Source organism: Scomber scombrus, chromosome 21, assembly GCF_963691925.1.
Source record: "Scomber scombrus chromosome 21, fScoSco1.1, whole genome shotgun sequence".
NCBI classification, from domain to species: domain Eukaryota; kingdom Metazoa; phylum Chordata; class Actinopteri; order Scombriformes; family Scombridae; genus Scomber; species Scomber scombrus.
In genome coordinates this window covers 12,819,124-12,943,876 of record NC_084990.1, presented here as the reverse complement: position 1 = coordinate 12,943,876, position 124,753 = coordinate 12,819,124, and the positions used below count along the sequence as shown (strand labels likewise).

General features: G+C 39.1%; 4 protein-coding genes across 4 annotated transcripts; 1 reads left to right on the top strand and 3 right to left on the bottom strand.

Annotated features, from left to right (window-relative positions):
• Positions 1-5,598: 5,598 nt before the first annotated feature.
• Positions 5,599-31,927, top strand: ngfrb (nerve growth factor receptor b). Its single transcript, XM_062442821.1, has 6 exons — positions 5,599-5,735; positions 9,952-10,093; positions 16,704-17,063; positions 28,244-28,472; positions 29,588-29,748; positions 30,813-31,927. Exons 1-6 carry the CDS (start codon positions 5,682-5,684, stop codon positions 31,151-31,153), a joined length of 1,287 nt encoding a protein of 428 aa, XP_062298805.1. The 5' UTR covers positions 5,599-5,681; the 3' UTR covers positions 31,154-31,927.
• A 24,025-nt stretch (positions 31,928-55,952) lies between these two features.
• Positions 55,953-83,677, bottom strand: LOC134003882 (alpha-tectorin-like). The gene is given in 37 exon segments (XM_062443231.1): positions 55,953-56,093; positions 57,745-57,941; positions 58,077-58,477; positions 59,016-59,198; positions 59,200-59,425; positions 59,516-60,065; positions 60,274-60,857; positions 60,940-61,516; positions 61,612-62,012; positions 62,330-62,495; positions 62,622-62,717; positions 63,654-63,932; positions 64,367-64,482; positions 64,948-64,967; positions 68,820-68,882; positions 68,963-69,066; positions 69,175-69,334; positions 69,526-69,777; positions 70,044-70,198; positions 70,393-70,577; positions 70,913-71,032; positions 71,134-71,411; positions 71,556-71,839; positions 71,962-72,357; positions 73,058-73,254; positions 73,357-73,757; positions 73,891-74,048; positions 75,293-75,891; positions 75,981-76,530; positions 76,739-77,322; positions 77,405-77,981; positions 78,077-78,477; positions 78,795-78,960; positions 79,087-79,182; positions 80,119-80,397; positions 80,824-80,939; positions 83,584-83,677. Coding segments are annotated over 37 exon segments (10,152 nt in total).
• A 1,546-nt stretch (positions 83,678-85,223) lies between these two features.
• Positions 85,224-102,972, bottom strand: LOC134003881 (alpha-tectorin-like). The gene is made up of 24 exons (XM_062443230.1): positions 102,927-102,972; positions 102,768-102,791; positions 97,003-97,118; positions 96,410-96,688; positions 96,199-96,294; positions 95,912-96,077; positions 94,495-94,895; positions 93,823-94,399; positions 93,155-93,738; positions 92,411-92,963; positions 91,722-92,320; positions 90,320-90,477; positions 89,786-90,186; positions 89,487-89,683; positions 88,391-88,786; positions 87,985-88,268; positions 87,563-87,840; positions 87,342-87,461; positions 86,822-87,006; positions 86,473-86,627; positions 85,955-86,206; positions 85,604-85,763; positions 85,392-85,495; positions 85,224-85,311 (listed from the first exon to the last, which is right to left on the bottom strand). The coding sequence occupies exons 1-24, from the start codon at positions 102,970-102,972 to the stop codon at positions 85,224-85,226; spliced, it is 6,219 nt and encodes a 2,072-aa protein (XP_062299214.1).
• A 6,042-nt stretch (positions 102,973-109,014) lies between these two features.
• On the bottom strand, positions 109,015-123,989 carry LOC134003880 (alpha-tectorin-like). The gene is made up of 24 exons (XM_062443228.1): positions 123,944-123,989; positions 123,790-123,813; positions 121,746-121,861; positions 121,086-121,364; positions 120,884-120,979; positions 120,598-120,763; positions 118,512-118,912; positions 117,840-118,416; positions 117,172-117,755; positions 116,419-116,971; positions 115,730-116,328; positions 114,956-115,113; positions 114,432-114,826; positions 114,100-114,296; positions 113,010-113,405; positions 112,619-112,902; positions 111,384-111,661; positions 111,156-111,275; positions 110,607-110,791; positions 110,247-110,407; positions 109,760-110,011; positions 109,409-109,568; positions 109,198-109,300; positions 109,015-109,106 (listed from the first exon to the last, which is right to left on the bottom strand). The coding sequence occupies exons 1-24, from the start codon at positions 123,987-123,989 to the stop codon at positions 109,015-109,017; spliced, it is 6,222 nt and encodes a 2,073-aa protein (XP_062299212.1).
• Between the last annotated feature and the right edge of the window lie 764 nt (positions 123,990-124,753).

The window sequence follows — 124,753 nt, the reverse complement described above, 5'->3', positions numbered from 1 at the left end:
GTATACAAAACAAATAAGACATCATAACTACTACATATAACACATAAACAAGCCTTAAGAAGGCTACCCCCCCCAAACAACGTCAAACTGTTGCAAACCTGCATTTGCATGCTACCCGCAATAATGAGTATACATTTCTCAACCATTAATGAACCTCTCAAACAATATTATTAAATGAGTAGTATTAAATGACCTGCGATATCCTTTCACCCTGTTGAAACCATGATATCTATAGGCCTTTGAAAAACAGTGTAACGAGATCGGTGGTAATCATTAAAAAAAAAAAAAAATAATAATAATAATAATAATAATAATTAGGAGGGCGTACATCGGTAGCATTACATGTGATGTGTAACGTTACACACATTCATAAAAAATGACCAGCTGCTACATCAACAGTACTAATAAAATAATATTATAAAAATAAAAAATACTGTCAGTTAACACTGACAGAATAACCATATATAGTGATATCACCGTCTCTTTTAATTAGTTATTTGTATTTTGACCCGATCATCAATATTACCTCAATCACCATCTTCTGTAACCTGTGAAACAGAGCTTCCGTCATCAGCAGCCACGTTTTTATTGACATAAGTCAGCGCCGTCGCGGGGTCAGTGAACTTCATGCGTCTCCCGTTGTGTGTGAACTGCAGAGTGGCTGGGTAGTAGAGGGCGAACTGGATCTTTGCGGCGTGGAGCTTCTTTTTGGACTCGGAGAAGGCTGCGCGTCGTTTGTTGATATCCGGGCTGTAATCAGGAAAGATGTGAAATCTTGATCCGTTGTAGGAGAGCGGGCCCTTCTGTCTGGCGAGGCGTAGGATCAGCTCTTTAGTTTGAAAGTGATGGAGCTTGACAATAAACGGCCGTGGTCCATTGTCGCCATCTACTGGTTTGGGGGCCAAACTTCTGTGTGCTCTGTCCACCGACGGCGGCTTCTCAAAGTTGTCTTCCCCAAACACGTCAATGAGTAGTTTGGTAATGAATTCCGATGGCCGTGGGCCCTCCGCATTTTCTGGTATCCCCACAATGCGAATGTTCTGCCGTCTGGTGTAGTTTTCCAAGTACGCCACCTTCTCCTTCAAAGCATCGTTTTCTTTAGCCAGTGAAGTTTGAGAAGTTTCCACGCTGCTCAGTCTCTTGTCGAACTCGTTCATACCTTCCTCTACATCAGTAATTCTTTGGCCATAAACACTCAGAATCGAATGTAGAGAGGCAATTGACGCCCGGTTTTCCTCCCGAAATGAATTGATAGAGGCTTGCACAGCAGTAACTGCATTAGCTAGCGCTGTCATATTGTTAGCATTAGCATCTGTTTCTTTGCTAGCGCTAACCGGGGAGACCGGGATGTTTCTCCCACTCTGTTGTTGTTGTTGTTTGGCCGGTTTGGGAGGCATTTGTCCACTCGCGAGGCAATAAAGTCACTTAATCTGTGTTTCCAACGAAGTTTGAACGGTTACGAGGTCCAAAATGTATAAATTTAGCAAATTTTTGCGGGAGCTGTGGAAGACACGTCTACTCACTTCGCATGCTCAAGCGCGCCCCCATTCCACTCAGTCCTAACATATGTTTAACACAGGAAGGAAAAGGAACAGACAAGTTTGACAGTATTACTGAAGAACTGTTGTAATAATGCAAAAATGCATTGTTTCATGTATAAAACACATATCTTAGACTAAGACCAAGTGCAAGTTTGCTTTTTGTTTTATTTAGACTTCAGTGGTTGCATGCATGTTGCTGAAAATATAAGTATATTGTGGTGTAGATCGCACACTGTAACACTGTAAAATTATTTTTTACAAGGTTATTATCATAATTTAATCAAACAGTTAAATACTGTAAATTCTATTACAGTACTCTACAGTAAAGTGTAAGGTTTAAAATAATGGCCGTAGCAGGCTACTGTAAAATTTTTGACGATACAATGCATTATTTTTATTTTTGCAGTAGTAATTGTGTGAGCCACATGCAATAATCCATGTTCAATCATTGTTTGTTCTACTGTCATGAATCCAACAAAAAGGTCAGCAACATCATACTGAGAGATTAAAATTACATGCACGTGAAATTGGTTACCCAATTTTTGGGCTTGGTTTATATTAGGCAAACTTTCTGTCATCGTAGCAAGCTGGTACACCTGCTTGCAGGTCTAGTTTAACCAGGTTTTTTTTTTTACTGCATTTTGAGTAGGCTACATGTACTCTTAAGTCAGTTAACACTGCCTAATATTAACATTAACTACCACTTTTTTCTTCTTTCGATAGTTGGCTAATTAAGGTAACTGCTGGTGTGGTATTTTGTTTCAGCCTTGCATGTGAGTAAGGACCCATTTCAATCAGTGAATCTAGACTTCATGAAAGGTACAGTGTTATTTGTATTTGATAGGCCTACAATATGCAGTTTAGCATATAAGCCAGTTATCTGCCTCTCTTTTAGATTGTAGATATGTAAAAGTTCTTGGGCTTGTTTGATTTATATGCTTCATTTTCATTTTCAACCCTGAGATGAGCCATGGAAAGATGGACAGGCAAGATGATCCAAAAACCTGGTGGACTTTGAGTGGCACTTCATAAAAGTTACTTAGGAGTCCTTTCACGTTTGAAATGTTTCTCTGTCCTCCAAATGTTTCATTTCTTTTTCAGTCAGCCTGGACACCTGTTTCCAACCCAAAAAAAAAAATGCCGGATAAAATTTTCACTTGGAACTTGGAAGTTGAAATGTGTTGACACAATAAAGGCCCTTGAAATGATTAACAATCAAACAATGCTACTACTTGATATATTATTACAAGAAGGCTGTTTCCAATCACTAGTTACACTTCTGACACATGCAGGACCTCAGGGAATTGTTTACAGTCAGTCATTTAACTCCAGATAAATTTGGAAGCATCTCACATAAGAGCACAAACAATTTTAAGACTATTGACTTAAGTATTAAATAATATAAAATATGTTGTCACAACCAGAAATAATAGGACCCCAGAGCGGACCACAGAGATGAGCGAACACACACAGGGGTAAACTCAAAGGCAGGGTTTAATGACAAAGTAAGTTGGGCAGTGAGGGAGCAGTGGCTGGGTCTGGGGTAAGGGTTCCAGGGAAGGTGGGTGCGGCAAAGGTCCAAAACGGGAAGCAGTGCACAGGGAGCTGGATCCAGGGAACAGAGGCAGGGCAGCAGCGGGTGGAGTACACCAGAGGTAATCTTCACAATGCAAAAAACACAAGAAAAAACTAGAGGTTCAGCCAAGCGTTACCACATGAGTAGTGGAACTATCTGGCAGAGGTCGGAAGGGTGACCAGGTCACAGCTGGGGCTGTGACACATGTATAAACACAATCACAATTTATGTGATATCATTTATTTACTCAGGCTATTACAAAATGAACTGTCCACAAAAAATGACATTTGACCTATGTGTGTTCCCTAATAGCATATTAATCTTGGATAGCTCAGCATAACAAAATGTGGCCTGTGATATTCCACCTGCAGTGGCAACTGTCATACTGGGATATTAAAATGACCCAAATGTCATATAGTGTCTGAAACTTAAAGGTACACTATGCAAGATTTGTCAGTTAGCATCTGTAAACATACAGCATTCAAAGTCGACCCCTCCTCCCCAGCTCAAGCTAGAGAAAGAGAGACAGAGAGTGGTGGTTGAGTGAGCTAGACAGTGAATGATGAGAGGGAGCGGTGCTGGTGGGAATGAAGCTGTGAATCAGAAGAATTAAAATTTTATTTTCTGATTGTTTCACAGCAATTACATTCTAAGACACAAATAAACACACCCACTCTCCGCTCTGTATGTGAGTGTGTCGGACACACCAACAGCATAGGAGCAGCACACAGCACACAGAGGAGACGCAGAGGAGGGAGACGGAGAAGCAGGGGGAAAAAACACAGCAGAGGGCCATTGCACAAAAGCAGAATTCAGAAATCCAGGATAACTGAAAAAGTGAAGCTTGACTTAGTCTCATCAGTGCATCCTGGCTCAATCCGTTGCACGTTTGCCAAGCCAGGATGAGGATATGCAACTATGTCAAGCCAGGTCTATGTAATTTGGATAAGTGCACGTTCACGGCTTTCTTAAATAGACCACTCAATCGATCACAGATTTACTGATACAGACATGGAGAAGACACATGCTGTGTACTTCTCACTAAGTGAGCTACAGCTTCTAATGGAAACTTATAAGGAGGTGAAACATATATGTAAATGGGACTTTATGTATTGCGCTTGTCACTGACTTCATTGAAACCACCTTTGATACTTCATCAGCTGTTTCTAATCATCTCAAAAAACTACATTAATATATGTATTCATCACACCTTCACAAAGACAATATAACAGTAGGCCTAAAAGTAATAATGACTATCACATTAATGATTATAAAAATGATAACTTTTCTATGAGTCTATGTTTTTTAAGTAAAATCCTGCATAGTAAACCTTTAATTACTATGCTGATAGCATTGGAACATTATGTGGGAGGTTAATCTTTGATTTATTTGAGTAACTATTGTGTTTTCAGTCCACAGTCTACATTCTGAATTTGTCTTGATTCTCTTGGCATGGCATCAAGACCTGTTTAAAAGTATGTTCAGCATTATCACTATGCCATTTATTTGATTGTTGCCCGTGTTTGAAAGTTATTTACTCTGTATTTAAAAAACTTACACTGTCAGTGTTGTTGTTGTTTCTTCAATCGTTCTAGATGTAATGATAACTACGATGAAACACTTGAAATGTAAAACATAAAACAGCAACTAAAACAGTAAGTGTGTCTGTGTGCTGATGACTTACAGTGAGCTTAAATCACACAGTTAAGTGGAATTAGTGATTGGAAACAGAAGATTTCCTTTTCATAATATGCTGAATAGGATACCTTGTTACTCTGTAGGCCTATAAGAGACGTCGATGCTCTGTGTATGAGTCATAACCTATTTGTTGAGCCAGTGAAATCGATTTGGTGTTTAGAGTGATACATCGTGTAGTTTTTTATTATAAAGTCATCAGACAAAATTAGACCAAAGTCTGATCGACTTCTGTTAAAATTTCGAAGATGGTTAAGGGAGTAAAAGTTGAAGACATTTTTCATTGAATCTGTTGCAGTGAGATTATTTCAGCTGAGACACAGCAGTGTGTAAACCACGTGCCAAATGGACGATTTACTTAATTTGTCTGCTGATAAAACATTTAAGTAGGCTGTTTTGTCCGACTCAGCAAGAACATGCTAGACCATAATTTAAGCTATTTAAGAGAGAGCAGGTTTGTGTGTGTGTGTGTGTGTGCGTGCGTGTTTGTGTGTGTGCGTGCTTGCGTGCAGTGGGCGTGGAGAGGGTGATGGCTCCTTCCCTGAAGCCGTTGAGCTGAGCGCTCCTGTCATATGAGCCCAGTAGGGAGAAAGCGCACAGAGCCAGAACAGCCAATGCGCCAATCTGATCGAGTTTATACTCTGTGATTGGATTCTGTCTGCAGCCAGTGTTCATGACATGGACTGAGTGCTTACCATACAGACTGGTAGCGAAGACTTTTACTTTGAGAGTTTCATTTTCTTTCGTTTAATTACTAAGTCAAACAGGAGCGCATGAAGCAGCGATGACAGCCGAGTTTATTTCACTTCGAAGTATCTGAGACCCGCATCCTCCCGCGTCGCATCCGATTGTTGAGCCATTCTAGGGAGATGCAAAGGAGTCACATAATGAATTCTGCTTTCGTAACAGTGTTACTCGGAGTGGTGAGTAGCTTCTTTCATAACCAAAGTGTGTGTTAAATATTTGACAAGAACTTTACTTGGATAAACCTGCCACACTGCGCAGCGACACCTGCGCACCATGATGAAGGAATGGTTCTATTAAGTGGTGATAAACTTGAGAAAGTTTGCCCTATGCCGCAGATTTCTTACCTTCCAGACTTTAGTGCAGTTCACTTTTGGACTAGAAACTTGCTCTTTAATTTAATGTAGAGTTGTCATGTTATTTCCTGTATGCCCAAGGGTCCATATCTGTTAGATTTATTTGTTTCACGAGAAAGCTGTTTGTGTTTAATTCCACGTTGCAACCCTGTAATGTAGTGATGTCTGCTTCTTGTAAAAAAGCATTAATAGGGATTTGTCATGGATCTTCAAGAGTCTGTGTCCTTGTTCATGCCTTGTCTTCAGTCCTGGCTTGACAATGTAAAGCAGAGAGGATGCATGCAGCAGTCATTCAGATTTATACTCTATAGCTCCAGTTGCTGGATCTGTAGTTCCACCCTTCTCAGTTACATGTGGCCCTAGCAGACAGCAGGACAATAACAATGTCGCAGTGGCTTCTGAGGAGGAGCTCACCAATAAACCATCTGTTAACAGATGTGGGACAATCATCAGTATGTTAAGTCACTTTACAGGTTTGAAGTTCTTGAAACTTTAGAGCACCAAACTCGCATAGATGTTAAGAGGATACATGGAAACCCTGGGAGGTCACAGGTCAAAGTCTATCTGATTCATCTTCCTTTGAGGCCATGCAGGCCCTATAAGGACACATATTTTCCCACCGTCTTATATTTGACAGAACATGGTCAGTCAGGGCTGCACATTGCAGCAGGCTTGTCAAGGTCCTGCTTTTTGGAACAGGCTGCATCACTGATACACGACAGCTGCTCCCACTGATGGGTATGCATCATCTGCTGGCTCAGCGCATGCAATATTGATACAGCCTGAACCCTCCCCCTCACTCTTCCTCTCCTCCTTTCACCTCACACTGAGGTCTGTCTGTTTGTCACTTCCTCTGGCCTCATAAGAGATGATGATTGAGTGTTGTTTGGGAAGGCATTAGCTATAATGTCATTGCCAGCAGTGTTCCCACAGCAGATCAAGATCCATGCATGGATTTAAATTAGCTCCAGCTTACTGGAAGGCTGGTATTGTGGACACCCTAATGTCTTAACAAGCACTGACAGCTAAGGTCCAGAGGTTAAGTGCTTTCAACTAAAAATTGACTGAAGCATTAGTAAGATTGGTTAGAGCTTCGAAGTTATGTGTCCAGATGCTTCTGCATTTGCATTTTTATGTCATTTGATATGAGTGTGTGATCAGCTTGCTTCTGGCTTTTGTTTCAGACAAGTTGAAGAGTGAAATTCCCATCTAAAAACCAATTACGGCAAATGTTCAAGTAGATACAACTTTCTAAGTGCTGCATATCTTTTTCTTATATTCTATGAGCTATTTTCCTCAAATCTAATTACCCACTAATTGTCTGTATGTACAACTCTGCAGTCATTAGTAATGGACTTTGTCTGAGTCGAGATGTTTTGGTGTTACACCCATACCCGCAGCAAGAAATAGGGTCAAGGAAGAAAAAAAGAGCAGGAGCCAAATGCTAAAACTTGAGTCATTTCAAACGTGTTAGTCATTTTGAAACAGGTTTGTTCACATGTGAGGTTGATTATGCACGTGTGAAAACACATGAGTGTCAATTGGGGGGCAGTTCAAGAGAAGCAGGAGAAAGATGAGCGTGTGCATTGACTGATTTCATTTATCTTTAAATAGGTCCTTGTGTAAGGTGTGTGTAGGCAGCAGGAAAGGTCTGAGGAGGGCAGATATGGTCACACAAAATCAAATGTTTGTAATTGTGCACAGTGAAAGTATCACATGTCAAATGGCAACATTTCAAGGAAAACCAGCCATTTTTGTGAGTAATCCGTGTTGTTTTTATAAGTCTAAGAAGACCAAATCAACATAAAAGGATTCACAAAGTTAAAACTGAAAAATCAAAAGACTTAGCTTAATTTTCTGTCTTTTAAAAGCATTTCGGTGTTAAAATAGGGAGACTTAAGGAAACTACAATGACATTTTCAAATGTTCAGATATCATCAGGCATGCTGCAAGTAACATTTCAAGTCAAGAGTTTCTCCACAAAGCCAAAGGTGCATTCTTGAACATGTTGACAACATGGATAATTGAATACCAGAGCCTTGAAGGTGAATGGGCCATGACACCATCAAGGGCAAGAGGCAGTTGATGTGTTCAGCCGACTCAGAGCTGCCTGAGGGGGATGCCCAATGTTTTGTAGAGCTCCTCTCTCCTGTCAGCAGCATTCCACACACACCTGAACCCTGACAGTTTATGATGGGTTTACCTCCTTCATGCTACTGCACTTCAATACACACTCACATATGTTCGTGCACACACACCCTTGACTTGTGTTGATGGGTATATAAATGACTTATTACTAACATTCAAATCTTAAAATCAGGAAAGAACAAACTGTGATATAGTGATATACTTTAAAATCCCACTCCTTTTTCTTAGATATGGGATTGGGATCAAAACAAAAAAAAATCATCTGTGAATTGTCTGTCAGCTGGTCTCCACAGCGATAGATGACCTGCCCAACAGAAGAACATCCTAACATCAAAAATAATGGTCTAAAAACAATCACTCCTCATATTTCTGGAGCAAATGAAAGGCAGACCCAGTGTCAGAGAGTAATTTCTTGTTTTATCAAGGTTTGCTTTGGAGATCAAGAAGTGCCGAAGATAAAGACCCGCTTGTGAGAAACAGGAAAGATTTAGTGTGGTGTAATGTAAAAGTGCCACCCAAACTCAAAAGTCTCACATAAACACAGACACATCCAGGCTCAGGTGCGTGTGTACACTTGCACGCAGAAACATCTCATCTGTGAACGGCGAAGCTACAGCACTCAACAGGTTGCTGTTTGAGGAATGTAGAGAAGACACAATCCATCTCCACTTGCTCTGTGTGGGATATTTTGTATACCGTAGTTACTGTGGCTGTGTGTTACTGTCATTTAAGTCGCGGCCTGTACTTTTTCTGCATGGTTATAATTTAGGTAACACCTTACAATATGGTACACAAAGCTGAAAGCAGTTACTAAGGAACAAATCAGGAACGACTGATAACGATGACTGTAACTGTAAGATAATCATGAAGTAATGAGGTAATGCATAATAACTAAGTAGGCATGATTAGTAATTCATTCATAATTCATTACTACTTTTGTGCTGCTTGGTGTCCAGTAGAGTTAGTCAGAAGTGAGTGGATTCCCAGATAATAATTACATATTAATTAGTCATTACTATAGTATTTCCCAGTCTCATCTCTCTGTAGTCCTTGATTCAGAGTTATTCATGAACTATTATTAAATTATTAGTTCATTCCTCACTTGTCTTTTGGTAATTATTCACTATTTTGTGTACTGTTCTGTAAAATGTTACTGTGTCAATGTTAGGTTAAGGTTGACCTGAAGGCTATGGTGAGGTTTATATGGCTGCAGAATCAGGTTCAAGTTTCTGTCAATTTTTCCCATAGTTTTCTGAACCTTAATGAAGCAATATCATCCAAATGTCTCTATTTGTAAGAAGTTCAAACAAAGACTAAAATATTTTAAGAGGCCTAAAGGGGGAAAAATGTCACATATTTCACAAGAACACTGAAAACAGAAAGTAGTCTGGAAAAAACCAAACATTTTTGTGTAGTTAAAACTCGGATTTTCTTCTTTCTAATCCCATCAATCATTTCACAACTCCTTAGATTTTTCTTGCAGACCCTTGCAAGATCCTGACCTCGGTATCTGTATGGCTGGTTTAGTGGTTCCAAAATAAATCTAAGGGGAGGTAAAGTGATTAAAGTAATAGGAAAGAGAATAAAACAGTTCTACTTCATATACTATTGTTGATTTTGTCATTATTTCTGTTGCTTTTCATGTGAAATACTGGATGTTTGTTTCTTCTTCTTCAGGCCTGTCCTAAAACAATTACAATGGAGGAAAAACATTGAACTGCTCACATTACACATTGCTGAATATTGTTTTGAATAAGTCAATAAACTAGATATATTTTTATTTAGATAATAAATAAAGTCATATTGTGTATAAATGTCAAGTTAATCTTATGTTTGCTGCTGAATGACAATGAATGTCCTCACCTTGAATGATCTCTCTGGTGATTGACAGGTTGGGGCTCTGGCCAATAAGGAAGACTGTTTGTCAGGCCAGTACACAAACAACGGGGAATGCTGCAAGCAGTGCATGCCCGGTGAAGGTGTCGTCAAACCATGTGGAGTCAAACAGACTGTCTGCGCCCCCTGTCTTGACAGTGAGTAACACAAAAAACAGATGTATGTGTGTTATGAGTTCACACACACACACACACACACGCACGCACGCACGCACGCACGCACGCACGCACGCACGCACACACACACACACACACACACACATACACACACACACACACACACACACACAACATAGACTTACATTAATTTCCTGGAGATTTACCCGAACCCTAACTTTAACCATGACCAAAAAAATCTGTCTTTTTGCCAATCGGGCACGGCTTTTGTCCCAAATTGAACAAGCCATCCTCAATTAACTGGTCCTAAGTCTGAAATTTTGCTGCCCTGCCAAAGTTGATGCAACTTTCCAAATAGGCGTTATTTGGACAATCTGACCACAAACTGAGAGTCGACATGGTCACTTTCTCAACTGAAAAATTATTAAAACGTAATAAGTGACACATTAACAGCCCTACAGCGAACATTTCTACAACATGTTGTCTGGCTCTGCCATTAATGGGCAGCACTACTTCTTCTTCCTCTCATGTTGGACTGAGGGCAGACTGGATACTACAGTGACTTACTAGTGCCCCTGTGGTACAAAGTGGTATTAGAAGACAGCACGAGTCGGACGAGGCTGGAGTTAGATGGTTAGCATGCTAATATCAGTGGATATCTCTGCAATATAATACATTACCGTCTTTGATGCAACATCACAAATATTATTTTTTCACATTCTTTTGAACATTTTAGTTCTGTTTAACTCTGGCCAAATCTTAAACATTATACATTTAATCAATCCCGCACCTGGATTTATTTTCTGAAACAGAATTGAAATGAATTCCAACTGTTAATATTTAAGTTTTTTTTTTCAGGCACAGACACCTTTATTAACAGTAGTGAGACAGGAAATCATGGGAAAGAGAGGGGGGTGTGACATGCAGCAAAGGTCCTCTGGCTGGGATTTGAACCGGGGTCTGCTGCGTACGTGGCATACGCTCTTAACTACTTGACCACCTGTGCGCCCGAATTCCAACTTTTAAAGTCAGAAACAAGACTAAGGGAATCTACAGCCATGTCAATAAATTTTGTATTTCACAGCTCCCTTCTATTTTTGAGCTAACATCAGCTAACATGCTCACAACAGCAATGTTAATATCCTGATGTATAGTTGCCTTAATGTTTACTGTCATTTTCAAGTTGTGATTTCTTTGACCTGATGATGGCGTTAGATGAAATAATCAGGGGGTCAGGGACATCTGAACCAGATTTCCTGATAATCCAATGGTTGACGACGGACAGTTTGATCCAAACCAAAAAATGTTGTAAACTGCAAGTGGTGCTAAAGGGAAGCTCAGAGGATCAATATAGTCATTTTGATGCATGATCCAGGGACGATGAATGTTGGCACCACATTTTGCGCCACTCCATCTTGTTGATGTTGAGATTTTTCATTGGATTGTTCAAAATGTTTACCTGCTGGTGGCACTAAACGAAATTTAGGATGGGGACCATAAATGTCTGATCAAAATTTCAATCCATTTATTATTTGTTGACGTATTTCAGTCTGGAACAAAGTCATGGCTGATATTGCCTTTCTCGAGACACGCCTGTTATACAGTTTAAGACAGACCGCTGTTTGTTAGATTACACAACATAATAGGCTTTAATATCTGTGTGGACCAGAGGGAACTCCTTTGATTATTCTGTCATAGAATAACTAAAGATCATAGAGATACCTAGAGCTGCATTTGATGGAATGTACATTGCTGTGTTACATGTGTAACTGATAAACGTGTCAGAAAATATCACATATCAAATATTCATCTTGGGTGATTTAAGCTGCATGTTAAGAAGTAAACTTGATGCCAGACCTGACTGTGTTAAGCATTACTGCCCTCCTCGTGGCCCTTACCATGTAGGGAGAGAAGCTGTGTTGGAAAGTAAGACTTTATGAGGACAGTGATGTTGAGAGGATACAAGAGTGGGAACCGTTCCAAATGTTGTTGCAGGGGAAAAAATGCAAAGAAGATATTTAGAGCATCAGACAAGTTGTTATGTCACACTGATTAAGATGGTAAGCAGTGTGGATTTAGTAAACGTGGCTGGTGACCGAGAAGCTCAAAAGGATATTTAAGGTCTGTGTATGTCTGATTGGGTGTACTGTAGGAAAAACACATTTGCATTTAAGGCTGTAACCTCATCTGCCTTATTGAGGTCAAAGGTCAGTTTTGGCCTGTAGAGACGGCAGTTGGTCCAGAGCCAGTTCCAACGCTGTTCCCAGAGTTTTCCCTGCTCCTTTGCTTTCCTGTGTCCACGCCTTAAAGCAGTTGTAACCCTCCCTGGGTCAGTGAAGGATGGCGGATCATGAGTCAAGGAGGCCCACAGTCAGAAACGAGTCAGACTTGAGGTCATGAGAGAAGTCACAGAGAATGTGGACATGGAGAAAATTAATTATTTGTATTTTCGTGGGGCTTTTTTGGAAGGATGTGTGAGTATGTCTCAGATCAGAGCTACATCTTGCAGATTTATTGTTGCCTTGTTTAAAAAAACATTAAGCCTGGGCTGCTTATCTTAAATTATCTTCTGTTCCATTTGTTTAAAATGTTAAAAAACTCAACATTCAAGACTCAAAATTATTTTCATAAAGACATCAGCTCTGTCATCTGGATTTTCTTGTTTTTGGCTTCTTATTGCATCCTGAACGTTTTCAGGTCAAACTGTCATGAGGCCTGACAGGCTCTGCACTGACTCGTGGAAAAACAGAAATGCAAAGCTGATAGGACTCTATGAAATAACATCACAATGCAATGATATTATAAGAACACATCCAATGTATTGATTATATCTATAGTGCAGGTTTATAGAGCTGAACTGTGTGTGGGCAGAAAGCCTTTTAAAACGCTCAGTCATCACTAAGTTATGTAGTGTTCTAGCTGTCTGTTGTCAGTTGACTGTTTGGTAAACCGTGTCCAATCATAGCTTAGCAACCATATGGCAAGATTGACATGTTGACATGTCAAAACGGTGTGCACTGAGCTGCAGTGAAGCCAAGTCTATTTTTGGCCATTACAAAACTAAAAACAAGGGCAAACATGTGTTTATCTGCTCTAGTATAAGCTGCAACTGTTAGCATCCCTGTTGCAGGCAAGTTGCTGCTATACCAGTGTTTGTAACAATAGTGGTGTTAGCCAAGTACCATGTAAGACTAATTTGTATTACAATTTTATTTATTATTCTGTCATTTATACTTGGGATAAGAAGCTCTGCCATGAAATACATAAACAATGCTACTCCTTTTCTCCATGTGAAGATGCTGACTTTTTGCTTGGGACATGTAGCTTTAGCCTCAATTTTTCATGTTCATATTTAATACCCTTCTATAAATTTCTCCTTGTCATTATGAATGATCTTGAACATTAAAAAGTCAGCTAGAGACGAGCATTTTCAACCAACTGACAGCATTAGCTTGCGATAGTTGGCTATAGCTGATAACGGTTGCCAGAGACAGTCGTCATTCCAGCCCACAAATTCGTCTTTGAGTATCTTAAAGCATTTTGTCTTTAACAGTGCTCTATAAATGAATAACATTTAAAATATATATATTAAAATTAATTAATGTACTGCTTTTATTTCTGACAGTCTTTCTTCCTAATTTTCTTTTAACATCAACTCCCACCCATACTATCCCTGCATTTGTTGTTTCAGGCATATTGCCCACACTTGATAAAATCTAATGTCCACAAGCATCCATTTATAAGAGACAGACTGTGGTTTCTAGACACAGTTCAGACGTCATTTAGTATAGATATTTAACAGACTGGCCTGGCTGGTGTGCTAAAAAGGAGGGCCAGCTGAAATGCATGGAGGAGTTTGGATGAATGAACAGATGAGTGGAGATGAAACAGAGCAAAAACAGCTGTACAGCTGGTGCGGAGGCGAACTTCTCAGCCAGCAGCTAATGGTTCATCATCTTCACACACTCTCACAAAAACATGTCTTGGAAAACACACATTTAACCACACAGAGGGAGAAAGAAAACTCAAGATCATCCTGATAGACAAACACATAAGCTAAGATACACACACACTACAGCTCCCACGCACGCACGCACGCATGCACGCACGTACGCACACACACACACACACACCTCATGCTGCGCAGTTGCCAGAGCAGATAGTCAGGAGTCCTTTTATGGATGTTGAAAACAAAGCGAAGGATTGAATGTAAGACCAGGGGTGAAAGCTCTGTTATGATATGCTGAGCCAGGAAAAGACTGTCTGTACCCTGCTCCCTCTGCCTCCATCACCCCCTCCACCCCCCACCCCCATGCTGCAGGCTAGCGTTATTAATGTATTGACTTGCATTATTGATGCATGGCATTATGATAATGGCTCTGAGAGCACTCATTGGAAAGGGGGGCGAGTGTGTGTGTGTGTGTGTGTGTCTGTTTGAAGAGAGGGAGTGTGTTTCAGGAGATAATGGGTTGGGGGCGGGTGTAACGGTCTATTGGTTTGTCCACTTCCTAAGACATAATTAAACAAAAATGTGAGGAACCCACATTTGACACTAACAATTTAAGACGCAGGATTGCACACAATAGGGATTCATCTTGTTCTCAAATGTCTCTCCATCTGTCTCTGTCTCAGTGTATCTCTCTACTCATCTCTCTTAATCTCTGCGTCATCAGAGCGTTTGCCATGGTTGGTGGGCCAGTGACGCAGACTGAACATTTGATATTCTTTGAGACACTGAGCTGTAAAGGGTCTCAATATGCCAAAAGCCTCCTGTCTGCTACCACACACAGTTTAGTTTAGTTTAGTTTAGTTTAGTTTAGTTTAGTTTAGTTTAGTTTAGTTTGCACTTGCCTTGGGCTTTGGACAATTGTGATAAGCATTTTTAATACATTTTTTGATAAAAGTGTGTAAATAGTGAAAGATGGTAAAAAACTATCTTTCACTATTTACACACTTTTATCAAATAATAAGTAAGTTGAGAAAATAATCAGCTGCTTAATAGTATATTTTAGTTTAATTTTGAGCTATCTTTCATGTTAGTACATTCAATACATTTTTCATTATTTTCTGACACTTTGTAGACAAACAACTAATCTGTTATTTTAGAAAAATAATAAGCAGATTGACAGTTGCAGTCATAGTTTAGTCTCCTCAACTCAAAATAAATAATGCTTGTCAACAGTTTAGACATATGATAGAGATTTTAAGGTTGTACTTTTACAGTTGAAACCCCCTGCCCCACACACACATGCACACGCACATGCACACGCACACACACACACACACACACACACACACACGCACACACACACACACACACACACACACACACACACACACACACACACACACACACACACACACACACACACACACACACACACAGCCTGCTCTTACAAATGGGTCTGTTGCATAATTTAGTGTGTTTCCCAGTTCTCTATCCAGCTGAAATACAATTCCATAAAACATGGGATATTGATTGTGTCCTCTGCAATTAGATCTGTCTGAGGGAATCTTTCAGATACATGTAAGTTCATTATCTAACAAAACAAAAACTGCCTGAAAACGTATAGTCATCAAAATGTTCTTTGTAAAGATGTTGCTTATATATGTGTACTTATATATTTTAGGACCTCTTCTTGTTCAAAGTGACCTACATGTAGTTACATATCAACCAGAGATAACAATTCCACTCTTTGACACATTAATTGAAATAGCACATTTTACCTTTACCTTTAATGAAGATGACAATTTAAAAAATGACTAAGTGCATATTAAATCTTCTCATAATATATTCTGTTTTATAATACAGAATATACGCTGTGTTTGGAGTCAGGCTTGTGCAGACTGTAAGGTCAAAGGAAAGAGATATGTCTTTAAAATGTCAGTATAAAGGAAAGCCTAAATGGGTAAAGGTAAATTTCAGTATTCCTAGGTTTCGGAGCAATAATGTAAAATGCACAACCAGTCTTTGATTCCAACTGGAACTTCTGCTTAAAAACTGGAATATTCAGGCAAAAAAGAAAAAAGAATCCTCGAGGATGAATAAAAGCAGTGGTGGTCCAAAATGTAGTGTGGTATGAAACCATCAAGGACTTTGAAAACAAATAAAATAGGCATTAACTCTGCTCCATGACTGGTCTCCAGTAAATGGAGACCAATAGAGAGGGAATATGATTCTTCTTCGTGGCAGAAGAGCTTTAGTTGCAGGCAGATAAGCATGACTGACTGAGCACCCTGTAAACCAATGTGCAAAAAATCAGAGGGGAGATATTAGTTTGAATGGAATGGATTTGACCTGTGGACACACAGATTGAAAGCAACACATACAACACATGAGCCCCCAGTTTCTTCCAGCTGTATACATTTGTTCAGTGTCACTCTGCATCCCTCTCTCCCCTCATTCCCTGTCACCTCTCTACTGTCTGCTCTCAAATGGAAGGCTAAATTGACAAAATAATGGATATTGTTTGAAAAATATGTAATATAATTGGAATTGCTTCATTTTTGGATGTGTGTATTTGACACTGGAGTGGAACAACACATTGTGACATTCAGCACTGTGAACGTGGTTTGGTTAGAGATGAAGAACATAAATCAACCTTTAATCGTTTCTTCTGTCTTCTTTCAGGTGAAACCTTCTCAGAAAACTTCAGTCACACAGAAAAATGTCAGCTCTGCACACAATGCACGGGTCTACTACGTATGGAGACGCCCTGCACAGACTCCAATGATGCCACCTGTATATGCAAATATGGCTACTATCAGAACAGACTCTCTGAGCAGTGTCAGCCCTGCACCAAATGTCTTGAAGGCCAGGGCATGCTTTACAGCTGTGAGCTTGACCATGACACGGTGTGTGAGGAGTGCAACGGGGACACATACTCGGACCAGGAAAGTTACTCGGATCCCTGCATCCCCTGCACCACCTGTGATGATGACGTTGAAGTGGAAGAAGCCTGCACCTCTGTCACTGACACAGTTTGCCAAGGTAAGGCAATTAGCAGAGGCTTCTAGTGAAGTGTCCTACAGGTCACAGTATACCTGTCAACTTATTGAGGTTCTGATATATGCCAAAACTGACCAACAGATATGTACACCATTAGCTTGACTTAGAATAAAGACTGGAAATGGGGGAAACAGTCAGCCTTGCTCAGTCTGAAGGTAACAAAATCAGGCTAGCACCACCTCTAAAGCTCACTAATTAACACGTTGTATGTCTCTCAACTTAAGCTCTTTAGCATTAAGCCCCCATAAGACCATAACTTTAGTTGTACACTGTGGTTTTTGTACAGATTGAATAAAATATAATGTGTCACACTTAAAATGCAAAATTTCAAGCAGAGAGATACATTCATGAGAATCATGAGATTGCCTTAGTATGGTTTAATAAGAAATAGGAAAATCTTCAAAAAGTGATATATTCATTCAACATGACAATTCATTTATTTGGGAGGTGATTTATATGTCTGCCTTTCAGCAAATGGCTGTGGGATGACCCTATCCAAACACTGGGCAAGTTTATCATGAACTTCTGTGAATGATGGGGTGCATCGCCTAAGGTCATGATGGACTGAATAGAATCAATTTGAGAGCATATTCGCAGTTCATCACTGTACGGACAGTACGAAGTGCTCGACATCTACATTGTCAGCCACATAATCAGATCATCTCAGTGCGACACTATAGACAGTGTTGAATCAGTGACCTAAATGCCACGCCAAAGCTCGTCTCGTTGTGTTCACCAACTCATCCCAACCAAAGAAACAAAGACCACACTCTTTCTACTGTATGTTGAGGGTTTAAAGGAAGGTCATATCTCTGAACAAGGGTCTGAATTTCTTTTATATCATTGCACCCTGTGGGTATCACACTCAAAATCACGGATTCCTTATGACTGCAGTCACTGCTCATACCAATGACCTGATGCCTCACAGATTAAATCAACGCTTTTGTGCAATGACAATAAAGGGGGTCTGTTGATCAGCCATGCAGTATGCTCTTGCGGAAGTTTGAAGGTTGTTATCACAGTGGTGAAGACAGAGGGAGTCTCAGGCTAAACGGAGGCTTTTGTGCCTCTCCCATGATCCCATCTGGCCTATGAAGGATTTCAGTTTAGCCCATGGGGATACTTGAAGGAGCTGGTAATGAGTAAAACAGAGAGTGAAACAAATGTAGATTTGTCCTTTATATTTTTTTTGATTACTTCTTTTGAAAACGACCTAATTATTATCATCTTAAATTCAATAATTTGTGCTTCAGGTTTGAATTATGAACTGGGGGATTTGAGCTATTTAAAGGATTTAATGTCAACATGTGGTAGATATAAATTAAAGTTGACTGCGTCAGATTGGGAGACACTGTTTGAATTAATCCTGATTTTTAACCCAAGACAAATTTTAGAACCAGGTTGAATTTCAGCTGTTGTTTGTTTTTATGTTTGAAGAGAGTTGTGATTGCTAATTTATTGCTTTGACGACTTCAGACATTTTGGTTGGTTGGCTTGCAGTTTGAGCACTTCTGTGATCGAACAGATTCCCACATGTTTATTATCAAAAATATGTGTTCACTGTAATTAGCTTGTTTTAAACAGACAGATCATACTGTCTACATCTTATCAGCCATATGCAAATTCATTTTATTTCTTTTTTCTTTTTTCTTGTCACCCATTCAAAGTAACATTGTGCCGGGAATGCTGCCATGCATCTTGTGTGATGAGGGGAAAACCAACAGGGGAGTTACATGTTAACCTTGAGTGGGAATACCAGTTTTGGGCAGTATCGCATTACCTAACACTAACACATTACAGTAATTGTATATACAGTAATGTATTTACCTTTTCGGTGATTAATATGTGATTCATTATATTTTATGAGTAACTTGTCCAACACTGGTAAGCACACACAGTGTGACCTGCCAATCTAATTGTACAATACGAACATGAAAAGTTGTTTTAGCTGTGCAGATGTAGTAAAAAAAAACGTGTGAACCTAGGGCGATTCTAGGACCAGAACTTTAGAGGGGCTCAGCTCCTAATGAGAATGTGACATACAATGATCTGCAAGTGTTCAAACCCCCTGCTAAGTAACTCATTTCACTGGATAACGTAAATTACAACAAGAAATATTAATACATAGTAGAGTGTTCCACTATAGTGTATAATAATAATGGTTCAGAATAAACAATCACAGATTTCTACAGAGAGGACCCTGAGATAGTTAATGAACCCTGAGGGGAAAACAATAATAATGACAGAACTATCCAAAGTACATTAAAGCTGTTAATAAAACCATTTGAATTTTTAGGAGAAAAAAATACAATGATTATTTATTTATTTTTAGGGGTGCTGAGATCAAATTTAGGTGTACTTGAGCACCCCTAAAAAGGGTCTAAAATCGCCCCTGGTGTGAACTAATACACTGTTCAAGTATAATAAATGGCAAAGCGTCTGCGCAGCCTTATAAGAACCAGGGAAAATACCACAGACCGAAAAGGTTATTTGATAAGTAGAAGTGGACATGACATGTATTGATGTTTTTTTACCAAGTGCCTGTCTGCTGCAAAAAACATCTTCCATTGAGAATGATCCGTTAATGCAGCTTGATTCAACTTGTGGCCTGAGAGAGGAGGGTGCAGGGATAGAGAGATGATTCATCCAAGATCAAGATATAAGAGGCCAGAACTCAACTCTAAAACATCCTAACTAGTGCAGTCTACCTCATGATTAATATGAATTTGCTGTGTTTCCAGGCATGGTGGCTCAAAGCCTGCAGTGTATGGGCTTCATCATCATATATTATTCCCCACTCTAATCATTAGCTTTTTATTTCTAATGTAATCTTTTTACCAAAGCACAAAGCGTTATCAGTGCTCACAAATCTGTAGTGCTGCCAGACGTCCATATGCATTAGTGTTGTGGAGTCAGGCGACACAAGCCTGAAGGCTAAACACAGACGGGGGGGTGGAGGAAGAGAGAAGAAAACACAGAAGGCCACTGCCTGTGAAAGGACAAGTCGTAACTTGAGACATTTGGAGGCATAGCTTAACTGTTTAAGGAGCAGAACATCACTTTCACTTAACTATAGGGTATCTTCAGAGAGAAAGCTAGATTTACTGTTGCCACTGATTACATTTGAGTTTAGGCCAGTGGTTAATTTTCCCTTGTGGTGATTTAGCACCCTATTATATTTGGGGTGAAAATCCAATTTCCTCCCACACTTCCAAAGGGATTAGTGGTTCGTTTGAATCTTGTGAGGAAAAGAAAACTCACTTTCTCCATCTTTCTCTGATGGTAAAGCATGTTAATTCTCACCAGACTTTAACAGGCTAGACCTACAGAGTTGAGGGTCTGATGGTAAGATGCTTATCTAAAGAAGTGTGATATGACTTCCACTCTACTGCAGGCCGCCAAGCACGGTCAAAGGGGGAAGGTCATGGGAGGCTTGTATGTGGAGGGGGTCTTCGGAGGAGATCAGGCACTATGAGATTCCCATGGGGTTGTGCGCCTAACAACATGGCATAATCCCCAAAATCCTTTCAGGGGTCACAATAACACAGGAGCAAGTGAAGATGATTAAAACTAGAGATCTTATTAACCAGCTCATCAAAGTGATGTCTACTGTGTTATCATAAATAAGCTAAGTCAACCCAATGATACTATAGTGTTGGCATTACAAATATTAGATTACTCTATCAGAAATGGAAGGATTTGTTTTGCAAAGCAGGATCTGGTATGAAACTTTCATGTAATACAGCTAATGATTGGATTGGTTACAGGGTAATGCCTGTCAAGCACAGAGAGATTATTTGGAAATTTGTCAGAGGGAGTGGCCAGCCATACAAACTTATTGTGTCAAGGCCCTTCATACAATGGTTAAAGTTGAAATCTTGATTTTGACAGAGAAGGTGCTGCCTTTTCTTATCAGTCCGAGGTTTTATGCTAAAAAGGCAAAGACAGAAACACCCTACAAATCTGTTCTTCCTTAAGAGTGTACCCAGGATCGACTACACATATGTGGGCTGACCTATCACCCAGAGCATGGCTTTCTGGTCCTGTGGCAGCATGGGGCAACAGGTTGAGCTTTGTAGCACACATGCAATTATGTTTTTCATGCACATGAATGCACTGAACGTAGTTTACAGGATTAACCTGAATAGAAGTCAAAAACACACTCAAAGCCATGTGTATGTAGATAAGCACTGCAACTCCCACTCCTGCACACGGATTGAAATCAATAACATGACTTATTGAGCATTACAGATCTGAGACAGCATATGGGAGGATGAAGGTCATGTGGGTGGGGTGAAGAGGAAGGAGGAGGAGGAGGAGTAGTGATTGGGCCAAGTGCATTTGGTTATTGAATTGATAGTTGAGTAGGAGGAGGGAGCTGTTTCCTTCCTGAGTTTGGTTGACCTTAATGATCGACAGGCTGCCCTCCAGAAATCAGAAAATGGAATCTGCTAACCAGCCCCATGCACAGCACTCAGGATCTGATGAGTTCAACTAAATCAAGACAGAAATGAGCGGTTTGGTGGGGGTTGACAACAGAGAAAGGGAAGGAGAGAGAGAACATGAGAATGAATGAAGGGGAGGGTTTTTCCTTTTCTTGGTTTGTGTTGACATGCTGATGCACGTGCACTGCCAGCAAGCTTTTGACAGATAGACAGAGAGAGGGAAACAAATGGGGGAAACGAAAAAGAGCAAAATGCCATTGACATTCTTGATTTCCTGCGTAGCACATCAATAACTGTGAAGAAACAATTTACTATCTTTGTATTGCACAATCACTCATTGTGTGGCTATAGCTGCTCTCTACACATCTACTGACTTATATCTTCACTGACTCAGGCTCTATGGTCAGAAATGACCTTCTCTCTTTAACCCTTTTGCTCTCTGCTCCACACAGTATGAGCATTGTAGGAACTTAAAATTGTATGTCTCACTCTCTTTCTGCTGCCTAACAAGAATTGTCCCGTTGTGGCAATGACTCAGTCTCCTGAAGTCGCCTGCCATTCTTCAGAAATGCTGCCCTCGACGTTCCTGGGGAAATTTTTGGAGGTGATTTGGCATGAGTGAGCCAGTTGGGTCCAAGGGTGAGCACAACACTTGTGCTTTCACTCGTGCCGTTCTTTCCTTGTCAAAAGTTCTGCTTGGGGAGTCAAGGTTTTATTCTTGTGAGGATTTATGCATTTGAGAGTTGTGTCTGTGCCAAGTCAAGCCTTTTTCTCAGTGATATTCGTCTTTTTATCTGCCATAGCTGCCTAGAGCTCAATAAAGGCACTGTGGCATAGAGCAGGAATTGTTTTCACTATTTGTATGGTGCACAACATCTTAGATAGATGACAGATAATAATACTGCAGAAATTGGTAGCCTATTGTGTTTTTGTGGTGGCATGCATGCAAGAATCGTATTAAGCGATCCTTTTCTGTCACAATATATTGGTTAAATCTAAATGGCTGACCACAAAATTTAGATTTTTATTCTTTTACTTTGTCCATTTATTTCCTCTTAAAAATCCTAAAGTCCAACTTATAAAACATTTAATCATCCCTCTTTGCAGTCAAAAATAATGTCAAGTTGCATTTTAAATATATTAATAGTTTTTTATTATTAGAATGAAGAAAAAAGGAAAAATATCAGAAATTCTGCACTTTTCCCTGATGAATATTTGTCTGGCAGCTCATTCAACAAGCTTCGGTACAGGACAAGACGTGTTCGTATTTGTAACATAGCAGTTTTTGTTCAGGGTATGTGGCCTATGTATTGTGTGTCCGCTATCAGGCTCAGTGTGACCATCTGCTCTGCCTATGATTGAAAGACATATTATTGCTTTATTCAAGATTTGATTTGCTGCATTGATATATAAAGTCCCCAGCTATGTAAGTAGATAATAATAATATAAAACTATGGAGCACAATCATGGACCATAATGACAGGCAAATCTAAGCAAATTAATTGTCCAATAGAAAATAAATGAGAATGAGAGTTGTACACTGGAAGAGGAAAGAAATATAGAGAACTGTGAATTGAGAGCTGCAGAGAAGAAAGAGATGGAGAAAGCTTGAAAGAGCAACGAGAGGGAACAGATGCTGAGAATGAGGCCTGGTCGATAAAAGCGATGGAGTTACTCCTCTGCACTCTCGGATTTCTTTGGTTGACCTCTACGAGTGCTGATCACATTCTGCCGCAGAGCAGGCACACACACACACACACACACACACACACACACACACACACACACACACACACACACACACACACACACACACACAGGAACGTGTACATACACAGGGGAAAGCATACACACGTGCATCCCGTACAAATGCGCAAACGTGAATACATGTACAGGGGTGTGTTCAGTCTGGAACACGTTGGCAGAAAAATGAGATGGGTCATGTAAGGTAGGACCTGAGCCACAGGCTTCAAGGAGAAAAGGGAAATTGTGAGAAAGAAGGAAGAAGTGTTGAAATGAAAGAAATAACAAATGTCAAAAGCAGATCAACAAAACTGGATGATCTTGGCACCTGTCGTGGTTTTGTTCAGGTGTGATGACATCATTTTTAAAAAGCAACTTGTTTATTTTGAATGTTCCTCCTTTCCTTTTCGTTTAAACACAAAGACAGCTTTAAAATATATGGTGTTGAAGCGGCAGCAACACCTGTTTGCAAGAGTCTGCAAGAGGATGGAATGAGGAGTTTAACTCAGGTGTGGCTGCTGCAGCGTACCACACACACACTCACTTTGAACACAAATTACAGACCCGGTGTATGCACGCACACTCCACCACACAGAAGTGGTGAGGAAGCAGAGTAGCAAGTTTTTCTATATAATTACTCATCTAATGCTTGTAAGGACAGCTGTGCCGGGATTCCAAGTAACTAAGCTAATTATTAACATAAAAAGCCAGGAGGAAAATTCCAATGATTTGTCTAACAACCAAACAATGCTTAACAATAAATACATAAATGACTGGTTGACAGAACCTGTTATTTTGACAGCTGTGTGTGTTTTAGTTTTTATGATCATAATGACAAACTACAGTAATGCTGCATTCTGACCAGAGGAACACCTGTATGCTTCTATGTCTGCACTCTTACAATTTTATAATACAATAATACACATGAAAACACTGTTAATGTGGTGATTAACTTCATGATTCATTGATACAGTTGTGAAAAATGCCACATTTACTTTTTATGCATCGGTTTTAAGCAAAAAGTCTGCTAAATGAATAAATGTACTGTAAATGTGATGGTAAAAAACTGAGAAGCTGAGAAGCACTTTATTTTATTTTGTTAAAGCATGTATTGTGTCAGCATACCAGATTGGAGAAATATACTGTGCTGTATACTGTGCATTAAACCTGGAATGCACGACTTTAGTCTCCCCCTTTTGGTAGTGAAAGTAATTTTAAAAAACACTGTCATAATGTACTTTGCCCCTAAAATAACAGATGAATTGGTTTTAGGGTCACTCAATTCCTGCAAAATGCTTAATTCCACTATCAGAATTTGATCCATTTGGAGTATTTGAAAAGTTTAGAAGATCTGCACAATTAAATTATTTTATCTCCATTCAAGTTAGCATTGGGCTAACTGGAAGTTAGTTGGCTCCGGCGGAAGTCTTTAGTGTACATGCTCTGCCCATAGAGCATTGCATTCATCAGGCTAGCACATGGATGTCAAACCAGACACCAGATTAAAAAATTCTGGTATACTGGGAAATACAGAGATTTGTCTGGCAGTGATGGGCTTAATCAGTGTGTCAACTCATTTGGCAGGGGCTTAAATGTAATGGATGTTCATTTATATGTAAAAGCACCACACTGCAGGTTTAATAAATATGATAATTGAAAAAAAACAGTATAGATGTCCAAGGGACAGAAAAGGATATAGGGAGACAAAAATGTGAAGTCAATGTACAATTCGTTGTTATTGTGAGTACCATTTCCATATGATTTAGATTTTAGATCTAATATGACATAATGAAAGCATCTCCCATCTTTTCAGTATATGTATTTTTACTCAGCTATGATTAGACATCAGAAAATCTTTTTCTTCTGCCCCATCCAGCATTTTATTTTTCACTTGATCAGTTTAATGGAACAATGCATGTGTAAATTTCATCCTTATTCTCGACTGAAAACAGTAGTTTCATGTGTTAAGCTGCAAGTCTACCCTTCCCTTTTTGTCTATCTTCGTGTTTATCATTTTCTAAAATTGTATATGTGCCATTTGTCTTTTAACAGCTTGGGACCACATTGGAAAAAAGTGTTCACTTTAATATGTTAGCCTTTGGACTTTGTTTTAATGTCTGTTACTCATAAACAATAAATATTATATATCTTACACATTTACTCTGGTGCTTAATATTGATAAATTAACAGTTCCAGAAATGTCTGATAGACTTGTTAATATACTAAAACCGGATTACACATGTGACTCCTCCCCAGGGGATACAGTAGGGGAATCATTGCGAGCAGTGGTCCAGTAACAACTAAGGTCTCTGCAGAGTGGAAACAAGCTGAGCTCAGCAGGGAAGGTCACTCCCCAGGCCATCCAATGTGAGAGGTTGAGCTAGTGGTTCAGTAAAGGCACTTAGTGCTGCTTCTTTAACTGTTAATCATAGAGGGAGGGAGGGTGGGAGAGAGAGCACAGTAATGTGGCGGAGACATAGAGAGTAAAGGGATGGATGGATTGGATGTGATTAAAGAACAAAAGGAATGGAAGACATAAACGGGAAGGTTAGATAAATATGGCATTGTGTCTACCATCAATGAGAGGCCCTGATGGGAAAAAAACTGGGTTGAAGAAGTTGTAATGAGAGAAAAAAAGTGGCGTCCAAATGACCGTCTGGCTGATTAACAGAAAAGGAAATGCCTGATAGGAGTGAGAAAAAGCGTAGTCAGTTGTAAAATGGGGGGAGAGAGGATTGAAGGATAAAAAGATGGGAGGGGGCATTTGTGCTGGACAAAGAAAATCTCTGTCAATGAATAGTGTCTGGTTTCGAGGGGGAGACAGACCAACCATGGCGGTGACGGTCATGATGGTGTGTGTGTGTGTGTGTGTGTGTGTGTGTGTGTGTGTGTGTGTGTGTGTGTGTGTGTGTGTGTGTGTGTGTGTGTGTGTGTATCTGTGTTTGTCTATAGGGGGATATTGAAGAGGTAGGGAGGAACTTGATATATTGCAGTGCATCACTAGAAGCCTGTTTTTTATTTACTTGTGTTCAGTCATATATACTTTGTCTTGACATTAAAGTCTGAAACAGCCTGTTTCAGACAGAGGCTGAACTAAGGGGCTGCATAAAGAGCCAGTATAAGATATATATACGTTTTTACATATGCATCTTTTACATCATGCAAAGATATTGCAGTAGTGCCCCAGAATATAAATATGGACCTGGAAATGTGCATGATATGTGCCATTTAAGACACTGCACAAAAAACGTCCAGTGTGTCACATGCCAAATAAAGCTGGCACTGTGAAGTAGATAAACCTGCAGGGCAGTGTCTTTCGTGTTAGACTTCAAGATAATACAGGATAATAAACACCAACTTCATCATATGATAAAGTATTTTTAGTGATGTTGGAAAAATCAATGGCTTTAAAGATGAGGGATTAAGAATGATGAACTTAAAGAGGATGTTCAGTTTATTGGTTTTGCCTGAAGTACTTTTCCTCAGAATTCTCTGTGCTAAAAGCCCCACAACACCGTCATTCATTTATCTAAATAAGCTCTCATTTTAAATGTTTTCACCTCATTGGAAGTGAAAAATGGCTGGCAGGCACTTAATGACTCTCTTGAGGTTCATAGAGCCCTTCGAAGCCAACAGGATGATTTCCTGTTGATGATGTGAGTAACTATAAGTAGGTGACAGGCGAGGATAGGTTTCCACCAACATATCTATTTAGCGTTTAATGCTTGGGTAAAGTGGGCAGGACTGGATGGACAAGCTTGCTCTTACCCCCGTTAATGGCTCCCTGGAGGAGGAGGGGAAATGACCAAGTGATGTGGGATGTAATGTGTTTGTGTTTGCAGCATGAGAGACATTCATGGTTACATTGGCTATGGTGGACAGAAGAAAGAGAGTGACAAACAGGGAGTGCCATATTTGTAGTGATATTTAAATCTTGGATAGCATTTTTCAATCATATCTTTGAGCTGAAAATATGTAGATCAACAGCTTATCTGTCCATCTGCTGATGTAGGGAGCAACCTTTAGCCTGGAGGAGTTTATCTCTGATGATTAAAAAAAAAAAAAAAAAACTTTGATTCAATTAGAAATAAGGTTATTGCTTTAATTCAGTTTTTAGACCATTGCTGTGTATAATTCCTTACTACATACTAATTCTAAGATGGCTTTAAGTAATTCAAACCAGTAAGTATACTCAAAATTAAAGCTGCACCAATCAATATTTTTATACTAAGAATGGATCAAATGGCAATGTGTAATGTGAGAACTACTTGTAGTAACAAATTAACAGAAAATTACCACTTGACTTCACAGTTCCCCTCAGCTCCACAGAGCTTTTTAGTGTCTTAAACACTGATAATCCCACTGCTTTAAATTTTAATCTTTCATTTGCACTCTATGTCCTTTTAATGATTTTAAAGCAAATCATTATTTTATGCTTCAGTCTTATTTTTAATGCTCTATTATAGTATTTTATTTCTCTCTCTTTCTATGTTTCTGTACTTTGTTTTTATTATTAGTGTGTGTGTGTGTGTGTGTGGGGGGGGGGGGGGGGGGGGGGTGTATGTATGTGTTTACTATGATTGGGTTGTATTTTTATTTCTCAAATTCCATGTTTTTTTCAATTTTTTCTGTTAAATGTTTGTTTTATGTAAAGCACATTGAGTTGCCACTGTGTATGAAATGCGCTATATAAATAAAACTGCCTTGCCTTGCCTTGCCTTGCTGGAGACCGAAACAGAGCTAAAAGAAAAGGGAATATCGGACTTTCATTTGCCAGGTCTACATAAGCACGACTCCAATTAAATGTTAATATTGCTCTGTGTCAGCTGCCCCCAAGTGGTTAAAAACAATAAGTTAAGCCAGGTTTGACTGATCCTTTAATATGTAAAATGTATAGTAAATGCCTGTAATTGTAATTTTGCTTAGTTTTCACATATTTAGGAAGCTCATATGGAATTTTTTCATCTTTCGCAGTTCCCGACACTACCATGGCCCCAGAGGATCCCTACATACCCAGCGATTACAGCTTTCCACCAGATGCCCCTCCATCAGATGGCCCCACAGACACCACCACCACCACCACCACCGATGTTGATTCCCGTAAACCAATAGACCAGGGTCTGAACGACAAACTCATCCCCATCTACTGCTCCATCCTGGCAGCTGTTGTGGTCGGACTTGTGGCCTTCATCATCTTCAAGAGGTGAGAACAGAAAAGAGGTTAAGTACTAAATGAAATTTAAAGCACACAGTGAACTTGATGATGCATTAAGGTACCTGATGGTTGCTAGTGTTGGATTACAAAAACAAGCATGACTGTGTTCAGTCAGAACTGTTTTGTTAATTATGGCTTTAGTGCAGACAGTTCAACTGAATAGTGTTTTTTTACATCTCTGAATTTTTCATTAGGACTGAAGAGATACGAGTCTCTTAATTTTTCAAAAGAAAAAAGCGTAAATCGGAGAAAAGTCATGAAAAAATAAACAAGTCTCTGCGATAGAAATTTCCTTCTTTTAATACTCTTTATCATTATCCCACAGTAGTTACTTTAAAAACAATAACAACAACTCCAAAGTAAAGGGAGAAAAAAACACAGACACAAAAGGAAAAAAACAGTAATAATACATTTAATTAACGGAAAAATTTAATAGATAATGAATGATAAAATGTAAGTTTGGCTGAGGGAATTTATTATGATACACAGTTTTGTAGTATTTGTATAATATTTGTTTTTGTACCCTCTCGATTCTCACATCAAACCACTCAACTAAATGTCTAATCCAATGATTTATATGGTTGATATGTGTAAGGCACAATCCATACTGCTGTGGTGCTTTAGTGTCATAACACTAACAATTTTTATGTGAAATTCAACAGCTGAGGGGAAGATAAAACGGATCTGATACTCATTACAAATACACATGGACAACAAAATCCAATCAGATTTCCGCTGTTTCATATTTAATGAAATCATCTGCTTCTTTTCGGGATGTGAGCATACGGTTTCCTGTGGGTCACAATATGGTCTGTTCTAATGCCTACACAAATAGCCAACAGTTGACTGTTACATTTTGAATGTACAATGTTTATTTATTAAGGCAAGGCATGTGCTGCAAGTCTGTAGGTTTAAACACAGGGACTTCAAGACAGATCAGAACATAACCACCTTTACCATAACTGGTAAATAATGATGAGGTGGATACAGTTAGATGTAATTATTCACATTTGATCAGATTTCCACAGACATATGTACAGTTTTGCTGATTTCCAGCTTTTCTTGCTGAGTTAATCTTCTCTACTTTTCCCATTTTCATTAAGGTGGAACAGCTGTAAGCAGAATAAGCAAGGAGCCAACAACTGCACACCCAACCAGAACCAGACACCGTCACCTGAAGGGGAGAAGCTGCACAGTGACAGCGGCATTTCTGTGGACAGCCAAAGTCTGCAGGAGCAGCAGAGCCAGACTCAAGCACAGACAGGTAACACACACACCTGTAACACCTGTATCTGCACAGATGCCACTCCCTTAATAGCAATATATACAATAGCCCTCATTTATCAAACTGTTGTACTTATATTGGGCGTAACCACATTACAGCACAAAAGTCAGGGTTTATCTGGCACTAAATTCCTCTAGTAATGAGTTTTCACCAATCCTTGAATAAGTCTGGTGGATAGCAAGCCTGACTTTTTGAGTTAGTGTGAATGTACACACTGGCTGCACCCTGAACTGTCCCATGACGCCAGTCAAAAGGAAAGAATTCCCCTTCAGGAATAAGCTGTCTGATGCCTACATCAACTCTCCTTTGAAAACGACCTTTCAAACTTACTGTAGCACATCAGCAAACAATGATAAACAACACTGACAAAGCTACAGTGTGTGTTTTTTTTGTGGCAGCACGTGCTCCTGGCAGTTTCCAGTCTCACCCTGATAAACCAGTTTGAGAAAATGTAGGGCTTTAAACCACACATGATTGCCCAGATAGTGGTAAAGAAGGAAAACAAGGTAGACAATAGTGTTCAGACAGCCGTTCTCTATCTAGGTTTGTGGAAGTTGTTGAGAGATTTTTGACATGAAAAACTTGTGTTCATGCAGTTCACAACAGTCTAACAATATGACCACAGATAAAACATATTTTCCATGATGTTTTAATGGAACTGGTCAGCCAGAGAGGCTATTGCTGTGCATGCAGCGCAACTACCCAGTGTTTAATATATTTACTTCAAATAAGCCACTGTTGCTGCTACAGGCTGTGTATAATCCATTGCTTCCTTTTACAACAAATTTAAAAGCTCATGAACAGGATGCTGGTTAAATCCTTATTGTGTTACATTAGACAGTTATGAGAAGTAAAAATGTGATTTCTCAGTTGATTCCATTATTTGAACCATGCCAGTCATTTATGAAATTATTCTGAATTTTGTTTAAATTTAAATGGAATTTATCTTAGATTATTTCAGTATCATGTCAAGCTAAATAAACTGTAAATAAATGAAATTATCCAAATAATAAAATGACGCGAGCATTTCCTTCCCTCCGCAGTTGTAACCATGGAGGAGCCTTGTTTGCTGCTTCCTCTCCACGCCAGAGAGAAAGTGGAGAAGCTGCTGTTCAGGGGCAGTGAAGGAGACGACTGCAACCACATGGAGGACAGCGACTGGTGCAACCTGGCAGGCCTCCTGGGATACGAGGAGGAGCGGATTGCGACCTTCAGGCAGGATGAGCATCCTGTCCGTGCGCTCTTGTCTGACTGGGCAAGCAAGGACTGCGCCAGCATCGACACACTGTGCACAGCGCTGCGCAAGATCAACCGTGATGACATTGCCCAGAGTCTTATGCTCAGCCCAAGTGCCACAAAGCCCACTGCCACTTCTGTAGTGTGATTTAGATTACAAGTGAGCAAACCACCTGAACCTTAATCTTAGTATTCTTCCATGGCCTCCCTCACTCCAGATAATTCACACTAGAGCTGCTTTAAGCTATTCCCTCATGAAGCAAGCAGTTGCTGTGATGATGAACATGCATGTTTCCTGTCTAATGATTTAGTTTTCATTAAATGATAACACAGGAACAGGCCAGAAATGAAAAAAAACAATGAATATTAGATTACCTACTCAATGCAATCCACCCAAATCATGCCCTTCACCTTACTATCAGAATGTAGTTGTTCATTCTCATATTTTAAAATCCACACAATGTAAAGCCCATGCGGAAGGACTTTATCTCTACCAATGCCACTCTTGATGTCTGTAATCATTCCATTGTGAGCCTGGATATCCACATGCTTTTCCTGCACTATTCAACATACAACTTACCATCTTCTGACTTTACTTAATATGGAGCATCAGTGGGCTTGGAACTGAAGTTATTGTGGATAGCCAGCTCTTTCATTCCTACAACTTGATCTCCTGCACCTTGATTCTTAAACATGTATAGTCAGTGTGGCCCTTAATCGTAGCTTTTATAAGCCAGTGTTGTACCTCTAAATGTTACTTTTCAAAACTATGTTACCAAAGAAGAGTTAAAGCCACCAGAACATACCTGACTAGTGACATTATTTACATGCCATGTTAGACTTTGAGTTTATGTTGACAAATGGCTTGTGTCTGCATACCACAAGGTATCTGGATCTGCAAGTATGACAACCTGAGGAAGGATGCTTGGACATGTTTCAAATGAACCAGTTTATCTTTAGCAAAAACAAAAGTAAACTATTGTTTTAAATACTTGTATTACATGTAACATATTGAGCTGCAGCACAAGTAGAATTAACCATAACATTGGCTCTTTGGCTTTGTCTCAAGTGATTTCTGCAGACTCCTCCTTATTCCTGACAAGCACTATAAGAACTGCTGACTGGAGTTTGCCAACTAGGTAGTCTGTGGGGCAGGTCACTGACTGAGGCAACATGACTCCATTATATGTGTTCAGGCCTATCTGCATAACACAGGAGCTCCCACACAGACTCCTCCATACTGGACCAGAAAGGGAAAAGACATGGAATTTGAAATTCATGTAACAATCATGTATACTGTTTGTACATAGGCAGATAAGTGCATACAAGACACATAAACATACTGTACATAGACACACAGGCCTACAGGATGTAACCATGCATGTATGTTCAATACAAACACACACACAAAGGTTATTATGCATTTACATTCTCAAACATTGTAAGACACACTGAAAACTTAAGATCCTGCCATATATTTTATGGCACACTCTCATGAGGGGACCATATACTGTTATATCTTGTTATTAGCCAATATAAGGTAACTCTGTGTCTTAAAAAAAATACTGTATGTCTGAAAAACAGGATTTGCAAGGTTTGCTATAGATGGAGAAATGCTACATTAACAGGAAACAGCATGCAGAAACTAGCAACCAACTAATTGGTGCCCAAATTCCAAAACAAAACAAGTACACATACTGTACAGTTCAATATGATCAGGATGCAAATCAGAAATCCAGGGTTTTCTAACTTTTTTGCTTAATTTCTCAGGGTATCTTAAATTATTTGTGTTACTACATCAATACAACACTTGTACCCTCTAATTAACGGAGCAAACTATAGTTGTTCAAACGGGGACGCTGTGTTTATCCAAAACAGTGAATCTTTGCGACTGACAATCCTTCAAACGGATGAACACGAGAGGGAAACGGGGCAGAGAGAAAAGGAAAGGGTGTCTTGTTTCCTCATTGTTTGCAACAATGACCTCTGGATAAAAAGCAAAGTCAATAGAGACATAAGTCAAAGGATGTGGGATGAATTCAGTCTGAGGGAGAGCAGAAAAGAGCACCTGAAATGTAAAGTTTTAGATTACTTAAATGTAAAGTTGAAACCCAGGGAACTGAATTTGCATTCATGAGCTTGTTTAAGTGTAAGCATGCAGTGTGTGTGTGTGTGTGTGTGTGTGTGTGTGTGTGTGTGTGTGTGTGTGTGTGTGTGTGTGTGTGTGTGTGTGTGTGTGTGTGTGTGTGTGTGTGTGTGTGTGTGTTTTTTACATTGTGTTATGCAGCATGAATTTGGTTTGAATTTGTCAAAACATACATCAACTTTGAACTTATGTTTATATTATTATGCTGCCTAGAGTGGATCCCGAGCACCTACTTTTTTTAGATTGACTGTTTGGAGAAAATATTTGAAGGAGCAAATACTTTATTATGTTAAACTCACCTATATCTCCAATTGTATGTGATACTTTTGAGTACAGATCATACATTGTTACTAACCAATAGCATACTGAGCTTCATGCTGTAGTGTTATTTTAAATGAAGGTATTCTCACTCTACTCTCTAAAGGGTTATTGTATTTTAATTCCCAAATAACAATTGTTAATGTTCCTCTTCTTGACGTAGATTTTAGCACTTAATGTACGTACGTCTGTTTTGCATCACAAGTGCCTGGGAACTATTTCAGGTCTGTTGATGTTGTACATTTATTGTTTCTAGCTGTTAGTTTATCTTCATTATAGTTGTTTTTTTAACCTGTAAATAATTATTTCTACTTTTTATTTGTGTTAAAGCTTGGAAAGCATACTGTACAACATCTATGTGAATGGGACTTTGTTACGGTATCAATGCTGTCCTGGTTTAAAAGGGTGTAAAGGGAAGGGAGGTGCCTTCTTGAGGTACTTGGTGCAATTAACAAAAATGATTCACCACAGTGTCAGGTGTACTGATGTAGTGAGATGTTTAGGAGACTGGACATGAATTGGGAACATACATTTCGAAAGGCCTTTAACACTGCTCAGGACTGGGAAGTTTCTTATCTTGTAGTTAGGAAAACACCACCTAAGTAGCCAATTAAATCAGACATCCAATATTATAATACGCTGTGATTCGCAGTATTAAAGAATTAATTTGATATTTTGGAAAATTATGTTATTTGCTTTGTTGTTGTAAGATAGGTTAAACGATTAATACCTCTGTCATACTAGCCAGCTACCCTAACCTTTATGCTAACCTTAGCTAACAGGCTTATGTTAGCATTTAATTCTTTAGTGTAAAAAAAGGAAGTTGTTGTTATGTATGGACTATTTCATCTGTTACCCTTGGACAGAGCCAAATGTAAGACACAACAAGGAAGCAAGTAAGAGCACTTTACAAAATGTTAAACTTTGTTGCTTTACAGTAAATGAAAAGCACCTCATATAATCAGAAGTTTATACGTTTGAAAGTCATTTACAATGGTTGATATGTATATGCCACTTAAGTATTCATAGGTACTTTATCACATACAGTAGATATAGACGTACTGTACAGTAGATGTGTCTCATAGCATACAATATAGATCATAATGTTTTTCCCCCAGAGATTTAAAGTCAAGGAACATGTTACAAGTTCTCAATTGCCCTGAATGAATTTGCACCAGCAAGATGTTTGGGTTAGACCTGATTTATTTGTCTGACCGCTAACTGACAGATTAAGTGATACTTTATACAAACTTTCAAATTAAGTATGACGTTGCTTTGTTTTTTTAGTAAGTCTGTTACTTCTTGGCTGCTGCAGGAAGCAGGATAGGCATGACTTGAAACACTGTAGGACCTCTTACACTTCATAAGAAAGATTTTTGGTTTGATTGATGCACTTAGCACTCACCTTTATAACAGAATGACCTAGAATGGACGCTTTTTCTTGGACAGTATTTGTTTAGTTTGACTAACATGAAAATGTAATTGAATTGACTTTGAATTGCATGTACAGTAAGCCCTACTGAAGGTGAACATGTCATGATTTTGCACTTGAGAGTAACAAATGCAAATGAGGGTGATTAAAGACTGTCTTTTGAGGTTTAGGTTTTACAGAAAGCCCCTAATAATGTAGCTCATAGTGACAAGACTGACAGTGTACTAGGACTGAATTGTACATATGTGAGAAATATTGAATGTTCCTTGTATACTAATACATATACTGTACTATACGTAATGTGAATTTGCAAAATTCCAAAATCAGACAAGCAGTAAAACAATAATAAAGCTTTTACATCCACTCATGCTCTGTATTGATCTGACAATGTATAACGCAAACCTAAGAGTGCATGTACTTACAGACAAGAATATAAACTTAACAAACATGCATATACAGTATGCAGGCCCTGGCACGATCTCAGTATGGTTTGGTCTTGAAACAGCCCTGAGTTCTTTTTGTGTCTTGCCCTCAGGATGGAGAAGGCCTGTACATTTTCCTCAAGATCCACTAAAGTCCTTCTGACATGTAATCCAAGCCAAATGAGACAGACTCATTACTGGAGGCTTTAACAGTTGGGGAACAGTGGACTGAAAAAGGGGCCAAAGTAGCATGGACTAGTTCCGTTTTGGCTTCTTTAGTCTTCGATTGCATGAATTATGGCGTTGCGTGTGGTCATTTTGGGAACAGCAACACAATACTATGATAATAGACATAAACAGCCTGTCAGCACAATTAGACCGAGTCTGGTGAGTGATATGGCAAGGTAATGATGCATGAAATGACACATGCCAGCAAGCTGGTTCCCACTGGTTTCATATTATTACATCGCTGGTGGTACATTTACAAGTGTGAAAATGTTGTGATTGATTAGTGTACCTTATGTCAAATGTTTGTGGGGGGGGGGGGGGTGTTTCTTATTTGAGCTTGAAAATCTGTAGTGGATGTGTACAGATTTTAACATATGATGAGACTTAATTGATAACTTGAGAGGAAATTCACATTACAGTGGTAGAAAACACTAAAGTAACTTTTTAAAATAATAAATACGACTAAATAAGAAATTGAAAAAATGGCATTCAAACCTAAAGCCTATACATTATATACATTATACTATATGCTATATGCATGATTTGCACAAATACGTGTTGAAGTAAGTGCAGAAGTTATATATCTAGTGCTGCAATTGTGCAGGGCAGTGAAGGAGGTAAAAATGTGGGTATCTATAGTGTTTATGCAGTAGTGTACATAATACACATATAGTTATGGTTATATAGGTAAAGTAATAAACACTAAATATATCAAATATACAACAGTGTTACATACATCCAGTATAGGCAAAGCCAGGCAATATATTTAAGCAGCACATTTTATACCCAGTAAAATAATATTACATTAAGAACAATGAGAAATTATTAAATAAAAACACTAATGTATCAAAAATTAAAATCAAGTAAAAACTGAATATATATTAAAACTATGTGAAAAAGCATGATATAAATTTAATAATGTAAGCACATAGAACACATAGAAAAACATGTAGTTTGTGATATATAATATGTAAAGAATATAGCGTCCCCACCATAAAAATGTATGTGAATGTAAGACATTATATTTGTCTTTATTTGTGCCGCTTAAATGCATCCAAACTGTGAGAAAAACTCTTCCACTATATTCCCAATCCAGTCAGTCTCAACCTGCATACTTGCTCACTCCAGCCAAACCAGTTATCTGCCTTTTCACATCAGAAATGGCATCAGTAGGTTCTGACCCAGTCCAAGGGCCCAAGATCAGTTTCTAAGTGAACCATGGTCCAAATGGAAAACACATTCCCCAGCTAACTGCATCTAACCTCCAGTGAGTCGTTAGCGAGGAATGTTTGATGTGTGAAGGGAACCATGTGTGCAGGAGTGACATGTGGTGGTGAAAGAGGATAGGGCATGTGAAGTTTGGGTGACCAGTCGACTTTTGTCTGCATGTTGACCAAAGTGAGGAGACATTTTCTCTGAGTGACTCCAGTCATCAACTCTATAGAGCCACATCACTTCTAATCAGTGTGTTAATAGATCTTCTGCTATGATGAAAACTGAAGCTTCTTTTTTTTAGTAATTACTTCCTAATGTGGCTCATACTGAAACAGAAAAGTCTGAAAGCTCCCAAAATGTTTCGAAACACTTGATGTTGATTACAGTTAACAACCATTTGAGAAATACAGTTTATAAAGTATTTAATCACTTTCTTCTGTTCAGAGAGAATAAATGGAGAAAAAAAAAATCTTGTGCAAAATAAAATGATGAATGTAGAAAATTAGACAATTATACATTACTTTTTAAAATTGTTTCCCTGGATCCACTATTTTCAGAAATAGAAAGTGGTGATTGTGATGTAATATCTCTCCCTGGTGCACAGTTAACTTGACTACCTTACAGCATGTGATGGTCAGTTTTATGACTCCAGGTCTCAGAAAAACATGCTTATTTACTCTACAAATCACCACTGGGATAAAGTGAGTTGGAGGTGAAAACAAGAATCCCCCTGAAATCCAGAAATGTGAGGCTGTGAAACCTTTGCCATGAAAAGACCTTTCCACAGGTCATGCACAAAATAAGACCCCACACCATCATAATCTCCAAAGGTGCATCCAGAGGAACTCAAATGAAGCCAAAAGTGCTGGTTGGAGTTTAAGTAGGAACCAAAGGTGAAATACTGATCCAGCCCAAACAGAAGATCCTCCAAGCTATTGGAGATATTAAAGGAATAGTTTTATATTTTGGGGAATACTTTTTTTTCACTTTCTGCCAAGTTTTAGTTTACTAATCCAGGCCAAGAAAACTCATAACCCAACCAAACGTATCATTTGATGCATACATTTACACATACATTTTTGTTCATATTGAATAATGTAATGTGCTAGTTAATAGGGTTTTTTTTGCTATTTTTAGTCTTTGAGTCTAACTCTGAGAAGAAATGAAATGAAATAATCATACCTCAGTAAAATTTCGGTAATGGTGACTAAAATGTAATACATTTAGTACTTATTTGGCCACAATAATAAGGATATCAAGATAGATCCAAGCTCAGCATAGGAGTAAGACTGCATATAATGATCTTTAACAAATATTCAGGCTCAAAATAAACATTATCTTCATCAGTATTAATCTAGTTTGTGTCTAGTTTGTGTCAAAATATCATCACAATGATTCACAACATAAAGTTCTTAATGACTAATATCATTTTTTAATTTTTTTTTTTTGGTTCTGCAGCATTGTATAATAAAGATCAAGTCCCAGGACTGCCAAAAAACAAACAAAAGTACTTGACCCCAATGTTCTAACCTTCATGGAGTTTGTGCCTCATACCATACAAATTAGCAAATTAGTTTTCTTTTAAAAGGCAATCATTGAGATGAAGTCAAAGTTCAGAATAATCTTCATATTTACGACTAAGTGACTACAAATATCTCAGCGAGGATCTCAGCAGACGCTCATGATGATGTATGACTGACTATCAAGTCTGCAGATCATTCCAGGCGAGGGCACACGTGTTCTCTTTGGTCACAGTGGACTGTAACAGAAGATCAAACAGCAGGCGCGGCCTTTGAAAGTAGCAAAATGGTGTTCCTGGGTGGGACAGAGGGGAAGATGTGACTGATCTCCTTGGAAGTCAAAGGTCAGCATCTGACAAGGTAATAGAGATGGAGCAGGTTTTTTTCTCCTTCTAATATACAAGTAGGTGTGAATTTGAGGAACACTTTCAATTAGTATCCTAATGTGTATTCATACAATACATGACAATACAATATGCAATCTGATATAATACTGCAAATGAATTCAGAAATGCTTTTCTTCTGTTCTCTGACAGCACAGTAACATTCAGATACACAATGAGAAAAAAAACAAAGTGGATTTAAAACTGGGAAGTGTGAAAATCAGTGTGTGCTGGAATCAAAATACTGGAAACAGTCAACTACATGTAATATGACAAAATGTTCACTTTGGTTTTTGACTCTTGATTGGACAACATTCAAATACTCTCATCAGCTAAAAGCTTAAAGATCCCCTCCAGACATGTTTTAAGATCGAGGGTATGCGTCTTCAACTCAGAGTTAAGGTGAGTTCAAAGAAACTTTCCCCTTTCAGCAGATGAATGTGAAAACCTTCTGGTGTCAAACTCTGCACATAAATCATTCTGCACAGTAAAGTTAAAACATTTCAGTGAAGTAACAATAAGCAAAACACATTTTTGAAGAGGTTTTAGGAGGAGATGACAACATGTCTTTCTGAACCTATTATGCAGTCTTCTCTGTGTCCAAACAATAGCGTGTGTATCACCTTGTGTTGGCCTAGAATTTAATATTTCCACTGGAGGATGATAGATATAGGTATATTTAATTGTCTTGGCCAAAACATTGGTATACAATATTATCACGATTTTTACTGAGCTTATAAGTGTGAATCAGTCTCTGAATGACAAATAGAAACTCAATTTCCCACTCACCAAACATCTCCTTGAACATTTTCTGGGTTTCTTTTTTTGTTGTTGTTGTTGCTTTTCTCTCTCTGTTTTTTTCCAAGTTTCCATTGTGTTTATTTGCCACTTATCATAATAATCATGACCATAAAAATGGCCTAATTGTATGCTCAGTGTTGTTTCTAAGAACTTGAAAAAAAGTGTTACTACTTGAAAAGTTTAGATTCTACAGTAACACGCAAAGTAATTATACTTGGGGAGTTTTAAGGCTGATTCTGATCTTTATTTATTCCTTCCTTGAGTTTTGTGTGAACTCTTTGAAACAGCAGTTGTACATCAATCAGTACACTGTGAAAATACTTAGTGTTTGCTATGTATTTAGCTGTTCAGGGAACTCAGTCATGTGTAAGCAAAAGCAGTGATCATCATATGTCACAAATAAAACAAAACAAAAAATGTTGAAATCAACAGTAAATCTAGCTTGTAACATATCCTCTATGACACAGCCTTGCTATAAGACTTTGCTCAGTGTTCTGTTGTGTTTACATTTGGTTACTCTGAGGGGACCATGCAACCCATCACTTTTACAAGCTGTCCATCTATAAAAATGAAGTGATGTGGTTTCCCACTCCGTTCTATTATTCTGCCTTCTTCCTCCTCTACCACCTGCCTCTGTTTGCTGGAACAGAGATTGAGGCTCTGCCAGCAACGCGCACAATTAAGTGAAGAGTGATGAAATTATATCTCTGGCCAAGCCAAATGGAGGGATGAGGGGATGGAGAGACAAAGTGGGAAGGAGGGAGAGTCCATTCTTTTTCCCTCCGGGGTCGAGGGAAATTCTATTAGGCTTGTAATAGAGCCATTTTTCACCTCCGTCCACATGAGTCTATTATACAATCCCTCCCCTGTCCTTTCCTCTCTCCTCCTTCTTTTTAAAGATAGAACAAAATCATGTAAGAGTCTGCTGCTCATCTCTCCTGAAAACATTTATCTTTTCCAATAAAGTCTACTCCTTTTTCTCTGTAATGTCTTTTATCAATCTCCTCTCAATTACAGTTTTTCTTCTTATTTACACTGCCCTATGATGTAAGTAAGAGAGAACATGTGTTCCTGGGTCCTTCAAATCTGATCAACTTTTGGTGACTTAAAATGGATCCACTACATTCACTACATTCTTTAGGCGCAACATCTTTGTCAACTAAAGGGTTATAAAACGTATGCGGTAGGTAATTAAAGCTTAATGACTGGAATGTGCTCTGGAGAGACGTGGCATTTATTGTCAGCAGTAATTCCATTTTCAGTGATGATGAAGCTTTAATGTGTTTAGCAGTAAAGTAAAAAAAGAAAAGAAACATTGACACAATCTGCACAGTGTCTTTCAGAAGCTCCTAATTGTGAGGCATTCCCTCCAGCGGTTTTGTGGTGAACAAGAAAGGATTTATTTGTTTGTCATAGGATGGTTTGGTGGAAATAACATTAAAACTTTATATGTTTAATTGCACTTTATGTAAAGCCACATAGCACCCTGTTTCTATTTATGTCTCTGGTCTGCTTACCAGCTGCCGGGCACATACATATTGCTGTCCCATTAGAAAGCACTCAGCTACCATCAGAACAGGCTGATATCAGTTTACATTTAGTCCCTTGTCATGTTGGAGTCTCACCCAGGACAGTGTTTTGCAAGAGAAGATCTATCTATTCATCACTGCAAAAACAAACATCAACCAAAATGTTGACTGGCTTCATCACACGTTCATGTCCTCCCTTTCATTCTTTTGTTACCTTGTCCTGACAAGTGAGTCACTGAACCAACAGAGCCTTCATGTCATAACAGAAAAAAGACCCACTGTACAGTAACAATTGTACCAAGATACTTCCTAAGCCTGATCTGCACCTAAAGGTACAAACACTCTGCTCAAGTGACACTGATACTCTGCTGTATATTTCAAACTCATGTAAAAAAAAAAAAGAAAAAAAAAGCCTTGCTTTGAAACCCTGTAACCACTTAACATGTAAAATGTTATATTTTATTAGAGTTTATGTTCCAGGGATATCATTTGAAAGTCATATCACATCATAGAGGGATAATCTTTTCACCATATGCTTAGAATATGAGTAGCTACTGATAGACCAGAATCATATGTGTCAACAAGAAAGTGAAAGAAGTAGTTTGTTTGGTACTGAGAGCTTGCAAATCAGTCCTTGTTCATAAATGTATTATCATGTGATAATAAAAGTATCTTTGACAAAAAATGACTTTTAGTTTAATTATTTTTTCTAAGAGTATGTATTATTAAAATATATGATTGATTGATTGATTGATTGATTGATTGATTGATTGATTGATTTTAATTCATTGTTGTATCATGCACAAAGCACCCAGCTCAAATGGGCTTACAAGACACCACAAAAAAAGAAACAAAAAAGAACAGACCAGATACCAGATACAGGTAATGCTAAACAAATAAACCATCCTGATGTTTTTTCCCAGCATTACAGACAAAAGTAGCCAACTTATAAACATTCAAATTGAACAACCATTTTATTCTGTCATCATGAGAGCACCAAAACATTTCTGGATTTTGAACAGACATTAAATATCGATGTTCTTAACTCATCATAAAAAGGACATTACAGAACAAGATTGCTTATGGAGGTTTGCTAGCATCTCCAGTTGTTACATCAAAGGCATAAACTGTGGCTCTGCTTGGCCAGTATTCTGCTTTTTCTATAGGGCTCTGCAAGTGCTACCACAGCCAGATCAACTGAAATATAGTCTTGCCTATTATGTAATGAAAAGGAGGATTTTGTCCCCACACAATATGTGTATGGGGGGGGGGGGGGGGGGGCTGTGGGTTTTGACACTCCATCCCTGTGTTTTTTTTTATGTAATGAAGACATTGATACCATGGTAAGGTAGATTTTTCCAATACCATCATGTGAATAAAGAAACCATTGTGCTTGAATAAATGACACTCCTGGCCTGGCACCTACTAATGATTCTAAATGGGCCTCAATTTTTTATTGAAATAACGTATGATAACATATGATTAGCCACAAACATTACAACCATCAATTAATCATAATGAAGGATCCCAAGCAAGTTTCAAATATCTGCAAGTTGATTTTAATGGCATGAATGGAAACCAGTGGCTGACTTGAAAAGCAAAAATATTCCTCTTTATATTCTTCCACAAAAGTTAATATCAAGTGAAATGATAAAAGTATCAAAAGTACATTTTGACACAGGATCTACAAGATCTACTACAAGATCCAGGTAGGGTAGTAATGTAAAAGGTGAACCAGAAGGTTTAAGTCCCTGTGACCGGTGCTTACTTTTCCCTGTTGGCGATTTAGTCTTGTTGAACACAAGCAAAGCCAACAGGACGATCTCTTTAAGACGTGTTATTTGTGAAAGAACTACAATAGTGTATCTGGTATCTGGACTGTGTTTTCTGCAGAGAGTGTACAGGAAACTGGACCTCTGTCCTCATATTCTCCTTTATGAAATCTGATTAGACTTCAGAATAGCCAAGGATAAGTGCTGATGTTCTGCATCTCATTTGATACACAGGCTTGAGTTTCAATCCGAGCCACCCGTCCCATGGTGAATGCAGGTATAAAGTAATGGTCATGATGTCACATTGATACGGCCTCTAAATAAAGGAGTGATGTAATGTTGCACTGTGGATGTGGAAGAGGACAAAAGAAAATACAGCTCTCTAGTATGACATGGTCCTTTCTCACATCTATCTAGAAATCTAAGAAAGGGAAAGAGCCTGTGGGTTTTGGTACTTCATCCCTGTGGTTTTTCTTATGTAATCAAGACCATCTTAAGGTCGAGTTTTTCTAAAAGCATCCAGTTTAAAAAGAAAACACTGTGCCAAGGATGCCAAAATCTCTTGTGGAAACTTATATTCTGTAAATATTTTCAATAAAATATGAAAATGGTCATGGATATGGTGGTTGAATCCAAATATGTGACTCAATATAGTGACAAATGCAACCAATGTACATGTCAGGTAGTTTCCACTGAACTGTTCAGGTATGTTCCTCCATGCTTTGTGATGACAGACAGGGGCCCAATCGGTCAACATCAGTTTTAGTGTTGACCTGAGGCAGAATGTGTTGCAGCTTGTCTGCCAAACCCCAAACACCTTAAGCCTGCGCACGCGCACACACACACACACACACACACACACACACACACACACACACACACACACACACACACACACACACACACACACACACACACACACACACACACACACACACACACACACACACACACATACTTTGTTCTGTGAATGACTATAAGACAATTGATAATCACACAAAAATACTGGGAACAAATGTCTTTTAATGCCCTCGTGTATCTCCTCTGATTTTTTTGACACTTTTAAAAATATTTTTCTCCCAATATAATTCAGGAAGGCACTGATTGCTGAATGCTCTATGCCATTCAGCCAATATCAGAACTTTGCAGCTAATGCAGGTGGGGCCCATCTGTAGCACCTGTAGAAGATCAGCCATACAGCCTGCAGATTCATTGTAAAACATCCCTTCAGGACAGGCGTCAAAACTGTAGAACTAAGACAGGAGGCAAAGTTGTTAGAAAGTTAAGCTCTCTTCCTGTCAATAAAATGTCTTCTGACCTTTTCTCTACTTTACATGGCTTACACTTAACAACAATTACAATGGACTAAACCCACAGGAAAACTTAAGGCCCATTACACTTTGCTATTCTGGGTAGACCAGCTGACAGTCATGAGAAAAACAGGGTAAAATCTTTGCTCATCAATCAAAAACAGTGGTCCAGTTAGTTAACAAGGGAGCAGTCCTGCACCATCTTCATATGGGTTGTAGTGACTTAAATGGAGACGTTTTTCTGTCTGAAAAATCTTTTTGTTTGCAAACACCAACCAGTGAATTTGTATTTTTAACCATTTTCCTATAACTTGTATTACTGGGTCTTTGTATGGTCCAGTATCAGGGCGAAGCTTTGGTGACCAAAGACTGGCTACAAAAAATGTTATCTGTTGGAAATTTAGGACCAAAATCCCATAATGTGATTGCTGCCACCTTTACAGACCAACTGATCAGTATGTCAAGAAATGGCGCAGAATAAACTGACATGCTAAACATGTACGTCCATCACATATACAGCAATATCTCTGAATCCCCTCATTAAATTCTGATACATTTCCAGAGAAGACGACTGTTAGTCCTATTTCATAGCTATTTAAAATTGCAGTGATTGGTGAAGGCTGTCTTCGTCTGTATATCATCCATAATAACTGCACACCTCTAAGGATAATCTTTTGCTTAAACAGACATTGATACACAATCCCATATGACTATCAAATTAGTTATATTTTCTATATCCATGTGAACAAATGAAAGTGACAAAAACATTAAGAGACATTTGTTTACCCTCAGGGTATATTTCTCCTCTTCAGGCCATGACCTCTTGGGCAAAGTTTAACCAACAGGGTCATCATGTCTGTCTGGCACACAAAACAACAGATATTCTGGCATTCACTACTGCTCTTTTCAATCCCATTCTCCTCTTCCCATTCCAGATTTCTACAGAGGCAGCGCCGAGTGTCAGGTTTAGCTACAGTATCAACTGTCAGGGATTGGATTCAGATCAAAGTGGGATGGTGAAAAGAGTGAGATCCACACCCTGACTCCTAACCGTACAAAGAAGCTAAGGAGCAAACCCCCCTCCCCGGGGAGTTGTAATGGGAGCGGCTGATTACCCCTGTGTACCACAGCCATTTGGGGCAGCCCAAAGGAGCTACAGTGGAGAGTAGCATGCAGCCTGTCATGAGGCCTTTTGATAGGATGTTTCTGGATAAAGGTGGCAGAAGAGCCAGATTGGTTGTCAGAGCACTGAATGTCTGGTTTAGGAAAGCATCACAATCTCAAAAAAGAAAAGGCAAAGAATCTTGAAAATCCAAGTCCTGGTCATTTAGCCATCAGTTGCAGCAAATCCTACAATCAACAAACCCAAATTTACCCGAATCCTTGTCTGTGTCAATTTGGTGTTGTTCTTGTCTGCTGCATCATGACAGACTAGACTCCTCCTCCCCCTCAGAAACCAGGAGCTAATTGAGTTAGGACCGATCCGCTGCCCGATTTATCTCAAATCCTCGCCGATGTAGATCTAATTTCAACCTCTTAGTATCCCAAACAGGAAGAAGAAGCTAGTCGATAAACAGCCCATAGTCACTGTTGGAGGAAGTGAAGTGGTGGGGCGGGGCAGGATAAAGAGAATATGGTGACACAGTGGAAGAGGAAAGCAGGAGGGTTGTCATTATCCATTGTCCAGTCCATCACTCGTCCATAAACCTCTGGCCTTTTGATTCTGGTGTTAAACTTAATCAAATTCTATAGGCAAATTAGCTAAAAGCATTTTAAATAAATTGAAGATTCTCAGAAAACAGCATGTAATTTGGTTTAATTGGTAAACTGGAACTGAGATTCCAGCTTTGCTTCTATGTATTTTTGTGCATTTTTGTTTATGCAAATTCATGTATACAGCCTTTGGACATTTAAATGAATAGGTCCACATTTTGAAGAATACTCTTATTCCGTCTTGATATTAATCTCATGTCTGTACTGTAAATTGAAGCTGGCAGCTAGTTATCTTCTAGCACACTATCTAGCACACAGACACAACGTATGGGGGGGGGGTTTAAGCAGAGGGTAAAAGTGATAAAGTGTTAATTGTGAGCTTTAGAGGTGTTGGTGGTAGGTGGATTTTGTAAGGTTTAGACAGAGTTTCCCTGTGTTTTCAGTCTGTATTCTAAGCTAACCCACTTCATGAAGCAAAAACATGAAATTGGCATTGATCTTCTCATCTTATTTTTGGCAATAGGCAAATAAGCGTATTTCTCGCAATTCAAAATGATTATTTTAAAGGCAACCCTAAAGTAAAATATATACGGTGTTAAACAATTTGCTTATTATCATCTATTTCTATTTGGTGGCTATATATGACAATATTTTTGATGTGGAAAGAAAAAAAAGGCATACTAGACAAACATGTGGGTCACGGTTTTAAGATTTCTTGACTCTTTGGTGAGTCACAAGGATGTACTGTAGGTCTAAGTACCAGAGGAAGCAGTCATGGGTTGACAGCAGAACCAGATGGCAAAAGGAAGCCCTCTGGTAAACCTCTGATCTAATATTTCAAATGGAAGACTGATGGAAACATCATGTCACAGACAACATAATTCATAATTATGGCATTTTATCATAATGGATTTTTACGGAATTAATTAATGTATTAAATTAAAGCATGACCACAGCCAACATAATAGTTATTATACCTACGGTAAGAAACCACTGATTTGATTGTATTGGTTTTATTTCACTTTGGATGGGACATAATACTGTTACAATAAAAAAAACACTAAAAACACTAGGACAAAAGATAAGCAATATATTTTTTTAAAGGGTTTCACTCTTGTGAGATGTCATTTTCCAGACAGTAAATATGTCACAGTAAATCCAGGAAGAACACAGCATGGATAAACTTCACGGTACGTATATTTCACTTTACACAGTGCTGATTTTCACACATGGATTGCTGAGTCAATTTCATGACTTCTAGGATTGCAGATACAGTTCCCTGACTGTCCAGCCTTCTCAGGAGTATAGAATTCACCTGGGAAATCTAATTACTCTCCACAGAAACAGTAGATGGACGGATATGTCTTGATCGAGGAAGGTCCCATCAAAACAAAAGGCCTTGTGAAAAACAAGAAAAACAAGCTACAAAATCGTTTCCCATGAAAGTCAGTTCACACGGCTTTAAATGGACAGGTGTGTTATTCTTTCTGCTGAGAGGAATTTAACGCATTACAAAGAATTACAACTTCCTTTAACTATCTTTAGGTGTAAAATACCATATGGTATCCTTTTTCATTAATTGTATTTCACATGTTCCCAATCTACATGAATGTATTACTTTTGATTTCATATTCTGTAAAACTTTAGATTGACACTGATCAAATACCATGATTATGTCTATTTCCCAGGTCATCTTCAGAATGATTAGCTGCCTTTAGCTCCCATTTGTTGGCAAAGATAAGACAGACAATAATGAGAAAATACCCTAAATGAAAACAAAGTTGGCCTGAGGAGTCTGCTTGTAAATGCTTGCAAGCATTTCAGGAACAGCAAAAAATAAATATGAAAAATGAAATCTATTAAATCTTTAGTGGACAGTCTATAAAAGCAATTTATCAAAATATACTACATGAATACCCTAATTTGCTCATTGAAGAAAAGATTTCACAAAAGTTTGATATGGGTAATTATCCAAGAATGTTGGCATCAACCTTCCTTAAATTAACTGTTATAAATAGATGATGTTCTGTATATATATTTATATATATAAATATTATATACTCACTGTACGCCTGTGCAATCTAATGCAATCCAATATGAGAGTATTGCCATAAATTCTACTATTACAGAGTTTCTACATTTTCAGTTTTTGTTGAAATTGTCAGAGACGTGATAATTCTACTTAATGTTTATTATTGAGGTCATAGTGGTGGTATACTGGGGTGCATTATATTGAATGATGTTTTAATATTTTGTCCACTCTATTAACATATATGAGAGGGGCAAAATATCAGGAACACTTTTATCATTATCATATTAATTATTAATTATATACTTTAGTACACTTTCTTTTCCTACACTGATTACATGCACATAATAGATATATGTTTATACTGATGTGCTTGTTTAGCTATATGTCTTGTGTTTATGTATCTTGTATGTGAGTACATTGAAAACCACCCAAACATACTTAATCAATAAAGCTGATTGTTTTGTCACTTATTCTTCAATGTGTCTTCATAACAGACTTAGAACATGACGGCATGCAATACAATGAAGTGTAGCTGGGATTTTGGGGGAATTTTGAGTGGGAAATAAAATTAAATATCAATGGTCAAAATGGACTTTTTGCCCACCACAAATCAGAACTTCTATTCATTAAAACTTGATTCACATCAATCTTCTCTACATAAAGAATCACAGAGACTGGAATCTTGCACAAATTGACTCAAGTTCAGATGTAATTATGCTGTGAGCCGCTGTGTATAGTGGTCAGTGGTGCTGACATAATGGGCAGTATGTGGGGAATAGAAGAGGTCAAACATCAGATGGGACCCTTGCTGACCCCTTCAACACACCACACAGGGGACTTTATGAGGGAATCCAATTTAGCCAGCTAAGCCCTGAGCATCTTGTAAACGTCAACAAGCTGTCACTCACATTTCCTTCTTTTTTCTCATCCACCGCCTTCCCTTTCACCATCTTCCCACTTATTATGTCCCCCAACCTCCTTCCCGAGGCTACAAACTCCCCTGCCACAGCACAAGGCTGCTTCTAAAACAGTTCAGGTATGAACTTGAGGAAATATTATTCAAAATGGTTTCATGGCTCTGAGCTGGAAACTGCATGGTTGATATTTTGGCTGACAGAACAAAAGAAAACTGAGAAGATGTCAATTTGAAGTCATTTATGTTATTTTGTGTGCTAATGGATTATTAAATATTTAGCATTTTGGGTTCTGAACTTCTAATGATGGATGTTGAGATGTATCAATGCAATTATCAATGCAAATATTTAATTTATGTATTTATAAAGCTGCAAGGAACCTCATAAAAAATGCATGCAGTTTACCAGTCTGTCCTTTTTTTTTCTTCAAGCCATCTTATGTTGAGACATTTCATTCAGGAGCTCTCTGCTTTAAGGAGAGCATGATCAAGTGCATTGTATGACAGCAGTTTACAAATGACAGAGAAGATATAACTGGCACACATGGATGTTATTAAATTTGATATATGTGGGTAGTTAATTGGATTTGGAACTGCAAAGATGAGTGAAAAACAAAAGTTTCCCATTTATTTTGTCTTTTTTTGTTGGGAAGAATTAGAGGGCCACATGTATTTTCAGGAGGATACATTAAAGCATGCCTTTGAGTTTGGCGGTGTATTTCCCAATCACTAATATTTATTAGCCATTGTTAGCCATTTAATACAGTACTTTTACCATGCTTGTGGACTTATGACCCCCTGAATTTCCTATGGCGCCACCAAGAGTTTGATGTATGTGATTTTAAGTCAAATGTCTCAACAACTATTGGACTGATTACAATGGAATTTGGTAGAGCCATGGGATTGTGATGGCTCTGGTGGTCCACTAATTTTACTTTAGTAGGCTATATGACCAATCCAAACAGCCACCACTGTACTTTGCGTTTATAATTAGTAGTATAATATTAATTAGTAAATGTTTTGTATGCTAACATACAAACATCAGCAGTGAAGCATTGTCACTGTCATCACCAACCTGATGAATGCATGTAAAAATATTCAATGAATGACACATGGTGTACTGGGTTCACTAGATTCTGCAACATGTTTTAAATTTGATAGCATTGTGGACCATGTGAGCATGTTAGGATTATCCTCATTTTGACTACTCCTTCAAACAAATTACCTCAGACCAGTGCAGGGCTTTCCTATAGAAATGTGTTTTGATGTCATTTAAAGTATCTTAAATGGTATGTACACCTTTAAATTATGGAAAGATAAATAAATAAGCCCATTTTTCCTTTAAACTGAATGTCAGTCAGGAATTGTGACATAATGTGATACAATTAATTTCATATAGTCACTCAAACTAATAACTGCATTGTCATTCCATACAAAGGCTATTTGGAGCTCTCCTGTGAGCTCTGGGCATGACATTAGATTTGTAGAAAGGTATTATCTCAACAAAAGACATCTGCTACATAATGACTAGCTGATATCAGTTCCAGTGTGAAATATGTTGGTTTTTTTGCATGTGGGTCTCCATTTCTTTCTCTTATTCATGTTCACATATTGACTTTAAAAATTTCAAATACCCTATAAGCCACAGGATTAACCTTCCAATGGGTCATTGTTAGAGGAGCTAAGCTAGTACATGAAAAACATAGAGCGATCAAACAATGACTTCTGCTCCGAGACATAGAGAGAGTTGGTGGATGGATTTGTATAGGATACAAAAATTGTATATATTTTGATTAACAAGTGTACTTTTTTCTTGAAAGGGAATCTGATCTGTTAAGAAACTTACACATAACTTACCTCATATGTAAGTATAGTGGATTTGACAGACAATGTATTGGGCCATGTGGTTCTGGACATATTGTCTTTCTTTGAAGTCTGTGCTGTTCCCTCAATGACAAATTACATGTTGTGGGTGTGTGGTAAGTATTGTTATGTCTACTGTAGGTCTAACCCCATATTGTTAAGGACACACTGACTGACAATGATGAATTTCATCCCCAATGAGAAGACACAGGAGATACCCGCTCTGTCAGTTTCCACACTCAAGCCAACAAAGGAGGTTCAGTACAAAAGAGAGAAACCTGACCTCTGGTATCATGGACACCTTCTTTCATGTCAAATGACTGCCATCCTGTCTTAATGGTTTGGACTGTGGTTATTGTTAATGTCTGGTACAGTCGTGATAGTGTGATGGAGTTTTCTTAAAGGATATTTCAACCTGGACCCCCATCATTTTGTGTCAAAGTGACAAGTGGGGAAAATAATTTTTGAAATGAGTCGAGTATTGAGAGAGAGCACTCCAGCTGGTAGGTGTGATCCAAGCTGCAACATTAATGTTTGGGGGCAATAGCACCCTGTGAATGTACATCCACTTAAATGTTCTTGTTTTGCCACTGACAGGCTCAAATTATTATTTTCATAAGTGTGTGACAACATTATGGAAAGGACCATACAGAGAGACACAACTTTTTTCTTTAACTTTCACCTGATCCAGGCAGTTTGTTAGCGTGCCTAACCAAGTCTCGCTCAAGGAGAAATCTCACTTTGAAACACACACTCTCTCTCTCTCTCTCTCTCTCTCTCTCTCTCTCTCTCTCTCTCTCTCTCTCTCTCTCTCTCTCTCTCTCTCTCTCTCTCTCTCATAAACTGTTATCCCGATTAGTCATTTAGACACAAAATGATGTGAAAATAAGGTCCAGGTTGTTTCCCTTTATTACAGTATTTCTACAGTAGATGCCACACTTTCAAGTTAAAGAAACAACTTCAAGTTTATGGTAAACACTATTTATTTATTTTTTTTATTTTTAATGTAGAAAGTTCACAGATCAATGTTTAATCAACACTTGAGTCTTCAGGAAATCTACAGTCACAGCGTAGGCTACATTTTTAGTTTAAAATATGCACAACTGGATCAACACATAATTCTTATTTTCATTAGAATTGATTGTTCTGAATGTAAAATTGATTTAATGATGATAGAAACTCTGCAAAACGCCTGAGGATTAACTATATATCACTACACTCATTAAGGTAGGGATGAGCAGTGGATTGAAAAACCCTTAGTGTAATTGATCTTATGCTGCCCTCTAATGTTGTAAAGAAAAACTACCATGACTTTAGACCAGACCACTCAGAGAGGAGAAACATAATCCTGGAGAAATGTAGGGGGTGTATTTCTAGATATTCTTTAACAACTCAGGGCCAATCATCACTGCTGCTACCTTTTTGTCAAAAAATGAATCTCATTCAACTGAATCAACACAGAGAACAACAACAATCAGCGTTTAAGTCACAGCTCAGTGATTAAGCTATTCCTGACCAGTGTGGTATAATTATGTATTAATTCATCTGCCTATAGTATGTATGTATGCCCATTTAATGTCTCTAAGTCAGAGTTTTTGTTGTCAGTAAACTGAGAAGCAGGGTCACCATGGAGGTCAACTGGCCCGAAGCACTGCTCGTTTTCATCCTTTTGTCTACAAAAGAACAACCTAAATTTAAATTCAGCAGTTAAATAAAGACAAATGCTATGTTTTTTCATTTAAAAAATGACAGTGTTGATATGACACATATTCACTTAATTCAAACAGAGGATTTTTAAAAAGTGAGTTCATTGGCCTGTATAGTATTTCATCTAAGAATGTGGAGGCTATGAAAAAAGTGATTTACCTGATTTCAGGAGTATAGGTCCTAGTGAGATGGCTGCAGTGTCGTGATGGGATATATCCCTCACCACTCTTGTGTGGTAACCAGGGTAGCAATGCTGTAGGAAAAAACATTGCAGGGTGTCAGCAGATTAGGTTAAGTTAATTACACGAGCTGCCGCGATCCTACAAATCAGAGTGGTACTTACAGTTGTGCAGTTGTTGTGGCTCAAAAGACACAGGTGGACCTGGCAGTGCAGGTAAATGGATGAAAAGTTGGTGAAGGTGAACATCCTGAAAGAGAAACAGGCCACAGTGGAGATTCCATTTTGAACCAGCTCTACTGTGCCATCTTCTGGGTTGGGACACCTGGAAGGCAAAGAAGATGGTAGAAGTTACAATGTTAGCAGACAGATGATAAAGTAAACTATGCTGTACTAAAGAAGGTGGTTGCATTGTGCCTAATGTGTGGCATTTTCAGAATCAGTCAGGGGAATTCAAGAATCAGTGTGCTGACACAATATCAAATTAATTCCTTTACTCTGTAGTAATCAGATCCCAGCGGACAGGGTAGCTGGCATCATTGAAAGGCGTTGCCCAGCATGAGTCCAGAATGGTAGAAATCTGTCGTCTATCAACACCCCCTGTCTGCACTTCAATGTATAATCTCTGGTTTATTTCCATTTCCAGGTTCCTGCTCCTGGTTAGGGGAAAGCGGAAGCCAGCGTCCTCATAGGGGATCATCCTTAAATGATAGTGACCCTGGCCAGATGGAAGCTTCTTGTTCACAACGCTACAGAAAAAAAAATACACACTGTGATTAAACCAACAATAACTTTGTTTATTTGGGTAGATTTCAAATTCATAAGTGTAAAGTCTAAAATGGCTAAAGTAAACACACAATTGTGTAAGAACAGATAATACATTCTGAATAATGCATTGAAAAGGACTTGTCAATGTGTTATTAACATTGTCACAAGGTTATTAGATCATGATGAACATGATCTGTATAATAGAATGTAAAAGTAATCATCACTGATTTTGTATGTGGTCTTGTAAAAAAAAAAAAAAAAAAAAAGATGCCCTTGAGTCAGAAGGACTTTGAGTAATAAAAAAATCCATCAAAAGAAACATCACCTCGCGACAGGGTTTATGCCCACATCCATAGACAGGGCCTGAGCTAGAGGGTATTCACAGCAAAAGTGCAGGTGGATGCTGTTCTCACGGCTGATGAGGCCCTCATGGGGGTCCACATTGCCCTGGATGGTGTTCTCATAGATGAAATGGGTCCCATTGCTCTGTGAGAGTAAGATGATAAAGATAAATAATATTTTAGATGCAAAATGCTTTAAGCTGTTCCATATGAAGCTGTGCTGTGGAGAAGATTACATCTAAACTTCTCTTTGAGTTGTTTCTATAAAATGTAAGGCCTGTACCCTCAGTGCTGTCCCACACAGCTGGTCATCATTGTTAAAATGGAACACCAGTCGTCCATCCTGGACAGTCCCATTGCAGGAGTCCTCTCGGAGGTGTAGGGCACTGGGGTGGAAACCAGCTTCAAACAGCTGGCAGCGGGACAGGGACATGGTACCTGAACTACTGATACAAGTGATGGATGAGTCTATAAGAGAGAAATAAAAATAAAAATGTATGTGCAAGTAAGAACATCTGCTTAAACTTGTTAATGCAAACAATCATGTGTTGTAAGTGATTTTAAAATTTTGCATTAACAGTTATGAACTGACAGCTGTGATTGCTGATGTTTGGTAGTTAGGTCATGATTAAAAAGTTTGATGAGGTAATTTGACATAGAAATTATGATCTATTATAATCTGCAAACTCATATAAATAAAAAATAAACTTCAAAGCCATCAAAACAAAACATATTTCAACAATTAAAACAAGCTAAAGTGAACACTTTATGAACACTGAGATCTGAAAAACAAAGCAGTGTGTTAAAAATAACTGCAATCACCATAGCTTTCATTGTTGGGCCGATGATGGTGCTCATCACAGAAGCAGCCGTACACACCATCCTTCTCACCACACCATTCATACTGTGTGCAATCCAGATGTTCACAGGGGTCTGACTCAGCTGGTGAAATAGTGGGGAGAGAATAAGACAAAGAGTGATGAAAATCATATAAAATTAAAGATTATAAACATTATATATATTATATAGCTATCACAGTGCAAACATACCACACAGCAAAGCAGAGCGCCACTCAGGGATGTTCAAACCCAAGACAGAGCAGGTTCTTTCATAAGCTGAGACAGCAGAGCACAGCATGCCATTGGCTGGAGTGTAGAGGCAGAGATCATAGACACAGGAACTGAAAAATGGCTGGGGGTTTGAGTGCAGGTGACAGGCACTGAACGGACCGCTAGAGTTGGTGATGACACTACAGAGTTCAGAGTATTGTTCCCTGAAGGGACAATCGTTCAATATATCATCGTTCGGATCATCTGTGGATCCACAACTAGAAAAGACAGAAAGAAAGAGTGTTACGCTTCTAACATTGAGCCTTTTTTAAAAGGAAACTTTGCTCATACATGTTTTTTGTCATTACTGCAGCTATTTCAGTGGTATATCACTGATGCAATTTTGGTGATTTCTGAATGAAAAAATACCAGCTATGGTTTTAGAAAGCTGTAGTGCACTAGATTTCAAAATGAAGTTGACAAACTGGTAAATCAAAAATGTTGGGTTGTCAAACAGGGAAAAAAAGTTAATTTACTGAAATGCATTTAACTCAGGGCAACAATATTCTGCACATTGTGTCAATATTCAGCATATAGCTGTCATTACAGTCTGTTACATTACATTCCAAATTACACTTCAATATTGTTCCTAACTACTCACCTTGCTTGACTTGTGTTTGCCTTCCAGCTGTGTCCAAACGCATTGTCATTTTGTGCCAATGTACCATTAGGCAAGACTTTGTCATCTGCAGAATCACTGTTGAAGTTGCCACACATCCAGGTGACTCTATTTTCACGATTTTGACCGATTCTGACCAGTAAAGTACTCAGGCCGTCAAATTGGACTTCCAGGTCACCAGCATCAACTATTACATAGCTTCCCTGCCTTAGAACCCGAGCTAAGGTCCCTGCTGTGGTTGGAAAAGATACTTCAGCGTCATTTACCTGTGAGAATGAAAGATTAAAGAAAGATGGAGAAGAGGGAGGGACTTGTTGTCAGTCATGTTTACACATATAGAAAGCTGTATGAAATTAAGGTAATATAGCTTACTGTACCTTTACTCTTTTGTTGGACCCAATTCTGATATAAGCACTCTCTGGGTGATTTGAGAGGTATATATCCACTGCTGACACAAATGACACATGGCTGTTGTCACGATGATTATTGGTGGCTACTACCTGAAACTCTGTTTCATTGGTGCTGTGGCTCACACTCTCAGTGATGATGTGAGAGCATGTGCCCTGGAAATGAGCCAGTGCCCCATCGAAGGTGATGTAGTGTGGGTCACCCCACACAGTGCAAGCAGTCATTGCGTCAAAACAACCCAGCTGGCCGTTTTTGGTGGCGCACTCTTGTGCAGGGGTGCAAGATGCAGCAGAACAGTGCAGGTCATTGGGAGCATGACATTCACATCGCTGGGCAATTCTGTCCCGAATGATTCACCAGCCTGTAGCATGTGAGAAAAAGAGAAGTATGAAAAATCATAAAATTGAGCATGTGTAACATAATACGATTCTTTTAAAATGCTGCTGATGGAAAAAGGGAATGGAATTATGAAATATATCATACATATATGCCATATTGTAACACATTGTGCAACACATTGTATATTGTATAAATTGTGTTCTGTGTATATTTTAAAGTGTGACAGAGAACAATATCTTCACCTCTGTTAATCTCACTCCTTGGTACTGATAAAAAAAAAAAACAACCTTAAAATTATTCCAGGTTCTTGAAATGTTAGAACAGGATCCAAAGCGCAAAAAAGCTTTGGCACTGCACTTAAGTCTTATAATGGCAAGGGAAACCCTGTAGTGTTGAAATGAGGTGCATGTTCTTTCATGACACACAGTAATGTTGGTGGTTGACAGAAGCAAGAAAGTGAAGGAAGCATTAAGGGGACTTTGATGACTTTCTTGTGATTTGGCGCTATACAAATAAATATTTGATTGATTGATTGATTGATTGATTGATTAAGGTCAAGATCAAGATGAAGATAAACCTAATTGTCCCACCAGGTGGGAATTTTGTCTTGTGCTTACCACCCGTGCTGCAGCCATTGAAAAAATAAAAACAACCATTAAGCCCATAAAACACATGGAGCAATACAAAAGATAGAACATAATAAATACAATGCAAAAATATATTTAAAACAGAATAAATACCTACTCAATACCAGATAGCAGCTATAATAGATTAAACAAAAAAGAAAAACACACCGACACCATCACACCTACAGTCACAGTGCAAACATGCATATTCTCAGCAGCACCAGCTTTATCTGGCCTTTATTTGCTACCATTTAAAAACCTAATAGACGCAGGGATATTCATTTGTTGAATTTGTTCAATCTGCAACAAGGGACTCTGAACCTCCTCCCATAGGGTAGCAGCTCATAGTCTTTATACAGAACATGAGATGAATCACTGATAATTTTATTGGCCTGACGCAAAGTAACCTGTTCATAAATACTCTGCAAGGATAAGTGCTCTCTAACACCAATCATTTTCCATGCAGTGTGAATTAGACAAAGCAGTTTAATTTTTAACTGCACAGAAATGTTACCGAATCAAACTGTGATGAGGTGCCTGATCAGGCTCTCTAAAACCGCCTGATAAAATATCAACATGAATTTATTGTCAACACCATGAACTCTCAGATGACATAAAAATGCAGCCGTTGTTGTAGTCTGCGACAAAGGTTATCAACATGTGTGCACCAGGTAAGAGAGTTATCAATAAAAACAAGATATTTGTAGGAGTGGACCTGAGCAATGACATGGTTATGGATGACCACAGGCCTGTGGTCACCCACTTCCCGAGGGTCAAACACCATCTCTACTGTCTTGTTAGCATTCAGGTGGTTGTTGTCGCACAAATTCACAAACCTTTTTCTGCCTTTGATGAATATCAAAACCAAAGGTTGCAAAACGTCAGATTACCTTTTAGGGCAAGGGGTGATTTGCTAAAGACTTTTTGTTAGCCTGCCACTATGCTTTAAGTCTGACAGTCCAAACAATACAATACCATGAAGCTCCTTAAATGGTTACATGGTGAATAAGTCCCAAGAACATGTATATTTTCAGGAATGTGACTTACTTCATAGTAGAAGCCATCATATTGGCAGCCACAGCGTTCCACAGGGACACAGCGTGTCCCACTTCTGACAAAGCCCTCATTACAGAAACATCCCTCAGAGCAAACCTGCTCGCAGGTGGAATCAGTACCACTGGCACAAGTGTGTCCACAGTCAGTACCACACAGCTCATAATGGCTGTTAGCTGGACAGTCCAGTCCTAAATAATTCAGGAAACAAATGGCGGTTAATGGCTGGTGTTAATTAGTTTTACATAGTTGCAATAAGTCAATGCACTTGTTGGCTGTTTGATATTTGTTTATAAGATAAACAATGCAATGATTGGTTGACTCACTGCAGGTGGTGTTCTGTCTCCAAGGGTAGATTCGAACATTAGCAGACTGACAGACACTGACATATGCCTGAATGGCCCTGCACAGAAGATCTTGGTCCTCATTTCCCGACACACACACATCAAACACACAGTCATTGAAGAATGGTCCTGGGTCCACGTGCTCATGGCAGAAGCTTAAGGAACCGTCGGTTCCCTGAATCACCTCACACTGAGCTCTAGCAGGAAGATCATTGGTACATTGTGGACAGGAGGAGCCACACCCATCACTGCAGGTGTAGTTGCCCGCCACTTTCCAGGATGTCCCAAACTGAGATGGGGAGGTGACCATCATTCCAGACGGGGTGTGGAAGTCATCATTTGGATTTCCGTTGAAGTTGCCACAAAGTCCACACGTTTTTCCACTGTATTGATGAAAACATGTAAATACATTCAATGTCATGAATCAACTGATAAATTGTTATTAAATATCTTAAATACATTTTTATTTTTTTATTTAAGCAGGTCAAAGCATTCCAGTCAATGGATACCTGTAATTTGAAGGTACAGAGATTAACACTGTACTGTATCCATCATAGGTGACACTCAAGCCAAAGTCAGCACTGACAAATACACGAGGTCCACTTGCATAGACAGAAACCTGACCTCCGCTCAGGAGAATAGGTACATTTCTTGTCACTCCATTCACCTAAAAGGGAAATTGGAAGAAAGAACAGGTTTTCTTTTTACAAACTTCTGACAGCCTCTTCTGAAAGAAAAACAAATCAAACAGATCAATTCTTTTCTAATGAAGATTGCATTCTCCTATATTATTCTCTTAATGTCTCAATCAGAGCAAAATGTATGGCTGTCTATTACTTTTGCCAATAAGATTAAATCAGAATCTCAATATGTGTAGCAATCATTTGATGAGGAATATCGGACATGATTTTAACAACTTACTGGAAGTCATAGGCTTTGCCATCAAAGGTGAGGTAGTGGGGGTCCCCAGATGCAGAGCAGGTGCCATGAGGGTTTGGATGGCAGCCAAACTCACCCTCCACCACACGGCAGGACTCCTGGGCACCACAGGTGTTTGGGATACAGTGGACTGCTCCAGTTGTGCCATTACACTTACACAAATTCCTCACCATCCCGGAACTGTTCATCACCTTCCCGATAGCGTCCTTGGTGATGGCATCCACAGTTTGTTGGTCGAACGCACTGGTTACCATTGAGGACAAAACCATCATCACACTGACAACCCTCCTGGCACACAGTGTCACAGGAGAAGGGGAAGGAAAGGCTGGGACAGGCAGAGGGACAAGTTGTTCCACAGAGTTCATAATGGCTGTTTAGTGGGCAGGTTTGCTCTGGAGAATGACAAGAAGATTGATTCACAAAGGTCATTACATATTTTATATATTAATTCCAAACGTAAATCAAAAGTGGAAAGTGCTTACCACACCCAGTTGCATTCCTCCAGTGTCCTAGGGAAATGCCGTTCTGCTGGCACATTAGTGCATAATCACGTAGAACTTCACATAGCGCTAGTGGCGGATCTCTAGAGGCCCTAAGGATCTCTACACATGCTTCCACATGCTGCCATGGGTCCACTGTTGCCCAACATTGGGCAAATGGCCCATGCGAGATAAGAGTACCACAGTACTCACTGGAGTTGTTATTTGTTGTATAGTTACTATTTACACTTTCCACGCAATGCGCAGCGAGGGAGCCATCTCGCCAACTGTCCCCAAAGACCTGAGAGCTGTTGACCAAGATGCCATTGGGTGTGCGGAAGTCATCCTGTGGGTGACCATTGTAATCACCACAGAGTCCACTAAGTGAACCATTGTAGATTCCAGGTGCAGTGACTCGCACAAAGTGAGGCCAGACTGTCTGCAACGTTACACCAAAGGAGGTGTGAAGGATGATACTGTGAATGCTGCTGTGGTAGATGCGGATTCGGTTCATGGATGAGCTGAACGGTAGTCTGATGATCTGACCATTAATCTGTAAGGCCAATAAGACAATCAGTTTAAAATGTTTGTGGTAAAAGGACTTAAACAAAGGTATGTGATTTAAAAGTGTATATTGTTATCTATGTATTATTGTTATAAAAAAGTAGTAATAAAATTGATATTTTTCTGATGTGTCATTTTGTCTTGATCAGTGTATAGATGCCTTATGCGCAAAGGTCAAAAGTGTTCCAGTATCTTACCTTAACTCTGCTGCTTGTTGCCATCTCAATGGACACATGTGTGCCCTCTGCCTCAAATTTCAGGACCCTGGCAAAGCCTTGCTGGCCTCTGGGCACTTTTTCTGCTGTTACTACAAAATGGGGATGATTAGACCATCCCATCACTCTGGCAAGAGTCAATCGACATGCCCCAGGATACTGGTATGTCAGACCATCAAATGTATGATATGAACCTGGGCCCCTTATCCAGCATGTTCCATAGCTCTTAGGTCTACATCCTCTTTCTCCCTCCTCCACACTGCATGATTCAAATGGGCCACAACCATGAGAGTGGCAGGTCATGAAGCCATAACTGCAATTGCAACGTCTCCCGCAGTCCTGATCTGGTATAACAGTTTTTCCAGAGCGGTAGTAGCGACCCTCAAAGCTACAGCCACATTCAGCTTGAGGGACACAGAGCCCACCACTGAGGGCGTAGCCTGAATCACAGATGCAGCTCTCCTGGGCAGGGAGAGGACAATTGTAGGTAGAATTGGGATTGACACAGGTAGCAGGACATCCCGTGCCTTGGGATTCGAAATGGCTGTTGGCTGGGCAGGGGATTTCTGGAAAAAACATTAAAATTGACATCATGGACATTTAATCAAAGAAGATTTTGAAATAATGTGTGTAATATTATAGACATACCACAGAAGTCTTGCCTCCTCCAGCTTGGGAGCTGTACACCATTCAGTTGGCACTGACTTGCATACACATTTAGTGCTTGGCACAGAATAGGCTGGTACCCTCCTCCTATACACAGATCGTACACACAACTCTGCACAATGGTCTGTGGGGGAAGCTGTTGATGGCAATCAGCAAAGGGTCCAGAACTGCTCTCAAGGATACCACAATGAGCAGTATTACTGTATAAAGTTTTCGGAGCCTCAATGCAGGAAGCACAATCAAGACCTGCACATTGCGCCTCACAACCAGGCTCATCGTCCCCTGTTGCTTGCCAACTGTTGGCAAAAACCACATCAGAGCTCACAACCTCACCTTGGCGGGTTCGAAAGTCATCCCCAGGATCATTGTTAAAGTTTCCACACAGGCCACATGTTGCATTCTGGTAAGTGTAGGGCACACTGATTCTGACATAATGATCTGTGTCATAAGATACCTCCAAACCAAAGTCAGTACTGAAGATGACAGAAAAACCTGACTCATACACCTGGACAGTGCCGTTGTTGAGGTAGAATGGAGTGGCTGCAAAGTTTCCATTAACCTGCAATCACAACAGCAAGCAAAGGCAGTCATAAAAATATGAACAAGCTAAACATATTACAGTAAGTGCATAACAATGCAGTCCAAAATACTAACCTTAGCCTCACCACGATGTCCTTTGACAAGCTCAATAGTTTCATTATAGACAAACACTTTAACCAGTCGAGTCCAAGAAACTCGAGTGCTGCCCCGGTGCTCATTCTTGCCCTCTACTCTATAGTAGGGCAGCCCACGACCACATTGCTCAGAGAGGACATAGGTGCAGGTGCCCTGGAAGTGAAACACTGTGTTATCAAAGGTATAGTAGTGTGGATCACCAATAATGGTGCAGGTTCCCCTCTGCACTGTCTGACAGGAAAACTGAATGTCACTGGGCTGGCAGATTTGGGAAAAGGAGCAGGGTTGGTTGTGACACTGCAGTCCTGTTGAGGTGCAGGTGCACTTCTGTGCACAGGTGCTGTCACTCCAGAATGAGTCTCCCAGCTGTACAGCTTCACCTTTAAAAGATTAAAAAATTAATAGGCATACATGTACATGTGCTGAATCCATTCACATTTAAACCATCTGAAAAAAAAGTGTTTGGCAGTAAAAAAAAAACTTCATTGTACATAGTGAAGGACAGTAAACTAAACACGTTGGTGCCAAATATAGTCAGCTGTGGTCAGCATACAAAAACATAATTGACTTCATTAACAACAGGTCAATATTTATTGCAAGACTTATCAGTGTATGGGTAAATACAGGCACACATCATTTACATATAGCACACAATAGTAATTATATGTAAATGTATGTAACCTCTGTCTGGTCTTACCATTGAAAGAGCAGTGTCTTGATCCATGGTCTGTCTGGAAAGCCCAGCGTCCAGGTACATTGACATTGCTGCTAAGGCGGAAATTTGAGTTACGGCCTGTTGCATTGTCAGAGAACGAACCAGGGATGATTAAGTAGTTAATGGAGTTTATTGTGTCATAGCCAGCCTGCATATGAAAATGAATTAAAAACTTAAATTAATCTTTGAAACACGAGTATGTATTATGTATAACACAAAATATTTTCAATTTAATTCAACTAAATATGTATATCTTAATTGTAGTGGATCTTACCTGTACATTCAAATTTGTTGAGGCTATTATCCCATAGTTCATCAGAATAAAAGAATACTGGCCTCCTGAGATCAATACCGCTTGGACAGTTGTGCGCTGGAAGATATAATTTCATTGTCATATGTATTGTTTGGACTATACATCCTGCAATTCAAAATCACTTTGTTATGACACCATATCAAGAGAATGAACACTGAAAATGAATACAAAAATACTGAAAATGTGTATAAAAGACAATCAGTTTTCAATTTGGCTTTCTTTTTAGTTCCTTATACTCACAATTAAGTTATATGCATTTTATGTTAGAATTTGTATGTTTTATGGTATGAAATGCATTAGGTATATAAAGTATACCTTGGGGCAGCAAGCGTCACTTTTGAATTGTAATATCATCATCACCTTTAACATTCGTAACACTCACATGTAAATGCACCTTAATGACACTTGCCACAAATGAATAGAACAATTTTGTCATTTAGCCTTCTTCTCAAAGTTGCAATACACAACATTCAGCCACTGGATGTCGCACTATAGCACCACCATCTCAGACCCAAACAGACATGTGTGTCATTTACTCAATAAAGTTGGGGGAACAAAAGAAAGAAAGCAGTCCCTGAACTGACACCGCATGAAAGGATGATCAAACTGTCAAACTAAGCAATGCTGATCCAATATGGATGAACACACTCACATGCACAAACATGCACAATCACATTCACTAACATGCGTGCACAGGTGGACCTGCTATCAAAACAAAGAACAGAAAAGCTTGCATAACAACATGCACAGAGGTAGTGTGGCTTAATTCTTGGCTCTGGTCACCATTACTTTACTATACCTTTACATAGCAAATAGTTATTTACTGACATCTAGTGTAGCTGAATATCATTTGTTGCAACTTTAATACTTTTGCATTCAATCTGTCTCAGGAATGTTGTTCATGTCTTTGTAATTTTAATTGTATCCTCCACAATTAAGTAGAAATACAACTACACTTGCAGTGATGGGTGTGGCTGGATTTAGTTGACTTACTGTTCCTGAATTTGGATAGTACGCCACCTCATACCATGTTGCAACAAAGACCCAGTTGGCATTGAAGTTTATGTTGGGGAAGTAGTTATTAATGTCACGGGTTGCTTGTTGGAGAACACTGCCACTGGTGTATTGGTTGTAGTAGACCTGACCCATTTGCCTGTTGTCCAAATCTGTCCAGAATGGAGCTATGATGTCTCTGGATCCGTGTAGGGGGAATCTTGTAGGTTGATATGTACTCATTGGATTGTCAAATGTCAAGTGTCCGTTATGGTTGACCTGGGAAAAAAATGAGTACATATAACACAGAAGTACTTGACGTTATCTACAATTTCTACAATTACAGGAACAGACTTTTCCCAGTACCATAAATAAAATGATTCTAGTTAGCAAAATCATTCTAGTAGTTTTATTTAATTTTGGAAAATACTACAACCATCTGTAGTCATCACTACTTTTGTATATATACACATATACACAGATAGATAGATAGATAGATCGACAGATAGATAGATAAATAGATAGATAGATAGATAGATAGATAGATAGATAGATAGATAGATAGATAGATAGATAGATAGATAGATAGATAGATAGATAGATAGATAGATAGATAGATAGATAGATAGATAGATAGATAGATAGATAGATAGATAGATAGATAGATAGATAGATAGATAGACAGATGGTTTGTCAAAATTAATTACACGTACATAAATTTGATTGTACGTTCGTTCAAAATAGACAAAAGGTCGTTGCAAGGTAATCCGTGGTGAACTCTCATCATCTGTTCGAGAGCTTGTTGTTCCAGATATTGGGTAGAGGGGACCTAGGAAGCAAGTATAATTAACAAAAAAGATTAATTTTTATTAACAGGGCTTGACAATAGTAGGTATTTTGCAAACCATGTATCCACATTCTGTACCTAATTTCCAGCGTAAGAAATGGGAAAAAAGTTGATATACTATAAATTATTGTGTAATAAAATATGACAACACCACAACACAGCAGCCTCAAACATGAACAGTTGAATCAACACCAAAAAAATGATTAAATTCACAAAGATAAAATGTATTGACTGTAAATATGATGAATATGACTGCATTGGTTTCAGCTATTGTTCAAAAATAATCATCTGAGTGTATTAATTGTGCTTGTAAACTCACATGAAATAATAATCCACTATAGATGTTCAATCTTTATACAGAACATGCAAAGTATAAATGATTGTATGACATACATATGAATGAATGAGAATTAAATATCATGGAAGCTTTAATATGAACTTACTCACAACCTGAGGAGTCCCCACACCTTGAATGAAACAAAGACAAATGAGTAAAAAGCAGAACATGTACATTACATTACATCATTTTTCTAAATCCCAGCAAGATTTTATAAACAAAACAAAAATATAAACTGGGATTAGTAGATAGAATTAAACATAAATAAAATACACTAGAATAAATTAGATAACATACTTATCATCCCCAAAAGCAGCACAAATAACATGATTTGACTTGTCATTCAGCTAGGCTACCAATTCAAATCTGGTCACTTAAAAATAACAACTATTTTTTATTATACCATAGCAGTATTGAGGCAAACAATTGTTGCTTATACAAGCATCACAAACACTGACATTAAATTTGGACACCTGTTCATATATGCTGTCTATTTCCCTCTCATCCATCTGAGACTGCAGGGCTGGAAACAGGCTTTATAACAGTAAAAACTGGCACAGTACCATAAACTGGTTTTACTAGTACACATTAGTTGTATGATTTGTGTTTAGGTGGTTTACATTTGTTTAAATGGGAAAGGTCAACTTATTTTCTCCCAACCAATTAATTATAACAAATCTGTTGTGCTTTGATAATAATGGAAAAATATTAAATCATGTTCAGCATAAACATAGGAAGATGTAATCTAATACTCTACAAAAGGCTTGAGCCTTTAACATGGAGCAAAAATGATATTTCTCAACACTGATTTACAGAATGACGTGAGTCACTACTCTCTACAAACATGCAGTAACTGTATCAGTGAAATTCTGTAAACCATTCTTAAAATATTAATGGTGGGAAATACCCACTTTGCTCAAACTAAAGGTCAAATCGTACTTCCTTGTGAGTACTATGCCAAACCAGTGTTTTCTAGATGTTTCAAATCATGTTTACATTACTATCATGTTTATCTTACACAAGTACTAATATGAACATCCCCATTACCACCCCTAGAACCCTATGGATGAGCAGGTCAAAGATTCACATCTTTTTTGTATACAGTATAAGTGACTAATGGGGGACAACAATTTTTGAAATTGGTTCAGTATTGGGTGATAGCACCTCAGCCAGCAGCCTTGAAATGGGCTGCAATGTAATTCAACAGGGTACGTTCACTAAAAGTGCTGTTTTTTTGCCAATGACAGGCTCAGATTCTTAACATAAGTGTCTGAAAACACTATGGAAAGGACCCTACAGAGACATGAAATGATGTTTCTTTTTGTCTTCTGTTTGTTTCAATGCTATTCTGTTTTTTATTGTGTCTAACCAAGTCTTGCTCAAGGAAATGTCTTGTTTTGAAATCTTGCAATAGCTTTTACAGGAAGGCATCTTTTGGGCAACACTAAGCTACGCTTTCTGTACAACACAGCTAACTCTTCCCAACTCTCCTCCCTGCAAGTCTATCATGGCTGAATGTTTAGCTGATCTCGACAAACACCAAAACTCTTGCGAGACTTCAAAATGAGACTTCTCCTTGAGCGAGGATTGATAGACACAATAACAAAAAGACCAAGGAGGGTAAAGAAATGTTCTTTATTTCTCTGCATGGTCCTTTCCATAATATTGTCAGACATTTATTATAATAATCTGAGCCTGTCAGTGGCAAAAACAAACACTTTTGTGAATGTACATTGATGTGGTGGTATTTACCCCAAGGATTACATGTCTGTTTTATAGCTGCTGTCTGCAGTGCTCTCACTCAATACTGGACCAATTTCAAAAACTGTTGGCCCTTTTAGTCACATAGACAGGAGAAGGTAGGAAAATATGGTCCAGGTTGAAAAATACCGAAGTTTTCCTTTAACCATTAAACAGGAAGTAGGGCCTGGCACTGGCCAGATTGAGACCTCAAGCATTTAGTTCAAAGTACTGCCCTGCTTTACCTCACAAAGCTGCTGAAAGGCTATGGGTCTCTGTCTTGTTTTAATATAATATTCCTAAATTTCAAAATGTGTTTTTATTACCACATTGAAAGCAGGAAATACACTTATTTTATTCATGTTTGAAGATTAACCTATAGAGATGTAAAAATGTGCTGAGATACAGTTGGTAAACCATTACAGTAAGCATGTCAGCTTTAATTTTTAACAAAGTTCGACTACGCAAAGTGAACTTCTCACAGCTTTTATTCTAGGGTTAGGGTTGAAAATGATACACACTGTTCTATATAGTTGGGCTTAGTTTTACACTTGTCTGATATGGAAACCTCAAATTGGCCAGTGAGACCAGGGTAATCAGTCTTGTTAAAAGGGGAAACAAGGCTTTCTTGTTTCAGTGGCATATTGCTAGAATTAAATAATATGGCCCAGACTTACCATTACTGTGTACAGTGTAATCACAAGTTTATTTTTTCATTTTCATTATCTTATAGTTCTAACTGTTTGTATGGTAATCTTCATCATACAACTCTTATTTTTTATGATTAGCCACTTAAGTAGACTATTGTAAGATGTTTGATGTGATTGTCACTCTGGCAGCAAAATAAATGTTCCATTGTGTGGGGCACATAAAGATTGACAAAATTTGACCTGAATACCCAACTACAAACAGTACTTTCTAGGGTAGGAAGAACACACGTAAGCCAACTGGAGTAGATCAAAGATTTTATAAGCAGTGTCAACAATAGCCAAGCTTTTTCTCATTTCCAAAAAAAAGAGAGACTTTACAGCTTTAATGTGCCACTGTTCCCTTATTAGGGCTAAAAAAAGAAGTTTGATTTTTTTTAAAACCTCAATGATGCACAGATGATTCAAAACTTAATATTGCAGTGATTTTAATGTTTGTCATGCATAATTAGTTCACCATTTGTTTTCTCTCTCTCTCTCTCTTTCTCTCTGTGTGTGTGTGTGTGTGTGTGTGTGTGTGTGTGTGTGTGTGTGTGTGTGTGTGTGTGTGTGTGTGTGTGTGTGTGTGTGTGTGTGTGTGTGTGTGTTGAAAATGAAGGATGTGCTTCATGTTCTGATTAATAACACGATTTGACCATTTTAAGATTAATTTGCAGTTTATTTTATTATTATTGTGGCTATTAGCTACAACCTGATTCTTGCTGATTGGTTTATTATTGCTTTACTTGCTGGAAACTTGCATCAGCTGTCGCTTTTAAAGGAGAACGGAGTACTGAGGAGAAGGAGAGTGACTACATTATAACTTTGAGGCAGACCTCAAAGTTTCTATATAACAGGGTATATGAGAAGTAGAGAAAGCCTCAAACATTAGACTGGTTTGATTAGAGCCCTGTAGCATGAAAAAGGTAGAAAAAGGTTCCATATCATTATCCACTTATCCATTCTTATCCACATTAAAGTCACTGGACTGGGACTATGTACAGAAATTGTTAGGCAACAGAGAGATTCATACTTCAAAAAATCCTTAATTTCAACAGTTAACCTTCATTATATGACAGATACTTCATTAATAGCAATCGCAGGAACTGAGGATACAATTGATACGCATGATACAGACTGAATACAGGAAGTGGTTGCAACTGCAGTATGCTGCACATTACTCTCCCCTACTGATGTGAAGCAAAATTACATATAATTTCCCCCTGATTACAAGGGCAAGTACATAAGTAGAAAACACAGTTCAAGGAAAAAGACTGTCAAAGAAACCAAACCAAAAATTAAATTCATGTTGTGTGTTGTTACAGTATTCGATCATATTTACAGTTCCAAATTAGTTAGTGTAAATGAAACCTGTTCAGATATTGAGCTTTCATTGTTTTAAGAATGGAAAGTAACATACAGTTCTTAAATCAATAAACCAACAATTTAGCTACTGCCCACTGACAAAAGCACTCTAGTGGTGTAGTGGGGTATGTATGCATACTTTTATGTTGTATCATCTTTGATTTCCCTAGATTAGAGTTTTGGCAGTCAGCAGACTGACAATCAGGATCACCAGGGAAGTTAACTTGCCTGAGGCACTACTCATCTGCAAGAGAAGAACCAAAGTTTAAATAAAATATGTGAATAGAGATGTCATACAAGCATGCTTAAGTTATAAAAGCATAAGGTAACTTTACCTCTGCTATTTGGTGTCAGCTCGAGTGGACCCAGTGAGATGGATGCAGTGTCATGATAGGATACATCCCTCTGAACTCTCCTGTGGTAACCCGGGTAGCAATGCTGCAGGAAAACAACATTAGAGGCTTTTGCAGATGCTTTTAACCAGAATATTGCACATGTTCATAATCCATCTAATCTCACGGTAAACACACATGGCGTGGTACTTACAGTTGTGCAGTTGTTGTGGCTCAAAAGACACAGGTGGACCTGGCAGTGCAGGTAGATGGATGAAAAGTTGGTGAAGGTGAACATCCTGAAAGAGAAACGTGCCGCAGTGGACACGCCATTCTGAGTCAGCTCTACTGTGCCATCTGCTGGATTAGGACACCTGGGGGACAGGGAAGATGGTAGAAGTTACAATGTAAGCAGGCGAAATGATGAATTAAAGCAAGAAAGTTGGGTTGTAAAAAAGACAATGGGTAGAGCAAATGAAGAGAGATATATTCATTTTTCAGACTTGGTAAACAAGCACAGAAACCAGTGTGTGGAGACAGGGTGAAATTGCAATAGAGCCTTTACTCTGCAGTGATGAGATCCCATCGGCGAGGATAGCTAGCGCTGTTGACAGGCGAGGCCCAACAAGAGTCCAAAGTGGTGGAGACCTGCCGTTGGTCAACTCCCTCTGTCCGCACCTCGATGTACAACCTCTGGTCTACTTCCACTACTATGTTACGGTTACTGGTGAGGGGGAAGCGGAAGCCTGCATCCTGATAGGGGATCATTCTCATATGATACTGTCCATGGCCAGATGGAAGCTTCTTCCGCACAATGCTACAGAGAAACAACAAATAATGTGACGTTTACTCTTTAATTACGTTATAAGGGACAGACTGCCCTTTTTTATTACAGGTTAATTAGTGAAAGTGCTGAATGTGAGTAGTGGACAATTACACCAAATTGATAACAAAGGGTATCTATTCCCATCAGTTTTTGTCACTGCTGTTATCCCAGTGTTCTTGTAAAAAAAACAAAAAAACAACATCAATTTTAATATAGCTAGCAACGGGAATCAGAGGAAATTTAGTTGTGACTGTCACCTCTCCACAGGGTTGATGCCCACAGTCATAGACAGAGTATCAGTCAGAGGGTATACACAACAGAAGGGCAAGTTCCTCTGGCGGCTGATCAGACCTTCATGAGGGTCCACATCACCCTGGACGGTGTTCTCATAGATGAAATGGGTTCCATTGCTCTTAAATTTAAACAACAAAGTGATATAAGTTAATTGTATTGTAGACTTAATACGTCTTACTGAAAAGATTTACATTAAGACAATAAAGATTGATTTCAGATGCAATGTGCTTTAAGCTGTTCCATATGAAGCTGTGCTTTAGATTACATCTAAATTTCTCTTTAAATTGTTTCTATAAAATGTATGGCCGGTACCCTCAGTATTGTCCCACACAGCTGGTCATCATTGTTAAAATGGAACACCAGTCGTCCATCCTGGACAGTCCCATTGCAGGAGTCCTCTCGGAGGTGTAGGGCACTGGGCTGGAAACCAGCTTCAAACAGCTGGCAGCGGGACAGGGACATGGTACCTGAACTACTGATACAAGTGATGGATGAGTCTATAGGAGAGAGATAGAAAAGAACACGTGACAACATTATATGTTTAAGCTTGTTATTGCAAACAATCATGCGTTGTAAGTGACTTTTTAAGTTTTTATTCACAGTTATTAACTTGTGGTAGAGTAGACCAAATCACAGGCTGACAACTGTGATTGTTGATGCTTGGTAGTTAGTCATAATAAAAAATATTTTGATGAAATACTGTAATCTGGCAAAAAGTCTGATCTATTATCTCTTCAAAACTCTTGACTTTTTCATCATGGCTCACACGCTGCATTGTTATTAGACTGAGATCTGAAAAACAAAACAATGCATTAAAAATAACTGCAATCACCATAGCTTTCATTGTTGGACCGATGATGGTGCTCATCACAGAAGCATCCGTACACACCATCCTTCTCACCACACCACTCATACTCTGTGCAGTCCAGATGTTCACAGGGGTCTGACTCAGCTGGTGAAATAGTGGGGAGAGAATAAGACAAAGAGTGATGAAAATCAAATAAAATGAAAGATGATATGCATTATATATATTATATAGCTATCACAACATACCACACAGCAAAGCAGAGCGCCACTCAGGGATGTTCAAACCCAAGACAGAGCAGGTTCTTTCATAAGCTGAGACAGCAGAGCACAGCATGCCATTGGCTGGAGTGTAGAGGCAGAGATCATAGACACAGGAACTGAAAAATGGCTGGGGGTCTGAGTGAAGGTGACAGGCACTGAACGGACCACTAGAGTTGGTGATGACACTACAGAGTTCAGAGTATTGCTCCCTGAAGGGACAATCGTTCAATCCGTCACCGCTCCGATCATCTGTGGATCCACAACTAGAAAAGACATTATATATGACTTGGAATGAAGTACAAGGCATGGCATGCAAAATTTGTGTAGTAAAAAAACTATTATTCATGTAGTGAAAGGTTTTCAAATGACAATATTTTGATGCCACTTTGTGTGTTACAACAACTTACCTTGGTTGACTTGTGTTTGCCTTCCAGCTGTGTCCAAACTCATTGTCATTTTGTGCCAATATACCATTAGGCAAGACTTTGTCATCTGCACGATCACTGTTGAAGTTGCCACACATCCCAGTGACTCTATTTTCACGGTTTTGACCGATTCTGACCAGTAAAGTACTCCGGCCGTCAAACTGGACTATCAGGTCACCAGCATCAACTACTACATAGCTTCCCTGCCTTAGAACCCGAGCTAAGGTCCCTGCTGTGGTTGGAAGAGACACTTCAGCATCATTTACCTGTGAGGATGAAAGATTAAGGAGAAATCGAGAAGAGGGAGGTACTTGTTGTTAGTCATGTTTACACCTAATATATTCACATCGAAAGCTGTATAAAACAAAGTTCAAATAATGTACAGTACCTTTACTCTTTTGTTGGGCCCAATTCTGACATATGCAATCTCTGGGTGATTTGAGAGGTATATATCCACTGCTGACACAAATGACACATGGTTGTTGCCACGGTGATTATTTGTGGCTACTACCTGAAACTCTGTTTCATTGGTGCTGTGGCTCACACTCTCAGTGATGATGTAAGAGCACGTGCCCTGGAAATGAGCCAGTGCCCCATCGAAGGTGATGTAGTGTGGATCACCCCACACAGTGCAAGTAGTTATTGCATTGAAACAACCCAGCTGGCCTTTTTTGATGGTGCACTCTTGTGCAGGGGTGCAAGATGCAGCAGAACAGTGCAGGTCATTGGGAGCATGACATTCACATCGCTGGGAGCAACCTTCTGTCCAGAATGATTCACCAGCCTGTAGCATGTGAGAAAAAGAGAAGTATGAAAAATCATAAAATTGAGCATGTGTGACATTAACAAGATTTTTAAAAAATGCTGCTGAATGAAAAGGGGAAAGGAATTATGAAATATACTGTATCAAACATATATGCCATATTGTAACACATTGTACAACACATGGTATATTGTATAAATTGTGGGCTGTGTATATGTTGAAGTGTGACAGAGAACAAGATTGTCCCCTCTGTTAATCTCACGCCTTGGTACTGATAAAAAAAACCAACCTTAAAAATATCCCACGTTCTTGAAATGTGAGAACTGGATCCAAAGCACAAAGAAGCTTTGGCGCTGCACCTAAGTCTTATAATGGCAAGGGTAACCCTATAGTGTTAGTGAATTTAGTTGAATGTTCTTTCATGACTCGCAGCAGAATAGTGAAGGAAGCATTAAGGTTTTGATATCTATCATGAGGTAGAGCCCCCTAATTACTATATATTAATAATTGTTTGTGATATGTTCAAAAACAGAAAGCAAAACTTGCCTGTCAGATGACGTATTAGAGCAAAGGGTGATTTGCTACAGACTTTTGTTAGCCTGCCACGAAGATTTAAATCTCAAACTCAAACAATACAATAATACTAAGCTCTTTAAATGGTTACATCGTGAATAAGAAGATCAGTCCCAAGAACGTGTATATTTTCAGGAATGTGACTTACTTCATAGTAGAAGCCATCATATTGGCAGCCACAGCGTTCCACAGGGACGCAATGTGTCCCACTTCTGACGAAGCCCTCACCACAGAAACATCCCTCAGAGCAAACCTGCTCGCAGGTGGCATCGGTAACACTGGCACAAGCTTGTCCACAGTCAGTACCACACAGCTCATAATGGCTGTTAGTTGGACAGTCCAGTCCTAAATAATTCAGGAAACAAATGGTGGTTAACAGCACGTGTCGATTACCTACGTTTTACATAGATGCAATAGGTCAATACACGCAATGATTGGTTGACATACTGCAGGTGGTGTTCTGTCTCCAAGGGTAGATTCGAACATTAGCAGACTGACAGGCACTGACATATGCCTGAATGGCCCTGCACAGAAGATCTTGGCCCTCATTTCGCGACACACACACATCAAACACACAGTCACTGAAAAATGGTCTTGGGTCCACCTGCTCATGGCAGAAGCTTAAGGGTCCTTGGGCTGCTTGAATCACCTCACACTGAGCTCTAGCAGGAAGATCATTGGTACATTGTGGACAGGAGGAGCCACAGCCATCACTGCAAGTGAAGTTGCCCACCACTTTCCAGGATGTCCCAAACTGAGATGGGGAGGTGACCATCATTCCAGACGGGGTGTGGAAGTCATCATTTGGATTTCCGTTGAAGTTCCCACAAAGTCCACACGTTTTTCCACTGTATTGATGAAAACATGTAAATACATTCACTGTCATGAATCAAATGATGGATGGTTATTAAATATCTTAAATACACTTGAATAATAATTGAACTTCTTTAAGGAGGTCAAAGCATTCCAGTCAATGGATACCTGTAATTTGAAGGTACAGAGATTAACACCGTACTGTATCCATCATAGGTGACACTCAAGCCAAAGTCGGCACTGACAAATACACGAGGTCCACTTGCATAGATAGACACCTGACCTCTGCTCAAGAGAATAGGTAAATTTCTTGTCACTCCATTCACCTAAAAGAGAAATTGGAAGAAAGATCAGGTTTTCTTTTTACACATTTCTGACAGCTTCTTCTTAAGCAAAAACAAAAACAGTTCTTAGTGCGTTTTCAGAATTTTTACCTCTAAACAAAAAAAGTTCTATGCACACAAAATAGGATAGTTTTCCTCTTTTGTTAACAACCTGCACAGGAAAAAAAACACTGGACACAGTCTAGCTTTGCTGCAAGCCAAATTTCAGACAGAACATATATATAAATATATAATATATATGATATCAATATTAGAGCTGTCAGGGTTAACACGTTTATCGCAATGTGATAAAGAGCTGAGCATAACGCGCTCATTTTTTTAAATCGCATTAATCGTTCCTCAATGACTTACTCACTGTCACAGATTGCTGTTGTAATAGACCTCTGTAAACTTTGCACAGTGCACAGCATGTGTTGGTATAGTAGGAGTCTTACTGCTGCTGTCATATTCCTGTACTGTCTGCACATATTATTGGTATGCACACACTCCACAGCTCCACTTTGTCAGTGGAGAATTTTGATATGATCAACATGTCTTCTTTTTATAATGTTACCAAGGTTGACACAAGCAACAAGCCTGTTTTGACAATGTAAGGGGTAGAAATTACAGGTATTTGTGTTCAAATGTAGGGAGTAAAAGCAAAAAGTCGTCAGAAAAATAAATGCTCAAGTAAAGTACAGATACCTGAAAAATCTACTTAAGTACAATAATGAAGTACAAATACTTAGTTACTTCCCACCTCCACCAAAGATGCATTGCACGTCACTTCAGGAATAAATATATAAAGGAAATGTAAAATATATGAAATGAAATATATAATTTTGTCCACAATTCAGTGCCCCCCATACCCATAATTCATTATCACTAGATTAATTTAGACCTAATTGTTTCAGGTTGCTTCCTTACCACCGGAACTGCACCAGAGTTCAGCAGATGACACGGATCGAGACCACCTCTTTTTGGTGGTCTTGGACCGAATAATTTGATGAAAAACCTGAATGCGATAGTTGCATTCTGACCAACGCAAACGTACGGAAAACAAGGGGCCAAATGAACTATGGTTCAATTAAAACAAAATAAATGCTGTTGTTGTGAAAACGCCCCTATATTATTTATTTAATAAGAGCAATGGGTATGGTTGTCAATATTTGTTTCCAATTAGATTAAATCAGAATTTAAATAATGTGTAGCAATCATCTGATAAGGAATATCTTTTAACAACTTACTTGAACTAAACCATTTCCCTCCCTGGAAATATGCACTCGATAGCCCCACACATTCACATAAACTTCAGCTGTGATTGAAACTGGCAACCCACTCCACGGCTCATTCTTAGCTTCCACAGAAAATTGTCGGAGCCCATCAGTGGTGTTGCACAGGGTTGCCAGAACATAGCGGCAGGTTCCCTGGAAGTCATAGGCCTTGCCATCAAACGTGAGATAGTGGGGGTCCCCAGATGCAGAGCAGGTGCCATGAGGGTTTGGATGGCAGCCAAACTCACCCTCCACCACACGGCAGGACTCCTGGGGACTACAGGTGTTTGGGATACAGTGGACTGCTCCAGTTGTGCCATTACACTTACACAAATTCCGACATTCCTCACCATCCCAGAACTGTTCACCACCTTCCCGATAGCGTCCTTGGTGATGGCATCCACAGTTTGTTGGTCGAACGCACTGGTTACCATTGAGGACAAAACCATCATCACACTGACAACCCTCCTGGCACACGGTGTCACAGGAGTAGGGGAAGGAAAGGCTGGGACAGGCAGAGGGACAAGTTGTTCCACAGAGTTCATAATGGCTGTTTAGTGGGCAGGTTTGCTCTGGAGAATGACAAGAAGATTGATTCACAAAGGTCATTACATATTTTATATATTAATTCCAAACTAAGTCAAAGGTGGAAAGTGCTTACCACACCCAGTTGCATTCCTCCAGTGTCCTAGGGAAATGCCGTTCTGCTGGCACATTAGTGCATAATCACGTAGAACTTCACATAGCGCTAGTGGCAGATCTCTAGAGGCCCTAAGGATCTCTACACATGCTTCCACATGCTGCCATGGGTCCACTGTTGCCCAACATTGGGCAAATGGCCCATGCGAGATAAGAGTACCACAGTACTCACTGGAGTTGTTATTTGTTGTATAGTTACTATTTACACTTTCCACGCAATGCGCAGCGAGGGAGCCATCTCGCCAACTGTCCCCAAAGACCTGAGAGCTGTTGACCAAGATGCCATTGGGTGTGCGGAAGTCATCCTGTGGGTTACCATTGTAATCACCACAGAGTCCACTAAGTGAACCATTGTAGATTCCAGGTGCAGTGACTCGCACAAAGTGAGGCCAGACTGTCTGCAACGTTACACCAAAGGAGGTGTGAAGGATGATACTGTGAATGCTGCTGTGGTAGATGCGGATTCGGTTCATGGATGAGCTGAACGGTAGTCTGATGATCTGACCATTAATCTGTAAGGCCAATAAGACAATCAGTTTAAAATGTTTGTGGTAAAAGGACTTAAACAAAGGTATGTGATTTAAAAGTGTATATTGTTATCTATGTATTATTGTTATAAAAAAGTAGTAATAAAATTGATATTTTTCTGATGTGTCATTTTGTCTTGATCAGTGTATAGATGCCTTATGCGCAAAGGTCAAAAGTGTTCCAGTATCTTACCTTAACTCTGCTGCTTGTTGCCATCTCAATGGACACATGTGTGCCCTCTGCCTCAAATTTCAGGACCCTGGCAAAGCCTTGCTGGCCTCTGGGCACTTTTTCTGCTGTTACTACAAAATGGGGATGATTAGACCATCCCATCACTCTGGCAAGAGTCAATCGACATGCCCCAGGATACTGGTATGTCAGACCATCAAATGTATGATATGAACCTGGGCCCCTTATCCAGCATGTTCCATAGCTCTTAGGTCTACATCCTCTTTCTCCCTCCTCCACACTGCATGATTCAAATGGGCCACAACCATGAGAGTGGCAGGTCATGAAGCCATAACTGCAATTGCAACGTCTCCCGCAGTCCTGATCTGGTATAACAGTTTTTCCAGAGCGGTAGTAGCGACCCTCAAAGCTACAGCCACATTCAGCTTGAGGGACACAGAGCCCACCACTGAGGGCATAGCCTGAATCACAGATGCAGCTCTCCTGGGCAGGGAGAGGACAATTGTAGGTAGAATTGGGATTGACACAGGTAGCAGGACATCCCGTGCCTTGGGATTCGAAATGGCTGTTGGCTGGGCAGGGGATTTCTGGAAAAAACATTAAAATTGACATCATGGACATTTAATCAAAGAAGATTTTGAAATAATGTGTGTAATATTATAGACATACCACAGAAGTCTTGCGTCCTCCAGCTTGGGAGCTGTACACCATTCAGTTGGCACTGACTTGCATACACATTTAGTGCTTGGCACAGAATAGGCTGGTATCCTCCTACTATACACAGATCGTACACACAACTCTGCACAATGGTCTGTGGGGGAAGCTGTTGATGGCAATCAGCAAAGGGTCCAGAACTGCTCTCAAGGATACCACAATGAGCAGTATTACTGTATAAAGTTTTCTGAGCCTCAGTGCAGGAAGCGCAATCAAGACCTGCACATTGCGCCTCACAACCAGGCTCATCGTCCCCTGTTGCTTGCCAACTGTTGGCAAAAACCACATCAGAGCTCACAACCTCACCTTGGCGGGTTCGAAAGTCATCCCCAGGATCATTGTTAAAGTTTCCACACAGGCCACATGTTGCATTCTGGTAAGTGTAGGGCACACTGATTCTGACATAATGATCTGTGTCATAAGATACCTCCAAACCAAAGTCAGTACTGAAGATGACAGAAAAACCTGACTCATACACCTGGACAGTGCCGTTGTTGAGGTAGAATGGAGTGGCTGCAAAGTTTCCATTAACCTGCAATCACAACAGCAAGCAAAGGCAGTCATAAAAATATGAACAAGCTAAACATATTACAGTAAGTGCATAACAATGCAGTCCAAAATACTAACCTTAGCCTCACCACGATGTCCTTTGACAAGCTCAATAGTTTCATTATAGACAAACACTTTAACCAGTCGAGTCCAAGAAACTCGAGTGCTGCCCCGGTGCTCATTCTTGCCCTCTACTCTATAGTAGGGCAGCCCACGACCACATTGCTCAGAGAGGACATAGGTGCAGGTGCCCTGGAAGTGAAACACTGTGTTATCAAAGGTATAGTAGTGTGGATCACCAATAATGGTGCAGGTTCCCCTCTGCACTGTCTGACAGGAAAACTGAATGTCACTGGGCTGGCAGATTTGGGAAAAGGAGCAGGGTTGGTTGTGACACTGCAGTCCTGTTGAGGTGCAGGTGCACTTCTGTGCACAGGTGCTGTCACTCCAGAATGAGTCTCCCAGCTGTACAGTTTCACCTTTAAAAGATTAAAAAATTAATAGGCATACATGTACATGTGCTGAATCCATTCACATTTAAACCATCTGAAAAAAAAGTGTTTGGCAGTAAAAAAAAAACTTCATTGTACATAGTGAAGGACAGTAAACTAAACACGTTGGTGCCAAATATAGTCAGCTGTGGTCAGAATACAAAAACATAATTGACTTCATTAACAACAGGTCAATATTTATTGCAAGACTTATCAGTGTATGGGTAAATACAGGCACACATCATTTACATATAGCACACAATAGTAATTATATGTAAATGTATGTAACCTCTGTCTGGTCTTACCATTGAAAGAGCAGTGTCTTGATCCATGGTCTGTCTGGAAAGCCCAGCGTCCAGGTACATTGACATTGCTGCTAAGGCGGAAATTTGAGTTACGGCCTGTTGCATTGTCAGAGAACGAACCAGGGATGATTAAGTAGTTAATGGAGTTTATTGTGTCATAGCCAGCCTGCATATGAAAATGAATTAAAAACTTAAATTAATCTTTGAAACACGAGTATGTATTATGTATAACACAAAATATTTTCAATTTAATTCAACTAAATATGTATATCTTAATTGTAGTGGATCTTACCTGTACATTCAAATTTGTTGAGGCTATTATCCCATAGTTCATCAGAATAAAAGAATACTGGCCTCCTGAGATCAATACCGCTTGGACAGTTGTGCGCTGGAAGATATAATTTCATTGTCATATGTATTGTTTGGACTATACATCCTGCAATTCAAAATCACTTTGTTATGACACCATATCAAGAGAATGAACACTGAAAATGAATACAAAAATACTGAAAATGTGTATAAAAGACAATCAGTTTTCAATTTGGCTTTCTTTTTAGTTCCTTATACTCACAATTAAGTTATATGCATTTTATGTTAGAATTTGTATGTTTTATGGTATGAAATGCATTAGGTATATAAAGTATACCTTGGGGCAGCAAGCGTCACTTTTGAATTGTAATATCATCATCACCTTTAACATTCGTAACACTCACATGTAAATGCACCTTAATGACACTTGCCACAAATGAATAGAACAATTTTGTCATTTAGCCTTCTTCTCAAAGTTGCAATACACAACATTCAGCCACTGGATGTCGCACTATAGCACCACCATCTCAGACCCAAACAGACATGTGTGTCATTTACTCAATAAAGTTGGGGGAACAAAAGAAAGAAAGCAGTCCCTGAACTGACACCGCATGAAAGGATGATCAAACTGTCAAACTAAGCAATGCTGATCCAATATGGATGAACACACTCACATGCACAAACATGCACAATCACATTCACTAACATGCGTGCACAGGTGGACCTGCTATCAAAACAAAGAACAGAAAAGCTTGCATAACAACATGCACAGAGGTAGTGTGGCTTAATTCTTGGCTCTGGTCACCATTACTTTACTATACCTTTACATAGCAAATAGTTATTTACTGACATCTAGTGTAGCTGAATATCATTTGTTGCAACTTTAATACTTTTGCATTCAATCTGTCTCAGGAATGTTGTTCATGTCTTTGTAATTTTAATTGTATCCTCCACAATTAAGTAGAAATACAACTACACTTGCAGTGATGGGTGTGGCTGGATTTAGTTGACTTACTGTTCCTGAATTTGGATAGTACGCCACCTCATACCATGTTGCAACAAAGACCCAGTTGGCATTGAAGTTTATGTTGGGGAAGTAGTTATTAATGTCACGGGTTGCTTGTTGGAGAACACTGCCACTGGTGTATTGGTTGTAGTAGACCTGACCCATTTGCCTGTTGTCCAAATCTGTCCAGAATGGAGCTATGATGTCTCTGGATCCGTGTAGGGGGAATCTTGTAGGTTGATATGTACTCATTGGATTGTCAAATGTCAAGTGTCCGTTATGGTTGACCTGGGAAAAAAATGAGTACATATAACACAGAAGTACTTGACGTTATCTACAATTTCTACAATTACAGGAACAGACTTTTCCCAGTACCATAAATAAAATGATTCTAGTTAGCAAAATCATTCTAGTAGTTTTATTTAATTTTGGAAAATACTACAACCATCTGTAGTCATCACTACTTTTGTATATATACACATATACACAGATAGATAGATAGATAGATCGACAGATAGATAGATAAATAGATAGATAGATAGATAGATAGATAGATAGATAGATAGATAGATAGATAGATAGATAGATAGATAGATAGATAGATAGATAGATAGATAGATAGATAGATAGATAGATAGATAGATAGATAGATAGATAGATAGATAGATAGATAGATAGATAGACAGATGGTTTGTCAAAATTAATTACACGTACATAAATTTGATTGTACGTTCGTTCAAAATAGACAAAAGGTCGTTGCAAGGTAATCCGTGGTGAACTCTCATCATCTGTTCGAGAGCTTGTTGTTCCAGATATTGGGTAGAGGGGACCTAGGAAGCAAGTATAATTAACAAAAAAGATTAATTTTTATTAACAGGGCTTGACAATAGTAGGTATTTTGCAAACCATGTATCCACATTCTGTACCTAATTTCCAGCGTAAGAAATGGGAAAAAAGTTGATATACTATAAATTATTGTGTAATAAAATATGACAACACCACAACACAGCAGCCTCAAACATGAACAGTTGAATCAACACCAAAAAAATGATTAAATTCACAAAGATAAAATGTATTGACTGTAAATATGATGAATATGACTGCATTGGTTTCAGCTATTGTTCAAAAATAATCATCTGAGTGTATTAATTGTGCTTGTAAACTCACATGAAATAATAATCCACTATAGATGTTCAATCTTTATACAGAACATGCAAAGTATAAATGATTGTATGACATACATATGAATGAATGAGAATTAAATATCATGGAAGCTTTAATATGAACTTACTCACAACCTGAGGAGTCCCCACACCTTGAATGAAACAAAGACAAATGAGTAAAAAGCAGAACATGTACATTACATTACATCATTTTTCTAAATCCCAGCAAGATTTTATAAACAAAACAAAAATATAAACTGGGATTAGTAGATAGAATTAAACATAAATAAAATACACTAGAATAAATTAGATAACATACTTATCATCCCCAAAAGCAGCACAAATAACATGATTTGACTTGTCATTCAGCTAGGCTACCAATTCAAATCTGGTCACTTAAAAATAACAACTATTTTTTATTATACCATAGCAGTATTGAGGCAAACAATTGTTGCTTATACAAGCATCACAAACACTGACATTAAATTTGGACACCTGTTCATATATGCTGTCTATTTCCCTCTCATCCATCTGAGACTGCAGGGCTGGAAACAGGCTTTATAACAGTAAAAACTGGCACAGTACCATAAACTGGTTTTACTAGTACACATTAGTTGTATGATTTGTGTTTAGGTGGTTTACATTTGTTTAAATGGGAAAGGTCAACTTATTTTCTCCCAACCAATTAATTATAACAAATCTGTTGTGCTTTGATAATAATGGAAAAATATTAAATCATGTTCAGCATAAACATAGGAAGATGTAATCTAATACTCTACAAAAGGCTTGAGCCTTTAACATGGAGCAAAAATGATATTTCTCAACACTGATTTACAGAATGACGTGAGTCACTACTCTCTACAAACATGCAGTAACTGTATCAGTGAAATTCTGTAAACCATTCTTAAAATATTAATGGTGGGAAATACCCACTTTGCTCAAACTAAAGGTCAAATCGTACTTCCTTGTGAGTACTATGCCAAACCAGTGTTTTCTAGATGTTTCAAATCATGTTTACATTACTATCATGTTTATCTTACACAAGTACTAATATGAACATCCCCATTACCACCCCTAGAACCCTATGGATGAGCAGGTCAAAGATTCACATCTTTTTTGTATACAGTATAAGTGACTAATGGGGGACAACAATTTTTGAAATTGGTTCAGTATTGGGTGATAGCACCTCAGCCAGCAGCCTTGAAATGGGCTGCAATGTAATTCAACAGGGTACGTTCACTAAAAGTGCTGTTTTTTTGCCAATGACAGGCTCAGATTCTTAACATAAGTGTCTGAAAACACTATGGAAAGGACCCTACAGAGACATGAAATGATGTTTCTTTTTGTCTTCTGTTTGTTTCAATGCTATTCTGTTTTTTATTGTGTCTAACCAAGTCTTGCTCAAGGAAATGTCTTGTTTTGAAATCTTGCAATAGCTTTTACAGGAAGGCATCTTTTGGGCAACACTAAGCTACGCTTTCTGTACAACACAGCTAACTCTTCCCAACTCTCCTCCCTGCAAGTCTATCATGGCTGAATGTTTAGCTGATCTCGACAAACACCAAAACTCTTGCGAGACTTCAAAATGAGACTTCTCCTTGAGCGAGGATTGATAGACACAATAACAAAAAGACCAAGGAGGGTAAAGAAATGTTCTTTATTTCTCTGCATGGTCCTTTCCATAATATTGTCAGACATTTATTATAATAATCTGAGCCTGTCAGTGGCAAAAACAAACACTTTTGTGAATGTACATTGATGTGGTGGTATTTACCCCAAGGATTACATGTCTGTTTTATAGCTGCTGTCTGCAGTGCTCTCACTCAATACTGGACCAATTTCAAAAACTGTTGGCCCTTTTAGTCACATAGACAGGAGAAGGTAGGAAAATATGGTCCAGGTTGAAAAATACCGAAGTTTTCCTTTAACCATTAAACAGGAAGTAGGGCCTGGCACTGGCCAGATTGAGACCTCAAGCATTTAGTTCAAAGTACTGCCCTGCTTTACCTCACAAAGCTGCTGAAAGGCTATGGGTCTCTGTCTTGTTTTAATATAATATTCCTAAATTTCAAAATGTGTTTTTATTACCACATTGAAAGCAGGAAATACACTTATTTTATTCATGTTTGAAGATTAACCTATAGAGATGTAAAAATGTGCTGAGATACAGTTGGTAAACCATTACAGTAAGCATGTCAGCTTTAATTTTTAACAAAGTTCGACTACGCAAAGTGAACTTCTCACAGCTTTTATTCTAGGGTTAGGGTTGAAAATGATACACACTGTTCTATATAGTTGGGCTTAGTTTTACACTTGTCTGATATGGAAACCTCAAATTGGCCAGTGAGACCAGGGTTATCAGTCTTGTTAAAAGGGGAAACAAGGCTTTCTTGTTTCAGTGGCATATTGCTAGAATTAAATAATATGGCCCAGACTTACCATTACTGTGTACAGTGTAATCACAAGTTTATTTTTTCATTTTCATTATCTTATAGTTCTAACTGTTTGTATGGTAATCTTCATCATACAACTCTTATTTTTTATGATTAGCCACTTAAGTAGACTATTGTAAGATGTTTGATGTGATTGTCACTCTGGCAGCAAAATAAATGTTCCATTGTGTGGGGCACATAAAGATTGACAAAATTTGACCTGAATACCCAACTACAAACAGTACTTTCTAGGGTAGGAAGAACACACGTAAGCCAACTGGAGTAGATCAAAGATTTTATAAGCAGTGTCAACAATAGCCAAGCTTTTTCTCATTTCCAAAAAAAAGAGAGACTTTACAGCTTTAATGTGCCACTGTTCCCTTATTAGGGCTAAAAAAAGAAGTTTGATTTTTTTTAAAACCTCAATGATGCACAGATGATTCAAAACTTAATATTGCAGTGATTTTAATGTTTGTCATGCATAATTAGTTCACCATTTGTTTTCTCTCTCTCTCTCTTTCTCTCTCTGTGTGTGTGTGTGTGTGTGTGTGTGTGTGTGTGTGTGTGTGTGTGTGTGTGTGTGTGTGTGTGTGTGTTGAAAATGAAGGATGTGCTTCATGTTCTGATTAATAACACGATTTGACCATTTTAAGATTAATTTGCAGTTTATTTTATTATTATTGTGGCTATTAGCTACAACCTGATTCTTGCTGATTGGTTTATTATTGCTTTACTTGCTGGAAACTTGCATCAGCTGTCGCTTTTAAAGGAGAACGGAGTACTGAGGAGAAGGAGAGTGACTACATTATAACTTTGAGGCAGACCTCAAAGTTTCTATATAACAGGGTATATGAGAAGTAGAGAAAGCCTCAAACATTAGACTGGTTTGATTAGAGCCCTGTAGCATGAAAAAGGTAGAAAAAGGTTCCATATCATTATCCACTTATCCATTCTTATCCACATTAAAGTCACTGGACTGGGACTATGTACAGAAATTGTTAGGCAACAGAGAGATTCATACTTCAAAAAATCCTTAATTTCAACAGTTAACCTTCATTATATGACAGATACTTCATTAATAGCAATCGCAGGAACTGAGGATACAATTGATACGCATGATACAGACTGAATACAGGAAGTGGTTGCAACTGCAGTATGCTGCACATTACTCTCCCCTACTGATGTGAAGCAAAATTACATATAATTTCCCCCTGATTACAAGGGCAAGTACATAAGTAGAAAACACAGTTCAAGGAAAAAGACTGTCAAAGAAACCAAACCAAAAATTAAATTCATGTTGTGTGTTGTTACAGTATTCGATCATATTTACAGTTCCAAATTAGTTAGTGTAAATGAAACCTGTTCAGATATTGAGCTTTCATTGTTTTAAGAATGGAAAGTAACATACAGTTCTTAAATCAATAAACCAACAATTTAGCTACTGCCCACTGACAAAAGCACTCTAGTGGTGTAGTGGGGTATGTATGCATACTTTTATGTTGTATCATCTTTGATTTCCCTAGATTAGAGTTTTGGCAGTCAGCAGACTGACAATCAGGATCACCAGGGAAGTTAACTTGCCTGAGGCACTACTCATCTGCAAGAGAAGAACCAAAGTTTAAATAAAATATGTGAATAGAGATGTCATACAAGCATGCTTAAGTTATAAAAGCATAAGGTAACTTTACCTCTGCTATTTGGTGTCAGCTCGAGTGGACCCAGTGAGATGGATGCAGTGTCATGATAGGATACATCCCTCTGAACTCTCCTGTGGTAACCCGGGTAGCAATGCTGCAGGAAAACAACATTAGAGGCTTTTGCAGATGCTTTTAACCAGAATATTGCACATGTTCATAATCCATCTAATCTCACGGTAAACACACATGGCGTGGTACTTACAGTTGTGCAGTTGTTGTGGCTCAAAAGACACAGGTGGACCTGGCAGTGCAGGTAGATGGATGAAAAGTTGGTGAAGGTGAACATCCTGAAAGAGAAACGTGCCGCAGTGGACACGCCATTCTGAGTCAGCTCTACTGTGCCATCTGCTGGATTAGGACACCTGGGGGACAGGGAAGATGGTAGAAGTTACAATGTAAGCAGGCGAAATGATGAATTAAAGCAAGAAAGTTGGGTTGTAAAAAAGACAATGGGTAGAGCAAATGAAGAGAGATATATTCATTTTTCAGACTTGGTAAACAAGCACAGAAACCAGTGTGTGGAGACAGGGTGAAATTGCAATAGAGCCTTTACTCTGCAGTGATGAGATCCCATCGGCGAGGATAGCTAGCGCTGTTGACAGGCGAGGCCCAACAAGAGTCCAAAGTGGTGGAGACCTGCCGTTGGTCAACTCCCTCTGTCCGCACCTCGATGTACAACCTCTGGTCTACTTCCACTACTATGTTACGGTTACTGGTGAGGGGGAAGCGGAAGCCTGCATCCTGATAGGGGATCATTCTCATATGATACTGTCCATGGCCAGATGGAAGCTTCTTCCGCACAATGCTACAGAGAAACAACAAATAATGTGACGTTTACTCTTTAATTACGTTATAAGGGACAGACTGCCCTTTTTTATTACAGGTTAATTAGTGAAAGTGCTGAATGTGAGTAGTGGACAATTACACCAAATTGATAACAAAGGGTATCTATTCCCATCAGTTTTTGTCACTGCTGTTATCCCAGTGTTCTTGTAAAAAAAACAAAAAAACAACATCAATTTTAATATAGCTAGCAACGGGAATCAGAGGAAATTTAGTTGTGACTGTCACCTCTCCACAGGGTTGATGCCCACAGTCATAGACAGAGTATCAGTCAGAGGGTATACACAACAGAAGGGCAAGTTCCTCTGGCGGCTGATCAGACCTTCATGAGGGTCCACATCACCCTGGACGGTGTTCTCATAGATGAAATGGGTTCCATTGCTCTTAAATTTAAACAACAAAGTGATATAAGTTAATTGTATTGTAGACTTAATACGTCTTACTGAAAAGATTTACATTAAGACAATAAAGATTGATTTCAGATGCAATGTGCTTTAAGCTGTTCCATATGAAGCTGTGCTTTAGATTACATCTAAATTTCTCTTTAAATTGTTTCTATAAAATGTATGGCCGGTACCCTCAGTATTGTCCCACACAGCTGGTCATCATTGTTAAAATGGAACACCAGTCGTCCATCCTGGACAGTCCCATTGCAGGAGTCCTCTCGGAGGTGTAGGGCACTGGGCTGGAAACCAGCTTCAAACAGCTGGCAGCGGGACAGGGACATGGTACCTGAACTACTGATACAAGTGATGGATGAGTCTATAGGAGAGAGATAGAAAAGAACACGTGACAACATTATATGTTTAAGCTTGTTATTGCAAACAATCATGCGTTGTAAGTGACTTTTTAAGTTTTTATTCACAGTTATTAACTTGTGGTAGAGTAGACCAAATCACAGGCTGACAACTGTGATTGTTGATGCTTGGTAGTTAGTCATAATAAAAAATATTTTGATGAAATACTGTAATCTGGCAAAAAGTCTGATCTATTATCTCTTCAAAACTCTTGACTTTTTCATCATGGCTCACACGCTGCATTGTTATTAGACTGAGATCTGAAAAACAAAACAATGCATTAAAAATAACTGCAATCACCATAGCTTTCATTGTTGGACCGATGATGGTGCTCATCACAGAAGCATCCGTACACACCATCCTTCTCACCACACCACTCATACTCTGTGCAGTCCAGATGTTCACAGGGGTCTGACTCAGCTGGTGAAATAGTGGGGAGAGAATAAGACAAAGAGTGATGAAAATCAAATAAAATGAAAGATGATATGCATTATATATATTATATAGCTATCACAACATACCACACAGCAAAGCAGAGCGCCACTCAGGGATGTTCAAACCCAAGACAGAGCAGGTTCTTTCATAAGCTGAGACAGCAGAGCACAGCATGCCATTGGCTGGAGTGTAGAGGCAGAGATCATAGACACAGGAACTGAAAAATGGCTGGGGGTCTGAGTGAAGGTGACAGGCACTGAACGGACCACTAGAGTTGGTGATGACACTACAGAGTTCAGAGTATTGCTCCCTGAAGGGACAATCGTTCAATCCGTCACCGCTCCGATCATCTGTGGATCCACAACTAGAAAAGACATTATATATGACTTGGAATGAAGTACAAGGCATGGCATGCAAAATTTGTGTAGTAAAAAAACTATTATTCATGTAGTGAAAGGTTTTCAAATGACAATATTTTGATGCCACTTTGTGTGTTACAACAACTTACCTTGGTTGACTTGTGTTTGCCTTCCAGCTGTGTCCAAACTCATTGTCATTTTGTGCCAATATACCATTAGGCAAGACTTTGTCATCTGCACGATCACTGTTGAAGTTGCCACACATCCCAGTGACTCTATTTTCACGGTTTTGACCGATTCTGACCAGTAAAGTACTCCGGCCGTCAAACTGGACTATCAGGTCACCAGCATCAACTACTACATAGCTTCCCTGCCTTAGAACCCGAGCTAAGGTCCCTGCTGTGGTTGGAAGAGACACTTCAGCATCATTTACCTGTGAGGATGAAAGATTAAGGAGAAATCGAGAAGAGGGAGGTACTTGTTGTTAGTCATGTTTACACCTAATATATTCACATCGAAAGCTGTATAAAACAAAGTTCAAATAATGTACAGTACCTTTACTCTTTTGTTGGGCCCAATTCTGACATATGCAATCTCTGGGTGATTTGAGAGGTATATATCCACTGCTGACACAAATGACACATGGTTGTTGCCACGGTGATTATTTGTGGCTACTACCTGAAACTCTGTTTCATTGGTGCTGTGGCTCACACTCTCAGTGATGATGTAAGAGCACGTGCCCTGGAAATGAGCCAGTGCCCCATCGAAGGTGATGTAGTGTGGATCACCCCACACAGTGCAAGTAGTTATTGCATTGAAACAACCCAGCTGGCCTTTTTTGATGGTGCACTCTTGTGCAGGGGTGCAAGATGCAGCAGAACAGTGCAGGTCATTGGGAGCATGACATTCACATCGCTGGGAGCAACCTTCTGTCCAGAATGATTCACCAGCCTGTAGCATGTGAGAAAAAGAGAAGTATGAAAAATCATAAAATTGAGCATGTGTGACATTAACAAGATTTTTAAAAAATGCTGCTGAATGAAAAGGGGAAAGGAATTATGAAATATACTGTATCAAACATATATGCCATATTGTAACACATTGTACAACACATGGTATATTGTATAAATTGTGGGCTGTGTATATGTTGAAGTGTGACAGAGAACAAGATTGTCCCCTCTGTTAATCTCACGCCTTGGTACTGATAAAAAAAAACAACCTTAAAAATATCCCACGTTCTTGAAATGTGAGAACTGGATCCAAAGCACAAAGAAGCTTTGGCGCTGCACCTAAGTCTTATAATGGCAAGGGTAACCCTATAGTGTTAGTGAATTTAGTTGAATGTTCTTTCATGACTCGCAGCAGAATAGTGAAGGAAGCATTAAGGTTTTGATATCTATCATGAGGTAGAGCCCCCTAATTACTATATATTAATAATTGTTTGTGATATGTTCAAAAACAGAAAGCAAAACTTGCCTGTCAGATGACGTATTAGAGCAAAGGGTGATTTGCTACAGACTTTTGTTAGCCTGCCACGAAGATTTAAATCTCAAACTCAAACAATACAATAATACTAAGCTCTTTAAATGGTTACATCGTGAATAAGAAGATCAGTCCCAAGAACGTGTATATTTTCAGGAATGTGACTTACTTCATAGTAGAAGCCATCATATTGGCAGCCACAGCGTTCCACAGGGACGCAATGTGTCCCACTTCTGACGAAGCCCTCACCACAGAAACATCCCTCAGAGCAAACCTGCTCGCAGGTGGCATCGGTAACACTGGCACAAGCTTGTCCACAGTCAGTACCACACAGCTCATAATGGCTGTTAGCTGGACAGTCCAGTCCTAAATAATTCAGGAAACAAATGGTGGTTAACAGCACGTGTCGATTACCTACGTTTTACATAGATGCAATAGGTCAATACACGCAATGATTGGTTGACATACTGCAGGTGGTGTTCTGTCTCCAAGGGTAGATTCGAACATTAGCAGACTGACAGGCACTGACATATGCCTGAATGGCCCTGCACAGAAGATCTTGGCCCTCATTTCGCGACACACACACATCAAACACACAGTCACTGAAAAATGGTCTTGGGTCCACCTGCTCATGGCAGAAGCTTAAGGGTCCTTGGGCTGCTTGAATCACCTCACACTGAGCTCTAGCAGGAAGATCATTGGTACATTGTGGACAGGAGGAGCCACAGCCATCACTGCAAGTGAAGTTGCCCACCACTTTCCAGGATGTCCCAAACTGAGATGGGGAGGTGACCATCATTCCAGACGGGGTGTGGAAGTCATCATTTGGATTTCCGTTGAAGTTCCCACAAAGTCCACACGTTTTTCCACTGTATTGATGAAAACATGTAAATACATTCACTGTCATGAATCAAATGATGGATGGTTATTAAATATCTTAAATACACTTGAATAATAATTGAACTTCTTTAAGGAGGTCAAAGCATTCCAGTCAATGGATACCTGTAATTTGAAGGTACAGAGATTAACACCGTACTGTATCCATCATAGGTGACACTCAAGCCAAAGTCGGCACTGACAAATACACGAGGTCCACTTGCATAGATAGACACCTGACCTCTGCTCAAGAGAATAGGTAAATTTCTTGTCACTCCATTCACCTAAAAGAGAAATTGGAAGAAAGATCAGGTTTTCTTTTTACACATTTCTGACAGCTTCTTCTTAAGCAAAAACAAAAACAGTTCTTAGGGCGTTTTCAGAATTTTTACCTCTAAACAAAAAAAGTTCTATGCACACAAAATAGGATAGTTTTCCTCTTTTGTTAACAACCTGCACAGGAAAAAAAACACTGGACACAGTCTAGCTTTGCTGCAAGCCAAATTTCAGACAGAACATATATATAAATATATAATATATATGATATCAATATTAGAGCTGTCAGGGTTAACACGTTTATCGCAATGTGATAAAGAGCTGAGCATAACGCGCTCATTTTTTTAAATCGCATTAATCGTTCCTCAATGACTTACTCACTGTCACAGATTGCTGTTGTAATAGACCTCTGTAAACTTTGCACAGTGCACAGCATGTGTTGGTATAGTAGGAGTCTTACTGCTGCTGTCATATTCCTGTACTGTCTGCACATATTATTGGTATGCACACACTCCACAGCTCCACTTTGTCAGTGGAGAATTTTGATATGATCAACATGTCTTCTTTTTATAATGTTACCAAGGTTGACACAAGCAACAAGCCTGTTTTGACAATGTAAGGGGTAGAAATTACAGGTATTTGTGTTCAAATGTAGGGAGTAAAAGCAAAAAGTCGTCAGAAAAATAAATGCTCAAGTAAAGTACAGATACCTGAAAAATCTACTTAAGTACAATAATGAAGTACAAATACTTAGTTACTTCCCACCTCCACCAAAGATGCATTGCACGTCACTTCAGGAATAAATATATAAAGGAAATGTAAAATATATGAAATGAAATATATAATTTTGTCCACAATTCAGTGCCCCCCATACCCATAATTCATTATCACTAGATTAATTTAGACCTAATTGTTTCAGGTTGCTTCCTTACCACCGGAACTGCACCAGAGTTCAGCAGATGACGCGGATCGAGACCACCTCTTTTTGGTGGTCTTGGACCGAATAATTTGATGAAAAACCTGAATGCGATAGTTGCATTCTGACCGACGCAAACGTACGGAAAACAAGGGGCCAAATGAACTATGGTTCAATTAAAACAAAATAAATGCTGTTGTTGTGAAAACGCCCCTATATTATTTATTTAATAAGAGCAATGGGTATGGTTGTCAATATTTGTTTCCAATTAGATTAAATCAGAATTTAAATAATGTGTAGCAATCATCTGATAAGGAATATCTTTTAACAACTTACTTGAACTAAACCATTTCCCTCCCTGGAAATATGCACTCGATAGCCCCACACATTCACATAAACTTCAGCTGTGATTGAAACTGGCAACCCACTCCACGGCTCATTCTTAGCTTCCACAGAAAATTGTCGGAGCCCATCAGTGGTGTTGCACAGGGTTGCCAGAACATAGCGGCAGGTTCCCTGGAAGTCATAGGCCTTGCCATCAAACGTGAGATAGTGGGGGTCCCCAGATGCAGAGCAGGTGCCATGAGGGTTTGGATGGCAGCCAAACTCACCCTCCACCACACGGCAGGACTCCTGGGGACTACAGGTGTTTGGGATACAGTGGACTGCTCCAGTTGTGCCATTACACTTACACAAATTCCGACATTCCTCACCATCCCAGAACTGTTCACCACCTTCCCGATAGCGTCCTTGGTGATGGCATCCACAGTTTGTTGGTCGAACGCACTGGTTACCATTGAGGACAAAACCATCATCACACTGACAACCCTCCTGGCACACGGTGTCACAGGAATAGGGGAAGGAAAGGCTGGGACAGGCAGAGGGACAAGTTGTTCCACAGAGTTCATAATGGCTGTTTAGTGGGCAGGTTTGCTCTGGAGAATGACAAGAAGATTGATTCACAAAGGTCATTAGATATTTTATATATTAATTCCAAACGTAAATCAAAAGTGGAAAGTGCTTACCACACCCAGTTGCATTCCTCCAGTGTCCTAGGGAAATGCCGTTCTGCTGGCACCTTAGTGCATAATCACGTAGAACCTCACATTGCGCTGTTGCTGGATCTCTAGAGGCCCTGGAGATTGCCCCACATGCTTCAACATGCTGCCATGGGTCCACTGTGGCCTGACATTGGGCAAATGGCCCATGCGGTGAGACAAGAGTACCACAGTACTCACTGGAGTTGTTATTTGTTGTAGAGTTACGATTTACACTTTCCACACAATGCGCAGCGAGGGAGCCATCTCGCCAACTGTCCCCAAAGACCTGAGAGCTGTTGACCAAGATGCCATTGGGTGTGCGGAAGTCATCCTGTGGGTGACCATTGTAATCACCACAGAGTCCACCAAGTGAACCATTGTAGATTCCAGGTGCAGTGACTCGCACAAAGTGAGGCCAGACTGTCTGCACAGTTACACCAAAGGAGGTGTGAAGGATGATACTGTGAATGCTGCTGTGGTGGATACGGATTCTGTTGGACGCTGAGCTGAATGGTAGTATGATGATCTGACCATCAACCTAAAAGGTAATTTAAACAACAAGTATTTTGATATTTTGTAATGAATTGTTATTCAAAACAGGATTACAACAAAGAAGCATGCAAGGAAGAATTAATAATATACTTTTTAATTATTATATTTGTCTGGTGTTATAAATGTCATTGAATTTGTCTTTATCAATTCTTGAAATACAGTATATCAATACCTTACCTGAACTCTGCTGCTTGTTGCCATCTCAATGGACACATGTGTGCCCTCTGCCTCAAATTTCAGGACCCTGGCAAAGCCCTGCTGGCCTCTGGGCACTTTTTCTGCTGTTACTACAAAATGGGGATGATTAGACCATCCCATCACTCTGGCAAGAGTCAATCGACATGCCCCAGGATAGTGGTATGTCAGACCATCAAATGTATGATATGAACCTGGGCCCCTTATCCAGCATGTTCCATAGCTCTTAGGTCTGCATCCTCTTTCTCCATCCTCCACACTGCATGATTCAAATGGGCCACAATCATGGGAGTGGCAGGTCATGAAGCCATAACTGCAGTTGCAACGTCTCCCACAGTCCTGATCTAGTATAACAGTTTCTCCAGAGCGGTAGTAGCTGCCCTCAAAGCTACAGCCACATTCAGCTTGAGGGACACAGACCCCACCACTGAGGACGAAGCCTGAATCACAGATGCAGCTCTCCTGGGCAGGTAGAGGACAGTTGTAGGTAGAATTGGGATTGACACAGGTAGCAGGACATCCCGTGCCTTGGGATTCGAAATGGCTGTTGGATGGGCAGGGGATTTCTGGAAAAAACATTAATGTTGACATCATGGACAGTTTACTCAAAGAAGATTTTTAAATAGTGTCGTGTAATATTATAGACATACCACAGAAGTCTTGTCTCCTCCAGCTTGGGAGCTGTATACCATTCAGTTGGCACTGACTTGCATACACATTTAGTGCTTGGCACAGAATAGGCTGGTACCCTCCTCCTATACACAGATCGTACACACAACTCGGCACAAAGGTCTGTGGGGGAAGCTGTTGATGGCAAGCAGCAAAGGGTCCAGAACTGCTCTCAAGGATACCACAATGGGCAGAATTGCTGTATAAAGCTTTCTGATCCTCAGTGCAGGAAGCACAATCAAGACCTGCACATTGCGTCTCACAACCAGGCTCATCGTCCCCTGTTGCTTGCCAACTGTTGGCAAAAACCACATCAGAGCTCACAACCTCACCTTGGCGGGTTCGCAAGTCATCCCCAGGATCATTGTTAAAGTTTCCACACAGGCCACATGTTGCATTCTGGTAAGTGTAGGGTACACTGATTCTGACATAATGATCTGTGTCATAAGATACCTCCAAACCAAAGTCAGTACTGACGATGACAGAAAAACCTGACTCATACACCTGGACAGTTCCGTTGTTGAGGTAGAATGGAGTGGCTGCAAAGTTTCCATTAACCTGCAATCACAACAGCAAGCAAAGGCAGTTATAAAACTATGAACAAGCTAAAAATATTACAGTAAGTGCACACCAATGCAGTCCCAAATACTAACCTTAGCCTCACTACGACGTCCTTTGACCAGCTCAATAGTTTCATTATAGACAAACACTTTGACCAGTCGAGTCCAAGAAACTCGAGTGCTGCCCCGGTGCTCGTTTTTGCCCTCTACTCTATAGTAGGGCAGCCCACGACCACATTGCTCAGAGAGAACGTAAGTGCAGGTGCCCTGGAAGTGAAACACTGTGTTATCAAAGGTATAGTAGTGTGGATCACCACTAATGGTGCAGGTGCTCCTTTGCACTGTCTGGCACGAAAACTGGAAGGCATCACGACGGCATATTTGGGAAAAGGAGCAGGGTTGGTTGTGGCACTGCAGTCCTGTTGAGGTGCAGGCACACCTCTGTGCACAGGTATTATCGCTCCAGAATGAGTCACCGAGCTGCACAGGTTCACCTTTGAAGAGAAGAGAGGAAAAAAGCCAGTCAAGCATTGACTTTAACATGTAAACACCATTACAATATAAACCATTTGAATTTTTGATTTTTCAGGCATTTTTGCCTTCATTGCCTTCAAAGAGAGGAGGTAAGAATGATTCTGGGACATTGCTTGGTCATTCTCATGGTCAGTGTCTTGACTTTTGAGAACTACTTTAAAACATTATTCATTATTTCAACGACAAGCACAGATTGAGTGGAGTTGCTGCTTCAACACGCCATGATGTCCAACGCGCACTGGGACGGTTTGCATCCGAATGTGTAGCGGAGCTCAGGATGAAAGTCAGCACTTCCAAAAGAGAGGCCATGGTGCTCTTCTAGGAAAGGGTGGATCACCCCCTCAGAGTTTGGAGGGAGTTGCTGCTCCAAGCGGAGGAGTTAAAGTATCTCGGGGTCTTATTCACGAGTTGGGGTAAGATGGAGCGTGAGATGGACAGCGGATTGGTGCAGCATCTGCAGTGATGCGGGTGTTGCACTGGACCGTCTTGGTAAAGAAAGAGCTGAGCCCAAATGCGAAGCTCTCAATTTACCAGTCAGTCTATGTCCAAACCCTCACTTATGGATAGATACAGGCAGATACAAGAGGCTGAAATGAGTTTCCTCCAGAGAGTGTATGGGCTCAGCCTTAGAAATAGGGTCAGGAGTTCAGACATCCGGGAGAGGCCAGGAGTAGAGCTGCTCCTTCGCATCGAAAGGAGCCAGCTGAGGTCAGGATCATCCTGGACACCTCCCTTTAGAGGTGTTCCAGGCATGTCGGACTGGGAGGAGACCCAGAACACACTGGAGGGATTACATATCTCTCCTGGCCAGGGAATGCCTTGGCATCCCCCAGGAGGAGCTGATGAGCGTTGCTGGGAGTGTTGTCTGGATTTCATTGCTCAGCCTGAAAATGGGTGGATTGATAGATGGATGGATGGAGTTGCTGTAGATGAAGTACCTAAAGTGATCTGTCAGTGTCCTTTGGTTTTACCGTACCATTAAATGTGCAGCCTCTTGATCCACTGTCTATCCGGAAGGCCCAGCGACCGGGTACATTGACGTTGCTGCTCAGGCGGAAAATTGAGTTACCTCCTGTTGCATTGTTAGAGAATGATCCAGGGATGGTAAAATGGTGGGTGGAGTTTACTGTGTCATATCCAGCCTGGAAATGCATGTAACATAGATAAAACAAATGTTTATGTTTTGAATTTGTACTTTACTGTCATGGCAACTTAAAAGGACTTATTTTATACAGCAATGCATATCATTATTGTGGTTCTGACCTGCACAATGTGATTGGTTAAGGCTATTATCCCATAGTTCATCAAAACAAATGAATAACGGCCGCCAGAGATCAAGACTGCTTGGACAGTTGTTTGCTGAAAAACATTACTCATGGTTTTCATAGTAAATACAGTTTAATAGTAGAACATAATAATAACATTGTAGATAAAACAATGAATGTATTTCACCATGTAGAGCAAGTTCACTTACTGTTCCAGTTGTTGGATAGTACGCCACCTCGTACCATGTTGCAACAAAGACCCAGTTGGCATGGAAGTTCAACCCTGGGAAATACCTATTAATGTCTTGTGTAGCTTGTTGGAGAATTCTGCCACTGGTGTATTGGTTGTAGTAAACCTGACCATTTTCTCTGTGGTCTAAATCTGTCCAGAATGGTGCTATGATATCGCTTGCTCCATGTGCTGGGAACCTCTGAGGTATCCAAGAATACCATGATCCGTTAAAGGTCAAGTATCCATTGTGGTTGACCTGTAAACACATAAATCAGTTCTTACTAGCAAGGAATTAGTAGGTATCGACTACAGTCTCAGACAGACAATATATTGATTACAACTAACTCCAATACTGAGAACATTTTGAAGTTTAATGTGAAGTATTTTTAGTTTCACAAAATATTCTGCTATTTTTTTTTATTTATGTTGTTTGTTTTTGCATATGCAAAATACACTTCTTGTTTTGAAAGTTATAGTGGATGAAAATGTCATCCTTTCACAAAATATACAAGAATTGTTGCAAACCTACAAAAATTGATGTTTTATATTGCCAAAATATTTATTACATACATAAATCTGATTATACAAGTGTCCGAAATAAAGAAAAGGTTGTTGCAGGGCAATTTCAGGAGAACTTCCATCAAGTTCTCGAGAGCTGTTTGTTCCATTAATTGGGTAGAGCGGTCCTAAAAAGAACAAAAGACATCACATTAAAACTTAAAAAATAAAATGAACATCCATGTTGACCTTTTACAGTATCCTGCTAACAGTGTTAGGCATATCTGATCTAAAAAAAAAACTCAAATATGCTTTTTTGCGTTATTTGTTTCATTTAAAGTACAGAGTGCAGAGCATGTCTTGGACTCTAGCAATTCAACACACTTGTCAACCAGAATGTTAAAGAGCAATTTAACACCAGCTGAAAATCATGTTTTGGCTGACCTCCAGTGGTTTTACTTTTCACCTGCTGCAGTGATGATGAAGTGCACTCTATGGTGAGTCAGTACACCAGGCACCAGAGTATACTTATGAACTCATCAAAGGTGCATCAGACTTGAAACTTTCAAGGAAAGGCTGTGAAACACTGCTTTTCAGCCTGGTATTGAGCTACTCTTCAAGTATTAAAAAAGTCAAAAGCCAACTATTATGCTTAAACCAAAGGAAACCCTTGCCTCTGGTGTCAAAGTCAAAACATTATAAGTTGAACTGGCACTCAACATTGGCGCTGGATATAAATTGTATACAAAGGAATCATGCTATTTTAACAGAACTCATGTACAATATATTAGGTTGTGTGCTGTCATTTACAGTAATTATACTCGGTTACTGTCCACATTTGCGTAGGTCATGTGAAATTTGTATTTACCATATTAAAAAAATGAAAGGCACAATTAATTTTAATTTTAATTTACATTAATTTACAAGACACTCATGGCTGTTAACAAACAAACCATCCACTTTTTTTGTAAATTTCCTCATCAGGGTACTAATAAAGGATTATTTTATATTTCTCTGATTGCCATCATACTAGTGTGGTTTGTGGCTTGCCTAACAAATACCTAAAGTAAGAGGAAACTCAGATCTTTTAACATTAGCAAGAACCTTTTACATCTGTGTTGAGGACAAAAAACGAATCAACAAGCTGATCAAAAATGCTGGCTCTGTGATCGGCATTAACCCAGACTCACTTGAAGTCATTATTGAAAAGAGAACAAGGTCCAAATTAAGGTGTTGGATGTATGGGCGGACACCGCAGGAAGGATAGCAGTAGCCAAGGTGGAATTGTATGGGAGGATGGTAGCTGTTATTTCTGCTTACGCTCCAGACAAATTTGACAAGACTTTCTATGACATGCTTACACAGAAGTTGTTAGAACTACCTGAATATTCTCTCATTGTGGGGGCAGATATGAATGCGGTGTGGCATACAGATGATCGATCTAGCTTAAGCGCCTCCAAAGATCAACAGCTAGCAACTGCAGCTTTACAGTCATGGGCCAAGACCCTTGGCCTGATAGATGTATGGCGTTCCTTCAATCCAACCATGAAAGATTACTCTTTTTTTCAGCCAGACATAAATCATTTTCACGGATAGATTTTCTTTTCACTTCACCACAACTTTTTCAAAAAATAAATGATGCTGCCTTACTACCTATTGCATTATCAGACCACAAAGGAGTATTTTGCTGTGCAACCTTGGGCTGCTTATCCAAACGTGCTAGGTGGCGCTTTAATACCACTTTGTTAAAACATGATGATTATAAATCTCAGTTTTTGTCCCATCTAAAGGAATTTTTGGACTTTAATTTAGGCTCAGTCAATGACCCCAGGATTTTATGGGATGCAGTCAAAGGGTTTATACGAAGTAACGCCATCCGTTTTGCCTCAAATCTGCGTAAGGATAGAACAGCCAAATTACAAGCTTTGGAAGCTGACTTGGCTAGAATAGAATTGACTTTACAAAATAACTATTCCCAACAGGTTGAATTACAACGGGAAATCATTAAAAAGGAAATTAATAATATTTTAAAACAACAGTCAGAATTCCTGATACATAGGACTAGACAGCGTTACTATTTTCAGGGGTCTAGACCCAGCCATCTCTTAGCTTCCAAAATAAGGACCAACGAATACTTTGCTGACATTCCTTCTGTCAGGTCAACAACAGGCCAATTTCTGACTGATCCTAAGCAGGTGAATGAGACCTTTCGCACATATTATTCTAATTTATACCAATCAGAGACACAGTTGGATAGAGATAAGTGTCAGAACTTCCTTGGCCAACTAGATCTACCACAATTGGCAGTGGCTGACTCTACGCATCTGTATGCACCCGTATCACTGGAAGAACTTAAGGCAGCAGCTCTTGACATGCAAAGAAACAAATCTCCAGGGTTTGATGGAATACCTCCAGAGGTATATGTGGAATTCTGGGACATGCTGAGCCCGCTACTTCTAGACATGATCATGACATCTATAGACAAAGAAAGTTTTTCACGAGATGTCAATATAGCTCTAATATCCTTACTCTTAAAGAAAGATAAGGACCCTGTAGACTGCAGTAGTTATAGACCTCTCAGTTTATTAAACGCAGATCTTAAAATATATGCAAAGGTGCTAGCCAGACGCATTCAGAATCACATGCCGACATTAGTCAGTTGTGACCAGACTCGATTTATAAAGTCTAGGCTAGCTGCAGACAATGTCAGACGACTTCTCCATATAGTAGATGCAGCAGTAGACAAAACAGCACCAGCTGCAGTGCTATCCCTTGACGCTATGAAAGCCTTTGATAGGCTGGAGGGGTCCTTTTTGTGGGCGGTCTTAGGAAAAATGGGTTTCGGAAATAACTTTATTCATATGATAAAGGTCCTGTATTCAAATCCCTCAGCTCTGGTACTCACCGGGCTACTCTCCTCTGCGCTGTTCCCTGTCACCAGATTGTCCCGACAGGGCTGTCCCCTGTCACCGGCACTTTTTGCACTTTCTCTCGAGCAACTAGCTCAGATGATTCGTCAGTCCCCCAATGTGCCTCCTATTTCAGTTCGTGATTCAAATCACCACGTATCATTGTATGCTGATGACGTGTTGGTCTTTATGGAGAAGCCACTACAATCTATACCGAACTTACTGTCCATTTGTGAAGACTTTAGCTGTCTCTCAGGTTTTAAGATAAACTGGACCAAATCTGCGATACTCCCCCTTAATGATTCGGCTAAGGGGCTGCAATTTCCAGTTGGCATCCCAGTTGTCCAGGATTTTAAATACCTTGGAATACAAATTTTTCCGTCCTTGAACCGTATTGTAACGCACAACTACTCAAAAATATTTAATAAAGTTAAAGCAGACTTGGATAGGTGGATGAGTCTCCCTAACTCTCTTAGAGCCCGTGTCTCTATAGTCAAAATGAACATTTTACCCAGGATTAATTTTATCAGCTCAATGATTCCCCTCTCGCCTCCTGTCAATTATTGGAACAAAATACATTCTTGTGTGTCTCAATTTATTTGGAACAGAAAGCGCCCGCGCCTTAAACTGTCCATCACACAAAGAGGAGTGGCCAGTGGTGGCTTATCTGTACCAAACTTTAAGTTTTATTTCTGGTCATTCGTACTTAGACCATTACTTGTGTGGCGTGACTCTGATGCCTCAGTTTCCTGGCGCAGGCTAGAAGAAAACTGTGTGAGACCCTGGAACTTGCAGGAGGTTCTTTTTGCTAACATATCCAATAAACAATGCCAATTACGTTTTGGTCCAATAGTCTCGCAACTCATTCAGACATGGCGTGCGGCTGAGCTTCAGTGTAAAATCTCCTGTAAGTGGCATACACTCACACCGATCCTTAACAACAATGGCCTATTAATCGGAGGGAGACCGATCTCTTGTGTTGCCTGGTGTAAAAGTAATATTCACACTTTAGACAAGGTATATAGTGACACTGGGCTGCGCACCTTTCAAGATATTAGATATTAGGTGGCAGCCAAGCTTTCTGAATTAGTATCAGTGACCATACCAGTGACTATACCTGTCCTTTTGCTAAATGATCTGTCACAAGTTAATATTACTAAACTTAAAAAGCGCACTGTACTAGCTGGCTTAACAGCTGCCAAGAAGTTGATAGCCTCAAGATGGAAACCTCCCCATTCTCTCACCATTAGACACTGGGCACTTACTTTCCTAGATGTAATTTATCTAGAACTGTCAACTGCGAGAATTAATGGCGCTAGTGAGGCTTCCATGAACAACTGGCGTGCAGCAGCTGACGCACTGAAAGAACTTATAAGATAAGCTCAATGAGACTCTAACCTTGTTTTTCCTGAATGGGTTGTGTGCGTGTGTGTCACATCAGATCTATACTCCATAGGGTGCTAGAGAGCGTACCACTGTGAGTGTGCTGTTGGGGTGGGGGGTGGTGCCCATTTTCCTTTTCCTTTTTTCTTTTTTTTTTTATTTCTATTTTTTACTTATTTATTTTTTTATATAATTTTTATGCACATTTGTTTTGGTTTTTCTTGCACCTTATTGAAGTGCAAGGTTACACTATCACTATTATTATTATTTTTTTATTTAGTTGTTACAGTCAATTTTTGTACTGTCTCTATTGTCATTAATGAGTCATGTTTCTTGGTTGTAACTTGTATTCTTTAAATAAACATTTGATCACAAAAAAAACAAGGTCCAAATTAAAAACAGTTTTACCCCTTGAAGGCCAGTCTTTATAGTGTCTTTAACAACCTAAAAAGCTCCTTCAGTGAGCTACTTGTGATGCCTCAGTGTTCTACTGAACGTTTTAGAAGGTCTTTTGTTCCAGCAGCAGTCAAATTTTTTAATGAACGCTTTTAGTTGTTGTTCTGATCAAATGCTGTATATCGTGTTTCTAATGTGTTTTATTTATTTATTTACTTGATTGTACTGTCCGTATGGTTGTATGTATGTATGAGCTGCTTGGTGGCAAATGAGTTTCCCCTCTAGGGGATTAATAAAGTTTTCTAATCTAATCTAATCTCAATTTGGCACTCTGTCCCTGGATAACTATATTAGTCAGTCAGTCAGTTTGTTAGACTCTGAGAGGAATTTTCTTTCACAGCACTGTACATCACAGGGAAAATCAACATTACTCTTGAAACATCATCACACAACAATGACAGATAGAAATACATGATGTACAACACAACAGCACACAACAACAACAGCATTAACAACAACATGGAAACAAGACTCATAGTTCCTTCATTGAGTCACCCTGTTTAGGGCTGCTATCGCTGCAGGTACCAGACTTTTGCCAAAGCGAGCACTTCTGCACCTCAGGGACCTGTACCTGCACTCAGAGGGCAATTGAGTGGGTGTGTGATGTGCTAATGTGCAATGCATGTGATAGCCTCACAATTAAGCTCTGACAGGTTAGGTGTTGGGAGAGCAGATATGTAAGTATGGGGTTCACCCGGTTTGTGACAGAGAGTGAAAATGAAAGTATCCAAATGCTTTAAATAGTTCTGCATTTAACAGCAGTGACTCGTCAAGTAGATCCACCCTGGCAGGGTGGATCAAGGACAACAGCTCACTGAATCAAGAGAAAGCACCAGTCAATGTTTTACAACATAAGCAATGGGCAGAAGACATAAAGAAGCTGCATTTAGCAGAATAACATGATGTTTGCTTTTTCTTTTTCTTAGCTCTTTTTTATGCCCTGGTTTTTTATTCCTCCTCCGCCCCTGCATACAGCAGTGGTTGGAGTTGTACTTGAATCCTGAAGTAATACCTCCTATGAGCTACTGTTTTTGTAACTTTGTGTCAATGTTCTATTAAAAGTAAAAACAAATCTAAGCTTCAGCTTACCTGAATGCTGAGTAGTCACCAAACCTGTGTAAACAAACACATGAATATAACTGGACGTAAATCTCACAATGCTAACATCAATGAACAAAGGTCAGTTAGTGAACTTCAAAGAATCAACTAGTAAGAATTTAGTTCAATATGGTTTAGTTGAATACTCACTTATTATCCCCAAAAGCAGGACAGTCAACATGATTTGACCTGCCATTCTCCAAACCTCTAAATTCAAATCTGCTGATCAAATATAATTGATTAGTTCAAATTCAGGAAAAAACCTGAAAAGCACTCAAAACGCATACTAAGGCTGCACAGCCCTGTAAATTAGTTATACTGTATTAATAAAGAAAGATATCAAAAGAATTGTATTTATATTGTTTCAAATTTGCCTCAAAATGCCTAGTAATCAATATCGGCATGCAGTAAATTTACATTTTTTATTCATGTATATGCAACAAAGCTAAATCTTACATGTTATAAGATACCCTTTCAAAAACATTCTTAATCCATGTACGCACCAAAAACAAATCTCTTGTCATTTGGCTCTATTAGAAATTATTACCATGATTCAGTTTTTTAAAAAGTAGCAAATTTTTATGAAATCTTGAAATGCTGCACAACAATTTGGAAATAATGTTAACCTTATATAAAAATTTAAAAAATTACCTGTTCACATGTGCTTCTTTTGTTCTTCTTCCTCTCATCTGTGACTGCAGGGTTGCAACGGAGGTTTATACTGAAAAAGTTGGCACAGCTACAGAAATCTGTTGTTCGACCAGTTACAGGTAAAATATATATAGCATATGTCATTACTCAACAGTCTCAACAAAAAAGAAACACACAAGGCTTGAATACTTCAATTAAACTGTCAGAAAGCTATTTAAGCCCACCACAAAATCATGAAATTACTCTTAAATTGTTTTATTAAATTGTAATTATTCCCATACTGGGACATTTTATGATTCTAATTACTTGAAGACACAGTAAAGGAGTTTTACTACTCAGGGTATTCTCGAGTTTCAATAAAGCCTGAAAGAATGAATAAAATGAAAGTATCAAAACACTTAATCAAAAAAAGGGTATTTAACTAGATTTTATATCACAAAACGATATTGGTCACTGTTGTTGTAAAGCATGAACTAAATTCTATTGCAAAGAAAAGTAGTAACAGCAATAACTATTGAATGTACTTTAAACTGTAGGAAAGTGAATTTCTACCAATAATGTTGGAACAATATTCAAAGGTGAATTAACAGTTTTACTTCACTTAACTTGTGACACTACATGTTATTAGCCTGATGTGATATTTGTGCCACCTGTAAGCAAACATACAGTATTAGTCAAAAGTTTCAGCACACCTTCTCATTCAAGAGAATGAGAAAGTATATTTATACAGCTAATTTTAACTCTGAACAAGATAAATACATCTAAAAATGGAAAACTGATTCACTAGGATGTGACTTACGTCATGGTAGAAGCTATTGGCATTCACAGCCTTCTACTGGGACACACCTTGCCCCACGGCCACAATTACATGTCAGCAAACCTGTTCACAGCATCCACGCTGCCATTACATGTGTCCAAACACTCATTTGTTACGTCGGTCATCTCCCAAAGACTGATTATTGATGAAATATGTATTTGCTTATCTTGCATACAGAGATGTCTGTGATCCATTTCCTGACATGAAAAAGGTGTTGGACTTTTTGGGTGATCACTTGTTTTACTTCAAGGTACTATTAATAATTACCCAGTTAAAGTTTCTATTCACCAGAAACAATGACGATCAAATCCCAGCTGGTAAATCTGGTGAAAAATATTTGAAGTAGGTGTGTATTGATGTGACAAAGAAAATGAAACTGTGGCTTACTGACCTTCAAAGAAACAATGTGTAAAATTCTTATGGGGACCCTTAAAACAAGAATGTGACAGCTTTTGAAAATGGTGTGATTTGAAGGAGCGGTGTTGCAACAAGACTATTTAAATCTTTGTCTCAGTGTCCCTGTGTAGACACAAATTGATTGGCAGGAATATGTAATAAGCATTGCAGTCGCAAGCTTTGTCAACATAAATCATTTTCTGTTGCAAACCAGTAGAAAAATAAAAGATAAAAGCTTAAGATAAAAATATTTGATGATTACACTGTAACAAATTGTTGCAATTTCTACAGTAAAAATGTACAGTAGTTTCTTGTTCTAACATTTTAGGTTTAACCATGTATTACAATGCATTTTGGTTTCAAAACAATTACAGTAGGTAACAGCATTTTTCCACAGTGTCAAATTGTAAAATTGCAGACAGGTTGTGTTTCTCACTTGGTTCTGACTGTATCACACTTATCAAACGTATCACACTTAAACACTATTAATATCAGAGGGCGATTTGAAAGAGGAGCTTGACGTGAGCATTTGATAGCGGATAGAGGAGAGCAAACACGGTGTCTACTCAATCAACAAAATGTAAGCAGCCTAAGTAAAGTTAGGTCTGAATGTTTGTCAAACAAGCAATCCCAGGCACAGCAATTTAATGGAAAAACGTGGATATAATGCTAAAATGCCACTAAGGTTAGACATCTTTAGCTACTCTTTACAATATGCTAACTGTCTCTCTTTTAACTGGGCCTGTTTTCTAATGTAGACGTATCTGTGTTGTAACTGTCATCAAGAATAAAGCAGACATCAGAACACGTCAGTGAGTGGCAACATAAGGCTACAAAATCTGCATTTTGGTAAGAACAATGTTACTTTATTAGTGTGAGTGACTGTAATTTCACATTATTTTAGATTAGTTGTGTTTTGAACAGATATGAGACTCAGTCTGCGCCATTATTGCAAACGTTAGCTAGCTAAAGGCAGGTTAAGTAGAGCTAAAGCTAGCATTTTAAACTGGAAAGGTCAGAAAGGTCATATTCTGACATGTTCTTCGTGTTGTCCTGGAACATTGTTGGAAAGAATGTATCAACGTCTAACCAGTCATAATAATATTGGTTATGGACAGATTTATTAGCATCTCCAATGTCTTTTTGGAGGGGCACCTATCCTCCTCAAATTTCAGCCAGCTATTGTTATACTGTGTAGTGCCTGTTCATCAGAACGCTATCAGACCTTTTATTCTTTGTTTAACCTTTGTTTAAATACCATTTGGCCTGTATGATGTATGAAGATAACGATGTTGGCCTATTAATCTGTAGGAAAGTGACTTTCAACCAATAATGTTGGACCAATATTCAAAGGTGAATTAGTAGCTTTACTTCACTTAACATGTGACATTACCTGATGTGATACTTGTGCTACCTGTAAACAAACATACAGTACCGGTTTTGACACACCTCATTCAAGGGAATGAGAAAGTATATTTATAACGCTAATTGTAACTCTGTAAACGAGATAAATACATCTAAAACTGGAAAACTGATTCACTAAGACGTGACTTACATCAGAAGCCATTATATTACATACAGCAGCAGTATAGGTTTGGACTTCTGGTGTGAAAGGATTTCATGAAACGTTATGACAGGGTTAGGGTTAGGGTTAGGAAAAGGGAAACAATCTTTTTTTTACATAGTAAAATTTGTCATCCGTTGAGTCAAGCCATTGCTGCCTGTAGGGTCAGTTCCAAAATTGTAGCTCAGTCTGTAACGTTGTCCTGAATTCTAAGTGTCTTTTGATAATCATTTGATACTAATTTGAATTGGGCCCTAGAAATTGACTGAAAACTGCAATTTAACCTGTGCCACAAGCAAAAGCAAACAGGGGGGAAGCAGGGGGTTAAGTTAATCCTTGAATCTATCACCCAAAAGAGTGATATAGTATGTGATAGAGTGTACAACATGTATTGTTTCATTTTGTTTTTTGTTTGATGGACAGCAACTAATTTGGCAGCTCTTATCAGTAATTCTTGTTGTGCTTGGGGTTGGACATCCTGGTAGTGGCGTTGCTAAGAATGAGAGTGTAGACATCATTTGTATTTATTTTACGTAAGAATCTATCATGCAATAGAGATTAAAATCTGTGTCATTATCAGGGCTGTGTGATCTTCCTATCGGTTCACTGCAATGCAATGATTTATTTCACAGTTTCTTGCTCTCTGGTATTTCTTTCCACCCACATAACCAGTACAAACACTGCTGTTTTAAGATGATAATAATCACTGCAGGCATCTCACAAGAGCACAACTTTCACAGGTGGATGTTGAAGTGGCAGGTGTGCTACATTATCCCACACCCGTTGAGGGGAAGTTTAGCGTCACCTGCAGGCTAGTAGCAGGAAGTGCATATGCACATACAATGGGACTCCCTTAATATGGTATATAGTGACGTGTGATTGATTAATGTGAACTCTGTTACCCACTTGGTATGCAGCAGCAGCAGGCATATGAAACTCAATCTCTTCTACTAGTGTTAATAAGCAGCAGATGACTTTCAGTATATGAGTGTAAGCTTAAGATTGACAGTAGCCTATGTGTTGCTGAATGTCACACCAGTGTAAACCATAGAACAGGGTCTTAGCAGTTAAAATTTAACAACAGTTATGCAAGCTGTCATAAAACCCTGCAGGTTTAAATAGAAGTGTGTACAAAAATGTAAATGGTGCTACCTCTGTCATCAAAAACCCTGTTAAGCAATGTGCAGTTGCTTTAGATGTATACGATAAGTTGTTAACATCAGCACTGATAAAATCTGACCTTTGAATAAGTCATGGATTGGCCAAATAAAGTGAATCTGAACTATATCTCTCTATTTATATCAAAATGCAAATCAAAAGGCAGCATTATGCACTTCTGGTGTTAACAGTACTTCCATTTTCCCACAAATAAGAGCTGCAATAACTCCAGCTGCTGATGATCTTTATAATTAGAAAGTGTGAATGCAGGTGGGTCCGTGTATCATTCGTTCATTTGATATTCATTTCAGAATCCAAAATCCCAAAAAAAAAAAGGCTTGTTATTTCATTTGTTTATGAATGTGATATAAAAAAGGAACTTGACAAACAAAACAGTCCCAGGAGAGAGAGAGAGAGAGAGAGAGAGAGAGAGAGAGAGAGAGAGAGGGAGAGAGAGAGAGAACGAGAACCAACGAAACACCAACTCTGAACACAATATCTTCACCCTAACTGCTTGTGGGAATTTATGCTGGTCTTTGTCAAATAAATGGTTTCTACAGGGCAGTCATGTTAATACATTCATATTTATTGAAATGGGGTGATTATTGTATATATTGAGAGTTACGACTGACAGCGGGAGGACGCAAAAAATAATAATACATGGTTATTATGTAAATCTAGTGATACTCTGGGCAGCGCTGTTCTTCAGTCTAGTAAAAACATGATGCTTCACTTTACATTCAGAAAAACATGTGGCAGCTACTGTTAGATTTCATTTGTGAGACCAAAGGGAATAATATTATATATCAAAATGCTACATTAGAGCTAGCGGTAAATCACCAAATAGTTGCACAGATCAGTTCATCGGATCATTTTCTCCCTCAGATGACCAGTTCATCATCTGAGAGTCAGATCAAAGTCTGAAAAACAAAGTGTAAGTTCCTTTTTTGTATCACATTCATAAACAAATAATGAAATAACAAGCCTTTTTTCAATGCATGATGTTATTTTCAGTGATAGGAACAAGGAGCTAGGGTGGACATTGCATATCCATAAACACAAGTGCATGTGTGTTTGTATACATATAAGATCATTGTCATTGTCCACTCATCCATTCCTCATCTCCACTGGACTGGGATTATATACAGAAATTCTTAGGTAACAGAGAGATTCATACTTCAATGATTTAATTTATATTGTTAACTTTCATTATATGACAGATATTTCATTGATAAGAGTCACCACAAAGAACTTAGGATACAATTGATAGGCATCATACAGACTGAATACAGGAAGTGGTTGCAACTGCAGTAACCCATTATTCCCCCCTACTGATGTAAAGCAAAATTGCATATACTTTTCCCCTGATGACAAGCACAAGTACATAAGTAGAAAACACAGTTCAAGGAAAAACACTGAAAGAAACCAAACCAAAAATGAGTATAGTATTCAATAATATGTACAGTTCCAAATTAGTTGGTGTAAATTAAACCTGTTCAGATATTGAGCTTTCATTGTTTTAAGGTTGGAAAGTAACATACAGTTCTTAAATCAATAAACCAACAATTTAGCTACTGCCCACTGACCAAAGCACTCTAGTGGTGTAGTGGGGTATGTATGCATACTTTTATGTTGTATCATCTTTGATTTCCCTAGATCAGAGTTTTGGCAGTCAGCAGACTGACAATCAGGATCACCAGGGAAGTAAACTGGCCTGAGGCACTACTTGGTCTCATCATTTGGTCTGCAAGAGAAGAACCAAAGTTTAAATAAAATATGTGAATAGAGATGTCATACAAGCATGCTTAAGTTATAAAAGCATAAGGTAACTTTACCTCTGCTATTTGGTGTCAGCTCGAGTGGACCCAGTGAGATGGATGCAGTGTCATGATAGGATACATCCCTCTGAACTCTCCTGTGGTAACCCGGGTAGCAATGCTGCAGGAAAACAACATTAGAGGCTTTTGCAGATGCTTTTAACCAGAATATTGCACATGTTCATAATCCATCTAATCTCACTACAAACAAACATGGTGTGATACTTACAGTTGTGCAGTTGTTGTGGCTCAAAAGACACAGGTGGACCTGGCAGTGCAGGTAGATGGATGAAAAGTTGGTGAAGGTGAACATCCTGAAAGAGAAACGTGCCGCAGTGGACACGCCATTCTGAGTCAGCTCTACTGTGCCATCTGCTGGATTAGGACACCTGGGGGACAGGGAAGATGGTAGAAGTTACAATGTTAGCAGGTGAACTGATTAATTAAAGCAAGAAAGTTTGGTTGTAAAAAAGACAATGGGTAGAGCAAGTGAAGAGAGAGATATTCATTTTTCAGACTTGGTAAACAAGCACAGAAACCAGTGTGGGGAGACAGGGTGAAATTGCAATAGAGCCTTTACTCTGCAGTGATGAGATCCCATCGGAGAGGATAGCTAGCGCTGTTGACAGGCGAGGCCCAACAAGAGTCCAAAATGGTGGAGATCTGCCGTTGGTCAACTCCCTCTGTCCGCACCTCGATGTACAACCTCTGGTCTACTTCCACTGCTATGTTACGGTTACTGGTGAGGGGGAAGCGGAAGCCTGCATCCTGATAGGGGATCATTCTCATATGATACTGTCCATGGCCAGATGGAAGCTTCTTCCGCATAATGCTACAGAGAAACAACAAATAATGTGAAAGTTACTCTTTAATTAAATAAAAAGACTGCCCTTTTTTTATTATAGGTTAATTAGTGAAAGTGCTGAATGTGAGTAGTGGACAATTACACCAAATTCCCATCAGTTTTTGTCACTGCTGTTATCCCTGTGTTCTTGTAAAAAGAAATGCACAGCAATTTTGTTTTAGCTAGCAACAGGAATCAGAGAAGATTTTATTGTGACTGTCACCTCTCCACAGGGTTGATGCCCACAGCCATAGACAGAGTATCAGTCAGAGGGTATACACAGCAGAAGCGCAAGTGGATGTTCCTCTGGCGGCTGATCAGACCTTCATGAGGGTCCACATCACCCTGGACGGTGTTCTCATAGATGAAATGGGTTCCGTTGCTCTTAAATTTAAACAACAAAGTGGTATAAGTTTATTGTATTGTAGACTTAATACGTCTTACTGAAAAGATTTACATTAAGACAATAAAGATTGATTTCAGATGCAATGTGCTTTAAGCTGTTCCATATGAAGCTGTGCTGAAGAGAAGATTAGATCTAAAATTTTCTTTAAATTGTTTCTATAAAATCTATGGCCTGTACCCTCAGCGCTGTCCCACACAGCTGGTCATCATTGTTAAAGTGGAACACCAGTCGTCCATCCTGGACAGTCCCATTGCAGGAGTCCTCTCGGAGGTGTAGGGCACTGGGGTGGAAACCAGCTTCAAACAGCTGGCAGCGGGACAGGGACATGGTACCTGAACTACTGATACAAGTGATGGATGAGTCTATAAGAGAGAGATAGAAAAGAAAATTATGTGCAAGTGACAACATTGTATATTTAATCTTGTTAATGCCAGCAATTATGTGTTGTAAGTGACTTTCTAATTTTGTATTCACAGTTATTAACTTGTGGTAGAGTAGACCAAATCACTGGTGACAGCTGTGATTGCTGATGTTTGGTAGTTAAGTCATAATTAAAAAGTTTGATGAAATACTGTTATTTGATATAGAAAGTCTGATCTAATAAAATGTCCAAACTCATGAATAAACTGCAAAATTTAAACTTTGAAGTTTTTCTTCATGGCTCACACAGAGCATTAGTCTGAGAATTGAAAAATGAAGCAGTGCATTAAAAATAACTGCAATCACCATAGCTTTCATTGTTGGGCCGATGATGGTGCTCATCACAGAAGCAGCCGTACACACCATCCTTCTCACCACACCACTCATACTCTGTGCAGTCCAGATGTTCACAGGGGTCTGACTCAGCTGGTGAAATAGTGGGGAGAGAATAAGACAAAGCGTGATGAAAATCAGAGAGAGATGAGGGATGATACGCATTATATATATTATATAGCTATCACAGTGCAAACATACCACACAGCAAAGCAGAGCGCCACTCAGGGATGTTCAAACCCAAGACAGAGCAGGTTCTTTCATAGGCTGATACAGCAGAGCACAGCATGCCATTGGCTGGAGTGTAGAGGCAGAGATCATAGACACAGGAACTGAAAAATGGCTGGGGGTCTGAGTGCAGGTGACAAGCACTGAACGGACCGCTAGAGTTGGTGATGACACTACAGAGTTCAGAGTATTGTTCCCTGAAGGGACAATCGTTCAATCCGTCACCGCTCCGATCATCTGTGGATCCACAACTAGAAAAGACATTATATATGACTTGAAATGAAGTACAAAGCATGGCATGCAAAATGTGTGTAGTCAAGCCAAAAAAAAAGACCATTATTCATGTAGTGAAAGGTTTTCAAATTACAATTTTTTAATGCCACCTTGTGTTTATTTATTGAACATAAAGTAAAAAAATACATAATACAAAAATACATGCAGAATTGTTGCAGATTAAGGAAAGAAAACAATAACTAACCAGAGAGAAATACAGACAAATACATGCAAAAGCTAAACAGAAACATAAAAAAAACATAAAAAAGAAAGGTGACAATTTACTATAGAATATGATAGTGAGAGTGGCTATGATGCTTCATTACTTAATTTATCCAGAAGAAAAAATTATGGTTAATTTATTAAATGCTTTAAACTGGTGCAGTTTCTAATATGAACTGGTAATGGGTTCCAACACCAAAGACCTATGAATCTAATTGAAAATTTAGAAAAGCAATTTTGGGGAAGGTAGGGTGAAAACAAAGGCTTAGGGTTAGGGAGTAGGTTGCCAATAGATTGAATAAAAACTCTTTAAATCAAAGATGGGGAGGATGAATATAGATTTTAAAAAAGGAATGGAACTGGCAAATCTTTTAAAAAATGTTATGATTCTGACAAAACATTTTTGCAGAGTGAAAATAACAAAATACCATTGAGGTAAGTTTAAGGTGCCCAAACAGTATTACAATATGTAAGGATAAATCCTTGTGTAATTAAAGTCAAGAAGGATTTTTCCAGTTAACGTATGTCTCATTCTTCTGATGTTTCCAATATTTTTGCAATCTTATTGGAAACAAATGTTATATGATTTTTCAAAGTGAGGTTTTCATCTATAAGAATTCCTAGCAATTGAAACTTGTTTTAAAATATTATCTCCTATATGTACATTAGGGTAAGCGTTTATTGTTTGATGGTTTAGTTTTGTGTTTACTCACCTTGGTTGACTTGTGTTTGCCTTCCAGCTGTGTCCAAACTCATTGTCATTTTGTGCCAATGTGCCATTAGGCAAGACTTTGTCATCTGCAGGATCACTGTTGAAGTTGCCACACATCCCAGTGACTCTATTTTCACGGTTTTGACCGATTCTGACCAGTAAAGTACTCCGGCCGTCAAACTGGACTATCAGTTCACCAGCATCAACTACTACATAGCTTCCCTGCCTTAACACCCGAGCTAAGGTCCCTGCTGTGGTTGGAAGAGACACTTCAGCATCATTTACCTGTGAGAATAAAAGATGAAAGAGAGATGGAGAAGTGGGAAGAGGGAGGTACATGTTTACACCTAATATATACATATACAGAGCTGTATAAAATAAAGTTACAATACCTTTACTCTTTTGTTGGGCCCAATCCTGACATATGCTCTCTCTGGGTGATTTGAGAGTAATATGTTCACTGCTGACACAAATGACACATGGTTGTTGCCACGGTGATTATTGATGGCTTCTACCTGAAACTCTGTTTCATTGGTGCTGTGGCTCACACTCTCAGTGATGATGTAAGAACATGTGCCCTGGAAATGAGCCAGTGCCCCATCAAAGGTGATGTAGTGTGGGTCACCCCACACAGTGCAAGTAGTCATTGCATCGAAACAACCCAGCTGGCCGTTTTTGATGGCGCACTCTTGTGCAGGAGTGCAAGATGCAACAGAACAGCGCAGGTCATTGGGAGCATGACATTCACATCGCTGGGAGCAACCTTCTGTCCAGAATGATTCACCAGCCTGTAGCATGTGAGAAAAAGAGAAGTATGAAAAATCATGAAATTGTCCATGTGTGACATTAATAAGATAATGCTGGAAGCAAAAGGGAATGGAATTATGAAATATATCATACATATATGCCATATTGTAACACATTGTATATTGTATAAATTGTTGGCTGTGTATATGTTATACAGTAGTGTGGCGGAAAATAACATTTTCTCCTCTGTTAATCTCATTCCTTGGTACTTATGAAACAACCAACCAAGAATCCCATGTTCTTGAAATGTTAGAACAGGATCCAAAGTGCAAAAAAGCTCTGCTGCTACAAATAATTATTATGATGGCAAGGAGAACCCTGTAGTGTTCATGAATTAAGGTGCATGTTCTTTCATGATGCACAGTAATGTTGATGGTTGACAGGAGCAGGAAAGTTAAGCGGGCACTAAGGTTTGGATATCTATTATGAAGTAGAGCTCCTTAATGACAATTTACTAAAAATTGTTTGTGAAATGTTCAAAAACAGGAAACAAAACTTGCCTGCCAGAGGACATATTAAGTAAAAGTGTGATTTGCTACAGATTTGTTGTTGCCTGCCACGAAGATTTAAATCTCACACTCAAACAATACAATAATACTAAGCTCTTTAAATGGTTACATCGTGAATAAGAAGATCAGTCCCAAGAACATGTATATTTTCAGGAATGTGACTTACTTCATAGTAGAATCCGTCATATTGGCAGCCACAGCGTTCCACAGGGACGCAATGTGTCCCACTTCTGACAAAGCCCTCATTACAGAAACATCCCTCAGAGCAAACCTGCTCGCAGGTGGCATCGGTGACGCTGGCACAAGTGTGTCCACAGTCAGTACCACACAGCTCATAATGGCTGTTAGCTGGACAGTCTAGTCCTAAATAATTCAGGAAACAAATGGTGGTTAATGGCTGGTGTTAATTAGTTTTACATAGTTGCAATAAGTCAATGCACTTGTTCGCTGTTTGATGTTTGTTTATAAGATGAACAATGCAATGATTGGTTGACTCACTGCAGGTGGTGTTCTGTCTCCAAGGGTAGATTCGAACATTAGCAGACTGACAGGCACTGACATATGCCTGAATGGCCCTGCACAGAAGATCTTGGTCCTCATTTCCCGACACACACACATCAAAAACACAGTCATTGAAGAATGGTCCTGGGTCCACGTGCTCATGGCAGAAGCTTAAGGGACCGTCGGTTCCCTGAATCACCTCACACTGAGCTCTAGCAGGAAGATCATTGGTACATTGTGGACAGGAGGAGCCACACCCATCACTGCAGGTGTAGTTGCCCGCCACTTTCCAGGATGTCCCAAACTGAGATGGGGAGGTGACCATCATTCCAGTGTGGAAGTCATCATTTGGATTTCCGTTGAAGTTCCCACAAAGTCCACACGTTTTTCCACTGTATTGATGAAAACATGTAAATACATTCACTTTCATGAATCAAATGATAGATGATTATTAAATATCTTAAATACATTTGAACATTTTCTAAACGGGTCAAAGCATTCCAGTCGATGGATGGCAATACCTGTAATTTGAAGGTACAGAGATTAACACCGTACTGTATCCATCATAGGTGACACTCAAGCCAAAGTCGGCACTGACGAATACACGAGGTCCACTTGCATAGATAGACACCTGACCTCCGCTCAAGAGAATAGGTAAATTTCTTGTCACTCCATTCACCTAAAAGGGAAATTGGAAGAAAGAACAGGTTTTCTTTTTACAAATACAGCTTCTTAAGCAAAAACAAAAACAGGTCCATTCTTTCCCATTTAAAGACATTTTAGTTCAATTGAATTAAACTCTGTTGCAATTTTCCCCTTGGTGCGGTTCTTTTGGGCAAGTGTGAAAGCAGCAATTGCATTCAGGTGTGGACTAAAACAACCAGACAACAACTTTGTTAAAGAGGTGGTCTCAAGCCGGTTAGAAGCAACCTCTGTTACGGTTCATTTGTGGTATGAATGTGATCTAACCTCGATCCAATAAGCCTGCAGGAAACATTGCACATTTTGGACTAAACCAGGTCCATTTTGGAAAGCTATCCTGGAAGAAAAATAAACTGTAGTTTCCACACCAACCAGATTTCTGAAGGGAGTGACAGCTCCCATGTGGCTTATGTTGATACATTTTGGTTTGCTTGAAATGTTGTCTGTGTGAAACCAAACCGACCAAAAGGCAACATGCAATGAAGTAGCTAGCTCATCCACTGATTCAGACAAGAAAGGAATGGGTATGGTTGTGAACAATTTTTAAATAATACATTTGATGAGGTATATCTGACATGATTTTAACAACTTACTTGTACCACACCATTTCTCTCCCTGGAAATATGCACTCGATAGCCCCACACATTCACATAAACTTCAGCTGTGATTGAAACGGGCAACCCATTCCACGGCTCATTTTTAGCTTCCACAGAAAATTGTTGGAGCCCATCAGTGGTGTTGCACAGGGTTGCCAGAACATAGCGGCAGGTTCCCTGGAAGTCATAGGCCTTGCCATCAAACGTGAGGTAGTGGGGGTCCCCAGATGCAGAGCAGGTGCCATGAGGGTTTGGATGGCAGCCAAACTCACCCTCCACCACACGGCAGGACTCCTGGGCACCACAGGTGTTTGGGATACAGTGGACTGCTCCAGTTGTGCCATTACACTTACACAAATTCCGACATTCCTCACCATCCCAGAACTGTTCACCACCTTCCCGATAGCGTCCTTGGTGATGGCATCCACAGTTTGTTGGTCGAACGCACTGGTTACCATTGAGGACAAAACCATCATCACACTGACAACCCTCCTGGCACACGGTGTCACAGGAGAAGGGGAAGGAAAGGCTGGGACAGGCAGAGGGACAAGTTGTTCCACAGAGTTCATAATGGCTGTTTAGTGGGCAAGTTTGCTCTGGAGAATGACAAGAAGATTGATTCACAAAGGTCATTAGATATTTTATATATTAATTCCAAACGTAAATCAAAAGTGGAAAGTGCTTACCACACCCAGTTGCATTCCTCCAGTGTCCTAGGGAAATGCCGTTCTGCTGGCACCTTAATGCATAATCACGTAGAACCTCACATTGCGCTGTTGCTGGATCTCTAGAGGCCCTGGAGATTGCCCCACATGCTTCAACATGCTGCCATGGGTCCACTGTTGCCCAACATTGGGCAAATGGCCCATGCGGTGAGACAAGAGTACCACAGTACTCACTGGAGTTGTTATTTGTTGTAGAGTTACGATTTACACTTTCCACACAATGTGCAGCGAGGGAGCCATCTCGCCAACTGTCCCCAAAGACCTGAGAGCTGTTGACCAAGATGCCATTGGGTGTGCGGAAGTCATCCTGTGGGTGACCATTGTAATCACCACAGAGTCCACCAAGTGAACCATTGTAGATTCCAGGTGCAGTGACTCGCACAAAGTGAGGCCAGACTGTCTGCACAGTTACACCAAAGGAGGTATGAAGGATGATACTGTGAATGCTGCTGTGATAGATGCGGATTCTGTTGGACGCTGAGCTGAATGGTAGTCTGATGATCTGACCATCAACCTAAAAGGTAATTTAAACAACAAGTATTTTGATATTTTGTAACGAATTGTTATTCAAAACAGGATTACAACAAAGAAGCATGCAAGGCAGAATTAATAATATACTTTTTTATAATTATATGCATTTTGGTCTGGTGTTATTATTAATTGCATCACATTTGTCTTTATCAGTTCTTGAAATACAGTATATCAATACCTTACCTGAACTCTGCTGCTTGTTGCCATCTCAATGGACACATGTGTGCCCTCTGCCTCAAATTTCAGCACCCTGGCAAATCCCTGCTGGCCTCTGGGCACTTTTTCTGCTGTTACTACAAAGTGGGGATGATTAGACCATCCCATCACTCTGGCAAGGGTCAATCGACATGCCCCAGGATACTGGTATGTAAGACCATCAAATGTATGATATGAACCTGGGCCCCTTATCCAGCATGTTCCATAGCTCTTAGGTCTGCATCCTCTTTCTCCATCCTCCACACTGCATGATTCAAATGGGCCACAATCATGGGAGTGGCAGGTCATGAAGCCATAACTGCAGTTGCAACGTCTCCCACAGTCCTCATCTAGTATAACAGTTTCTCCAGACCGGTAGTAGCTGCCCTCAAAGATACAGCCACATTCAGCTTGAGGGACACAGACCCCACCACTGAGGACGTAGCCTGAGTCACAGATGCAGCTCTCCTGGTCAGGGAGAGGACAATTGTGGGTAGAATTGGGATTGACACAGGTAGCAGGACATCCCGTGCCTTGGGATTCAAAGTGACTGTTGGATGGGCAGGGGATTTCTGGGGGGGGGGAAGTATGTTGACATCATGGACATTTTACTCAAAGAAGATTTTGAAATAATGTGTGTAATATTATAGACATACCACAGAAGTCTTGTCTCCTCCAGCTTGGGAGCTGTACACCATTCAGTTGGCACTGACTTGCATACACATTTAGTGCTTGGCACAGAATAGGCTGGTACCCTCCTCCTATACACAGATCGTACACACAACTCTGCACAAAGGTCTGTGGGGGAAGCTGTTGATGGCAAGCAGCAAAGGGTCCAGAACTGCTCTCAAGGATACCACAATGAGCAGTATTACTGTATAAAGTTTTCTGAGCCTCAGTGCAGGAAGCACAATCAAGACCTGCACATTGCGCCTCACAACCAGGCTCATCGTCCCCTGTTGCTTGCCAACTGTTGGCAAAAACCACATCAGAGCTCACAACCTCACCTTGGCGGGTTCGAAAGTCATCCCCAGGGCGATTGTTAAAGTTTCCACACAGGCCACATGTTGCATTCTGGTAAGTATAGGGTACACTGATTCTGACATAATGGTTGATGTCATAGGAGACCACTAAGCCAAAATCAGTACTGACGATGACAGAAAAACCTGACTCATACACCTGGACAGTGCCGTTGTTGAGGTAGAATGGAGTGGCTGCAAAGTTTCCATTAACCTGCAATCACAACAGCAAGCAAAGGCAGTTATAAAACTATGAACAAGCTAAACATATTACAGTAAGTGCATAACAATGCAGTCCCAAATACTAACCTTAGCCTCACCACGACGTCCTTTGACCAGCTCAATAGTTTCATTATAGACAAACACTTTGACCAGTCGAGTCCAAGAAACTCGAGTGCTGCCCCGGTGCTCATTCTTGCCCTCTACTCTATAGTAGGGCAGCCCACGACCACATTGCTCAGAGAGGACATAGGTGCAGGTGCCCTGGAAGTGAAACACTGTGTTATCAAAGGTATAGTAGTGTGGATCACCACTAATGGTGCAGGTGCCCCTTTGCACTGTCTGGCAGGAAAACTGGAAGGCGTCGCGACGGCATATTTGGGAAAAGGAGCAGGGTTGGTTGTGGCACTGCAGTCCTGTTGAGGTGCAGGTGCACCTCTTTGCACAGGTATTATCACTCCAAAATGAGTCTCCCTGCTGCACAGGTTCACCTTTGAAGAGAAAAGAGGAAAAAAGTCTGTTTTTGGTTGTTGTTTTTTGCATTTGTTCTTTTGTTTATTTGTTCTTGTTAAACGTATTGTGCACCTGGTGTGTATGTATGATGTGTATATGGGTCAATGATGTGACGCTACTTTTTTTGTGTCCCTGTGATTTAGTCAAATTTAAAAGGGTTAAAATATGAAAATAAATGCATGAATATGTTGCACACATTCTTTTATTGTGGGCTGAGTATAACATTTATGCTTTTAATCCATTTTGAGAGACTATATTAGAGGATTATGGCAAAAAATGTCCCAGTGGTGTAACCATCAAACTTGAAAAAAATTACAGTTGCTTAAAAAATATAACCTCTGAACTGGTTGGAGGACTGGATCCACTTCTCCTCTCCCTCTCTCTCTCTGCCATCACACAACTTTTAAAGATACATAATCCAAAATTCTTATTGTCAGATTAAATTATTCATCAACTGTATTCACAATAGAAGACAAGTTATGAGTCAATTTATGAGTTGTTGTTGTTGTTGTTGTTGTTGTTGTTGTTGTTGTTGTTGTTGTTGTTGTTGTTGTCAGGTTATTTCTATCTTTTCTCTACAATACAACATATGAGGTAAATTTTAAGATGAAATTACCATGATTGTTGTTGTAAAATGTTTTTGTTTTTCAGCACAGAATTTACAGTTGAAGGAATTAGTTATTTTATTAAATGATTTCACGATTGTTTCTTAACTTGATTGAAAATATAATATCATAATCATTTCTTTTTGTCAAATGTTCCTTTTTCTAAACTGAAATAACATGAAAACCCAAGATCACTGAACCATCATATTTGATTTTTCAGTGTCAGTTTCTTCAACATCAATGGTGTTTGCCTGTAGAAGGAACATGGTCAGACAGTGTAACCCAGTGTCCAAAAGGTGTAATAAAAATCACAAAAATCTGATTATGTACAGGAAAATAAACATGCACTAAAATGTGAAATAAATGTAATCAACTTTGGCAACGCAACAAAATGTTTTTTTAACAAATTTTACATCATTGGCCCCAACCTATTTAGAAAAAAATGTTGTTTTTAGGATATGTCCTGCTAAATATATATTTATAACCAGGTTTTTAAACATATTATAAAACGGGGGTACAATGACATACAATTACAATTCATATTCAATTCACAGTTTTGTATATATCTCGGTCTCCAGTGACTCCACTAACAGTATCCAGGTGTGGTCTACAGGAGCATGTTAGTGTAGTGTTTTTTAGACTCCATGAATGCTCGTGCAATGTCCCAATGCCCTTGCAGGCCCTTATCAATGTCCAAGAGTAGGTTACTTGCGTGCTCCATAGATAGTATGTCCACAAAGATATAAATAAACCTGATGCATGCTTTTAAAACTATTTTTTAAGACATTTTTTAAATTCTCATCTTGCCAACCCTTATTTGTCACTGACCCATATGCATAAATAAAGAAAAAGGATTAAAAAAATGTCAGTCAAGCGTTGACTTTAACATGCAAACACCGTTACAATTTGAACCATTTGATTTTTCCGGTTTTTGTGGCATTTTTGCGTTCATTGTCTTCAGAGAGAGGAGGCAAGAATGATTCTCAGCCACATTAAACTGGGGAATGGGCACAATAGTGTGCTCTATGTAAGTATTTGTAGCCTGTGTCTGATCTTACCATTAAATGTGCAGCCTCTCGATCCAGTGTCTGTTCGGAAGGCCCAGCGACCCGGTACATTGACGTTGCTGCTTAGGGGGATGTTGGAGTAATTTCCTGTTGCATTGTTAGAGAATGATCCAGGGATGGTAAAATGGTGTGGGGAGTTTACTGTGTCATATCCAGCCTGGAAATGCATGAAACATAGATGAAACAATTTTTATGTTTTGAATAGGTACTTTACTGGCATGGCAACTTAAAAAGACTTATTTTACACTGCAATGCATATCATTGCTGTGGCTCTGACCTGCACCCAGTGATTGGTTGGGGCTATTATCCCATAGTTCATCAGAACAAATGAATAACGGCCACCAGAGATCAAGACTGCTTGGACAGTTGTTTGCTGAAAAACAATATTCATGTTTTATACAGTTTAATGGTAGAACATAATAATAACATTGTAGATAAAACATTGTATGTATTTCGCCATTTAGATCAAGTTCACTTACTGTTCCAGTTGTTGGATAGTACGCCACCTCGTACCATGTCGCAACAAAGACCCAGTTGGCATGGAAGTTCAACCCTGGGAAATACCTATTAATGTCTTGTGTAGCTTGCTGGAGAATTCTACCACTGGTGTATTGGTTGTAGTAAACCTGACCATTTCCTCTGTTGTCTAAATCTGTCCAGAATGGTGCTATGATATCTCTGGATCCATGAGCTGGGAACCTCTGAGGTACGTAAGAATACCATGGTGCGTTAAAGGTCAGGTGTCCATTGTGGTTGACCTGTAAACACATAAATCAGTTCTTACTAGCAACGAATTAGTAGGTATTGACTACAGTCTCAGACAGTGTCATATTATCAAATAACATTTTTCTACAGTATTTTATTGCTATATTACAAGACATCACAACATTTTGATTACTACTAACTCCAATACTGATAATATTTTAAAGTTTAATGTGAAGTATTTTTAGTTTCACAAAATATTGCACTTTCTGTTAATTTATTTAAGTTTATTCATTTATTTTCGCATATGCAAAATACACTTCTTGTTTTGAAAGTTATAGTGGATGAAAATGTTATCCTTTCACAAAATATACCAGAATTGTTGAAAGCCTACAAAAATATTGATGTTTTATATTGCCAAAATATGTATTACATACATAAATCTGATTATACAAGTGTCCAAAATAACGAAAAGATCGTTGCAGGGCAATTGCAGGAGAACTGCCATCATCGGATCGAGAGCTTATTGTTCCATTAATTGGGTAGAGCGGTCCTAAAAAGAACAAAAGACATCACATTAAAACTTAAAAAATAAAATAAACATCCATGTTGACCTTTTACAGTATCCTGCTAATGTTGTATAGTGTTGGCATATCTGCTCCAATAAACTCAAATATGCTTTTTTGTGTTATTTGTTTTATTTAAAGTACAGAGAGCAGAGCATGTCTTGGACTTTTATTACCAACACACTTACCAACCAGAATATTAAAGAGCAATTTGACACCAGCTGAAAATCATGTTTTGACTGACCTCCAGTGGTTTTACTTTTCACTTGCTGCAGTGATGATGAAGTGCACTCTATGGTGAGTCAGTACACCAGGCACCAGAGTACAAATGATCTCATCCAATGTGCATCAGACTTGAAACTTTCAAGGAAGGGTGTGAAATACTGCTTTGTTTTTCAGCTTGGTATTAAGTTACTTATTTAAGTATTAAAACAGTCAAAAGCCAAACCAAAGGAAACCCTTGCCTCTGGTGTCAAAGTCAAAACATTATAACTTCAAATGGCACTCAGCATTGGCACTGGGTGTAAATTGTATACAAAGGAATCATCACCCTATTTTAACAGAACTCAGGTACAATATTTTTGGTTGTGTGCTGTCATTTACAGTAATCATACTTGGTTACTGTCCACATTTACACATTTTCATGTGACATTTCCATATATCCATATTGAAAAATTGAAAGGCACAATAAATTCACATTTAAATTGACATAAACTGCAGATAACATTGTGTGTTCAAAGACACATGGCTGCAAACAAACAAACAATGGATCTTCCATGTAAAATTCCCCATCACAGGACTAATAAAGGGTTATCTTATCTCTCTCTGATTGCCATCATACCAGTGTGGTTTGTGGTTTGGCTATCAAATACATAAAATCAGATGACTATATTTCGTTCAGTTACGCCCTGCATACCTTGTTTCTGTGGAAGTATCTTTTAACATGTGTGCTATTGTGCAATGCATGTGATGGCCTCACGATTAAGCTCGGATAGGTTGGGTGTGGGGAGAGCAATTATGTTAGTGTGGGTTGTGACCCGGTTTGTGACAGAAAGTGAAAATGAAAGTATCCAAATGCTTTAAATAGTTCTGCATTTAACAGCAGTGACTTGTCAAGTAGATCCACCCTGGCAGGGTGGATCCAGGACAACAGCTCACTGAACCAAGTGAAAAGCATAAACAATGAGCAGAAGACATGAGGAAGCTGGATTTAGTAAGCAGGATAAGATTATGTTGACTTTATTTTCTTCTTCTTAGCTTTGTTTTCTGCCTTGGTTTCATCAGAAATTCTTACAGCCTATGATAATAAATCAAAGTACTTAAAGTGTTTTATTTATCTGATTATTAAAGATCATACAAACCTTCATTGTAAAGCGGTTCAATAATGGAGGAAAAGCCACTGAAGTTAAAACATACATAGTGTTGTATTTAATGCTGTGCTGTCCATTTTGATTATAATTTCATAGTAATACTTGTAGTGTATAGAATGAGTAGGGTGTGTAAAAAACAAATATGTGAAAAGAGACTGAGACTGTACTTTTTTTTGTAGTTGTGGAAAAGGGTTTTCTGAATTTTCACAAACTACATAAAATAACCTTAAATAACCGTGTAAATAATTAAAATATTACAAAACATTTTACAAGAGTTTCTATTTCACACATTGTTCTACAAATGATCATAGTTCAATTCATCATTTTATATAATATATTTTGTAAAGTGTGACACAAGCTGTTATGTGATGGTGTATCTCCAGGTGGGCTTTAGTGGGCCAGTCTGAGTTAAAAGTCCTGGGGCGATTTTTAGTGGTTGGAGTTGTACTGTTACCCTGAGGTAATAGCTGCTATGAGCTACTGTTTTTGTAACTTTGTGTCGATGTACTGTTAAAATAAAAATAAAAAATAAAGCTTCAGCTTACCTGAATGCTGAGTAGTTACCATACCTGTGTAAACAAACACATGCTTATAATTGGACATAAATCTCACAACGCTAACATCAATGAAAAAAAGGTCAGTTAGTGAAGTTGAAATAAACAACAAACTGAATTTAGTATGGTTTAATTGAATACTTACTTGTCATCCCTAAAAGCAGGACAGTCAACATGATTTGACCTGCCATTCTTCACACCTCTAAATTCAAATCTGCTGACCAAATATAATTAATTAGTTCAAATTCAGGGGGAAAAACTGAAAAGCACTCAATAAGCATACCTTACTAAGGCTGCACAGCCCTGTAAATTAGTTATACTGTATTAATAGATAAAGATAATTATAAAATAATATTAAATAAATAATTGTATTTATATTGTTTCAAATGTGCATCAAAATGCCTATAGTACCCAATATCGTCATGCAGTTAATGTACAACATATTTTATTCATGTAAGTGCAAAAAAGCTACATTTTACATGTTATAAGATACCCTTTCAAAAACAACAACAATTTGGAAATAATGTTAACTTCTAAAAAATAAAGTAGTTACCTGTTCACATGTGCTTCTTTTGTTCTTCTTCCTCTCATCTATGACTGCAGGGTTGCAACGGTAGTTTATACTGAAAAAGTTGGCACAGATCCAGGTGTTGTTCGATCAGTTACAGGTATAACATATACTGCATGTAGAAGCTAAGCCAAAGTAATGCATATGTCATTACTTCCTCATAAAAAGGCAAACAGGTATTTCTAGTGCATTAAGAAAAATACAGATCAACAGACTCAACAAAAAGGAAATGTAATACCCTACACAAGGCTTGTTTACTTCAATTAAGCTGTCAGAAAGCTATTGAAGCCCACCACAAAATTGTAGAATTGTTTTCAATTATTTTAATTGATCTTGAATTATTTAATTAAATTGTAATTATTGCCATACTGTGATCTGTAATGATTG

What these genes read in the sequence shown, in the direction of transcription:
- ngfrb (XM_062442821.1), top strand. Translation starts at nt 5,682, where the DNA reads ATGCAAAGGAGTCACATAATGAATTCTGCTTTCGTAACAGTGTTACTC. An exon ending in CACTGACACAGTTTGCCAAG is followed by an intron (nt 17,064 to 28,243) that starts GTAAGGCAATTA and finishes CATCTTTCGCAG; the next exon opens with TTCCCGACACTACCATGGCC. An exon ending in GCCTTCATCATCTTCAAGAG is followed by an intron (nt 28,473 to 29,587) that starts GTGAGAACAGAA and finishes ATTTTCATTAAG; the next exon opens with GTGGAACAGCTGTAAGCAGA.
- LOC134003881 (XM_062443230.1), bottom strand. Translation starts at nt 102,972, where the DNA reads ATGGCAGGTCAAATCATGTTGACTGTCCTGCTTTTGGGGATAATAA. An exon ending in GAGGAATGCAACTGGGTGTG is followed by an intron (nt 92,321 to 92,410) that starts GTAAGCACTTTC and finishes GTCATTCTCCAG; the next exon opens with AGCAAACCTGCCCACTAAAC. An exon ending in GCGCTCTGCTTTGCTGTGTG is followed by an intron (nt 87,462 to 87,562) that starts GTATGTTGTGAT and finishes CTATTTCACCAG; the next exon opens with CTGAGTCAGACCCCTGTGAA.
- LOC134003880 (XM_062443228.1), bottom strand. Translation starts at nt 123,989, where the DNA reads ATGGCAGGTCAAATCATGTTGACTGTCCTGCTTTTAGGGATGACAA. An exon ending in TCTGTACCTTCAAATTACAG is followed by an intron (nt 114,827 to 114,955) that starts GTATTGCCATCC and finishes TCATCAATACAG; the next exon opens with TGGAAAAACGTGTGGACTTT. An exon ending in GCTGACACCAAATAGCAGAG is followed by an intron (nt 109,107 to 109,197) that starts GTAAAGTTACCT and finishes CTTCTCTTGCAG; the next exon opens with ACCAAATGATGAGACCAAGT.